Source organism: Pinus tabuliformis, chromosome Q (assembly GCF_031772625.1).
Source record: "Pinus tabuliformis cultivar Carrire ecotype Pingquan chromosome Q, CPIR1, whole genome shotgun sequence".
NCBI lineage: Eukaryota > Viridiplantae > Streptophyta > Pinopsida > Pinales > Pinaceae > Pinus > Pinus tabuliformis.
In genome coordinates this window covers 471,331,490-471,475,668 of record NC_142296.1, presented here as the reverse complement: position 1 = coordinate 471,475,668, position 144,179 = coordinate 471,331,490, and the positions used below count along the sequence as shown (strand labels likewise).

The window sequence follows — 144,179 nt, the reverse complement described above, 5'->3', positions numbered from 1 at the left end:
AAAATCAAAAGATCCTTTATCATGATATTTACTAGATGAGGCCTAATATTTCTTACCATATGATTTTAAATTGTCACATGAATCATGTTTGAGTTCCCTTATGGACATGAAGCCTTTCTCAACCGCAAGAGCCTCCACGAAGTTTTCCACCGGTGTAGTCTTTGCTTCTCTTTTCATAAACATAGTGATATCAAAAGGAAGTGCTTTAGCATAAGAGTCAATAGTGATGGATTTGTGGGGAGAAAAATCAACTGGAAAATTGTTCAAGATGGTAGTAAATCGTTGACTAAAGTCTTTTACCTTTTCCTTCTTTCCCATCTTTAACGAACTCATCTCTGTAAGCAGCATAGCAAATGTTTTATCCTTGGAAAAAATTTTGATAAAGTATTTTTGAAAATCATCCCAATTTTGAATAGATGCTACAGGAAAGGAATGATACCATGTATAAGCCATGTTTTCTTAAGTGTGCGAGGAAAGCCTACATGAAAAATCATCATGTTGCACTTTCCACATTTGTAATGATAGATAGAAATTACTGATGTGATATTTGGTGTTGGTTCCTTTCTCTGGATCGTATTTTAGGAGATGCTTCTCTGGATGTCAGAACATGTCATGATGTGGACCTTGGATATACATAGGGGACTGAGCCATCCAAGATATAAGTTATTGTTGATTAGATCTTGGTTGGTTGTGAGCCATATTGTTGTCATCCTTCTCGTCACTTTCTGAAGTAGAGCCAAAACCTTCACTACTATCAGGGGGATTCTCCTAATTCCCTTGGTTCCTTTGAATCCTTAGATTCCTTAGATTTCTCATATTTCTAATATTTCTCAAAATCCTCAGTTGTCTCTCATTTCTGAGATTCCTCCCATTCCTAGGATTTTCCTCATTCCTAATATTCTCTTCACCTGGTGGTTGTTGAGTATTCTTAGTGTTCTGTCATTGTCATAGGTTTACACCTTCTAAATTCTCTCCTCAGGGTTTTCCCCTTTTTAACCAAATTTGATTTCTAGGTATTGGATCAAGATTCTTTCAATACCATCCACGTAATCATTCAAGGTTATATTAACCAGCTCCTCTACTAGACCCACTAGGACCCCTTTCTGGGTATGGTGAGGTTGAGTTGTATGTGTATGGGGGAGGGAATTAGCAACAACAAGCATGATTCCAAGGCTTTTAGAAAATGGAAGAGTAACAGGATGGAGATATCTCAGTTTTTCGTAGGTGACTTCTTAAAGAGTTTCAAAATTATCAGGTGGGACATATTCAAGTAGAGGAAGTAAGGGAGGAAGAGGAGGAGGTTAATTGTTGGCTTGTTCAGAGGGTTGAGGACGAGGATGGGTATTTTTACTAGCCATATGATAATAGGGCCCCCCCTTATGGAACCAAAAATCTATTGATGAGATGGAACATTCCACAACGGTAAGGGGATATCCCCGGTGCATAATCCGAAATATTTGGTTTAGGAGTTCCATCCAATATGTAAGCCTAACAGCCATCATATATCGTATCGCTCGCTTTGCACAAAACAAACAAAAATTGTTAGAGAACAAAATAAATCTTTGATAAATTAAAATGAGCAACTTATGGAAATTCAACACATGGAATGTTATACGTATGACAATGAGTAAGTAGCAGTGACATGAATCGTAAGAATAGTGTTAGAAAAAAAACCTCAAAAAACCTATGTATTCAATATAAATTAGTTCATTGATCATAAATAAGTTCAAAATCAACAACCTCATGAAAGAATGTAAAGGAAAACAATCTCATACATAATATATAATCAAACCAATGAAATTGTTCACCAACATAAGAAAAAAATAAGCTCAACATGTACCAGCTTATCACTGCAAGAGAAATCCTACAATGATTGATAACACATGAAAATATTGCACACATAGGCATGAAGAACATCAAAAGTTGAAATACTCATAACATTATCACATGAAAATTCCATGACATCCATAAGTGGAAGTGAAAAAACACCACTTGCATTCACAAAAGGTCCACTAGCTCTACAACAATGTATCTCAATTCAGTCCAAAACCATAAGTCCTTTACATTTAGTCATGAGGACATATTTATAGAAAATGGGGTGACCTTTCATATACCCCTATGACTCTTGGGTTACCCCATGATCTTTCATATTCCCATGCGACTCTCTACTCTACTCCCTACTCTACTATTAACACACTACATGGAAAAAAATTAAATACTCCCAATCTACTAATCTAGTAATAGAGAGGTTTGAAACATCCAAATGCAATTCTTGTACTAGATATGTATGCCAAAGCTTGTATTTCTTTGGAAGACCACTAACCTTATGTAGTAATTTGTCTCCATGCCTATGAATACATTCTAGGGCATCTAGCAATAGAGTGGATTTATTCACCTTCACGATTTGATAGGGTCATGAGCTTTGTGTATATCCTTATAGGTTCCACCACATATTTGTTAGAAAATTATATATTACAGAGCAATGGAACACATAAAATATTGCAGAAATATAAACACAGAAAACGCATAAAACAAGAGAGACACAGATATACGTGGTTCACCCAGTTTGGGCTACGTCCACAGAGAAACAACCAGTCCTTATTTTTATAATATCCAGCAAACTAAAGAGATATAACCTACATTAGATCCGCTGTAACTCCCTCTTCACTCTCAATCTCCTCTCTCTTCCTCACTCAGAATACCGATCTACATAGACACAATACAATTCCCTCATATATAGTGAGGGGTTGCCTTCTAGGGAAAAAAACCCTAAATTAAACATAACTTCTATCGTCAAATCTCCTCCTAATGAATGGCCCAAATTGACTATAAATTACTATACTTTTACAAGGCAATTTTACATCTATTCTTAGCTTCGGGGGCGCTACCCCCGAAACACCCCGCCAGGGGGGGGGCTCCCAAAAGGTCGCAGCTGCCCCCCTAGACCCCACCCCCCCCCCCCCCCCCCCCGGAGCGAATATTTTACGGGCGGCATTGCCGCCCCATTTCGAGCTAGGGTCCAATGCGGTGATACCTTTGAATATAGAAGATAATCAAGCTCCACACCCAACAATCTCCTAGTTGGAGACTGATTATAGCAACTCCACCGCTACTTCATTTGCTAGACAATGACTCCACTTTGGACCTGGTTGTTTCTCATCTTCTTCATCATACTTAAAGACCAATTGAAACTGAGCAGATTCTCAGTTTCTCCCTCGTTACAACTTTTGTTAGCATATATGCAGGATTCTGGCTAGTGTGTATCTTTTCCAGCTTCAACTGTCCATCTTCCAATGCTGACCATATCAAATGGTACTTGACCTATATATGTTTAGTCTTTGAATGAAATGCAGAGTTCTTTGCAAGATGTATGGCACTCTGGCTGTCACTGTATAACCTACCCACCTCCTGCTTCTTACCCAATTCATCCAGAAACCTTTGTAACCAAATCATTTCTTTACTAGCCTTTGTAGCAGCAACATACTCTGCTTCTGTTGTTGAGAATGCAACAACACTTTGCAGTTTTGAGACCCAATTGACAGTTGTTCCACTTACAGTAAACACATACCCTGTTGTTCTCCTCATGTTATCTCTATCACCCGCCATATCTGCATCAACATATCCCTGTAGAGCAATGTTTGAACGACCAAAGCATAATGCTTGATTTGTGGTACCTCTCATATACCTGAGAATCCACTTCACCACCATCCAATGTTCTTTTCCTGGATTGTTCATGTACCTTCTTACAACTCCCACTGCATGTGCAATATCAGGCTTGTGTAGACCATTGCATACATTAAGCTTCCAACAGCTGATGCATAAGGGACTTTAGACATATGAGCCATTTCTTCCTGAGTCTTGGGACACTCCTCCTTACTTAATTTGAAATGGCTAGCCAAGGGTATACTAACTGGTTTTGCATTCTGCATATTAAACCTTTTCAACACCTTTTTTATGTACTCACTTTGAGACAATGTTAATTTGCGGTTCTTCCTATATCTAGTTATTCTCATACCAAGATTTGTTTTGTAGCATCCAAATCCTTCATTGCAAATGAGTTTTCCAATTTTCTTTTGAGCACATTTATTTCCTACATGTTAGAACCTGCAACAAGCATGTCATCTACATACAATAACAATATAATATATCTGCCATCATTTAGTCTTTTGAGATAAACACAATGATCAGAGTGACATCTAGTATAACCTTGTTCAGACATAAACCTCTGAAATTTTAGATATCGCTGCCTTGGAGCCTGTTTTAAGCAATACAAGCTCTTCTTCAACCTGCACACTAGTTTCTCCTTCCCTTTTACCTCATATCCTTGTGGCTGCTACATATATATCTCTTCCCTCAAATCCCCATGGAGAAAGGTTGTCTTTACATCTAACTGCTCAAGATGCAAATCTTCAACTGCTACTAGACTTAAAATAGTTTTGATTGAAGTCATTTTAACAACAGGAGAAAATATTTCATCAAAGTCTATACCCTTTTTCTGTGAAAAACCTTTCACCACAAGTCTAGCTTTATACCTTTTTCTACCTCCATCTTCTTCCTTCAACTTGTAAACCCATTTATTCTACAATGTTGTTTTACCTGCAGGCAACCTGACTAAGTCCCAAGTCTGGTTATGTGCTAAGGAGTCCATCTCTTCTTTCATGGCTTGCTCCCACTTCCTCCTGGTTTCTACCTGCACTGATTCTTCATAGCACTCTGGTTCACTAGAATCAGTCAACAATACATAATATATGAAGGAGAGTATCGTTCAGGGGGTCTACTTATTCTGGTAGATCTTCTAACACCACTTTCAGGTGTTTGAGGTGCTTTTTGTTGTTGTGGTTGTTGTTCTGGTCGTTGATCATTATGATTTTTAGGCACCATCACTTTTTCTGTGATCTCGTCAACCATTGTGTATTCTCTGTTTTCTTTTTCCTGTTTCTTTTCCTACAGTTGATCCTTATACAAAACATTTTCATTGAATATGACATCTCTGCTCCTAATGATTTTGTGTTTTTCATAATCATAAAAGCGATGACCAAAATCATTGACACCATATCCAATAAAGGTACATTTCTTTGATTTTGCCTCAAGCTTTGTTCTATTTTCTTTATTAATGTGGACAAAGGCTTCACAACCAAAAGTCTTTAAAAAAGAGTAGTTTACCTTTTTACCTGTCCATGCCTCCTCTGGAATACCACCATCCAAGGAACTTGAAGGCCCTTTGTTTATTAGATAAACAGCAGTATCTACATCATATGCCCAAAATTGTAAAGGCAATCCTGCATGCAATCTCATGCACCTTGCACGCTCCATGATTGTCATGTTCATCCTTTCTAACATGCCATTGGAACTGTCTTCTCTCTACGAATTCCATCCTCTGAACAGTACCTATCAAACTCTCTGCTGCAATATTCACCTCCATTATCTGATCTGAGACACTTCAACCTTTTTCCTGTCTCATTTTCAACCAAAGCTTTCCATTTCTTGAAAGTATCAAATACATCAGATTTATTTCGAATATAATAAATCTAGGTTTTTCTAGTTGTATCATCAATAAAAGTAACATAATAATGAGAGCCACGAAGAGATGATACCTGAGCAGTTCCCCATACATCTGTATGCACAAGCTCTAATTTTTCACTTTTCTTTTCTTTCCCAACTCTAAGGAATCTGACTCTCTTCTGTTTTCCATAAACACAATTCTCACAGAATTTTAAATCAAGATGCTTCAAACCTGGCAACAAATTTCTTGAGTGAAGAATCTGCATCCCTTTCTCACTCATGTTCCCTAGCCTATGATGCCACAATGTCGTATCTTCTCTTGTAGAGGTTAAAGAATTAATAGAATTAGAAATACCATTGCATAAATACAATGTACCAACCTTTCCTCCTTTTGCTATTACCAGGGATCCTTTAGTGACCTTCTAGGTTTTATCTGTGAAAGTAGTTACGCAACCTTCGCCTCCCAACTGCCCTGTTGAAATCAGATTTTTCTTTAGATCTGGAACATGTCTTACCTCCTTCAATAGCCACTGATTTCCATTTTGTTGTTTTATGAAAACTGTACCCATTCCAATGATTTTATAGGGTTTATGATCACCCAATCAAACTTGTCCAAAATATCCTTGAACATAATCATAAAAATGTTTCCTATCAAGTGTGGCATGGAATGAGGCCCTTGATTCTACCACCCAGGTGTCAATAATATTTTCTAATGAAAGAATCAAAGCATCTTGCAACACATCACCTGTTACATTCGCTTCATGCTTTGTTTCTTGTTGCGCGTCTCCTTCTTTTCCCCTTCGAGACTTGCAGTCTTTCTTCAGGTGTCATTTCTTTCTGCATTTCCAGCATACTATCCCCGATCTTGACTTGGATCTGCCTTTTCTTGACTTACTGCGATATCCAGGACTCTTTCCTCTTTCCATTTTTCTTCCCCTAGTCCCTGCAGTCAAAGCATTACCTGATGTCTCACTGGAGCTTTTCCGTCGCATTCCCTTGCTAAGGATTGCACCGACAACATCATCAAACTTTAAAGTACTAGATCCAGAGACAGAATTACTAATGGCCATAACTAAGCCATTCCAACTTTCTGGCAATGAGCACAGAAATAACAGAGCCCTAACTTCATCATCAAAAGTTACCCCTACAGAACTTAACTGACTGGTAACTGTATTAAATTCATTTAAATGATCAACAACAGATGCCTTCTGACATCTTCATATTAAATAAACGCTTCATAAGAAATACTTTATTTGAGGTTGAGGGTTTTTCATATAGTTTGGCCAATGTCGACATTAAACCCTTTGTTGTCGTTTCCTTTGAAATATTAAATGCTACCGATGCCGCTAGGCACAGTCGTATTGTTCCAAGTGCCTTTCTGTCGAGAATATCTGATTCTGTGTCTGTCATACTCGTCGACTTCTTTGTCTTTCCGCTCAATGGTTGGTACAGATCTCTCTGATACAAATAATCTTCAATCTTCATCTTCCACAGCTGGTAGTTTTGGCCATTAAATTTTTCGACCCTAAACCTACCATCTTCTGCCATTGCTCCCACTCGAACTAGGAATCCTTCTCTCCTGCAAGTTTATCAGCCAAATAAACCTTCAGCTTTGATACCAGTTGTTAGAAAATTATATATTACAAAGAAATACACATAAAATATTGCAGAAATATAAACACAGAAAACACATAAAACAAGAGAGACATAGATATATGTGGTTCACCCAATTTGGGCTATGTCCACAGAGAAACAGTCAGTCCTTCTTTTTATATTATCTATCAAACTAAAGAGATACAACCTACAGCAGATCCCCTGTAACTCCCTCTTCGCTCTCAATCTCCTCTCTCTTCCTCACTCAAAATATCGATCTACATAGATGTAATACAATTCCCTCATATATAGTGAGGGGTTGCCTTCTAGGGAAAAAAACCCTAGATTCAACATAACTTCTACCATCAGATCTCCACCTAATGAATAGCCCAGATTGACTACGAAATCACAACATTTTACAAGGAAATTTTACATCTATTCTTAGCTTCGGGGGCGCTGCTCCCGATCCCCCCGCCAAGGAGGGTCTCCCAAAAGGTCGTTGCCGCCCCCCCACCCGGACCCCTCCTGCAGCGAATATTTTACAGGCGGCATTGCTGCCCCATTTCGAACTGAGGTCCAATGCGGTGATACCTTTGAATACAGAAGATAATCAAGCTCCACACCCAACAATATTAGGCAATTACCTCCTTTATAACTTGCAAGGATTTTGTAGCAACAACTTGTTTAAAAGAACTCATAAATGCTTGAATTTCTTGTTTGACTTATTCTTGTGTCCTTACTTCACCCAATGAACCAATAGAAGTAACTTTATGCACCTGCATAAGATATTCTAGCCCACTAAGTAAATTATTTTATGAGTCTATTACCTTGTCCAAATATGTATCCAGCTTGTCATGTGAATGAACCTTTATGCGGATTGCAACCTTATCATTATCTATTGTTATCCAGTCTTTCTTTGGAACTGCTTCTAGTGCATCTGTATACTGCATGGTCCACTCATGTATGCTCTTGATAGCTACGGTGGCCAGTTTAAGCATTTCTCCCCTTTCCTTAGATTCTTCCTGCATAGCTGGGAACAGTTATATAACCTAATGTAGTTTCATCATCTCTTGGTATACCAACTCCATGGCATCCTCCAATATTGTTACTGTTAGAAAATTATATATTATAGAGCAATGGAACACATAAAATATTGCAGAAATATAAACACAAAAAACGCATAAAACAAGAGAGACACAGATATACGTGGTTCACCCAGTTTGGGCTACATCCATGGAGAAATAGCCAGTCCTTTTTTTTATATATATTATCTATAAAACTGAAGAGATACAACCTACAGCAGATCCACTGTAATTCCCTCTTTGCTCTCAATCTCCTCTCTCTTCCTCACTCAGAATACAGATATACATAGACGCAATACAATTGCCTCATATATAGTGAGGGGTTGCCTTCTAGGGAAAAAACCCTAAATTAAACATAACTTCTACCATCAGATCTCCGCCTAATGAACGGCCCAGATAGACTAGAAATTACTATACTTTTACAAGGAAATTTTACATCTATTTAGCTACTACTAGAATTAAAATAGTTCTGATTGAAGTCATTTTAACAACAGAAAAAAATATTTCATCGAAATCAATACCATTCTTCTGTGCAAATCCCTTCACCACAAGTCTAGCTTTGTACCTTTTTCTACCTCCATCTTCTTCCTTCAACTTGTAAACCCATTTATTCTGCAATGTTGTTTTACCTACAAGCAACCTGACTAAGTCCCAAGTCTGGTTATGTGCTAAGGAGTCCATCTCTTCTTTCATGGCTTGCTCCCACTTCTTCCTGGTTTCTACCTACACATATTCTTCATAACATTCTGGTTCACCAGAATCAGTCAACAATACATAATATAATGAAGGAGAGTATCGTTCAGGGGGTCTACTCATCCTGGTAGATCTTCTAACACCACTTTCAGGTGTTTGAAATGCTTGTTGTTGTTGTGGTCGTTGTTTTGGCTATTGATCATTATGATTTTTAGGCACCATCACTTTTTCTATGATCTCGTCAAGCACTGTGTATTCTCTATTTTCTTTTTCCTGTTTCTTTTCCTACAGCTGATCTTTATACAAAACCTTTTCATTGAATATTACATCTATGCTCCTAATGATTTTGTGATTCTCATAATCATATAAGCGATAACCAAAGTCATTTACACCATATCCAATAAAGGTACATTTCTTTGATTTTTCCTTAAGCTTTATTATATTTTCTTTATTAATGTGGACTTGACAATCAAAAGTCTTTAAAAAAGAGTAGTTTACATTTTTACCTGTCCATGCCTCCTCTGGAATACCACCATCCAAGGAACTTGAAGGCCCTCTGTTTATTAGATAAACAGTAGTATCTACAACATCTCCCCAAAATTGTAAAAGCAATCCTGCATGCAATCTCATGCACCTTGCACGCTCCATGATTGTCCTGTTCATCCTTTCTGACACACCAATTTATTGTGGTGTTCCTGGAACTGTCTTCTCTCTGCGAATTCCATTCTCAGAACAATACCTATCGAACTCTTTGCTACAATATTCACCTCCATTGTCTGATCTAAGACACTTCAACCTTTTTCCTGTCTCATTTTCAACCAAAGCTTTCCATTTCTTGAAAGTATCAAATACATCAAATTTATTTCGAATACAATAAATCCAAGTTTTTATGGTTGTATCATCAATAAAAGTAACATAATAACGAGAGCCACCAAGAGATGATACCTGAGCAGGTCTCCATACATATGTATGCACAAGTTCTAATTTTTCGCTCTTCTTTTCTTTCCCAACTCTAAGGAATTTGACTCTCTTTTGTTTTCCATAAACACAATTCTCACATAATTTTAAATCAACATGCTTCAAACCTGGCAATATATTTCTTGAGTTAAGAATCTACATCCCCTTCTTACTCATGTGCTCGAGCCTATGATGCCACAATGCCTTATCTTCTCCTGTAGAGGTTAAAGCATTAACAAAATTAGAAATACCATTGCATAAATACAATGTACCAACATTTCCTCCTTTCGCTATTACCAAGGATCCTTTAGTGACCTTTCAGGTTTTATCTGTGAAAGTAGTTACACAACCTTCACCTCCCAACTGCCCTGTTGAAATCAGTTTTTTCTTCAGATCTGGAACATGCCTTACCTCCTTCAATAGCCATTGATTTCCATTCTGTTGTTTCATGAAAACTGTAACCATTCCAATGATTTTACAGGGTTTATCATCACGCAATCGAACATGTCCAAAATCTCCTTGAACATAATCATGAAAATGTTTGATATCAAGTGTGACATTGAATGAGGCCCCTAAATCTACCACCCAGGCATCAATAATATTTTCTAATGAAAAAATCAAAGCATCTTGCAACACATCACCTGTTACACTTACTTCATGCTTTGTTTCTTGTTGCGCGTCTCCTTCTTTTCCCCTTCGAGACTTGCAGTCTTTCTTCAAGTGTCCTTTCTTCCCTCATTTCCAGCATACTATCCCCAATCTTGACTTGGATCTGCCTTTTCTTGACTTACTACGATATCCAGGGCTCTTTCCTCTTTCCATTTTTCTTCCCCTAGTCTCTGCAGTCAAAGCATTACCTGATGTCTCACCGAAGCTTTTCCGTCGCATTTCCTCGCTAAGGATTGCACCGACAGCATCATCAAACTTTAAAGTACTAGATCCAAAGACAGAGTTACTAATGGCCATAACTAAACCATTCCAACTTTCTGGAAATTAGCACAGAAATAACAGAGCCCTAACTTCATCATCAAAAGTTACCCCTACAGAACTTAACTGACTTGTAACTGTATTAAAATCATGTAAATGATCTGCAACAGATCCACCTTCTTACATCTTCATATTAAATAAACGCTTCATAAGAAATACCTTATTTGAGGTCGAGAGTTTTTCATATAGTTTGGCCAATGTCAACATTAAACCCTCTGTTGTCGTTTCCTTTGAAATATTAAACGCTACCGACGCTGCTAGGCACAGCTATATTGTTTCAAGTGCCTTTTTGTTGAGAATATTCCATTCTGTGTCTGTCATACTCGTCAGCTTCTTTGTCTTTCTGCTCAATGGTAGGTACAAATCTCTCTGATACATATAATCTTCCATCTGCATCTTCCACAGCTGGTAATTTTGGCCGTTGAATTTTTCAACCCTAAACCTACCATCTTCCGCCATTGCTCCCACTCGAACCAGGAATCCTTCTCTCCTGCAAGTTTATCAGCCAAATAGACCTTCGGTTCTGACACTAGTTGTTAGAAAATTATATATTACAGAGCAATGGAACACATAAAATATTGCAAAAATATAAACACAGAAAATGCATAAAACAAGAGAGACATAGATATACGTGGTTCACCCAGTTTGGGCTATGTCCATGGAGAAACAGCCAGTCCTTATTTTTTTATATATTATCCAGCAAACTGAAGAGATACAACCTACACCATATCTGCTATAACTCCCTCTTTGCTCTCAATCTCCTCTCTCTTCCTCACTCAGAATACAGATATACATAGACGCAATACAATTCCCTCACATATAGTGAGGGGTTGCCTTCTAGGTAAAAAACCCTAAATTAAACATAACTTCTACCATCAGATCTCCACCTAATGAACAACCCAGATTGACTAGAAATTACTATACTTTTACAAGGAAATTTTACATCTATTCTTAGCTTTGGGGGCGCTTCCCCCGAAACCCCCCGCCGGGGGGGGGCGCTCCCAAAAGTTCGCAGCCGTCCCCCCTGGAGCCCCCCTGCAGTGAATATTTTATGGGTGGCGTTGTTGCCCCATTTCGAACTGGGGTCCAATGCGGCGATACCTTTGAATATAGAAGATAATCAAGCTCCACACCCAACAGTTACTTCACCTTGAATGGATGCCTGCAATTCTTTCTTGCATGAATGGGACATAAGCAAGGCTTGGTTCTCATTCTACACCTGTGCAACTCTTTGTTCATAGGTAGTAAGCTTGGCTTGTATATTAGAAACTTATTTGTTCAATATACTCACATGTAGCTCTGTGGTTGTCACAAAAGTGGTTATAGCTGAGGCAATTATTTATGGGTTCATTGTGGTATTTATGAAAATTTCATTCTTTGTGGCCACTAATATGGGATTAATTGGGTTCTTGGCATAGCACTTTCTTCTTTCTTAGATAATCTTACACTGAACTTAATCGAAAATGAGCCTTTTAATATGCAACACTTCTTCTTCTTGTTTTGGTGGGATGCCCAATTCCTACAGTGGGAAATTTCAACCAGTAATTGGGGTAGATGGTGGGATATCCAAAGGATGCATATCTAACTACATCTTTGATCCTTATGGTTGTTGATCATCTATTTCTTTTCTCTCTTTCTCTTTGAGAAGACCTTGCTCGCTTCATTTGGCCAGAGCTTCTTATTTCCTTTTAGCTTCTTCTTATTCTTTTTATCCTTTTTCTTCTTCAATTTTCCTCCTTTGTCCTTCCTCAGCTTTCATTTTTATTTTATTCTACCTCCTTTCTCCTTCGATCTTCTTCTTCTCTTTTCCATTGTTCCTCTTTTGCTTCCCTTTACCTCCTTTCTTCTTATTTTTTCTTTCTCATCTCTTATTTCTTTTGAGCTATCTCTACATTCCTTTTTTTGAGATTTTGTTTTCCATTCTTTTCCTCTTCAAGATTTCTTAGGGTTTCATTCTCCTCCTATGATTTATGTTGAGCTACCCCTCACCTATTGGCCTTCTATTCCTTTTGTTTTTCCTTACTTCCTTCTTTCCCTTTCTTAATTTTGAGATTAGTTTCCTTGGCTTCGAGGCTTATGCTTTCCTGGGTATCGTCATCATATTGTTCCCCCTTTTTGCCTTGTTCCTATTTCCCTAGAATCGTTATAAAATTTCTTGACCTTATCCTTTTCATCATATTTAAAATGAGCATAATACCATCTAAAGCCAACTGCCTTAAAATGTGCGGATGCAATACCTTTCAGGTCATATTTTCGAAACCTTAAATCAGCAAAAAACAAAACTTTCAATTCTTCGGCTTCTGCTTCATCCTCTTTAAATTTATCGATGTTATATGCTCCAATTATCCAGGAGAATATATTCCATAGCCCTTTCTTTCATTTTACTAATGTTTTGGATAGCCCAGTAGTCAATTGATAGAAACCTCTTGTAAGAGCATCCTATTTATCACCAGCATGCGAAGAGCGTGAAGAGGATTGTAGGTGTTGAAAACCATAATATAGGTGGATTCTCCAATAGGGAACAAATCTGTGACATTCGGGAGTGTGTCACTGGCACTTTCAGACATACATGGTGGGTCTTCACCAAAGAGTGCCTAATACAAAGGAGTAATGAAGGATTCTGCAATTGTCTCACACATACATTTGTAACCTAGGCTCTAAAAGCTCTTATAATGAATATGTATAGGCCCTTGCACCTCTGGGGTCCATTTCAAATTCCATCCCTTGAATTCACATTTTGCACAAATTGCATCAAGGAGATAAGATGCCATAAAAAATCTTATGGTTGACCCCTCTCTGGATTCCTCGCTTCTTGAATGTTTGTCTTGAGTGCGGATGTAAGAATTTTACACAATTAAATATTTTCCCTTTAGTGGAAACTATGTGCATTATAGGAACCCATGATCCTAAAAGAGTATCAATATTTTCTCTCCCATACAACATGTTCATAACGGCTACCATTAACTGATACAGCTTTTGGAGGCCTTCTGCTTTTTAAACCTGATCTACCCTAAACCTCAATTTGGTGGGCTCTTGCCATCATGATTTTAGTTTTTCCTTGCTAGACTCATTAAAATTTGATAACCATTTTGCATTGAATGCCTCTTCTCGCTCAGGCATCTTTCAATAGGTTATCATGTCAGAAACAATGAAGTATGTCAAAATTTCTCCAGTATGCCTCCTAATTGCCTAATTATCTTCATCTGCACGTTGCAATATCCAATCTATGGTTTTGACACATGTGAACACTGGTGCGTATAAAAAAACTTTTTATAAACAAGACTTTTTTATATTAAGGTATACTTTGATATATTCTTGATCTTGAGGGATATCCTTGTTTGTAAACTTTGAGTAAATGCCCCACTAGGTAAGCTTTATCTTCTTGTTAATATTACACGAAGTATCTCCATATATAGGTATAATTAAAGGGTTGTCTACAACTTCTTCAATACTTCTTTTAGCTTTGGAGGAGTTCTTACCGGAATGTTTACAGGAACCCTTGACCACTGGTGCTTCCATCTCTCTGGAAAAAGAGGATATGTTCATGCAATCTAGATCAATGTCACCTGGAATTTCAAATATATGATCCCATGATGTATATGTTATCATGAATAATAATAATAATCACTAATTGATGAGAAAATAAAATTTCACAACAGGGCCTTTGGGTGCAATGTATGATAAATCAGGTATGGGCAGGATGAGATATTCTATGAAGGTCCCAATTCAAAACCATGTGGTGGATTGAAAATTTTAAGAATAGAACAAGACGCATGGTCACATTCCCGGGCAAGTCATATTGAGCATGCATTTGCGTTTGCGATATGTGACTTATGGTTTCAACAATAGTCAAGTCGTGATCATGGACTTGAGGGAGATCGCAAGTCACAAGAATAGGTTGCAAGGTAGATGAGGGATTGGTCATAGGTAGAGGAGAGGTCGCAAGGTTGCAAAAAAGGATAAGTCACACATGCCACTGACCTTTCTAGTCGCAATTTTGTGACTATGTGACTCAAGGGTCAAAACAGGTCGCAAGTCATAAAGTGGAATTATATTTTTATCAATGGGTCTACAACCTCATACAGGGTGTGATATGAAATTATGGATAGGTTGTGACCTTGGGTTGTTCTGTGGACATGACGATGATAAAGGTAAGCGAGGGAATGGGTCATCTAGGTCATGTGCAACAGCGGGTTATGGAAAATGAGTCTAAGTGCCCTTGTGTTTCTCTGATCATATACGCATTCACACCAAACATGTTGACAAAATATATCCTGGTAATAAAGGATTTATTCATTACAAACCAACATAAAATCACCTCAAGATGGTTTTATTGGTGTAATACTTAAGGAAAGTCAAACAGGTGAGCCCTGAGCATCAACGCATTCAAAATTTGATGCCATGACCAAAGAAACGAGGAGAGTTTGATTGTAGCATTTCGAGCCAAGTTTTGGAAAGAGGCGGGGATGGGTAGGTTAGGCATGTGAGGTAATAAGAGTTGAAGTTGATTTCTAATAGATGGAGATGCAACAACTCAGGATGGGAAGCAAGAATAACAAGGGAAGTGAGGGTTTTTTTTTAAATCAATCGAAGGAATCAGAAGGCTTGGGGAGGAATATGCAAAGTTAGGGTGCCAAGAAGATGGACACATGTCAATATGCAAGAAAAGAAAATGACTATGATGGGAATGCGTTACTAATCTATGGAGGATTTGTGAATCATTGTCGGTTGCTAGAGAGAGATAGAAGTCATTTGGGTTTAGGAGGACAAATGAAATTATAAAGGGGCAATGGTGTTTTATATAAGAAGGTGCATGAACAATAGGAGGCCACATTGTGGGAATGCGCAATAAGGTTATCGCATGCAACCAAAGGAGAAAGGTCGCAAGCGAAATCCATGTAGGGTTTTCATCACATGTGACTAGAAAAGTGAGGTCGCATGCCACGACTACAGTGAGTAGTCGCATGAGGGATAATAAGGTATGGTTTGACATGGCGACCTGGAGGGGTCACAGGTATAGATTGTACAGCGTTTAGGTCAAATGCGACCAACAAAAAGGAGGTCGCAAGTCGCAAATTGAACAGACATCGAAATGTCACTATAAGTCTTGAATGTGACCTTGTGACCTGAGCAATAGATCCATAAAAAGGTTGCAAGTCACAAGTTTTATATCTTTATCTAGAATCTCCATATGTGATTAGCGATTTGGTGGAGGGACTTACGTTTTTTTAGGTTTTAGGATGGAACTTTTCTAATCTCCCAAGAAACCCTAGGTAGATAAAAGAGAGGGAAACCCTAAGAGACCATGGGAAAAGAATGACAGAAAATTTAGCATGGGGGGGTCTCCAAAATTTTGAAAAGGGGTAAATTTTGGGGCTTTTGTAGCGCTACAACATAGAGGAAGATGACAAAGAGAAATCCAATTAAAATGGGGCTTTGGTCCAAATGGGCACACCACAGAGAAATCCAATTAAAATACCTTGAGGTAATACATAAAGAGGGAAACAATAGACACAAGGGTGCCAAGGAATATATCCAAAATAGTTAGGAATTCAACTACTATTTAAAAAACATTTTCCGTACATCTTGAGAAGGATGCCCCTGTTACTAGTGCATCGAGGGACTTAGAAAAAAAATCATGAAGAAACTCATATTGAGAAGGACCCTAACATAAAATACCTCATTACATAGGTAGAAGAAGTTAAGTTAAATTCCCTAGTGTGGAAGGAAATTGCAATAGGAAAAAATGAAATAGAAACCACAAGCCCAGAAGGATTGCTTCACAGTGTGAGAAACTATGTGAAGGATGTGTAAATCGAGGAATTTTTCTCCTAGGTCTAAAATGAAGAGAATAGGGTGACTAAAATACAAAGACACAAGCATTAAGAACACAACATCCTTTGGATGACGCTTGAAAACACTAGGCCAAAAGAAGCCATGCAAGGTTGACTTATTATCCAAATTTATTGCATATACTCAACAAAGTTACGAACTTAAAAAGAATTGTAACCTCAAAATGAAAAATCTAACCCAAAACATGAGAAAACACCCCAGAATCAAAAAGTGGTGTTGCTACATCACTATTTTTGGAGGGGTTAAAATTCCAACATTTTTCATCCATGGAATTAAAAAACAAAATCATGATCATAGAAAATTTTCCAACAAGTCCAACAATTTTCAACCATGGAGTTAAAGGTCAAATAGCATGACTCATAAAAACCTTAAAATTGTAACATTTTTCAAATGGAATTAAAACCAAATATCATGAGTATAAAAAAACTTAAACTTTCATCTTTTCTAAACCATGACATTATAGACCAAATATCATGACCAGAAAATCATTAAAAAATAACATCTAAATGAAAGAGTAATTCTACCATGAGAAACTTTTATTTTATTAAGGCTAAAAGAAACTCTTTTGAGATCTTAGCCTAAGATAACTTGATCTACTTTCAATGGGGTACTAAAAATATATAATTTTTTAAATTAATTTTTTTAGGCCAAGAGAGTAACTCCATGAATCAATTGTATTTTTTATTGAGAACATGGATATATACAAGGAGAGGTAGATTGCTTGGATTCATCTCCCAATGTCTCTTCATCTTCCAATATATTTATTTTTCTATTTACAATATTTACATGGATTTTACTAGCCCAAAATATTAGGTGTCAACATTCCCCCCATTAATATGAAGGGATGTTGGTGAATCCAAGCATCATTCTAAATCTTTCAAACTTTTCCCTTCCAAGCGCTTTGGTGAAGATGTCTGCAATCTGCTCATTTGTGGAACAATGCCATAGGTGGATTTTTTTGGCCTCAACATGATATCCAATTAGATGATACTTTGTATTGATGTGCTTGGTTTGATCATGGAACTTTGGGTTCTTGGACAACTTTATCGCAGAAGTTTCGTCAATCAAAAGAGGATTTGAATGCACTTGTTTCTCCTACAAATCTTCCAGAATTTTCCTAAGCCGCACAATTTCCTTTGTTGCTCTAGTTACTGCCACATATTCTGCCCCACTTATGGAATCTGTTGGAACTGATTGTTTGCATGACCTATAGGAGACAGCTCCTGATCCAAGACTCATAAGATAACCTAAATTAGATACTCCATTTTCTTTATCTCCATCGAAATTTGAATCAAAATATCAAACCAAGATGAAGTCACCCACCTATGTATACTTGAGTCCAAAGTCTTGAGTTCCCTTCAAGTAATTTAGAAGTCTTTTTGCAGTAGAATAATGACCGTCACAAGGATTTTTCTTAATATTGGAGGGGATCCCAATAGCAAATGGATTCCAATAGCAAATGAAATGTTTAATTTGGTAGTAGTCAAGTAGTTGAGACTTCCTATGAGTTGTTTATACTTTGTTACATCCTCAAATTATTTTCCTTCAATGGATGTGAGCCTTAAATTTTAACATTGGAGTAATCAAAGGATTTCATTTAGCCATGCCAAACTTGTTAAACAGGTCTCCAATGTACTTTTTCTAAGAGAGGAATATAAATTTGGGATGATAGGTTACTTCAATATCAAGATAGTATTGAACATAGCCTAAATTTGTCATTTCAAAACATTTCCTTGGTTCTTTATTTATGGATGCAATGTACTTCTATTTTTTCCCTATCATCAGAAGATCATCTACATACACCACAAGACATACAATTATTTTACCAACTTTCTTGACAAACAAACTTGCATCATCAAGATCATAATGTTTGAAATTGAGTTTCAGGAGATGCTCAGTCAATTTTCGTACCAGGCTCATGGTGCTTGCTTGAGGGCATACAAGGATTTTACAAGATTGCATACTTTGTGTTCCTAACCCTTCACAACAAGTCCTTCTAGTTGGGACATATAAACATTCTCTTTCATATCTCCATTCAAGAAAGCGGGTTTTACATCCATTTGATGGACTTTCCAGTCGTTCTAAACTGCCAAGGACAAGAGTGTCCGGATGGTAGCCCATTCTTTTTTTTTTTTGGGGGGGGGGGATTATCCCCATAATTTACCCCTTCCTTTTGTGCAAAAAAAAAATCCACAAGTTCGGTTTTATGCTTTTCAAGTGAGCAATTTGCTTTATACTTGTTCTTGAAGACCCACTTGCAGCCAATTGGTTTGGTTCCCAATGGAGGATCTGTTGAAAATGCAACAAGAAAGTCTCAAATTTGATTTTTTCCTTAATTAAAATTGAGAAAAATATAATTTCCACATCAGTATACAACTTGGAGGATTTAACTGAGGTGACATAGTGCTTGCCACTCAGTTAAGAACAGCCAATTCGAGCTAATGAGTTCAATTTCAGTTTACTTGAGTTGATTCCTAAAAAATAGGGTTCTAGCTCAGTTCATTCGGGTTAGGGACATTAAGTTCAGTTGTGTGTAGTGGGTTGCTAAATTTTAGGAGCCTAGGATGAGTTAGTTTCAGTTGTAACAATTTAATTTAGTTAAATTGATTTATGGTTAGTTAAACTCGTTCTAACTGTTGGAGGAACTAGTGGAAGGTCAAGTTGTGAAAGTGGAACTTCGACCACACTGAGTGATCATCCAGATAACTAATCAATCAGTCTAAATTAACTCATGCATGCAAGGAATTTGAGTTACCCATTTGAGATTGGAGTTCAAGCAAAGTATACTATCAATTGTAATTTATTCCAAGTTGTATATGTGGTACATGCACCCAAAGAATTGACTTAAAGGAATTTCACAATCCATATGAGGGAATTTCCTAATTACTAGGGGACTAATTCCCAAGGAAATAGGATCTTGGTAAAGCTTTAAATTGGCTAAGTATTGGCTAGGTTTAGATATTCAAGCTGAGGATAGAATATATAGGTGCAAGTTGTGCTCAAGATTGAGAAAGAATATTGTATTCATCCAGATTATTTGATTAATACAATATACATAGTAAGGCGTTTTGAGAAGTTTCTTTCCCCTAGATAAATATTTATGCATGTGTGATGTTTCCTTTTACATGTCTATGATTCTTGTTTTAGATGGTGAATTAACTTTCGTGGATGAGTAGAGTAGCTTCAAGTCTTGTGATTATAACAACGCCTCCTCTCATATCTACCCACTTTCACCGGCTTTCCTGGGTAAACATGAGCTGAGGGGCTATTATGATAGGATTCAACCTCCTATATGACCTTAATGAAATGGATTTGAAAACCCTAATACCTTACTGACTTCTCTCAGGTGCTATAGGATCTCCAGGAGCAACTCAATCCCTCCAGGTGTCCAACCTTGAGATGACTCTCCTTTTTCACTTAGAGCCCCATTCGCTCCCTTTCCAAGACCTCCAAATGACTTAGAGCCTCCATTCGCTCCCATGACCCTTCCTAAGTGCGATTGTAGCCTTTTTTTGCTAGTTTTGTGTCAGGGACTGCGAGATTTAAGGTTATTTTCCAGGGTTGGGACTTAACCTCTGCCCAGAACTCATAACAAGTATGAAGAAAATGATTTTGATTACAAACTTGATCAAATACTTGACCTACCCTGGTCCAATCATGACTAACATTTTTCAAACACTTGGTAAATATGCAACCTATAGGTCATGAATGCAAGTTTGAACATAAGGGACTAAAAACTTTTTTGAGGTTTAACAAGAAGGGTCACTGCCTTCTCACATTAGTTTTTATAACATTAATTAGGTATTGCATTCATTATTCAGTCAGTTACAAGTAAAAACATGAAAGGGTCCATGACTAAGAACTGCCATATAACCATGCTTATAACTAGCATATAACCAAATAAATAACAATGAGGAAACATCCATTAAATCCACATAATAACAAGTACATTTACTCATCAAAAGCAAGAGAAGCTTAGCTCTTATTAAACATAGGCAAAATCCAACCAGGTTCGGGACTTCCATGTACCACCTAGCCATAGATTGTCTTAACTAACTCTTTCTTTCATCCAATCGCCCTTGTGCCATATTCCAAGCATGAATGTGGTATCTCATGGGATAAACCTATCCATAAACAAACAAGGGAATCCATAGGTTAAACCACCTCCACCCTCACCATACCATGACCTCACCTAAACCGGTGTCAAAATCACAAAAGAAAACCAAGCTTAGATGCCTCAGAATTTCTTCTCCAATACCTTGAGGAATTTTCTTGTCTCCACCCTTGGGCTTTACTGTGTATCCCACTATTACTAGTCAAGGGATTCTTAGGCCTTTGGGAATTTTCCCAAGACCACCCCACCAAAATCCAAAATCTTCTGGCAATCCAAATATCAACACCGGGAAAAGTCCCATCACAGAATGACTAACCGGAAATAGCAAGGCTAGGCTAAAATCCAATGTCAAACCCAGAAAAACCCATGCCAATGATAGCAAAAGGACCAAATGCCAACATGCACATAACTATGCATGTCAAAACCAGCTACGAAATCATAAATGCAACATGTTACCTGCAAGTATTCCTATTGAAGCTGCTTGATCCAACTTTTCCTTGCTTGGTCATTACTTTCCTTTCCTTTCCTTTTCCTTCCTTTTCTTTCCTTGTCCTTTATTTTATTTCTTTCTTTCCTTCTCCTCTTGGTTCTCTTCTCCTCTCTGAGACTAATTCCAAAAATAAACTGACAAAAAGCTACCAATTGATGCTCTAATGTATTTTTATTATTCATACCTCTAATTTCTTCAATTTTCCATTATTTTCCTTTATTTTCCTCCTCACATGAAACCTGTGAACTTCACCTTCCTTTTCTCATAATTTCCTTTATTTTCATATGAAATGCCAAAAATACTTTTTTCCTTTTCAAAGCCTTAGTCATTTCCTTTGCCAATTTCCCCTTAGCCATAAACACATCAAGTGATGCGCACTAGGAAATTTTGCCCAACATTCAACTTGTAATAAGTGTCCCTTGACCGTGGTCTTATTTTGCCTTTATTAAATTTTATTACATGAACTTTTAATCTGAGGCTGTTACAGACCCTTCCCCCTTAGGGGAACACCATCCTGGTGTTTTGTGACACCTACAACTAGCAAAACCATTGAAAATAAAAACATACTTCCCATGGAGCTTTATAACCCAGCTCGTTGTAGTATTTACAATAACAACCTGCTCAAAGCAAAACCATCATGACAAAAAAGACAACATGACAACCATACCACTTATTGGAACTTTATAACACAGCTCATGGCAATATATACAATATCAACCATACATAAATATGTACAATACCAAAAACTCATTTACCTCCACTAGAAAACAATGAAGGATACATAGCCTGCATCTGATCAGCCATCTCCCATGTAGCTTCATTGGGCCCAAAGTGCTTCACTGCACTTTAACTTGCTTGATTTCTTTATTCCGAAGCATGAGATGTTTCCATCACAATATGCACTGAGGTTCCGGCTGGAATTCTCCTTCTTGTGCCACCTGTAATACAGACCAATTAATAACGTGATCAACATCCTTTACATATATTTGAAGTAATGAAACATGAAAAACATCATGGAATTTCACTATTGGAGGCAGTGCAAAGTCTATAGGCCACTGATCCAATCCTCTCAATGATCTCAAAAGCCCCGCAATATCGTGGTGCCAACTTGGAACATGATCCAATTCTCAAGGATCTATTCTTGGGCTTGATGCGCAAATACGCATGCTCCCCAACCTGAAACTCCTTAAATTCCCTATGATGGTCTGCATAACTCTTTTTCATGTCCTATGTTGCCTTTAGATTCTTCTTTATAACTTACATTTCCTGTTCCATGTCTGCCAAAATGTCTAGTCCAATGAGCACCCTATTCACTGGATCACTCCAACTGATGGGAGTGTTACAACTCCACCCATACATTGCCTCAAATGGACTCATCCTCAGTGGCTCATGATAACCATTGTTATAAGAAAACTCAACTAATGGAAGGTACTCCTCCCATATCCTTTGTTGGTGCATCACATACATCCTCAGGATATCCTCCAGTATCTTGTTGACGCTCTTTGTTTGTCCATCTATCTGTGGATGATAATTTGTACTGAAGGCCAACTCTATCCGCAAACCTGAAAATAACTCCATCTAAACTTAGAAGTGAACTTGGCATCCTTGTCCAATATAATCTTCTTCGGAACACCATGCAATCTCACGATCTCCCTAATGAAGACCTGTGCTACCTCACTAGTTGAATAAGTAGTCTTTACTGGAATGAAGTGAGCTACCTTGCTCAAATTTTCTACCACAACCATGATAGAATCATGTTTCCTCAATGTCCTTGGAAGACCTGTAATGAAATCCATGGAATTGACCTCCCATTTCCATTATGGAATCATAATAGGCTGAAGCAATCTACCTGGATGCTTACACTCTGCTTTCACCTGTTGACAGTCCAAATAGCCATGAATTCTTCCACTTCCTTCTTCAGATTCGGCCAATAGTAGAACATCTTCACTGTTGTCAATGTCTTCTGATATCTTAGGTGACCTAAATATGGCTTTACATGAAACTCCCTCAATATAAGCTTCTTGAGTTCACTATCATTCAACACATAGATCATATCCCTAAATCTCACCAATCCATTTGTCATGAGATGGTAATCTACATCTTGGTTACCTATACCTTTTTGTAGCCTGTGAATAAACTCCATGTACCTGTCATCTTTTTTTCCTACCTATAAGATATGATCATGTAAATCTGCCCCATATGAGCGCACTGTTGCAACATGGTTCAACTGCACTTCCATGCTGAGAGAATTTGCAACCCCATTCTCCTTACCTTTAATGTATATGATCTCGAAGTCAAACTCATAGATTGTGTCCAACCATATAGCTTGCATGGAATTAATATTTGGTTGGTCAAACATATATCTCAACCCGCTTTGCTCGCTCATCAACACAAACCTCCTGCCAAGAAGATAGTGTCTCCACATCTTCAAGGCATGAATAATAGATTCCAACTCAAGATCATGAGTCGGATAATTCTGCTCGTTCTCATTCAGTTTCTTGTACTCATAGCATATCATATATCCCTCCTACATAAGGACTCCACCAAGCCCTCTCTTGCAAGAATTTGTACACACTACAAACTCTTTATCCGGATCTGCAATATTTAACACTAGAGCATTCGTCAACAACTACTTTAACTGTTCAAAACTGGTTGCACACTCCTCTGTCCATTCGAACTTATTACCTTTCCTCTACAATGATGTAATAGGGTAGGAAATGTGTGAGAAGTTCCTGATGAACCTCCTATAGTAACCTGCTAACCCCATGAATGATCTAACTTCATCCACATTCCTAGGAGTTGCCCACTCCATGATAGCTCTTACATTTTCTGGATCTACTTCTATGCCTTCCTTGGAGCCAACATGTCCCAAATAGTGCACCTTTGTCTGAAAGAAACTACACTTGCTAAGCTTGGCATACAATTGATGTTCTCTTAGCAACCTCAACACTAATGCTAAATGCTTGGCATGCTCTTCCTCCTTCTTAGAATATATGAATATTTCATCAATGAATACAATAACAAATTTGTCTAGATAAGGGTGCAACACACTATTCATCAAGCACATAAAATTAGTTGGAGCATTAGTCAAACCGAATGTAACTACAACAAACTAATAATTCCCATACCTAGTCTTGAAGGCATTCTTGTACCTAATGGTATCTTTATCTCAAGTCAATATTTGATAACATTGTTTCTCCTTTCAATTGATCGAACAAGTCATCAATTCTTGGCAAAGGATATATGTGCTTGATCATCACCTTGTTCAACTTCATGTAATCAATGCACAACCTGAGGGTACCATCCTTCTTCTTCACGAACAATATTGGTGCACCCCAAGGTGATACACTTGGCCTAATGTATCCCTTATCAATCATTTCCTTCAACTGTAACTTCAACTCTACTACCTTCGGTGTGCTCATCCTGTAAGTTACTTTTGATGTTGGTGTTTCCCCTGGTACCAACTCAATAGAAAATTCCACTTCCTTGTGGGGAGGCAACTCTAAAATCTCTACTGGAAACACATCCTGAAACTGTTGTAATACAGGGTACCTCTTGAATATTTCTGTATCCTCAACATCCTTACCCTTATCACTAGAAATATGACCTGGAAACATTACACACCCTTTCCTGCAACTGTTCTTAGCATGCATAGTTGTGACCATCCTCACTGATGTAGGCTTCTTCTTTCCCTGCAAGATTCGATTTTCCCCATTATCATTTAGACACTCATTAGCCTTGTCATAACAATCTACTTTGGTCCTGTGAAGATATAGCCAATCCATACCTAAATTCATATTATATGATCCCAATAGAAGTACATTCAAATGTGTTGTTGTAGGCATACCATGCAACTCGAATGCACAAGCTTTTACCCAGTGATGCACTCTCTTCTTAGTACCTATAGCCAACTGCACCAACCAAGACTCTACATGCACTTCTTTTCTCAAGCCACACTTATCCACCAAGTCATGATTAACATAACTATATTTAGATCCAGGATCAATCAAAATATAAATAACTCAACCACGAATCTTACCTCCCATCTTAATAATGGATGCATGGTGATATGCATGCTTGTTGTCCACAACTGCATAAATCCGAGGAAAGCTATGACCAACATCCCCATATGTTTCTACCTCTTGAGTACTATATATATGAGGCCTACCTCCTTAGTATAATGGACAATCCTTCTTAAGATGATCTTTTCGACATATCCAACACTACAATGGTCCTCTACCATCACCTCTATTATGTTTCTCTCCAGGTTGTGACCCATGCCCCTTCTCAATTATATTGAACTTCTTGTAAGGAACCACGTTTTTTTTCTTACTTGCATCTTGAGGTCTTCCCCACTTCGGTGGAAACTTCCATTTAACTTTCTCATTTTCCTTCAAGTCACATTTAGGCTCAGCTTTGCGCTTTGACTTCTCATAATAATGCTTCAATTTTCGGATGGCTTCCTCTAGCAATCTAGGCTCATCAAACTCAATCTAGTCTTTCTATGATGTTGGAAACCCACTGATGAATCTTTGAATCTTATCCTTCTCATCCTTGAGATAATTCACATACCTCAACATCTACAGGAACCTGCTAGTGTACTCATCATCTGTCATAGAACCCATCTACAGCTCATAAAACGCCTTAGATTTGTCATCATATTATCTCTCCAACAAGTACTTCTTCTTAAAGAGTCTCTAAAACTCATCCCAAATCAACTCTTCTTCTTGAATTCCCTTAACATTCTTCACATCTTGCCACCAAATATTTGCTTTCCCTTTAAGACTGAAGGTGGCTATCTTAGCTTTCATGTTCCTTTAGTAGCTATGAAATCTGAAGAATTTCTTCATCCCAAGCAACCACGCCTTTGCATATTTTTCCTTCTTCATCTCTCCATCAAATGTAGGAGGCTTGACTTTCTTGAAATCCTCAAGTAAATACTCACCCCTTCTATAAGTATGATGATGGTGATGACGGTGATGATGTCTCCTAGATGAGGAACTAGAATAATCCCCATACATACCAGCCATCCTGTCAAGTGTATCCAGTGATCTGCCACCTCTAATTGTGTCCCCTCTATCCAACATGTATTCGTACTAAGACCTGCTACCATAGGCTCCATTAGTTTTTTCTTCCTATTCTTGACTGATCCTCAATTTTCCCTATCTATGTAACTCTAATAAGATTTGAAGGATTGTTGCATTAACCTCTACCTGCTTCTTATGAGCCCTTGCAAGTATTTCTTGAGCCTTAACCAACCTATCATTGTCCATTTTTCAACTTATGGTCTCTACCCTCAAGCTCCTCGTTGTATCTGTTATACCAGGAGAATAATCTTCTCATTGTTGCCCAACTGATTTGTAAGGAGAGTCACGGGAAACGTAGTCTACCATTTGCTCATCATCTTTGATTCTATTATTCCTGAAATTGTACCATGTCAGATAAACCAAATAGATACCAAAACCAAATCCATACCTTAGTGATGTTCAGGGGAGGCTTATCTCATCTACAAGATCAATTCAAATTAGCATGTACATTTATAATCATATCAACACATTATCATAACAACATAACAGCATAATTCATGACCATACCAACTATATACCATAACCTTGACAACATTAGACTTTACCCAAAGAGAGTGCAACTCACTCTGATACCACCCTATAACAATGCCTCCTCTCATATCTATCGCACTTTCACCAGCGTTCCCAGGTAAACATGAGCTGAGGGGTTACTATGATAGGACTCAACCTCCTATATGACCTTAAGGAAATGGAGTCAAAAAGTTGATACTTTACCGACTTCTCTCAGGTGTTGTAGGATCTCCATGAGGAAAGCAATCCCTCTAGGTGTCCAACCCCTGAGATGACTCTCCTTTTTTCTGAATTAGAGACCCAGTCTCTCCCTTGCCAAGGCCTCCAAGTGACTGAGACCCTCCAGTAACTCTCATGAGCCATCCTGAGTGCGATTGTAGCCTTTTTATGCCAGTGCTACTCCAGCGACTGTGAGATTTAAGGCTATTTTCTAAGGCTTGGGCTTAATCTCTGCTCATAACTCTATGAAACTTTTAGAACTCATAATAGGTATGAAGACAATTCTTTTGATAAAAAAACTTGATAAAATACTTGACCTACGCTGGTCCAATCATGACTGACATTTCGTCAAACACTTTGTAAATATGCAACCTACAGGTCATGAATGCAAGTCTGAACATAAGGGACTGAAAACTTATTTGAGGTTTAACAAGAAGGATCATTGCCTTCTCACATTAGTTTTTATAACACCAATTAGGTCTTGCATTCATTATTCATTCATTTACAAGTAAAAACATGAAAAGATCCATGACTGAGAATTGTCATATAATCATGTTTATAACTAGAACATAACCAAATAAATAGCAATGAGGAAACAACCATTAAATCCACATAATAACAAGTACATTTACTCATCAAAAGCAAGAGAAACTTAGCTCTTATTAAACATAGGAAAAATCCAACCAGGTTCGAGACTTCCATGTACCACCCAACCATAGATTGGCTGAACCAACTCTTTCTTTCAACCAATCACCCTCGTGCCATATTCCAAACATGAATGTGGGATCTCATAGGATAAATTGATCCATAAAAAACCAATGGAATATGAAGGTTAAACCACCTCCGCCCTCACCATACCGTGACCTTACCTAAACCGGTGTCGAGGTCACAAAACCAAATTGAGGTTGGATGCCTTGGAATTTCTTCTCCAATACCTTGAGGAATTTTCTCGTCTCCACCCTCAGGCTTTACCGTGTGTCCCGCCATTATCGGTCAATGGATTCCTAGGCCTTTGGGAATTTTTTTTAGACCACCTCACCCGGATCCAAAATATAATGGAAATCCAAAGCTCAACACCGAGAAAAGTCCCATCACACCATGTCTATTCAGAAACGGCAAGGCTAGGCTAAAATGCATTGTCAAACCTAGCAAAATCCATGTCAATGACATCAAAAGAACCAACTACCAACATGCACATATGATGCATGTCAAAACCAACTAGGAAATCATACATGCAACCTATTACCTGCAATTATTCCTGTTAAAGCTGCTTGATCCAACTTTTCCTTGCTTGATCTTTGTTTTCATTTGCTTTCCTTGTCCTTCCTTTGTGTTCCATATCCATCTTTTTCTTGCTTGTTTTCCTTCTCCTCTTGGTGCTCTTCTCCTCTCTGAGACTAATTCCAAAACTGAATTGACAAAAATCTACCAACTAATGCTTTGATGTCTTTTTATTATTCATGCCTCTAATTTCTTCAATTTTCCATTATTTTCATTCATTTTCCTCCTCACATGCAACCTGTGATCTTTCACCTTCCTTTTCTCCTAATTTCCTTTATTTTCATAAATAACATGCCAAAAATATCCTTTTGCCTTTTCAAAACCTTAGCCATTGCCTTTGCCAATTTCCCCTTTGGCATAAACACATCAAGTGATGCCCACTAGGATATTTTTCCCAAAATTCAACTTGGAATAAGTGTCCCTTGACCATGATCTTATTTTTCCTTTATTAATTTTTATTACATGATATTTTAATCTGGGGTTGTTAAAGTGATTTAGTAAATTTCATGAGCGTTGTTGAATCTACAAAATAATTTCTACATGGTAGTAGAGGTGGATTCACATTAGGAACCAATCATTGGATTGCTCATGTACAACGATCATTGAAGAACTAATGAGTTGTTAGGAGGCAGAGTTATGGAGCCCTAGTTCGAGGCAGATCCAAAAGACCCTATGTGCAGACTTCTTAATGGAGCTAGAAGGCTACTAGTGGGAAGATCAATGAGCCAATGTTTAGTGACACAAAAAGGAGTTGTGATCATTAATATTGGTAGATTGAGGAGTAGCGAGATTTCCCACAAGGAGATCGAAACTTAGAGGGAGTTTAGTTTCAGAGGGAGCAACCCTATGGAAGCTAGTACTTCGGGATCTCAGGAGATTAGACTCATTATTGTAGTGGTTGCAATAGTAATGTTGGAAGATCGTGGTTACGATGTGATCTTTAGCAAAGGAAAGGTATTACTGAGACACGTGGCCATGGGATACTTGACGCAAATTGGGGTTTGAGTTAAGAACCTATATGCACTTGAGGTAGAAGATGCATGAAAAGCCTTGAGGATCAAGGTAGAGACTAGAGATATGTTCGAAGAGAGGGAGCATGTTAGACCTCTCAACATGTAGCCTCAGAAGAAGCCTCAAGAAGTTGTGGAGCATCCAAAAATGGAGAAGCATACAAGAGGAAAAGTGGAGACATCCACTCAAGAAGAGACCTCCATCAGGGGGAGAGTTCGAGCCAAGTGGGCAGAGGGAGAACATGCAACTATACCTCCAAGTGTGAGGTGGAGTGATGTAGATCCTTAGTCCAAGAGTTGCAAAATTTTGGGCAAGGTCCATTGAGACATTCTTGTCACGGATCATTACCTTTCTACGAGGCCCCAGAGTATTCAGTAGCAGGAGGATCAATGTCATTCAGATACTAGGGAGTGCAGAGGAGTGTTGACAGCAGAGCAGGAGGCTTAGTAGCAGAGTCAACAACAACACAGTTTTCCCAGTAGTCGGTTGCAGACACAGTTGATTCAGTTTATTTTTTGGATGCTTCTCAGTTGTAGATGTTGCAGTAGCAACAACAATAGTGAGACGTGTTGCATCTAGTACATTCCACAGGTGCAGGAAAGGGGTGGTTGATAATCCATTTCTTGCTAAGAGAGAGTGTTGAAAATGCAGCAAGAAAGTCTCAATTTTCATTTTTACCTTAATTAAAAATAAGAAAATTAGAAATTCCACATCAGCAGACAACTTGGAGGAGTTAACTGAGGTGACATAGCACTTGTTACTCAATTAAGAACAGCCAATTCAAGCTAATGAGTTGAAGTTCAGTTTACTTGAGTTGATTCCTAAAAAATAGGAGCCTAGTTGAGTTAATTTGAGTTAGGGACATTAAGTTTAGTTGTGTGCTGTGAGTTCCTAAATTTTAGGAGCTTAGGTTGAGTTAATTTTAGTTGTAACAATTTAATTCAGTTAAATTGATTTATGGTCAGTTAAACTAGTTCTAATTGTTGGAGGAACTAGTGGAAGTTCAAGTTGTGAAAATGGAACTTCAACCACACTGAGTGATCGTCCAGATAACTAATCAACCAGCCTAAATTAACTCATGCATGCATAGAATTAGAGTTACCCATTTGAGATTGGAGTTCAAGGGCAGTGTATTATCAATTGTAAACTATTCCAAGTTGTACAAGTGGTGCATGCAGTCAAAGAATTCACCTAAAGGAATTGCGCAATCCAGATGAAGGAATTTCCTAATTAATAGGGGCCTACCTAAGGAAAAACGCAAGGAAATAGGAGCTTGGGAAGGCTTGAAATAGGCTAAGTATTGGCCAAGTTCAGTCAGTCAAGCCGAGGATAGAAGATCAGACTCAGGTGCTTTTCCTTTCCCTTTACTAATTCTTTTACCTTTTTCTTCATTTCTTTCCTGCTCGATTATGTCCCAAGGAAACTTAGATGTGGAAGCATCATGTCCATTTTTGTTACACTGTATGCAATGAAGATCAGACCTTTCTCCTTGGAAATTTTTTGCCCCACTGCCTCTAAGATTATTCTTTCCTCTTCCTCTTCGGCCACCCATTACTCTTCGGACACCTCTTCCTCTAGAAGAATTTTGTCCCTGGTTCTTCTCTTTTTGTGCAAGGCATACAGCTTCTTCAAGATACTGAGGAGTTGTATGCTTCCCAAAATCCTTCTCTCTTTCAACAAACTTCATCTTAAGGGAGTCAAAGGAAATCTCATTAATTTTTCCACTTGCTATCAATGACTCAAGATCATGTGAATAAGTGGGATATAGTGCCTTGACATAGGCTATGATAGGAACATCTATTTCAATACCATCGGATTTTATGTCATGCATAATGGATCTTATTTCTAATGTTAAGGCAAGAGGGTCATCATTTTTCAACTCAATATTGAACAAGTCAAGCTCAAAATGTGAGTCATATCATTCCTTCAACTTCTTCAAAGCTTCAAAAGAATTTGAAAATGGCGAACATGAAGACTCACCTATTCATCTACTACTGATGCAATCAAGGCATAGGTCTTGTTATTCTTGTTTTCCCAAATGGAAAGCTCTTTGTCTAAGGTGGCATTTTTAGGTGCATTGTCTCCTTATTCTTCACAAACACTTTTCCACAACTCATTAAAAATTAAGGTGTACTTTATCTTCTTGGACCACTCATGGTAGTTTTCTTTGTCGGAGAGAACCACTCCAACTATAGAGATAAGTGAATGTGTCCTTAAAAACTATATTCTTTCAAAAAAAGCTTCACTCTTTACTGTGCATATGAAGGCTCTCCACCATATAATACATCACTACTCACATAACATACCACCATGTAATATATCATTATTCACTTCATACTTTATGGTCTTCAAAAAAGACAATGCATTTTCATATATTATGGTCTTCACCATACAATATGCACATAATATGCCATTGCATATAACCATAAAATAACTTCAACTCAAAGCATATATCATCCTTTTTTTTAATCTATTCAACACATGTATCATCACACCACTTAAGAACTATGGTCGTTTAAACTAATATATGAAATAATGGGGCCTTTTAAAAATAAGTTTTCAAAATAAGACAGCAAGGAACAATCCTCCAAATAAGTTAAAGCAGGTATATACCATTACAGGAGCTTCATAGCATACAAACAACAGTATCACATTCCATGCTCACCGCAATATAATCAACACTTAAATAATAGATAGCTGCAAATATCAGTTAAATGCCTCAAGTCGCATAATTCTTAGGTTAGGTTCTTGTGCACACAATCATCAAAATATGAATCGGTTTTTACATCCCAACCAACGCATTAACCGGTTCTTACAAGAGCTCAATGCACACGGTCATTACAGCAGCATTCGGCATTCACCATTAAAATGAAAACATTGCACTCACCAAATTGTTCAAAACACCATTCGCACTCTCCATACAATACATTGTCAACTTTGACCAGCACACAGAGCGTATGCAAGTCGTACCAACGCACAAGTTGCTCAAGAATTTCTTCAACGGTTACCATAGGTCGGATTCAACACAGCACATAGAGAATCAACTTCCAAGAATCGATGCAAAGCAATAGAGAACAATAATATGGCAAGGTATAGTAGTTACAAGGGTAAAAAAATTAATTTTGGGGGTTGGTTTTGATACCATGTCAGACCAGGAGAGTAACTCCACGAATCAATTGTATTTTTGCATTAAGTGAGAACATAAATATATAGAAGGAGAGGTAGACCACTGGGATTCATCTCCTAATGTCTCCTCATCTTCCAATTTCTTTTATTTTTCTATTTACATGGATTTTCGTAATCCATGTGTCAACAATTTTTTTTAAGAACATATTAAATAAACTTTCAAAAAATCCAAATTTAAAAATTTTAATTTTTAATAATAAGTTTGTTTTAGGGAGCGATGAAGCGGACAATGCAACCTCTTGTGGTCCCTACGTTTTATCCCTAGTCAGTTGTGCTTTCTCCTAGTGTGATCCTCCCTGCATATCCCCGATGTGTGGTTTATACAACTCACCGATCAATGATAAAGTCTTGTGATTCAGCTAGGAAATCAGACTCTCTTGAAGGAATGGTAGTTGGTTCTTCAAATTCTTCCTCTCTGGTAGCTCAAGCCACATTTTCATATAGGACCATTTTGAAATCCGAATTTGTTCTTCTGGTAGTTCAAGAAGCTCCTGTTGTAATGTTCCTTTGGAGAAGGAAGCCTTTAACTATGGAAAAAAAATAGATCCAGGTTTGGTCTGCATATTTAATGGATTTTGGTCGCGGTTCACTGATCTCCACAAGTGGATTTCTAATTCGTGGAAACCTCTCTTCACTGATTAACTAAATATTTACCCTTAGGCTTGAGGTTTTTCTATTGTTATCTTTGATAATATTGAGGATAAGTATTTTTTTTTTTTGAATTCGAGCCCTGTTTTTGGGATAGTTTTGGTATCTTCATGCAACTCGAGTCTCCTACCTTTGATGCAGTTATGGCTTCAATCTCCACAAATCCATTTTGGGTAAGGCTCTTGAACCTTTCCTTACATCTTTGGAGTCTCCCTTTGTTAACTTCCATTGGAAATTCAATTGGGAATTTTTATTGTTGCATCTCAGAAATGAAAAATTGTATAAGACCACTTATGCTCAAATATGCGTGGAGATGGATTTTAATAATGGTTTTCCTTCCAAGATAAATCTAATGGCTCCAGACTATATATGGGTTTGGAAGCTTGATTATGAAAATGTTTCATTTTGATTTCGAGCATGTTATAAAACAGGGACTGTAATCAAATACTGCCCCAAAGCATTTGTAAAATAATAGAGCCCCGAAAAATAACCGAAGGCCCAAATGCTGGGAAGGAGCTCAGAGCGAACATTATACGGTATACAAAGAAGAAACTTGGGGTAAAAAAGAAGCAAAAGACAACCAAGAAGAAGTTATTGTTAAATAAGATTCACCAAAGGAAACAAAAATCAATCAAGAAGAAGTGCATGTCAATGAAGACCCTCCAGATTCAACGACACTGGAAATGTAGCAAACCCTTGTGAAATTTAGATCCTCTTCTATCCTCAAGGAATAAAGTTGGAAAAGAAATTTCTTGGGCAGATCAAATAGATGAGGAAGAACCTAAAGACAACAAATCTCACTCACCAGAGGGTGGCCCATAAGATTTAGCAGAAAACTCGGGTTGGATTCAAGTTGGGAAGGAGGGAAAAAATATTTCTCCAAGGAAAACAAGAAGCCAGTGAAAATCAAATCAAAAAGTAGTGAAAAATAGAATGTAAATGTATTTGGAACCTGGGAGTACTCTCGAAAATTTATAGTTGGAAAGGGAATAAAAAAATTGTATCATGGGGTACTCACCTAGGTGTTTGGATTAAGCCTTCGTGCTCAATCTCAAACCCGCTAGAAATATTGGTAGCTTTGATAAAATGTAATGGTTTTGAGTCGGATCCCAATTTTCTTTTTTAATAAAACTCTCATGTTTGTTCCATTAAAAAAAAAAATAAAGATAATTTTACATACAAATTATAATAAAAGAACAAACTAAAATATAATGAATTTTAAAAAAATAGTTAAGAAAAAACAATAATTAAACAATCTATATAAAAAATTATATAACCTAAAAATATATTTATAATCAAAATATATATATAAATAAATCCAACTGAGTAGCTCAATAATATATATATATATATATATATATATATATATATATATATATATATATCAAATAAATTTTAATTAAAAAGAAAATTAATACTAGCAGGGAGAGGGAAATGATCACTGCCTAGCCAACCCCGTGGTCCAAGGGGAAATGCCAATTGTCATATATATATATATATATATATATATATAATTTAATTAAAAAGAAAATTAATACTAGTAGGGAGAGGAAAATGATGATTGCCTAGCCAACCCTGTGGTCCAAGGGGAAATGCCAAGCATAGTCTCCTCCACAAATAATTTTTTTTTTTTTTTTTACCCTCAATCGGGGTGTGAGCCGGCGGATCACCTCATTAAGGCGATGTTAATGGATGGTACTGCAAGGTATAGAACCACCACCCCCCACACACTCAAGGCGACGGGTATAGTGGCCCTTTGCATGACGATGGACAGTGTATTAAGGAAAGGTGGCAATGAGAGAAAGGGAAGATTTTTAGTCGGTAATCGCCCTGGAGAGAAGTGTAGTGAGCACCAAAACGACCGAGTGTAAGGAGATTGGAGCGGCGAGCTGGTTCAATGGCTCCACGAGCAGCAGAGAACCCACTGTCTGCAAGTGAAGGAAACCGGATATGTTTTTGGTAACCTCTCTCATCTCATTATGCTACCATGTTTCTAGTTTCATCTGAGGGAGATGGAAAGAATATGGGGGAAGGAGTGTAAGGATGTTAGGGATTGGGAGCGTAGACTAGTGGTGATAGTCTGCTTCTGCCTTCGTAATATGTTGGGCATCCTTACCATCTCACTCTATTTTGAGATACTCCTATTCCGTATGGGAATTATGTTAGTCCTGGGTAGGGAGCATAGTGTAGGAGATTACAGCTGCGTCGCGGGCAACACCAGGGGTTTGGGCTATGGGGATATTGTTTGCCTATACACCCGCATCCTGGGAGGAAACCCCTATCTTGTGACCATGCACCACCAGAGGGGGGATTGCAAGGACCTGGGAATTGGGGAGAAGGAGGAGAAACATCGTGGGCATGAAACCTGGCAGGGAATTGAGACTGGCTATGGCAGAATGGGAAGGAGGGTAGGCAATGGTTGTGTTACGGGGCTCGGGGATAGATGGTCACCTATGTTGGGCTCCCATTTTTCTTGTCGAGTTGAAAACAAAGGAAAATACACTCAGGTTGGGCCAATGGACAGAAGGCAATTGGGTTGTTGTAACTAGGACTAGGGGGATATCGCATGCATGAGCAATGCTAAGGGGGGGCTTCAATTTGGACTTGGAACCACTTGTGCAGGGTGTGGGCAGGGCCTCTCTGCAGTTCCCGCCTGCGACTATGAGGGGCATGCAACTACAAGCGCCAAGGGGGGTGTGAAGCTGGGGGGATGGAGCGACACAATCTTACCACCCGTATACATGAATTATGTAGTAACACAATGAAGATTAATTGTTCAATTGAATGTTTTGTATGCAAAGTATGTCTGTCGCATGGTAAACCCACCCCGACACAAGGAAATTCCAAGACCAACCAGGTTACAGTTCATAAACTGGCTTATCTGCCTCGCATTACAAAGTACTTGGTTGGTGAAATTATGGCTCGACCAACAAAGACCCGAGGCCGAGGTAAGAGACCTCGAGAGGCCAAGCATGACATAGAACATGCCTCTTCCAGTGGACGACAAGGTCAGAAGTCTGTTAAGCATTTAATCAGTGAAGCGGCAACCGCCTACTAGGAGGGAACTAATGAAGAAATTAGAAAAATGTTAGAAGAATGGGAGGCAAAAGTGAAGCACGAGAGTGAGACAGATACGGAGTTGGAGGACTGGAGAGTTCTCGTCCTGGATCCTGAGAACACAAGAGGGAGAATCACCTAGTTTAAACAAAACCTCTACTTGTACTAGTTGATGAAAAGCCTGTTGGGAAAGGCGATGGAGCAGATCTTAGTAGGCATGGCAGTCACGATTCAGGGAATGCCAAACTACAAACAGGAATTTTAGAAGGTGCAGTTTCAACTGCACAAATAGGAAATTCACCTCAGTGGAATTGAGCAACACCTGCCATGTATTATGGTTCAGACAGAGCTTCCCAGAAAGAATGTTAAAGATCCAGCACCAGTGAAATTTTTTGCGTCAGATGAACAGTGTGATTAGCATGCCTACTTTTTGATAATTTTTTTATATGTGCAGTTAGATTTTAAATTTTTCTATGCTTTTACATATGTATGTAGAACTCTAGAGTATGGAAGTGGACAGGAAATTGAAACTTATATTGCTTGGATAGAGAAACTTAAGATTTTTTGCTACTGGATGGCATATAATGAGGATAGGTGGCCAACAGACTTGGTCTCTCACTAGGACAGTTGAGGCCACCCAGCGAGTTCTATGTGGTGTTAATTTGCTTTATATTAATGAAAAAGGAGGATCTACCAAGCTTAACAAAAAAAATTATAATTTTTTAATTTATTTTATCTTTATTTTATATATATATATATATTCATGCTTTTTATTTTTGTTTTTATGATACCAATGGTCAATGTTGTAATGTCAACTAATTGGTAATTTTCATTCCAAAAATAAAATAAAATTAGACAAATTTGAAAAACACTTTGAAACCAACTATTATAAAAAAAAGGGGAAAAAATAGAAAGGTAGGCAAACTTTAAATGTTGAATTTTAGCATTTTTCGTGGTCATGGTATTTGATTTTTAACGCCATGGTTGAAATGTTTGAATTTTAACACCCACAAAAAAGCGGGGTGATGTTGCATTACGCATTCCAACATGTTTTTTCATGTCTTTTGTAGTTATGATATTTGTTCTTTAATGCCATGGTTGAAAATATTTGAATTTTAACCCCGAATATAAATTTAAAAATAAAAATAAAATAAATAAATAATAAAAATTTATGTCTTTGGTAAGCATTCTATTTGGTTTTTAATATTGGAAATTTAACCTTGAAATAAAATATTAAAAAAAAATGATTTATCATCACCAGTTTTCAAAATCAACATAAAAATTATGATTTGATGCAACCTCCAAAAAAAGAACTCGGTAAATTTCTAGTTAAATTGGTAACATTTGTACTCAAGAAGAAACAAAAAGGGGTAGTTATCCAGTGTGAAGTAATGATTACCTTGGCATCTATGCCAAAATAGGTGGGAGGAGCTCCCACTTACTGTGTGAAATATGGAGGCTCATTAGCCATCTAATTTGAAAGTTGTCTTCTTCAAGGCCATCCTATACAAAACTCTTAGCAAGATTAAACTCAAATGGATAGGACTTAGGTTCAAATATTAGTTGCTCCTGTAAGTAATTCTCTCTTGCGGATCCATAGGAGAGGTGGATGAGGAAGAAGAGAAACAAAGAGGGATTGACATTGAGTTGAAAGTAGGACATCATAATAAAGATACAATCACCTAGATTGTGGTATCACTTCAATTAGGCACCATGCAAGGATTAGCAATCATAGCAAGAAACTTGAGTAGGAAAAGTTCAATTTTTATGGGGGTATTTTTGTTGCATAAGTATATGCAAATCCTAGACTCAACCCTCATGTGAAATGTGTATGCATTTTAATGCGTATTGATGTTATTAAGACATTTTCTTGTCTATATATGCAAGACTTACATAAATTATTGAGGATTAAATTAGTGAACATTTTTCTTGAGCAACTTCCAAGATCTATACATGTATTTCATGTGAAGGATAGAAGTGGAGGAAATCAAATCCCCAAGGCAATACTTTGATCCTCTTTGTCCAAGAATGAAGGCCAACCTAATGTATCTTAATAATTCAAGAGATCTTGTCCCTTTACCTATGTTAGATTCTATCACTCAAGAGTGACATTATGACCTCCAACAATTTGAACTAGTTGATCTAGGGAATCTAAGTTGCATAAGGGAGGCTTCGGATCTCATGTAATGCTATAAATACTTTTAGATAATTGTTAGATAGTTTCCATCAATAAAGGGATTGATTGGAAGCTTATTTAAGTTCTTCTTCAAGTATAAATAGGAGCATAACTTGATAGATTAGTTAGGATTTTTTCTATGTTATTAGTTCTCTAGTATTGTTGGTGTTCAAATTGTAGTAGAAGGTAGGATTCTACCCTAATCTTCATGATATATTTTGAATAAAGAAGAGATTGTTTTACATATTTTAGTGTTGTTTGTTTAACCAGAGTTCCAGGAGTATCCTTAAGTAGGGCCCACTCAAGGAGAGGACTAAAAACCCCTATATGCATTCCTTTATTGCCCCCCAATTCTATTTTTGTGTTATTGTATAGAACACTAGTTGATTGATGTCATTTGTAGCATTATGTGTTTTGTTTTCTATTTCAAAATAGCACATACAATATCTTATTTCATGTACTTCATTACCATGCTTTTCTTTTTTATGTTCATACTTTGAAGCATGTCTAATGGGGACCCTATGATTACTAGTGGTTGTAAGAACTCACTATCAAGTAGCGGCCCTAAGATCCTAGTTATATCAATGCATTAACCAAGTTCTTCATATTAGCACAAGTGGTTCTAGACATCTGACGACCCTGTTGACACCTAATCATAGGGATTGGGTGAACAACTGTAATTAGTGTAAATAAATAATAGAGAAAATGGAGAGTCATCGGAAGATGAATTGAACAGTCACTTCCTCTTGTATATAATAATGAACAACCTGAATGAATAATACGATTACATTTGAGAAGTTACCTCCTGGTCTGACATGGTATCAGAGCCAGCGTGATTTTTGGCTTCCCTCTCTGCTTTGTAACTCCCTTCTGCCTATGTTTTGCCTATTTTGCATAACTGACCTCTTGCAACCACTCCACAGGTGTGCCTCTCTCAAGAATTTGATAACCGTTCTGCAGGTTTTCCCCTCTCTCGCAACTGTTGCAGACATTCGGCTGGTTATGTGAGGCAACTGCTCCACAAGCGCAGTTGAGGTATCACTCCCACACCTGCATGCATGCTGCCTACCGATATACCTCTCATGGTTTCATCACTCTCTTGGTTTCATAGTGTTAAACACGGGTGCAATGAATGAAATTCTCTTATGACTGTGTATCAACGTTCTGGACCCTAATCAGGTATTTTTCTCTGTTCATACATTTTATTTATAAATCACAGTCAATTAGTGTTAAGTGTTAATACTGATTTTAAGTGCTAAACCTTTCCTTAAGCGCCTTTATTAAAAGTATGAATTAAGCGTGTGGGTGGTATTGATAAGTGGGAAGCGGTATCTCGCGCGCCCTAAAGGTTGTAAACGGTATTCCTAAAATTCAAGCGATTAACCTTAGCGGGCGACACGTAGCACGGGAAAACCACTTTTCTCGCACACTCTTGACCTGATATCGATTGTGCAAGATTTCACGCGAGATTACGCGATATCTGTTCGATTGGACGGGTCACATCGACAGTGGAGATCGTCCGGGTTAGTTGGTGAGCGGACGACGCGATATCCGTTGGATCTGGAGAAGTGAGATCAACAGCACGGATTGAAGCGCTTGATAAAAGGAAAAGTCAATGAGAGACCGACAGTGATTGGTCAAATAAGCGGGACCCTCAGGGGGAAAATCCACATACAGAACCAGATTTAAGCACAGCCAGTTGGTTACAAAGTTAACCAGTAGTCGAATTATAGACTACCACCTCATTTTCGTCAACCTCCTGTGTCATTTTTTTTACCAACAAAAGAGCGATTTTTTTTTACACAGTACACATTTTTAAAATGCACTCATTGATATCTATTGTGGGAGTCGTTCTCAATGGAAAGGATAACTATCCTGAGTGGTCTCGGAAAATCCAACACACTCTCATTTTTAATGAGTTGTGGAAAGGAGTGTGTGTTGGAAATGGAGACAAAGAGCCAGAATAGCCTACCTCAGACAAGGAATTCGCCATTTGGGAAAATAAGAACAGCAAGGCTTATGAATTGATTGCAGCATCAGTGAATGAAGAGGTGAGTCGCCATATTTCGCCATTTTCAAATGCCTTCGAAGCCTTACAAAAACTGAAGGAACTCTATGACTCACACTCTGCACTTGAAGTTGTTCAACTCATGATTAAGTTGTTCAACTCATGATTAAATTGTTCACCCTTCAATTACAAAATGATGATCCTCTTGCTCTTGCATCAGAAGTAAAATCTATTATGCATGATATCAAAGTCACTAATGTTGAACTGGACATTCCTCTGATAGCTTTTCTCAAGGCACTTTATCCCACTTCTCAAATTATCTTGAGTCATTGCAAGCAAATGGAAACCTCAAAGATATTACCTTTGACTCCCTTGTGAAAAAAATTTGCTAAAGAGAGAAAGTTTTTGGGAAGAAGACAACTCCTCAGTCTTCTGAAGAAGTTGTGTCCCTTTCACATAGAGAGAATAATCTTGTTCAAGATTCTTCGAGAGGAAGAGGTGGTCGAAGAGGAAGAGGAAGAAATTTCAGAGGCAGGGGGGGCAGACACTCTCAAGGAGAAAAGTCATATTTGCACTGCATGCGCTGCAAAAGAGATGGATCACATGATGCATCCACATGCAAGTTGCCTTGGGACGGAATTGAGCATGAAAGAAACCAATCCAAAGGTACAACTAATGACAAAGAGAAAGGTATAGCACCTGAATCCGTTCACTATGTTGTGGCACACTGTAATATTGGAGTAAATGAAGACTTATTTAATGTTTCACTTGATTCTTGGAAAAATGATTGGTTGCTTGATTCAGGAGCAACTTGCCACATGAATTTTAGAAGATATTTTTTTGAAGAATTCACTGACAATGTTGATGGAGCAGTATACTTTGCAGACAAATCAAAACTCAAGCCATCAGGGCTTGGTACAATCAAGCTTAAATTGCCTGGTCTTCCAGAGTTTCTTCTGCATCATGTTTTATATCTCCAATAGCTAAGGAGAAACTTGTTGTCCTTGGTCCACACCCACCAACAAGGACACTCCATTCACATGTTTGATGGCAATATTGAGGTGATAAAAGCATCATACCACTCACTTGTCATGACGGGGATAGAAGAAGAAAGGCTTCTCAAGCTGCAGGGTACCTCTGCTCATGCACAAAATTTCTCATACAATTCTCATTATGAAGAAGGTACATTGTTGCAGGGTACCTCCGCTCATGCACAAAATTTCTCATACAATTCTCATTATGAAGAAGGTACATTTCCATCAAGTTTATTATGGCATGCTATATTTGGACACTTGAACTATGACAGCCTCCGCTTGTTGAAGAAAAATGGTGTTACTGGTTTGCCTACAATTCCTAGGAAACTTAAGCAATGTGATGCTTGCATTCTAGGAAAGCATAGTAAGCAATCTTTTCATGATTCACATTCCAGAGCACATAGAAAACTTGAACTCATTCATTCGGATTTATGTGGTCCAATCCCTATTCCTTCTGCAAATGGAGATAAATATATGATGACATTTATTGATGACTACACCAGAATGTGTTGGGTTTATTTATTGAAGAACAAATCTGATGCTTTTCAAACATTCAAGAACTTTATTACATGGATTGAAAATGATGCACAATCTCATATTGGCTCTATTCGCACTGATAATGGAAAATAATACACTTCAAATGAATTCGAAAACTATCTACGCCAACATGGGATCAAACATCAAACAATTGTGCCTTATAATCCCCAACAGAATGGAGTAGCTGAAAAAATGAATAGGACAATCTTACGTATGGTGCACTCCATGATGTTTTTCAAAAATGTAAAAATGATGTTTTGGGTTGATGCAGTTCTATGTGTTGTATATGTAAAGAATAGATGTCCATTTAATGCTGTTAGAAACAAGACTCCTTATGAAATGTGGTATGGGCACATTCCTTCGGTGAAGCATCCTAGGGTCTTTGGTTCCACATGTTATGCCTTGATACCAAAGGTACATAGAAACAAACTTGGTGCAAAAAGTCATAAGTGTATCTTCCTAGGGTATTCAAACACCTCCAAAGCATACTGTCTCTATGATGAAGTCAATAAAAAGTTTGTTGTATCTAGAGATGTAATCTTTCTTGAATGATCCAAAACTGGCAATGTTGTTGAGAAACAACTTGATCGCTTGGATAGATTCACAAATGCACAATCATTTCAAGAATTTAATAATCATATTCCACATCTTGAAGGGGGGATTCCTATACTAGATCAACCTATGGAATCTTCTTCTGAAGCACTCTCTCCCCCGCATGAAACTCCAACAATGGATGATATTTTGAGTGATGTGATTGACAAAATTGGGAGACTCAATCTTGATTTAGTCCCAACTCGATCAACAAAGCAGCCTGGACCATCTCAAAAAGGTCCCCCAAAGTGGTTGAAAAAGACACTTGAAAGTGTTCATCCTGATGAGGTTGGAAAGACAGGAACTAGAAATTCAACACAGCAAAATGGAGGTGATGTAGATGACTTTGATCCACCTGTTGATATGGATGTTTCTTATGATTGTGAATTGAATTTGTCTACAGATTTTGAACCAACTTCCTTCAAAGAAGTTGCTTCTCATGATGAATGGAAAAAATCAATGCAAAAGGAATATGATTCCTTGATAAAGAATGGCACTTGGAAGCTGGTTGATCCTCCATTGGGAACCAAACCAATTGGCTACAAGTGGGTCTACAAGAACAAGCATAAATTTGATGACTCACTTGACAAGCACAAAGCCAGGCTTGTGGAAAAAGGTTTTGCACAAAAGGAAGGGGTCAATTATGAGGAAACTTTTGCCCCCATGGGCTACCATCCGGACACTCTTTGCCCTAGCAGCTCAAAACGGTTGGAAAGTCCATCAAATGGATGTAAAAAGTGCTTTCTTGAATGGAGATATAAAAGAAAATGTTTTTATGTCCCAGCCTGAAGGATTCGTTGTCAAAGAACATGAACATAAAGTATGCAAACTTGTGAAATCCTTGTATGGCCTCAAACAAGCACCACGAGCCTCGTATGAAAAACTAACTGAGCATCTTCTGAAACTCAATTTCAAACATTATGATCTTGATGATGCAACTTTGTTTGTAAAAAAGGTTGGAAAAATAGTTGTATATCTTGTGGTATATGTATATGATCTTTTGATGACAGGGAACAATGAGAGCTACATTTCATCCATAAAGAAGGAATTGAGGAAAGGTTTTGAAATCACTGATTTGGGCTATGTTCATTACTATCTTGGTATTGAAGTAACTCAACATCCGAAGTCCATATTCCTTTCTCAAAAGAAGTACATTGGAGATCTGTTGAACAGGTTTGGCATGACTAAATGCAATCCTTTGACTACTCCGATGGAACAAAACTTAAAGCTCACATCCATTGAAAGAAAAGAATTTGAGGATGCAACAAAGTATAGACAGCTTGTAGGAAGTCTCAACTACCTAACTACTACCAGATCAGACATTTTGTTTGTTTTTGGAATCCTATCCAAGTTTATGCAAAAACCTTGTGAGGGACATTGGTCTACTGCAAAAAGAGTTCTAAAGTACTTTAAGACAACTCAAGACTTTGGAATCAAGTATACACAGGTGGGTGACTTCAGCTTGATTGGATACTCTGATTCAGACTTCGATGGAGACAAAGAAACTGGGGTATTTACTTCGGGTTATGCTATGAGTCTTGGATCAAGAGTTGTCTCCTGTAGATCACGCAAACAATCAGTGCCAGCAGATTCCACAACAGAGGCAGAATATGTGGCAGCAGCTGAGGCAACAAAAGAAATTGTGTGGCTCAGGAAAATTCTAGAAGATTTGCAGGTAAAACAAGTACAATCGACTCCACTCATGATTGACAATACCTCGGCAATAAAGTTGGCCAAGAACCCAAAGTTCCATGATCGAACGAAGCACATCAATACAAAATATCATCTCATTTGACATCATGTTGAGGCCAAAACAATCCATATTCACCATTGTTCCACTAATGAACAGATTGCAAACATCTTCACCAAAGCGCTTGGAAGAGAAAAGCTTGAAAGATTCAGAACGATGCTTGGACTCTCCAACATCCCTTCATATTAAGAGGGAAATGTCGACACCTAATCATAGGGATTGGGTGAACAACTGTAATTAGTGTAAATAAATAATAGAGAAAATGGAGAGTCATCGGGACATGAACTGAACAGACACTCCCTCTTGTATAATAATGAACAACTTGAATGAGTAATACGATTACATTTGAGGAGTTACCTCCTGGTCTGACAGACCCTTCCACATTGCTAAGGGAGTTAGAGTGAAATTCATGAATTTGATGGTATGAAGTAATAAGGGAATGACTTTTCAAAGATGAACATTTTATTTATGTAATTCTCATAATCTTAATCTCAAATTAGACCTATGTAATTAATCTCAAATTAGACCTATGTAGTTGAACACATAGTACAAAGCACCTTATATGTTTGCACAAACCCAAACCGACAACTTGGGGTTTGTGCAAACATATAAGGTGCTTTGCACCAGCGTGAGAGTATATCGATAGAAGTTATAACTGGTGGTTGCATTCTTCATTTATCATTTATACAGACATCATACCTATGATCACATGACTCTGATTTACAGCATGTGCAGAAAAATGAGCGCCAAATGCACGCAAACCAAAAAAAGACATTGTTTTTTTTAATTGCTTTGTATATTTCTATTAATATCATTGCAACCACTTTCTCAATACTTTCCAAAAAACATTCTTTTGAGTAAACATGTTATGGACTATCCAAAAAGAAAAAGGATAGAGTATCAGAAAACTAGCTTTGATGCCTATCTAGTGCTACTACTGTAAACTAAAACATGTTGAAAAAGTAAAATATCTACTGCAATACATATAGTTGTCAAACAACCAAAACTGACTACATCTCAACACTAAACAACCCAAATTGTACCCCTTGTAGACCAACACTCAAAGTTCTTGGTGGACTTTTTAAGCCAAGATTATCACTAGCAATGTGGCAACATAGTTGGCCTTAGGCAAGGCTTAAGATGGAGCATTGATGACCGCAAGCCCTTCCTGGCGTTCGTTTGACTCTATATATGAATCAGAGACCACATAGTGTTTTATGTGAGACAACTGAATGCAGGAGACAAACCAGCAATTGTCATAAAAATATATATTTTATTAATAATGAAGATGAATTGATTATTTACAGGATGAGAGGCTCGGGCTTGAATACAGCCCTACGTGCCTCATCATGCCCTATGCCCTAATTAACTAAATAGTTTACAAAATACTTAATTTTTATATAAATTGTCTTCCTCTCAAAAAGATGCTTTGTCCTCAAAGCATACATAACGACAGATGTTGTTGACGAAACGCTTCAGTCTCCCAAGAAGCTTCTTCTTCTGGTAAGTCCTTCCACTTGATTAAGTACTCTTTGATTACTCGTGATCAGAGCTTCTTTTCCCTCATGGATATGATACATTTTGGTTCTAAAATGACCCTTCCTTCATCATCTAAGGATGGAAGTGTTGTTTGTGCTGATTGATGGTCACCAAGTGCCATTTTAAGGCAGGATATATGAAAGACGTTGTGTACACGACTTTTATCCAAAAGGCTTAACTATATGCAACTTGGCTAATCTTTTTGTTGATCTGGTATGGTCCATAGAATTTTGGCGCCAATTTATTTTTTCCTTTTTGTTTAAGTACAGTTGTTTGTATGGCTGGAACTTAACAAATACCCAATCTCCAACGTCAAATTCTCTCTCAGTTCTATTTCGGTCAGCTTCTTGTTTTATACGATTCCTTGCATTATTCAGATTTTCCTTTAGATTTTGGGCAACTTTTTGGGTTTCTTCTAACTAGTTGTTAACAGCTGGCAGCGTCATCTTGATGATAGCAAAGTCCTTCCATTTCGGAAGTTTCATAACCATACAAAGCTTGAAAGGAAATCATTTTCATTGATGTGTGGTAAGTGGAATTGTACCACCATTTAACGATATGTAACCACTGAGAGCCCACTTGTTTTGTTTGTTCGTGGCATAACAACACGGACGCAAGTAGGCTTCCACACATTTATTGACAACCTCGGTTTAGCCATCTGTTTGAAGGTGGTAAGCGGAACTCATGTTGAAGTAGGTTCCTATATGATTGAAAAATTCCTTCCAAAAATTACCCTTAAATTTGGCATCTCTATCACTCACAATAGACTTGGGAAATCCATGTAATTTGTAAACATTTTTGCAAAATATTTTAGCGATTTGTTTTATTGAATCTGATTTCCTCATTGCAATAAAGTGAACATATTTGGTGAGTCTGTCGAATACTACAAGAATTTTATCCTTACCATCAGAACAGGAAACCTTCAATAAAGTCCATTGATATTTCCTCCCATTTCTGATTCAAAATGTTTAAGGGATGAAGTATTCTGAGTGTCATAATATTTTCATATTTATTTCTCTAGCATTTATCACATTTGGCTACATATTTTTGAATATGATTGCTCATTCCCTTCCAAAAGAAGGATTGGTGTGCATTGTAGTAGGCCTTAAAGTATCCTATATGTTTGGCTGACAATGAATCGTGCGACTCTTTGAAAACCTTGGCTTTAAATTTGGAATCTACTTTAGATAAATTCTTCCCTTGTACCATACAATATCATTCTTCCATTCAAATTTTGAATTCTGAGGAAAATTATTGATTATATCACTTATTTTCTTAATTTTTTATGTATTCATTTCAAATCTCATTGAGCCATTCAAGAATAACCACTAACACTTCGAGTAACGATGGTTCTTCGTCTCTCCTCAACAAGGCATCAATTACTACGTTATCTTTTCCTTGTGTAAAATATCCATGTCAAAGGTAGCGATTTTTTCTATCCATTTTTGTTGTTTTGTAGATAGCATTTTTTGTTGGAGAAGATGTTGAAGACTATTATGATCTGTTTGTATTAAGAACTTGCTTCCTAAGAGATATTGTCTCTATTTGGCTAATGCGTGCATAATAGCAAAGCATTTCCTTGTTGTATGTGAACTTGAGACATTTGTGCTTATTGAGCTTTCTACTTTCGAATGTGATTGGATGACTATCCTGCATTAGTATTGCTCCTATGCCAAAACCAAAGCATCACATTCAATTACAAATGTTTTGAGAAGTCTGGATTTGCTAATATAGGGGCATTAGACATAACTTCCTTCAAATCTTCAAAACACTTTCCTACTTCATCATTCCATTGAAATGATTTCTTCTTTAGGAGGTTTGATAGGGGTGTAGTTATATGGGCGTAGTTTTTAATAAATCTTTGATAATATCCGATCAACCCTAAGAATCCTCTTAGCTTGGAGACATTCGTTGGTTTGGGCTACTCCCTTATAGCCTTGATCTTGTTGAATTGAGGCTTCTGTGATCCATATTAGGTTTAAGCGAGATTTTTCAGCGTAAATCACAAGATATTTCATTTGTCAACGCGTTTCGAACCAACAAGTGTGGTTCATGAACAGATCCGACTAAGCATGTTAAATAGATAGAGCAGAAACCCCAACGGCTATGACCAAGTAACGGCTAAATTTACAACAGCTAGATTTGACAGGATGAAAATTAACTAGGGTGGTTAAATTCTTAAAAGTAAATGGGCCCTTTTTTAAACACTTATAAATATATCTCAAAAATAATCATAACCTAAAATAATTTACATAACTAGTTAGTTATCAAAGTTGATAAATCTAAAAAGATAGAGTAACAAATGGTTAATTATAAATATCTAGATATATAAGTCAAAGGGACTATTCCATCCATTAATGAATATTAAAATAATTATAAACCAAATCAATTTTAATAATAGTTAAATAAAGAAGTTATCCAAATACAGAGTAATAGAGTAATTTAAAATTATGAAGCTATAAATGTATATATAAAATATAAACTAAATTAATTTAAATAAATAGTAAGATATTCAAGTTATTAAAACTAAATATTTAAATTAGTTAATTATAAAATTTATACATATTAGGGTATAAATAGTAAGTTATATTATTAGTTACATTTATAAAATTAAAATTAACTCAATGGTTAATTTAAATAAAAATTCGTCCAAGGTTAAAAAATAAAATAAAATAATAATAATAATAAATAAATAAAATAAAAATAAATAATATTAATATTAATATTAAAAAATAATAATAATAATTAAAAAAAATAAATAAATAAATCAAGGAACAAACGCTGAAAAAACCTAGAAGACCACAGGAAAAAACAAACTAAAGGGAAGGGAAGGCAGGAAGACCATGACTAGGAGGAGAGCACTGGGGTCAGCGACTACTGAGGATGGCTGGAAGATCAGTAGTTGTTGGACCCCAGCCCTCTCCTCCTAGTTGTGGTCTTCCTGACTTCCCTTCCCTTTAGTTTGTTTTTTCCTGTGGTCTTCTAGGTTTTTTCAACCTTTGTTCCTTGATTTATTTAATTTTTATTTTATTTTTTATTTTTTTATTTTTTTTTATTATTTTTTTAATATTATTATGATTATTATTATTATTTATTTATATATTTTTATTATTATTTATTTTTCTTTTTATTTAATTTATTTATTTATTTTTTATTATTATTATTATTATTATTTTATTTTATTTTATTTTTTAACCTTGGACTACTGGAATTTTTATTTAAATTAACCATTGAGTTAATTTTAATTTTATAAATGTAATTAATAATATAACTTACTATTTATACCCTAATATGTATAACTTCTATAATTAACTAATCTAAATATTTAGTTTTAATAACTTGAATATCTTACTATTTATTTAAATTAATTTAGTTTATATTTTATATATACATTTATAGCATCATAATTTTAAATTACCCTTTTACTCTTTATTTGGATAACTTCTTTATTTAACTATTATTAAAATTGATTTGGTTTATAATTATTTTAATATTCATTAATGGATGGAATAGTCCCTTTGACTTATATATCTAGATATTTATAATTAACCATTTGTTATTCTATCATTTTAGATTTATCAACTTTGATAACTACCTAGTTATGTAAATTATTTTAGGTTATGATTATTTTTGAGATATATTTATAAGTGTTTAAAAAAGGGCCCATTTACTTTTAAGAATTTAACCACCCTAGTTAATTTTCATCCTGTCAAATCTAGCCGTTACTTGGTCATAGCCATTGGGGTTTCTGCTCTATGTATTTAACATGCTTAGCCGGATCTATTCATTCAACTTGTCCTGATGATGAACCACACTTGTTGGTTCGAAACGCGTCGACAAATGAAATATTTTGTGATTTACGCCGAAAAATCTCGCTTAAGCCTTGATCTTGTTAGGATCTACTTTAACTCCTTTGGATATTATATGTCCGAGATATTCTATTTCTTCCTTCCCAAAGGTACATTTGGTGATGTTCTTCCAATAGTGTAAGAACTTTCTCCAAATGTTGTATAGGTGCTCCTTCCAAGTCTTACCGTAAATTAAAATGTCATCAAAGAACACTAAAACGAAATTCCTTAGATATGGACGAAATAACTCATTCATAGTAGCTTGGAATGTTGTTAGTGCATTGGTTAACCCAAAAAGCATTACTTTAAATTCGTAGTGACCTTCATGTATTTGGAATGCAATTTTTGGTATGTCTTCCAACCTTATTTTGATTTGATAATATCTTGACCTTAAGTCCAATTTCGAGAAATATTTAGCGCCATGTAGTTCATCTAGCGTTTCATCGATGAAAGGAATTGGGACTTGTTTTTAATTGTTATTTTGTTTAGTCATTGATATGTTATTTTGTTTAGTCATTGATAATCGATGCATAACCTGAACGATCCATCTTTCTTCCGCACCAATACGACTAGAGCAGCATATGGACTTTTACTTTTTGAGATGATGCCACACTATAAAAGATCTTGGATTAATCTCTCAATTTCCATTTTTTTATGATGTGGATATCGATACGGTTTGATGTTGACGAGGTTTGATCCTCTTTTTGACTACTATTGTATGATCAATTTCTCTATTAGGAGGCATTTTCATGGGCAAGTCTTGGAATACTTTTTCGTGCTTTTGAATTAGCTCTTGTACTTTTGGTGCTTCTTCATTGATCAATTTTGAAGTTAACATTTCTAACTGGTGACATTGTACAACATAGGTTGGTGCTTCTCTTCGAATCATTTGCATTATTTGGGATGATGATACGATTTGATTCTCTGGTTCTTGGAATCCATATAACTTGTATTTTTGCCCTTCCCATTTAAATTTTATACACTGCTTTTGATGGTTGGCAGAGTAAGTACCGAGGGTTTGTAACCATTGGATACTTAAGACCACATCTACTCCTAATGGTACAGTGTAGAATGGAGATTCTAAATTAAAGTCTTGAAACTGCAATTTGACTTTATGGCATTTCCCTACCTTTTCAATCTTCTTACTGTACCATCACCTTCATGTTGGGTGTGGGAAATGTGAAAATGTTGAGTCTCTTCGCCATGGTTGAGTCCAAAAAATTGTGGGTGCTACCAGTGTCGATGAGAACCATTACATTGTTCTTCTTGATATGCCCTTTTAATTTTAATGTCTGGGGTTGTGATATACCTGTCATAGCCGATAGTGACACTTGCAGAATGCTTTCGTCATATAGTTCTAGAGAGAATTATGGGGCATCTTTGGTTTATTCCATGTTTGACTCATCACTCTCTGAATCATTAGTTGCTTCACAGTTATACAGATTCTTGGTTTCTTTTCTTTTAGCACACCTATGTTTAAGGTCCCACTTTTCGCCACAACGCTTGCACTTGCCCTCTTTCATCCTTTGCATTTCCATGTTAGATTTTTCTCTTTCACGAAGATGTGGTGGAACATATTTTGTGTTATTCGTACTTGCACATTGGGGAAATCTTTGTCTCGAATATACTTTTTCAACCTTTGACCACAACATCTTTTCAAATTTATTTTCAGCGACTTTTGCTTTTTGTCTTGCTACTTCTAGCACAATAATGTCATGAAGCTCAAGTTCTACTCGTAGACGGGTTTTAAGTCCGGAGGTGTACGATTAGATTAGATGAGATTCTGATAATCCAGGTACTCGTGTTGCTAAAGTCTCCCATTCTCGAGTGTAATCGTCCACATCTACTTTTTGTCGCATAATCGTCCACATCTCATTTTTGTCGCAATCTAGTGAGTGTTGAAAAGAACTCTTCTTCCTTGACAACTTGGAACCTTTTAAAGAACACATCATTAAATTTTCTCCAATTGATAGCAAGTGTCATCTTCTTCCTCCACATATACCAATTACATGCGTTGCTTTCCATTTTCATGGAAGCATGCCTAATCTTTTCATCATCATTGTCAATATCGTAAATCTCGAAATATTCTTCTGCTTTATTGAACCAAGCAACGCTACATTTTTCGTTGCCGTTAAATTTGGGTAGCTCGATTTTTGCTCTTCGTTGATATGTCGCTAACAGTGGAGCGAAAAAGGGGTATTGATTTGAAAACGACATATTGGTGAATGGATTCCAGAGCTCTTATTTTTAAAGGTTACTATTTTCTTGATTAAGCGTGGAAGATGCCTTCGAAGACTCAGAATTCTCATGTGCGTCTAATGACTTTGACGAATTTGGAAAATTGAGATGTTGAGTCACTTCATTATTCTGGAGTATTTGATCGGGTGTAATCTTCATACTGGGACAAATACTACTCAACATCACCATAGCTTGATCCATCTTAACTAAAAGGTCTACCTTATCCTTTTTAAACTCATTCTTGTTCTCCTCAAGCTGACTCTTTATTCCATTTGTTGTGTCCTACAGTGTCTCGATTTTGTCGCCATGTTCAGTCACCTTAGTCTCAAGTTATATCATTTTTTTATTGAAATATACCATCAACATTGATGCAGCCATTGATCTAGTATGCGGTGGAGTATTCTTATCCAGCGTGAACCAAAAAAAAAAACTTTTTAAATTACTTTAAAAAATCATTTTAAATTGACCTAAAAAAAATAAATAATAATAATATTTTTTACTGAATATTAATTAATATAAATATAGTTATTAAATTAAATAATAAAATATATAATAACAATTATGTATATAACCTTAATAACTATATAGCTCGTGGAAGCCCCAAGGGTTAGCTCAGTGGGTCAAAATCAGTGCCTCGCCGTTCGGGAGGTCACAGGGTCCATTTTGCCCGAAGCCCTTGGGGTTAGGCCTTGTTAGTGGGCAGCGAGGCTAGATTCCCTTCAAGATCGATCAGCGCAGATTTTTTTGTGGACGTAGTGACCACCGTTGACCAAGATGTCCGTGAACCACAGCAAAAAGAAAAAACAAAACAAAACAAAACAAACAAAAAAAACTATATAGCTCGTGGTTTACATGAAATGACGACTCGTTTGGAGTATTGGTCACGCGGTTGGCAGCGAAACCATAAAAAGGCAGGGATGTCGAAAAACACAGACGTGACAATCAACTAGACTTGGTCGGACAGAACGAGGCAGTGCGTAGGGCGGAATGGTGTGGCAAGGAAACTGTAAAACGACAGCGCTATCAGGGAACGCAGACAGTCAAAAAGAAAACGACAGGGCTATCAGGGAACGCAGACAATCAAAAAGACGGAAGGAAACCAGCCGGTGGATGACAAGGGCTCGAATGACACAGTGAACAGAACAACAAACTGTGGGGTCAACAATGGGCGTTGATAGTAAGTAACAGTGGTGCAGCAAAAGTGTTGGAATGCCGCACTGGACGACTAAGTAGAAGAGGTCGTATGCAGCCACAATGCCAACAATCGAACCCGCTTTAATACCAAATGCAAGAGACAAACCAGCAATTGTCATAAAAATATGTATTTTATTAATAATAAAGATGAATTGATGATTTACAAGATGAGAAGCCCAGGCTTAAATACAGCGCTACGTGCCTCTTGTGAATGGGCATGATCTTTGATCATGCCCTATGCCCTAATTAACTAAATAGTTTACAAAATACTTAACACTCCCACATGCTCGCATTTAAGTTGCTTTGACTTGGACATTTGCAATCCGTGTTGTGATGTGAAATCCTGCCCTGCTAGTGTCATGCGCCTCCAAGTGTAAGGCGTAACGCTACCACGGAGGGCCGCCACCTTGGTGACCACACAAATTTTACACATGCCCATTATGACAAGGTCACCGTGAGTATACCACCAGTAAGTCTTAGAACCGGAGAACATCATTCTTCGTTCAAATTCCGAACGTCTCTTTGACTAAAACAAGGTGGTCGTAAAAACACCCCCATCAGGAAGAAAAAGCATATTGTTATTGTATATTAAACAATCTTGTAAAAACACCCCCATCAGGAAGAAAAAGCATATTGTTATTGTATATTAAACAATCTTGTAAAAACACCCCCATCAGGAAGAAAAAGCATATTGTTATTGTATATTAAATAATCTTGTAGGTAACTTTGGTGCACAAATATATCCTAAAACACTTGATTCGAAAGGAAGGGAACATAAGAAAAAATTTCAACCCTCAATGGCTTTCTTTGCCGTTGTAGTTGATTTTTTCTTTGCACAGTCGAGATTGATTTTCTGCTAGACGCCAATAAGTGCCATTAACAGTAAGTACTGCCGTCTTTTAATATTACAAGAAATAATTGCTCCAGTGGTTAAGTCTGAGCACTTCACAATAAATAATTTCTATAATGGTTAGGGAAATTTGAGTTGCTTCGTTGTAGACATAATAAATGAGACATGGTAAATAACGGACTGAACAAAAACTTCCATTGCTCTACAAAAGCAAGGGTCTAAAAGGTGGCTGTGAATCACATATAAGATGGTCACAGGGGCTCGAATGACACAGTGAACAGAACAACAAACTGTGGGGTCAACAATGGGCGTTGATAGTAGGTAACAGTGGTGCAGCGAAAGTGTTGGAATGCCGCACTGGACGACTAAGTAGAAGAGGTCGTATGCAGCCACAACGCCAACAATCGAACCCGCTTTAATACCAAATGCAGGAGACAAACCAGCAATTGTCATAAAAATATGTATTTTATTAATAATAAAGATGAATTGATGATTTACAAGATGAGAAGCCCAGGCTTAAATACAGCACTACGTGCCTCTTGTGAAGATCATGCCCTATGCCCTAATTAACTAAATAGTTTACAAAATACTTAACACTCCCACATGCTCGCATTTAAGTTGCTTTGACTTGCACATTTGCAATCCGTGTTGTGATGTGAAATCCTGCCCTGCTAGTGTCATGCGCCTCCAAGTGTAAGGCGTAAAGCTACCACGGAGGGCCGCCACCTTGGTGACCACACAAATTTTACACATGCCCATTATGACAAGGTCACCGTGAGTATACCACCAGTAAGTCTTAGAACCGGAGAACATCATTCTTCGTTCAAATTCCGAACGTCTCTTTGACTAAAACAAGGTGGTCGTAAAAACACCCCCATCAGGAAGAAAAAGCATATTGTTATTGTATATTAAACAATCTTGTAGGTAACTTTGGTGCACAAATATATCCTAAAACACTTGATTCGAAAGGAAGGGAACATAAGAAAAAATTTCAACCCTCAATGGCTTTCTTTGCCGTTGTAGTTGATTTTTTCTTTGCACAGTCGAGATTGATTTTCTGCTAGACGCCAATAAGTGCCATTAACAGTCAGTACTGCCGTCTTTTAATATTACAAGAAATAATTGCTCCAGTGGTTAAGTCTGAGCACTTCACAATAAATAATTTCTATAATGGTTAGGGAAATTTGAGTTGCTTCGTTGTAGACATAATAAATGAGACATGGTAAATAACGGACTGAACAAAAACTTCCATTGCTCTACAAAAGCAAGGGTCTAAAATGTGGCTGTGAATCACATATAAGATGGTCACAGCAACCACCAAAAATTTCACATTATTCTGGAAGAACCAATTGGGAATAGCTATGTCATGAATGTTGTTAGACATTGCCATAAAATGCATGCGTAATATGTATTCTGAGGCTCGTGAATCAGTAAAGTGAGTACCAACACCATGTGTTTTGGGTCAATTAGCAGTCTTCACATAGATCATTGCTAAGGTGCATTATGATAAATCTCAAGTATAAATTGAAGTATAAAAGAGACTTTGCCATAAATCCGATCCGTGGCCAACAGCTGCTTTTGAACAATCCATTAACAGGAAGAAAATCGCTTACATATATTTCTTCCATAGACAACTAGCTTTTATATTAGCTTGCAATCAACACAGTGAAATTGTTAAATACCTAATAATAAAGCAACTGTTTTAACACCCAATAACAAATACAGAAGCATTTAAACATAAAATGCTCTGCTATAGGCTCAATTGCATTCACAAACACAAACAAAATAAAAAACTTTACTGGTGAATTGTGACTTCAATTAAATTTATGCCATGAGTTGCATTGTATTAACACGAACAAAAAAGACACGTAACTGGTAATTTTGTGATTTGAATTAAATTATCTTACTTCAGTTTCATCAGGTTACTAGTGCACTTGATTATGTGTGGGCTGTCATGGCACACACAAACACAAAATGGAAAACTTTACTGATGATTTTGAACTTGAATTAAATTATCTTACTTCAGTAACATCAGGTTACTAGTGCACATGATAATGTGTCCATTGTCAAAATTCACGATACAGTGATGAAATTGTGGAACAAAATCAAACTCTTGCATTCATGCTTTTGATTGAAATAAAGCATGAAACATGCAATAACCCTAATAAAAAGCCTAAAGGAAGGTCAAATATGAAACAGCCATGCAATAGGAATACCAACCTGGGAATACTGCCTTGCTGTAAAACGAATTCCAGCAAAGTTCAGAGGTTGAGACATAATATCCAATTCATTATGGGAACTGTAATTTCTTTCAGATACCTTAACCTAAAAGTTCTGTTGAACTTTATGTACACTCGTCTCAGGCCCAGAGGCAGTCCTCACAATCATTGCAATTCAAAGTTTACATTGATTGGATAGTGCTGCAAATCTGTATTATGCTAAGGCAAATCAATGAATCAAACATCTTCTGAATATCAGTAATTGTTACTCCAATTCAGTTGACCTGGTTGTGATTGCTGGTAACCCCCTGTCTGGGAATTAGTACCGCCAGCAGCTGCCCCTAATGGCTCTGATTGCTGAAGCAACTGAGGTGAATTTTGGGCCACCCCTGATTGTGCAGGGTGATACAACCCAGCATATGCTGCATGGCCAGACTGTGTAGGCGCAAATGCCACATTTTGCCCCTGTGCTGTCAAGCTATAGTATGAGTTTGATTGCATGCCAGAAAGGTTTTGAGGTGTCCGAAACCAAAATGCAGAGCCATCAACCTGCCCACCAAGAAAAGTTTCAGTATAATAAAATATGGTGCATAGAACTTTGAATTAACCTCTCCCGTCAAAATGCTTTCATATCAGACTTTTAAGGGCTAAGAAAAGGATGAACCTGTTGACCCGGAATGTACACATTGGTTTCCTTGTTTTCCTCAAAGCCAGATCTACTCCCTCCAGTGACAGCAGGACTTGCAGAAAAGCCAGATGGAGATGCTGTATAACTAGCATACCCCACAGGGAAACCTGTCTGAGAAGAGTTCCCACCACCAGTCATGGGCTTAAATTGGGACAGTGAGTACTTCATGGCAGCAGCTGCTGAAGGGAATGAACTACCAGAAGGCAAAGGATAATTGGTACCACTGGAGGGCTGGGGATATCCTATATTGCCGGCAAAATTATTTATTGCTGGAGGTGAAATGTACAATGGTGAAAAGTATTGATGAGGATAAGGGAAGTACGTGGGAGGGAAGTGAGAAATATGTACACCACCAGGTTGGGGAAACAAATGCATTTGCTGCTGAGGGAATGATACAGTAGTCTGTGCAACTCCCGCCATTTGTGTTCCTGGAGCTGTAGGACCCGCAGACGATACTGCTGCAGAGCTTCCAGTCTGAAATAATATCACACCAACATTAATACCAAATACATGCAATCAAATACACACTTTCAAAGAAATAGACCATCAGGAAATGAATCCAGTATAGGCACCTCCTGCGACACTGATACATTTTGGCCTGCTAAAAATGTAGCATTCCCATTATATTTGCTTATGGTTGTTGCTCCTGCAAATGGATTAAAGCGAGCATCGCCATCTCCAGGTCTGAGAAATGGAGTGTAACAGCTTGTTGAAGGATCATATGGTTGCTGCATCTACATAAAAAATAGTCAGGATCACAAATTTGATGTACAGAAAAAGCACTTTCACCTTAAGGCGGTAATGAAAATCCCAGAATTCAGTCATCTATTATTTTACAGAAGCTGCATGCAAAAAGTAATGCGTAGGGTAGTAAAAAAAAACCTAGTTTTCAGTCACCTATTAGTTACAAAAGGTGCATTAGAAAAGCAAATCAAATGTGCAGTAAATATAAAAATGTTCAGAATAAATTTTAAGGATTTAAACAAGTTCAATGCAAAAATGATTCGAGCTATCTGCTTTTAAAATTTAAACAAAGCGAAGTTCTTTCATTTTATAGGTTATTTAAGGCAGGGAAAAATAAATTTATGCTATGTCCAGTGGGGTCAATGCATTGACTACAGTCCTACAACATACTAAACCTAACCAATGACTCGCTCTTGATGCTACTTAACCAAAGAGACTGGATACCACCAAAAGTTTCAGAATTTACAGGCCCATCAAGTAAGGAAAGTGCAAGCCAGAGAAATGATAGGATAACTTTGTACAAAAAAATACCGATTACTAATGACATGTATCATTACTTCTATTATTTGATTACTGGCAGTTATGTGTACATCTAGTTTTTTTCATTTGACCTGTTTTTAACATTTATTGGAAGCTTTCTCCTTAAGAAAGTTGAGACTCTTGACAATGTGCTTTTATATCAATGCCATTTCCATGTCAGAAACAAGGAAGTGTAAGAAATACCATGAGGCCTGGTTGTCGAGAAGCATCAAGTGGACTGGATAAGGTAGGTTCATAAGAATGGTATTGGCTACCCATAATCTGAGGCATTAACCCAACACTTGCATAGCTTGGAGCAGTTTCAACAGGTGAATACTGAGGGTCCAACTGTACAACTGGATCTTGCTTGGATGGATCAGATTGAGAAACCCCGTTTGTTGTGATTGAATCTGTAATGTCAATACCAGAAGACAAGTTCTGATCTTCACTGGGAGATGTTTGTTCATGGTGTTCACTTGGAGACTCTGGGCTTGGGTCTGATGTCCTGCAAAAATTCCCCATTATAAGCATTTTTAGTCTATTTCAATAAAGGCAAACTATAATGCCTCACTGTCACACAAAAAAAATGTATTAACCTTGAAGAAGGTTCTTCATTTGAATCCTCTGTTTTCTGGGATGTCTCAGAAAGTGGGGTGGAACTCTTGTCACTACCACCCTTGCCAAACTCTGTGCTTAAAGTATTTCCAAAGAATGCTCCAAAGCTTCCAAAACTGAGCCCTATAAAAGCAGCTTCAGGAACTTGAAGATGATTTGGAATGATTAGATGCTGATCATTTCGAACATTTAGTTGTTCCAGTTTTTCCTGCAACTTGGTAGCTCCATCATCCACATTTACAGCACTGGGTGGTGATAGAGATGGTGCACTTATTTCAGCAACACTTGCACTACCTGTGCCACTGTTAATTACTCCAGGGTTCTTAGATACAGTAACCTGGTTAGGGGGCTTTCGCTTCCACTCCATGTTAGGTCCAATTGCTGTATAGCACAGTCAAAAGTTGTCAACGAAAAAATAGTATACCCAAGTAATGCACTTGCTATGACTTAAAATTCCCTTTGTAAGTACTAGAGCAATTAATGTACAGACACATTGCACCCTAGTTGAAAATATCGACAAGTATTATATCTAAGTTAACACTAACCTGCAAAATTAATGTCTCCTCTAACAAATCATCAGTGCTTCCTATAGGACACAGTACAAAGAATTGAACCAGAATGTGCAGTAGATTTTTCTTGCAAGAATCGTTGAACTGAAATTATGAAAAAGGTTTGAAGGTTAGAGTTCTGACTGGACAGGCTGGTTCCTGTCAGGAAGTTCAGAGTGGACTTTGGAAGCAGCGGTAAAGGGAATGGAGTTATTGAAACCTCTCTGACTTGAAAGGATTAATTATGCAAGTTCACATCTCTGAAGAAAATAGTAAAGAAGTATTTCATATTAGTCCTTACACCATGGCTGCAGCTTGTTTGTTCTTGAAATTCAGATACAAGTATATAACCCTCAATCCGAGCAGGCAGATCATCACATACTGGTCTGGGTTAAATTCATTTTTACATTCCAAACTTTGGAACTCTGTGATTTTGTAGATGATCAACAACAAGGTTGGAAACTTTGAAGAAAATGAAACATACAGGGTAAGGAGGTTGATGGCCATTTCTGTGAAACTGTGTAGAGGCAGGCACCAACAAGGGGCATCCTAGCTTTACACTCAACAGAACTTACAGGGAAAGATCAGGGTAAAGCCTTTGAAATATGAAAAAAATCCTTCCAAATTTAAATTGTAGATACGTACATTTCCAAAACTGACAAAAAAAGCCTCATCAGTTGGCAGAAGAATTCCAACAGTGAGAAATCAAAGGAAGGTTTTAAAAGACTCGATGGGTTGAACATGGGGATACTTTCAACAGATTTAGACTCAAGCACAGAGGTGAAAGAGGCAGAAGGAGATGACTTGTAGGAACAGAGAGAGCTGCGGGGAAAGTCAACGTTGAAAATGAGTTTAGAGAGCTGCTTAAAGACTGGTGGCATGTTGAATGTACAATACTCTTAAACACCTAAATATTAATGGTAACAGAGATGCAAACCTCAGTTAGAACAGGAATAACTCAACAATGAAGTTAAGTTAAACCAGTACAGTGCATACCCCAAATTATTCCAATTACACCAATAAGCTTAAATAAGCAAATGTACAAGAAACAATCACAATAATAGAAATATACAAATAATCAGCAGCTGAAAAGCTGATACAGATTATGACAAAGTACAATGAACTCTAGCTCTGACCCATTGCATATCACAAAAACAAATCCAACATACAGAGAATAATACAGTAGAACTCAATCAATTTTAATCAGCCGGAACAACTGCTCGGGTCCACAAATCAGCCCAAGCAAGTGCTTTGCATGGTACAATATAATATACAAAAAAGTGTGCCTAGCCAGTTGACCAAAAATAGAACAATACTGCATAGGAACGAACATATAAAGGGCTCCTGGTAAAAAGTGTGTGGCCGCATACAATCTCAGCTCAACATGGAAAAAAGGTGATTCAAAGGCAGATTAAAAGCATTTCTGTTTATAAAAGGGCTAGTAGCCTAGATGTATGAAAGAATGAATCAGGGATGTGCTCTAGAAGAAAGCCAGGGAGAAAAGAGCACTTGAGCACCAGTGAAAAGAAGCACGAGGAATAGCAGCAAAGGTCCTCAACTAGGAAACATGGTTAGAGGAGATCAGTGTTCTCCACGTTGAAAGCTTTCATATTAAAACAGAATGAAGATCTCACTTGAGAGAGGTTCGGACCCATATCCATGTCCAAGAGAAGTTATAAAGGTAATCTCAAGTAGGGTCAGAAGCACGCTAGGTAGGGTCATCATATAAGTGTTGTTTGAATTTTTATCCAACAATATAGGAGATGAAATAACCATTGTGCAGGACACAATGCACTCTGTGAATGCAAATAAAAAAGGAGCATTCATGTTAAACATTAAAATGGAAAGGCTTGTGATAGGGCCAATAGGGTTTTCTTGTTGAAAATTATGGGAATATTTGATTTTCCACGCTCTGTGATTAATGTCAAATAGTGAATGCATACTTGTATTAGAAGCCCAGGTTTTGCAGTAGGGCAGCTACAACTTTTCTTCTAAGGGTTTGAGGCAGGTATAACCACAATCTCCCAAACCTATATATCATGATGGTACAGGCTCTTGAGAACACACTCAATACCACCAAAAAGAAGAGCTGATGATTGAAAGCAGTCATCATCATAAAAAGCAGTTAAAAATATGTCCATTTGCTATTTGACATTTGTGGATGACAAGTATGAATTGAGATAGTACTAAGTAAAGAAATTAAAAAGGTTCTAGAAGCTATTAAGAAAGAAATAAAGAAATTAATATTAATGTCACAAATAACCAAAACAAGACTATGGGACTAAAGCACGTAAACAACTTACAACAACATTACTACTGCTAAAAGCAACTCTTCCACATCAGAAGTAACATCAGCATCAATGACACTAAAATTGTCCCAGAGGATACCCCTAAGAATGTCATCTAAATTGTGGGTCAAACTGACAGAAACTTGCATAGTAATCCTCAAAGGCATCAGTACCAGACATAATGATAGAAGAGAAAGTCATCCTAGAATCCAAGGCTGAAAAACCCTTGATTGAGGTGAAAAAGTTGGTCATGTGACCATGGCTTTGAGATCCATACAGAGTGTGGGTACAAGCAGTTCTCAATCTATTTCATTCATGAGGTGTTGAGACAGTGTACATACCAGCAACACAACTCTGAAAACAGAGTGTGGGTACAAGCAGTTCTTAATCTATTTCGTTCATTAGCTGTTGAAACAGTGTACATATCAGCAACACAACTCTGAAGCATTTCACACACCCAAAATGTAAATAAGATGGAAGAAGAATGTCATGAATCTAGCAGCCTTAGTCAAGCACCTGGAAATATTCATCTCATTAAGAAGGCCTTGAGAAACAAGCCAAGTCTCTGCTTTGATAAAAGAGAAGAGCTTCTCAAAGCACAATGCCAATAAAGGGTTACTCTGTCACATCCTGAGGCAAAGTCACCCAATGCCCAATGCAAGTGAAGTGGTTAGGCCTCAAATTCTAGTTTAACAATATAGCAGGGATAGTTCACTTACAATGGATAATGCAAGGAAGCATAGTAATCTGAACTCTAAAGTGGCACCACACAACATGTAAAGATTAGGTTGCCAAACCTCCAAGTTAAACATAATTGTGGATAAGAAGAACCCATTGTCTTTACCCCCCTCCCCTTCTCCAACTAATCTGAAAGGTGAGTGTCAATAGATATAGCATAAAGTTCAGCAAAAGTATGCCCTGTCAAGATGACCAGAAAGTTAACCCAATTAGAGCAATCCACTAACTTGTGAATGGGATGATTACTAAGTTGAAACTTGAGACTAAGGAGGAAATCAGAACAAACTGTGTCATTGAGGAGATTGGAAATGTAAACAAGATCCACAATGCTCAAGGAAAATCAGAACAAACTGTGCCATTGAGGAGGATTGGAAATGTAAACAAGATCCACAATGCTTAAGGAACTCGGAATGAAGCCCTACGCAATTAGCTGCTTTACTAACTCCTCAATTTACAAGTCTTTCTTGATGGTGGTTGAAGTCAAAAAAAGGATAATCGGAAGGTGGGAATGAAACATGTAGAGAAGACAAGAAACTTCCATAATTTATTAATGTCCCATAAATGACCAAAAAGATACACAGATGAGGCAAAACAAGACAAATGAGCAGGAGTCCAAAGAGTACCCTAGGCTACTTCAAGAGCATAGAAGTAAACAAAACATGAAATGCATAAAATAAACTTTGCATCAAGAAAGAACGAAGAGTGCAAGTCCTGCTAGATGTCAATACAACAAAATAAGGGAGAAGATGCAGACTGAAGACAAAGAAGTATGTCACAATATCAATCACTGAGATGGACCCAATGCACTGTCTGAGCAGCATAGATTATCATCACTCCGGATCTATTAAACACCAAGATCTATCAAAAAGAAATAGAATGCAAATATCTCAATGCTTAAAAGATCCTATGTTAAGATGGATCTACAATGGGTTGTGTGCGTAAATTAATGCTCACTGCTCATTACTTAATTTTCTTTACTACATTGCAGGTTATTTTATATTAGGTTTTTCTATTTTTTGTATGTTAGGCCAACTTATAACAAGTGTCACATAAACATCAAGCACAAATATTAGTAATTACACATCTCCCTCGTACTGGATTGTAGAACATACCAAGAGCTCTTATTTGTGAATGATGTTGTCTAGAGAGTGTACAAGGCTGAGAGGACTTGACAGGGTGATCCTGGAAGTTGTTGAAATTCTAGTGATGCAATGACTAGAATAGTTTTTCACAATTGATAACTACTTCTATTGATACAAACAGTTCCTTCTTTATCCTTTAATCAAGGAAACAAGATAGCTTTGAGGAAAATTTATAGAGACATGGGAGTTGCAATGGAAGTATGCCAAGACTTTGGAGGATTTGTACAATCTACTGGTAGCTTTTCAAATCCAGTAGCTATGGATGATCGACGACATCTTGATACTATTACTTGGTGGGGCTTCCATGGTGGGGATAGCATTCATCTCTCCACTCTAGCCACCAGGTTGTTATCACAGGTTGCTAGTTCCTCATCAGCTAAGAGGAATTGGAGTACATATGGCTTCATCCATTCAGTAAAGCGAAATAGGTTGGGAGCGGCAAAGGCCAAGGATCTTGTCTATGTTCATCCCAACTTTCGTCTTCTATCACATGTTGAACCAGAGTATAAAAAAGGTCCGAGTAGGATGTGGGATGTGGAGCCTGAGATCTCTATTTGAACCTGACACTGAATGCCATGACTCACCTCAACCTACTTGAGGATATTGTTCCACCACCGGTCCAGCCTACTAATACAACTTCATGCATTCCAGGACCCCCATCATCTATTCATGATGTAGAGTTGCAATATGTAGAAGATAATGCATATCCCTTTGAGGATATGTAATTGTATTTACTATTATCATTTATGATATTATCCTTTTTGTTACTTTGTATGAGGGAGGATGCATCATTTCAGTGTTTTTGTCTTCATATTTATAATATATCTAATGGTTTCAGTTCTAAAAGTGTTTGATGGTTTCAGGGAGTATTTGATTTTTGAACTCTAAAGTGTTTTTTAAAATTAAAAAATATTATTATATTTATTTTTTTTGTACTTGATGTATCCGTATCTGAATCCTGGTAACTTAGCTCACAGTGCAGAGCCTACAGGAGATGGTCTAACCATGATGTTATGTAATCAATGCTCCCTCTCACTCAGAGAGGGGTTCTTAACAACTCCAAGTTGTTCTCTGAAATAGCCAAACTTCATCTAAGACAATGTTTTCGTCAATACATCAACAGTTTGCCTCACAGCTCCTCTTTAGACAATATTCCAAATGTAGTGATACTTGATTTCAATATGCTTTGATCTGTCATGGAACACTGGGTTCTCAGATAGCTTCACACAACTTTGATTATCACAATAGATAATAGTTGGCTCTAACATTTGATCAAATAAGTCAGAGAACAATTTTTGAAACCATATAGCCTCGCAACAAGCAGCATTAGCAACAATGTATTCAACTTCAGTTGTACTTAGAGCAATAGAGGTTTGTTTTCTGCTAGACCATGAAACCATAGTGGAGCCCAGGCTAAAACAATATCTAGAGGTGCTCTTTCTATCATTAGAGCTACCAGCCCAATCAACATTAATGAAACCATATAGTTGTCATTCACCATTAGAAGCATACATCAGACCATACTCAATGGTACCTCGCAAGTACCTCAATATGTGTTTTGTTGCAACCCAGTGTACATGACAAGGCTCCACCAAGAATTGACTCAATGTATTAACTGCATAACAAATATCAGGCCTGGTATTCACAAGATAGTTCAATGAGCCAATCAATCTGCGATACATAGTAGGATCAAACAACTCTGAGTCACTGTCATGGATCTTCTTCAAGTTTGTCACCATAGGAGTGTCCATCGACTTGCAGTCCATCATGCCAAATCTTTGAAGAATTGAAACAATGTACTTGCCTTGGCCCACAAAGATCCCATCAGGTTTTTGCCAAATTTCCAATCCCAAATAGTAATGCATGAGGCCAAGATCTTTCATCTCAAATTTGGAAACCAGCTCCCTCTTGCACTGAACAATCAATACTTCAACTCCTTTTAGAAACAAATCGTCTACATACAATAGCAATATTAGGGGTTCACCATCAACAACCTTGAAATATAGATTTGGATTAGCATTGCTCTTCTTGAAGCCCAAACTCAACAGATAACCATCAATATGGGAGTACCATGCACAAGGGGCCTACTTCAAGCCATACAAGGCCTTCTTCAATTTGCAAACATGTGTCTCTCTATTGTGGACCTCAAAACCTTGAGGTTGTTCAATGTAGACTTCTTCTTCAATGACCCCATTCAAAAAGGTTGTTTTGACATCCATTTGATGCAACTTCCAACCTACAATAGATGCAAGAGTAATAATAGATCTAATAGATGCATACCTGGCAACGGGAACAAATGTGTCTGTTACCACTAAACCAGTAGGGGACCTAAAAGGGGTTCTTAAGAGGGAAACTTCTATGTTAAGGGCAACGATGGAGGCTTAGCCCACTGTCACCACAGCTAAATCTCCCTGCTCTCTGCGAACTTTCACCAATGGGAGGACTCTTGGTAGTGTAGAAATCACTTGTAAAGTATATGTCAATAAATAGGTGGAAGGTGACCCTAGAAACCCTTTCCCGAGGATGGAGTGAAGAATGGAACTTGCTTGCTCTTTAAGCAAGGGACTTGGTCTTCCAAGGGTAAGCGGTGAGGATTGGAGGGTTGAGGGAGAAGGAATAGACTTACGGATGAGGTTCTCACTCCCTGTAATCCTTGGGAAACCTGGATTCCCAAGTGATCCTTGACAAATAATCTTTATTGAGAAGTGGGACCACACGGGGCCAAGTGGACCCAGCCCAGGTTCGGGGATGGAATGCAGCAACCAATGATGTTCCTATCTTAGGCAAGGTGAAGGGAAAGGACCAAACAAGAATATTTACTTCAAAAGGTTTAATTGATCCTGCTGAGATCTAGCCTTAGGGATGCCTAGGCAAAATTCGATCCTAGAGCTAGGGCTTTGGATTCCCAAAGATTAAACTATTGGAATTGCCTCAAATTTCGAGAAGAGGGAGGGGACCCACCAGCGCAATACCCTGTAGGAGATCGAAGTTTTTCCTTGGGTCAATTCCCGAGATATTGATGCCCTAAGTGACCTTTGAGAGCTAGACCTGGGAAAAAGTGATAAAAGGTGAAAAAGCTTAAGGGGATGACCACCCTTTTTTTAGGGATCAGTGCCTAATTCACTTGGGGATATGGAGTCAAGTATGATGATGAGTATGAACTTGGTTTCTTGATCAAGGAGGCCCACAAAGTCAGCTTCATCCAATGTTGAGAGAAAGAAAAGAAAAGTGACCTTCAAGCATTTATACTTCAAAGCAAACGATGTGAGCTTATCGAGACAAATAATCTCTAAGACATTTCATTCATATAACATTGGCCCATGCATTAAATTAGCTAAAACATGCTCAATTCCACATTTCAATCATGCGGCAACTAGCCCCAATTTTAGCAGTATGCAGCAACAAGAATAATAACATCAAAATTTACCTACAACGTTATAGAGTATATCCAACCAACATTTCGTTTACAAGACAAAGCTCCAAGACAATATAAATAGCCCAAATCCATATGTCAAAATTCATCATCTCCAAAAAATATCCTCCAAGGAAAAAAAGTGAAGTTCTCTATATTAGAGAGATCCCCCCATAAAGTGATGATCCAAATGAATGTATCTAACATGAATATATAGCCTCCTAAGGAGTTCAAATTAGCCTATGGGCCTACATTAGCCCCTAATGGTAAAATAATGTGTAAATAAAATCCCTATTGGTGACAAGCCCACAAAACTAGCTCACAAGTGTAAAAATAAGCCTCACAATGGGGCCAAATAATAATATGTAGTATATACATGTCATGCGCCCCTCCCAAGGCCCAATAATATCCTGAAGTGCCATATTGAGGAATAAATTCCTCAGAATATGATGGACAAGGGGGTGGCCCCTTGCTCTCCAAGTAGTAGACCTGTGGTTCTCCTAGTGGGTCTGAGGGCACATAAACGACCCCATGGGTCTCCATATGAATCAGAGATGCTTGTAGATCCTTTGCAAGGGTCCAAGTGGTGGAATGAATGTTGTTATGACATCGAACAAGTTCTGGGACACCTGCCAAGAGTGTGGGGCTCCTGTGGGGACCTGCTGGGCATAATGTACGAAGCATATAACCATCATCCCAAAAGTGGATCGCTAGTAGTCTCTGAGCATCCATGAAGATCCGTGGAGTATTGTCTGTTGTTGTGGAGGCCAATGGCTCTATGCACACCCTACATGTCAAAATGTAGACCTCTGGGGGGTAGGATCCCATATAGCGAGACCAAACCCAAATGGAAACAACTTGTAATCTTGCATAAGATCCAATGCGTCCCCTAGGCTTCCAGTACAACCAGTCATTAAAACAATCAAGTAAAAGAGCTTACAAATCATGGATAACAAAGTGGGCACTTCATAATGGCATGCCCTTCCGTAGTGGGCTTTGGCATGTGCTAGTGTCTCCAAACTCCCCAAAGGGGGTTAGCCAAGTACCTTATTAGGTGGTTTCAGCCCTTAAAGGGGATAGTATGTCCAAGGTACATCCCTCTAATGGGAGTGTCAAATGATAAATAAGTGGAATGGTGTAGGGAATGAGAGAGGCAATCCTGGACCACATATGGGGCATAGGGGTAGCTAGATAAGGGGAAGCCCACACCTGGGTATGTAATGTATAGGAGGCAACAATTGTGGTACATGCGATGCCCCAAACTTGATTTTTCCATCCTTCTTTATATGCCTTTTTCCTTTTATGAATTTTCTTTAATTAATTGCTCAAGGCTCAAAGGACAAGAGCATGATGTGTAAGATATAACAGTGATTACCCCTTTTAAGGTAGGGCAGTTCATTGCCCTCCAAGATTGGGACAATCATGGGTTCCTGAAAGATAAAAGAGGCTCATCTAGGGCCTATGGAACCAGGGTGATGGCCATGGATTGGGGTAGAGCTCATGCATTGGTTTTTGCCCACATGCTAATTATTTTGTCTCGGGCATCTTTTGCATTTTATGGTACAATTTCCTGTTAAATGTGGCCAATTATGCTTTTCTTTTTCTTTTAGCTACTTCAACCTCTGGGGCATCATTCTAGGCTTGACCCAAGGTGGGGGTCAAAGGGATAAGGTGGTTGGCCCTATGTGGACCCAGAATGGAAATGTGGACCCAAGTGGGAGAAATGATGAATGCGGTATAATGAGTGGAAGGGGAGTAATATATGCGAATACAAAAGCGAGACCACACACCCAAAGTCAGGGTTTCCCAAGTAGTACCACCCTAGAACCAAATTGCCAATAAAGGAGATCTCACAGGACTAAGATCCAAGGGTAACATCCAAAAGGGATCAAGGGGGCAAGAGCACAAACTAAGCCCACCCTTTCTGCCAAATCCCCCCATCAAACCATACCCATAAGTATCCATGATAAGTAAACCCAATACTCAATTACCAAATGACAAGACATACCTTTAAATTCAGGAGGCCCACCTTCAAACATACAATCAATACAGGTGGGTGAGGGACCACATGGCTGACTCGGGTGGCAAAGAAATGGCACAACAAGCTAGTAGGAGGCTGCAAGGGGAATGTTGGCTGCCAGTTGAGGTTCATCATGGAGAAAAATTTCTCCTGGGGTAATCACCCACGAAGTGGTGGGTAACAGTGTCTTCATAATCCTCTCCTCCTTTTTGGGAGAATCCACAAACCAAGAATCTAGCCTTGTATTTTTCAACACTTCCATTAGCACCATGTTTTATCTTGTAAATACATCTTGAAGACACAACAGATATATCCTTAGGCCTTGGCACAATTTCCCAAACATCATTTTTCAATATGGATTTATATTTCTTCAATCATCGTTTCTTTCCATACTTGCCCTTCAACATCTTCTTCGTAGGATGATGATTCAGACCCAATGAACTTGCACATCAAGGTTGTATAACCAGAGTACCTTTTAGGCTTCTTGTGTTCTCTGAAAGTCCCACGAGCAGCGTTACCTTCAACTTCCTTCAACGTTTTCTCTAACTAGGCAGGTCTCTTTCTTGTCTTAGCAACAAGAACTTTTGTAGATTCAACAAGTTCATGATCAATATCTTCTTCATGTGGAGCTTCATTCATAGATACAGGTTCTTGGGGCTTTGGTTCCACATTCTTTGGAGCAGTTTGAACTTCTTCATCAGAATCCAAGTGTGAACCCTTGGATTTCCAAAATGCAGCATCCTCATCAAATATAACATCCTTGCAAGTCTCAATATATTGTTGCCCTGGAATATAGACCCTAAAGGCCTTTGGATTCTCAATGTATCTAACAAAGGTACCCTTCTTCCCGAATGGTTCCAACTTTGTCCTTTTCTCTCTGGGTATATGAACAAAAACTAGACAACCAAAGGTTCTTAAATGTTCAACATGTGGTCTCTCTCCTGTAAAGGTCACTTCGGGAGACTTATAATCCAAGACTGGATGTGGGCATCTGTTTTGAATGTAGACAGCAATCCTTGCAGCTTCACCCCAAAGAAACATCGGCAACTCTTAATCATAAAGGATTGCTTTGATACCTTTCATTATAGTTATATTATTTTTCTCTACAGTTTCATTTTGTTTGGGGCAGTAGGAACTATTAGCTCTCTCTTAATTCCAGCATCCCTACAAAAATCAATCAATTCATTTGCTACATACTCCCCACCATTGTCGGACCTTAGAGTCTGGATTCTTCTTCCTGTAGCATTTTCAACCTATGTTTTGAATTCATGAAATTTTTCAAATACTTGATCCTTGGTCTTTAGGAGATAGATCCAGGTTTTGTGAGAATAATCATCAATAAAAGACACATAGTATAAGCATCCACTTAAAGTTTTGTCGGGCATTGACCCATAAGAATCAAAGCGTATAAGATCCATTGGAATATTGGATCTACTATCACTGCTAGTGCATCTTCATTTAACATTTTTCCCAAAGGCACATCCTTTGCATACTCCATCATGATCTGTCTTAGGTTTAGGTGCACCTTTAACAAAATATTTCAATCTTCCAAAAGCTTTGTAGTGCATATGAGCGCACCTTTTATGTCAAATCTCACTAAGTTTTGTAGCATTGTGAAAAAGAGCTTGGAATGAACAACCAATGAGATGATATAGTCCTCCAATTTGTACCCCAATAACTTTAGCAAATTCAAAAGATGAAATTTTCTTGTTCATCAACAAAAGTAAGTCTATACCCTTTGTCTTCAAGAGATGATATGCACAACAAATTCTTCTTCAAACCAAGAACATATAAAATATTGTTAATGGATACATTATCTTCAGATTCCAATTGGAAAGATGACGTACCAATGCCCTTGACTTCATATTTGCCATTGTCTCGAAGCTCAACCTTTTGAGAGAACTTCTTTTCAAGTAATTCAGATAGATAATCACGGTTTCTAGTCATGTACCTAGAATCACCAATGTCCACAAGCCAAATTTCATCACGATTTTCAACGGAACCCGTAAGAGCACAAATACATGAGTGTTCAGATTTATAATCATTTCTCCCATGCCTCCTCTTTGAAGATGGTTCATTTAAATCAGCGCCAGATGTATGATGTTTTCTTCTTTTACAATCATCATCCCTTTCATAGTCATCTCTTCGACTTCTTTGAGGACATTGAGCTTGATAATGACCATAAGCTTGACAACTAAAGCATTGAACATTTGTTAGATCTTTTTTGTCTCTTCTATCTCTTCTACTTGGAGAGGGAGGAGGAGGCCTTCTATGAGAGGTAGAGTCCTTCCTTGTAGCAGATCTTGAACCTTGTATTTTACTAGAACTACTTTGGAATTTGCCAAAATTTGGTTTCTTCTTCTTGTTTCCCTTAGCATGAGCTGCAAATGCTTCTATCCTTGAATGATCAACTTCTCCTCTAGAATATAGTCTTGACTCTTCTTGAGTGCATGTTGCCCATAACTTGTCAAAGGTTGCAGCATTTTCTCTTGTGCTAATCCCTGATGCAAATGAGTCCCAAGATCTAGGGAGACCACCCAAAGCAACAGCTACCAATTCCTTATCAGATACTTTTTCATCAATGGCTTTGAGTTGATCCCTAATTTGAGATATCTTGACAAAATATAATGCCACTGTGTCATTCTTTGTCATCTTGATGTTACGAAGATGACCTCTTAGATTGATGGATTGATTCACATTATTGATGGTATACACTCCAATGATAGCAACATACATAGCCTTTGCAAACTTATGTTCAACAATATAGGAAATCAAATGATCCCTAACAAAACCCAACAGAATGCTTCTTGCCAAAATATCGTCTTCATGATACTTCTCCCTTCCTAACAAAGTCTCCCAACAAGAATGATTCTTGAAAGGAACATTGTCTTGGGAATTGTAACTTTACCTGTGACAATTCCCAAGACTTTGTTCCTTTCAAGAATCATCTCAACCCTTGCCTTCCAAGCCTTGTAGTTAGTGGCTCCTTCAAGCTTGCTTTCAGCCTTCATGAAGGACGAATTCATGATGAAAATATAGGATACGTTGGCATTATGATTCTGGTATGGCTCTATGATTCATGTGTTGTACTTGATGGCAACTCATACAGGTGGCAAAACTCTGATCAGGCTCTCAAAATGATAAAAATTAAGAGGTCCGCATGTGCTCTGTGAAAAGCGTGCGTACCCGCAGGTACGCCGTGAAGGGACTGCGGCCATACACGCAGGTCACCCGTTCAGAAGGTGCGTACCCCCAGTTCACTTACTTCAAGGCAGAGAAGCGCGTTCACGTGGGGTTTCCTATGTTTGGCCCGTGGTATTTAGCCCGCCGTTCTTGATTCTATGGTTTTGGCCCGTGGTATAGGATCTATTTTAGCCCCGGTTTGGATCCCTTGTATTGGTTATTGATGGTTTTGCCCCATGGTGTGAATAAGGGCTTGACTATAAATAGGGAAGGAGATCTCTTGGCTAATGCATCTTTTGCAAATTGAATATCTTAAGATCTGAAATATTGGGTTATTGTTTTAAAAGCTTGATCTATATAAAAGTGAAGTTGAAAGCGAATCTATGAAGGGTGATCTCTCGAGCGCATGATCAGATTTGAGCATCTGACTATCTGTGGCACACTGGGGGACTGCCAATTCGGCCCTAATCAGAGGTACGCAAGTGATTAACAGTGCAAGTGCGTGGGTACGCAGAGCAGAAGAAGGAGCAGTGCGTGGGTACGCAGAGCAGAAGAAGGCGCAGTGCGTGGGTACGCAGCGCGACAGAGGTTCAGGTGCGTAGGCACAGTGAAAGTACGCAGCGCTTCAGAAGCCGCAAGTGCGTAGGTACGCAGCGCGATAGCATCTGTGGGTGCGTGGCTACAGTAGCAGTACGCGGCGCGATAGCATCTGTGGGTGCGTGCCTACAGTAGCAGTACGCGGCGTGATTGAAGAAACAGTGCGTGGGTACGCGGTGCAGTAGAAGGCTCTCTGCGGGTATACGCAGGGGAGCAGAAGGTGAAGTGCGGAGCCACGCAGGCCAGATAAAGAAAAACTGCGGATCTGTCTTAAGACTTTTGTTGGCTGAATTTTTCTGTTGATAAGGTGCTCTGGGTTTAGTTTACTGTTATTGTTGATCTGGTTACTGCAGTTGACTGGGTGATTTACTTGTACTTGATGATCTCTTGATGTTTATGGATCCAGTTTGAAAATTTATGAAAAGTGGTCCTTGAAAGAAAAGAAGTAGGGGGTTGTAGCTCCCTTCCAAGAGAGACTGGAAAACGAGAGAGAGTTGTAGCTCTCTGCAGGTTGCAGCCTGCGTACTAGTAAAGGATTGCACCAGTACAAAACCATTGTAAAAGGAGTTTCTAATTTGAAAGAAGATAGAGACATATTGCAGCAGGTGGTTTTCACCCACATTGGGTTTCCACCTTATATCTGGTGTTCTTTGGTGTGACTATCTGTTTTTCTTGTTCATGCTCATTATTTTATGGTACTGACATGCAAAATAATTCAAAGTATAAATAAGGAAGATTTATTAAAAGAACTTGATAATACTGATTCACCCCCCCTCTCAGTATTATTTCCAACCGGATAGAACCCAAAAACCTTTCAAAGGTTCTTCAAGATGCTTTTCAAGTGTTCTGCAAGTGCTCTCAAGATGATCCCTCTGCTCTTTTCCTTCACCAAAGCTCTGATAGCATATTGAAATTATAGTGACGCAATGCCTAGAATAGATTTTCACAATTGATAACTACTTCTATTGATAAAAGTGGTTCCTTCTTTATCCTTTAATCAACAAGTACATGAAAAACTTCAACCATTAATTCTTCAACAAGAGCGGTAAATAGAGATCACAGTGGGTAGTAAACAATAGACAATAAGCAAGAGACAAGAAACACCAAGATTAGGCTCACAGCAATGGCAAAACCCACAAGGGGAAAACTCAAAAATTCTTTCCTTATGAGAGAGAGATTATGTCTATCAATAGTACATCAAAATGTTCCAACAAATCTAGAATAGTCAACAATAAAATACCCAATCAAACTTTGCTCATAGAAGGAGAGAAATTCCACTTCTATCCAATGAGTGAGGTATGCACAAAGAGGCCGAATCTTAGGTCTGTAGTTATTGTGATAGGAGATTGAAGTTCTCACTATGGTCACAAAAGTTTGCCAACGAACTATCAAAAATTCGCCCCAAAACCCTTGGTCAACTTCAGAAGTATGTCACATCAAAAGAGTGAGCTTCTCTATAGTTTTCGGCCTCAAAAGAATCAACAAAACAAAAGATAAGATGATCCCAAAACACCCAAGTCACTATAGTCAACGAGCCTTTGAACAAATCGCAGTAAAAAAAGAACACTTTTATCCTCTTCACACGTGTGTGGATATGCTTTGCAATAGAAGACCGAACTTGTGTGTCATTGTGGTGGTGAAATGAGACCCAACGAACACTTATATATAGGCATCATGTGAGGGCTTATTAGCCCTAATGACGCCGACATGATGACCTTCTTGAAGCCAACTTGTAGGGATTAGTTGCGCTGACTTGTAGGTGTCAAAATTCATTTCTTCTCCATGTTGACAATGGAAAATGTCAACCATAGCTACAATATATTTCAATAGAAGGTGCATGAGAACCATGAACAAATCTTCTCCTGACAATTAAGGCCAAAGAAAAGAATTTCATGATCTGTGTCTCACATAGATTGGGTTATCAATCCAGTGTATGCTAAGAATAGGTACTCCTGATCACTATGGGATTGACTCAATTGGCCCCAATGTTAGAGGTTGTATGTCGTCTCAATAACATGGTGCTTGTGCGAATCACCAAATGATCTACAAATTGCTTAATGCCATGAAGAAGCACTAAAGCTCACTTAAAGGATGAGATGATTAACTTGATAGAACAAATATCTCAATGCTTAAAAGATCTTATGTTAAGATGGGTGTGCAATGGGGTGTGTGTGTAAATCATTGTTGCACATATCACGATAATATCGGAATTATCGCAATACTATCGCGCAGAAGCCTCTGCCAATATTATCGCCGGAAAATATCACGATAATTTGTGCAGTTTAATTTATCACGAGACGATGGGAAATTATTGGCATGTTACAAAAAAAGGCAAATATAAGTTGCAGATTGGGTTTTTCAAAGCTCATTTTTCGTTTTTTTTCTTGTGCTAAGATTGAGCTCTCCGAGTTGTGTGAGTCTTACGACCATTTTTCATCAAGTAATCAAGGGAAAATCCATAATTTTCTTTGCCATCACTTGAGCATTTTTGGAGTGGAGATTTACTCCAGTATACCATATCCATATTTCTAGGAATGTAAAAAACTAGCCTTCCCTGTCTTTGTTTTCCAAGATTAGTATATACTATAAATTTAGGCTTTGCCTCTTCTTACCCTCTTTTGAATTTCCACATTTGTTTTGTGTAGTAAGTCCAAAACATGAAAATTTAATCAGAGCTCTACCAAATGGCAAAGCCATTGGACCAAATGTGGGAGTATGGTGAGCCATGTGAGGATGATAATAAAACAAAGTTGAGGCGCAAGCTTTGTGGAGTAGAAATGTTTGGCGGAATCACCTACTTGAAATATCTCCTTGCCAAAATCCCAGGAAATGATGTGGATATTTATAGCTACCTCAGACATTGTCCTTATTGCAAAGAACTCAATTCTTGATACTACTAGAAAGAGAGATTAGAGGGACGAACTAAGGATTCATGAATTTCATGGGAACCACAAGCTTATCAAGGGCGAGGGAAGACTAATCCTTGGCCACACCTTCTTAGCGCAATACAAGGTTGCCCGAAATAGGGAAATGGGTATGAGTTTCCGGAACGGGCACGAGTACGAAACGTGACCCCCCCCCAAATTTTGGAAACGGGGAAACGCGAATACATATATATATATATATATATATATTAGGACATTTAAGAAATATGTGCGATCATAAAGCATATATGATACAATCTAATTTATTACATTATGATAAAATTGTCAATTGTCAATGCATAAACTATAAGTCTCTAAATTTACATCACATTTACTCATGAATGATCACATAATGAAAATAGAAATATCCAAAATCAGCCACGAGAAATTTCTAATTTCTTGTCTCGTGCTTGATTGGGAGTCTCCTCCTACATAGTTGAACGACCTTAGTGCTCTTGATTAAATACAAGTTTCATACCCTAGTACCCTACATGCTCTTGATTATTGGGAGTCTCCCCTGCATAGAGGGCTTGGTTCTCTTGATTAAATACAAGTTCCATACCCTAGTACATGATAAAATCCAATGGAAACATTGCAATCCCCCTAATCCTGAAATCTTTAAAAACAAATAATTCTGCTGGATTTTGAGTGAGATCGAAAATTCTACTTTCTCCATATGAAATCCAATGAGGGCGAAACCACTCTCAAACATCCTGAGTCATTTCATGGTAATGTTAAAAATTTAAGTAAAAGGATGAAAATGAAAAATAAAGGAGAATATCACTTTTACTTTAAGAATTTGACATTACCATGAACTGCATATAACTTTAGACAGGGATCTAGAAGCAACTAGAAGGCATTAGAAAAACCTAATTAAAAATTAGAAGACAAATTAATAAAATTTAAAATTTAAATAAAACAACAAAACACAAACAACAACACAATATTAAACAAAACAAAACAAAAAACAAGTTGCATGTGGAAACGGCGTCGTATGGCCCAGAAACGCGTTTCCGGCCGCACTGGCCACGTTTCCACCTCGAGAAACATGCTAATACGGCCAGAAACGCGTTTCCGGCCGTACTGGCCACGTTTCCACCTCGGGAAACATGCTAGTACGGCTAGAAACGCGTTTATGGGCCGTACAATACGCGTTTCCGCATTTCATTCTGTTTCCGTACAGAAACTCCTCCCCTGCCAACATTTCCTGCAACTTAGGTGCAGTATTATTATCAAATTATTGTTATAGTATCTAGAATCTAGCTGCCTCATGATGATCATCTCATGAGATACATTTTTTTGTTTTAATGTGATTTTGTATTAAGTTTCAACTATTATCTTGTCAAAACTTATGAATGAGGACTCAAGACAAAATGACAAATATCATATTTCAGACTTCAGTATCTACACTTTTACATTTTATATTGTAGTTTTTTCATAATTGCGTGACAATGTGTTTGTTTGATGTTGATGTTTTCTTTAAAAGAATAAAAATTTGAAAAATATAGGGACTGGGGACAAATATCATATTTCAGTATCTACTATCAATGATTGATGTACCAATTGACATCCTATACATTTTATATTGTAGTTTTCTTTTTCATATTTGTGTGACAATGTGTTTGTTTGACGTTGATGTTGCTTTAAAAGAACACAAATTTGAAAAGAAAAAAATGTATTGTTTTCAAGTTTCCCGATAATTTCCAATATTTTCCCCGATATTGCCAATAATTTAAATTTTGGACCCCTGGAGATAAATTGTCGACAACGATAAATGTAACATTGGTGAAATTAATTCTCAATGTTCATTTCTTAACTTTATTTTCTACATTGCAGATTATTTTATATCAAGTTTTTCTCTTTTTTAATTATTATGTTAGGCCAACTTATATCACCTGTCACATCAACATTAGGCACAAACATTAGTAATTACACATCTCCCTCGTACTAGATTGTAGAGCACACCACAAGCTCTTATTTGTGAATGATGTTGTCTAGAGAGTGTCCAAGGCTGAGAGGACTTGGCAAGGTGATCCAGGAAGGTGCATGAGAACCATGAAAAAATCTTCTCCTAACAATTGAGGCCAAAGAAAAGAATTTCATGATCTGTGTCTCACATAGATTAGATTATCAATCCAGTCTATGCTAAGAATAGGTACTCCTAATCACTATGGGATAGACTCAACTGGCCCCAAGGCTAGACGTTGTATGTGGTCTCAATAACATGGTACAATGATTGATGTACCAATTGACATCCTATACATTTTGTATTGTAGTTTTCTTTTTCATATTTGTGTGACAATGTGTTTGTTTGATACTGATGTTGCTTTAAAAGAATAAAAATTTGAAAAAAAATTGATTTTTTGTATTTTTTCAAGTTTCCCCATAATTTCAAATAATTTCTAATATTTTCCTCGATATTGCCGATAATTTAAATTTTGGAACCCTTGCGATAAATTGCCGATAACGATAAATGTAACATTGGTGTAAATTAATGCTCAATGTTCATTTATGTTGACACCTAATCATTGGGATTGGGTGAATATGTGTAAAATAGTGTAATAGAAAATAAGGAGAGCTAGAATACAAAGAGACACTGGGAGACGAAGCCCAAGAGTCTCTCCCTCCATGTATATATCTATGATCAGCCTTAATGCAAAATCACAGTTCATTTGAGGAGCTATCTCCTGCCTGACATGGTATCAAAGCCAACTCCATTTTTGGCTTCCCTCTCTGCCCTTGCAACTCCCTTTTGCCTATGTTCTACCTATTTTGCAGAACTGACACGTTCTGCCTGGAGCATTGAAGTGTGTCAAATTATGTGTCGAAGGTGTTTGAAACTGGAGGTTGAGCATTGTTGAACGTTGTGCATTGAAACTGGAAGTGCATGCCATTTGGTATGTTACGCCTTCCTGTATCGCAGTTGGTATGCCTTGTAATATTGTTCATACGTTGAATTATATTATGTTATGTATGAATTGTTGTGTATGAAGCGTTGTTACCTCCATAATACATATAGCATTGGCTTGTATCGCCCCCATCCACACCTCCAGTCGACTCCCGCACTAAGAGATGAAGCCCAAGAGTCTCTCCCTCCATGTATATATCTATGATCAAGCTTAATGAAAAATCACAATTCATTTGAGTTATCTCTTGGCCTGACATGGTATCAAAGCTAGCTCCATTTTTGGCTTCCTTCTCTGCCCTTGCAACTCCCTTTTGCCCATGTTCTACCTATTTTGCAAAACTGACACCTTCTGCCTGGAGCATTGAAGTGCATCGAATTCTGTGTGTCGGAAGTGTTGTGCATTAAAACTGGAGGTTGAACATTGTTGAACGTTGTGCATTGAAACCGGAAGTGCACGCGATTTGGTATGTTACGCCTTCCTGTATCGCAGTTGGTATGCCTTGTAATATTGCTCATACGTTGAATTATATTAAGCTATGTATGACTTGTTGTGTATGAAGCGTTGTTACCTCCATAATACATATAACGTTGGCTTGTATCGCCCCCATCCACAGCTCCAGTCGACTCCCGCACTGTTGAATGGTTTATACCTTGCCATATCACCACACCACCTCTATGTTGCGTTGACTGTGGTTGTAGTGGGATTGTTTCGGCCATAAACGCTTCTATCTCCCACTGTGTGCATATATCTCCATCTTTTATAACCAGTTATTACATTGAACGCTCCTCGCTGTAACATTGTGGGTTCTAAACTATGTTACCAACCCTCCACCGCCCGCATAATATATCAACTGCCACAGTCCTCTGCCACCGGTCCCGCTCCACCTCACCTATGTTGATTGGTATAACGCTCCACCTCACCTCTGTTCCTCCGCCATACAATCCCACTCCTGGTTTACGTTGGTCAACATACCTCCCTCCCACACCTGGCGGTATTTTAATACATGCGTTTTTAATATATAACGCCATTCATCATATTGTGTGACCCGACAGTCATGCATTTTTAATATATGCATTTTTTGTGGCCTGACATATGCGTTTTTTCAATACTATGTTTTTTAATACTCCGACCCTCCATTGGCCTCCATATATAACATTGCCCATTGCATAACACCTACCACTACTCTTAATGCATATAACCTCCCCCATATACTCCCTACCCCACAAACTCCATGTCCCAAATATACCTTTGTTTTAATATATTAGAGTGCATTTTTTACACATATTACCACCAAAGTGCAATTTCTTGCAGTATATTGGCAGCATAGTACATTTTTTACACAGTACACACATTTAAAATGCATTCATTGAAATCTATTGTTGGAGTAGTTCTCTCGGGAAAAGAGAACTATCATGAATGGTCAAGGAAGATAAAACACTCCTATTTTCAATGAGTTGTGGAAAGGAGTTTGTGTAGGAGGAGATAATGAACCTACAAAGCCCACCTCAGATAAGGAGATTGACATTTGGGAAAACAAGAACAGCGAGGCCCATGCCTTGATTGCAACATCTGTAAATGAATAGGTGGGTCACCATATTTCACCATATTCAAATTCTTTTGAAGCCTTACAGAAGTTGAAGGAACTCTATGACTCACACTCTGAACTTGAATTTGTCCAATTGATGATTAAATTGTTTATTCCCACTTATTCAAATTATCTTGAGTCATTGCAAGCAAGTGGAAACCTCAAAGAGATTACCTAACTCCCTTGAGAAGAAGTTTGTTGAGAGAGTGTTAATTTTAGATAACAATGGTATGTTCTATGTTTTAGAGCAATTTACTTCAATTTTTCTTATTAGCCCAATATTAATTACCAGATTAGCAATCACATTAGCATTGATAGTAAATGCAGATAGAACATAAACAATAATCAAAAGACAAGCCAAGACAAGAAGACACAATATTTGGTGAATGCTAGGGAAAAACCCCAATGTGGGGAAAACCCTTTGATCAAATCCTTTTATTATTCTTCAAAAGTTCAGCAAAGAGAGAGTACAATATGCAAAATTTACTTGCCCAATCATTGTAAAACAGTCTAGTCAAATTGCAGTCAACAAGATGCCCTAACCAGAAAGTCAACATTGGTCAAACCAACAGAATGTCTCCTCCAAATTAGCTTGATCAAACCCAGTCAACTCAACGTCCAAAGATAGTCCAAATCAGCCCAAAACGGTCTTGAAATTCTCAGTCAAAGTTGATCAACGCAAGTCAACATTGCAGTCAAAGTTGTTGCAAACAATGCTAGTCAACCTGCCCAGAAAATCTCGGTATTTGTGCCAAAATATGTGGCCTGCCCAAACAAAGATTCTCCCACAAAAATCGCAGTAAAATGAAGCCAAACAATGCCCGGTCAATGTTGGTCAAAGATGGTTGCAACTTGATCAACATAGAGAACAAAAATGCCCAATGAAGCCTTCGCACGTGTGGAGAAGAATAGGTTGCCTGTGATCTATACGACCCAATCAAATGAAGAGAGAGAATGGAATGTTGAGTTGTGTATGTCCAAATGAGGAAAAGGCCTCTTCTATTTATACACAACATTGAAGGTGAAGAGACACGTCTATTGGGCTTCATGAGCCTACATTAGACCTCTGGTCGACCTTGACAATTTGTCCATAAAAGAAAAAAATCATAATTCTATTTCTACTTGTCAGAATGAGATGATCTTTAGATCAATCCTGCACCTCTCGGAAAGAGGAATCCAATAAAAATATCATCTCCATCATATGAGTTGTCCAAGGTGGAGTTTGGCCCTAGTTGCCAATTTTAACAGAGAGAGAAAGCTTTTGGGAAGAAGACAGCTCCTCAGTGTTCTGAAGAAACTGTGCGTCTTTCACATAAAGAGAAGAATCATGCACAAGATTCTTCTAGAAGAAAAGTTGGCCAAAAGAGGAAGAAGGAATTATAGAGGCAGGGGGTAGACAATTTCAAGGAGAAAAGTTTGATCTTCGTTGCATATGTTGCAATAGAGATGGACATGATGCATCCACTTGTAAGTTGCCTTGGGACATAATTGAGCAGGAAAGAAATGAAGCGAAAGGTAAAACCAATGACAAAGGGAAACGTAAAGCACCTGAATCTACTCACTATGTTGTGGCACATTGTAATATTGGAGTAACTAAAGACTTGTTTAATGCTTCACTTGCTTCTTGGAAATATGATTGGTTGCTTGATTCAGGGGAAACTTGCCACATGACTTTTAGAAGAGATTTTTTGGAAGAATTTACTGACAATGTGAATGGAGCAGTATACTTTGCAGACAAGTCAAAACTCAAGCCATTAGGGCTTGGCACAATTAGGCTCAAACTGCCTGATCTTCTAGACTTTCTTCTGCATGATGTTTTATATCTCCCGGAGTTGAGGAGAAACTTGTTGTCTTTGGTCCACATCCACTAGCAAGGACACTCCATTCATATGTTTGATGGCAAGGTTGAGGTCAAAAAAGCATCAAATCACTCACTTGTCATGACGGGGATAGAAGAAGAAAGACTTCTGAAGCTGCAAGGTACCTCTGCTCGTGCACAAAAATTCTCATACAGTTCTCATTATGATGAAGGTACATTTCCATCAAGTCTTTTATGGCATGCTAGATTTGGACACTTGAATTATGACAACCTTCGTATGTTGAAGAAAAGTGGTGTTACTGGTTTGCCTACAATTCCTAGGAAACTTAAGCAATGTGATGCTTGTATCTTAGGAAAGCATAGCAAACAGTCTTTTCATGATTCACATTCCAGAGCACATAGAAAACTTGAACTTATTCATTCATACTTATGTGGCCCAATGCTTGTTCCTTCTGCAAATGGAAATAAATATATGATGACATTTATTGATGACTACACCAGAATGTGTTGGGTTTATTTATTGAAGAAAAAATCTGATGCTTTTCAAACATTCAAGAACTTTCATGCATGGATTGAAAATGATGCACAATCTCATATTGGCTATATGATGACATTTATTGATGACTACACCAGAATGTGTTGGGTTTATTTATTGAAGAAAAAATCTGATGCTTTTCAAACATTCAAGAACTTTCATGCATGGATTGAAAATGATGCACAATCTCATATTGGCCCTATTCGCACTAATAATGGAAAAGAATACACTTCAAATGAATTTGAAAACTATCTTCACCGTTTCTCATGATGAATGGAAAGAAGCGATGCAAAAGGAATATTATGCCTTGATAAAGAATGGCACTTGGAAGTTGGTTGATCCTCCATTAGGAACCAAACTAATAGGCTACAAGTGGGTCTACAAGAACAAGTATAAAGTTGATGGCTCACTGGACAAGCACAAAGCCAAGCTTGTGGCAGAAGGTTTTGCACAGAAAACAGAGGTCAACTATGAGGAGACTTTTGCCCCCATAGCAAAATGGGCTACCATCCGAATACTCTTTGCCTTGGCAGCTCAAAACAGTTGGAAAGTCCATCAAATGCATGTAAAAACTGCTTTCTTGAATGGAGATCGGAAAGAGAATGATTTTATGTCCCAGCCAGAAGGATTTGTAGTGAAGGGTCAGTATGCAAGCTTGTAAAATCCTTGTATGGCCTCAAGCAAGCACCGCGAGCCTAGTACGAGAAGTTAACGGAGCATCTTCTGAAACTCAACTTCAAACATTATGATCTTGATGATGCAAATTGGTCTGTCAAATGCATGTAAAAACTGCTTTCTTGAATGGAGATCGGAAAGAGAATGATTTTATGTCCCAGCCAGAAGGATTTGTAGTGAAGGGTCAGTATGCAAGCTTGTAAAGTCCTTGTATGGCCTCAAGCAAGCACCGCGAGCCTAGTACGAGAAGTTAACGGAGCATCTTCTGAAACTCAACTTCAAACATTATGATCTTGATGATGCAAATTGGTCTGTCAATAAAGTTGGCAAAATAGTTGTATATCTTGTGGTGTGTGTAGATTATCTTTTGATGACATCAAACAATGAGAGCTATATTGCATCCATAAAGAAGGAACTGAAGAAAGGTTTTGAAATGACAAACTTGGGGTATATTCACTAATATCTTGGTATTGAAGTAACTCAACATCTAAAGTTTATATTCCTCTCTCAGAAGAAGTACATTGGAGATCCGTTGAAGGAAACGAATTTGAGGATGCAACAAAGTGTAGGCAGCTTGTACGAAGTCTCAACTACCTGACTACTACCAAACCAGACATTTCATTTGTTGTTGGAATCCTCTCCAGGTTTATGCAAAAGCCTTGTGAGGGACATTGGTCTGTTGCGAAAAGAGTTCTAAAGTACTCGAAGGGAACTCAAAACTTTGGACTTAAGTATACACAGGTGGGCAACTTCAGCTTGATTGGATACTCTGGTTCAGACTTCGATGGAGATAAACAAACTGGACTATCTACTTCAGGTTATGTTATGAGTCTTGAATCAGGGGTTGTCTCCACAATAGAGGCAGAATATGTGGTAGCAGCTGAAGCAACACAGGAAATTGTGTGGCTAGGGAAAATTCTGGAAGATTTGCAAGTGAAACAAGTGCATTCAACTCCACTCTTGATTGACAACACTTCTGCAATAAAGTTGGCCAAAAACCCAAAGTTCCATGGTCGAACGAAGCACATCAATACAAAATACCATTTGATTTGACATCATGTTGAGGCCAAGACAATCCATCCATGCCATTGTTCCACAAATGAGAAGATTGCAGACATCTTCACCAAAGTGCTTGGAAGAGATAAGTTCGAAAGTTTCAGAACGATGCTTGGACTCACCAACATCCCTTCAGATTGGGGGGGGGTTGTTGACACCTAATCATTGGGATTGGGTGAATATGTGTAAAATAGTGTAAATAGAAAATAAGGAGAGCTGGAATATGAAGAGAAACTGGGAGATGAAGCCCAAGAGTCTCTCCCTCCATGTATATACCTATGATCAGCCTTAATGCAAAATCACAATTCTTTTGAGGAGTGATCTCCTGGCCTGACAATTTCTTAACTTTCTTTTCTACATTGCAGGTTATTTTATATCAAGTTTTTGAATTTTCTCTTTTTTAATTATTATGTTAGGCCAACTTATATCATGTGTGACATCAACATTAGGCACAAACATTAGTAATTACACATCTCCCTCATACTAGATTGTAGAACACATCAAGAGCTCTTATTTGTGAATGATGTTGTCTAGAGAGTGTCCAAGGCTGAGAGGACTTGGCAAGGTGATCCAGGAAGGTGCATGAGAACCATGAAAAAATCTTCTCCTAACAATTGAGGCCAAAGAAAAGAATTTCATGATCTGTGTCTCACATAGATTAGATTATCAATCCAGTCTATGCTAAGAATAGGTACTCCTAATCACTATGGGATAGACTCAACTGGCCCCAAGGCTAGACGTTGTATGTGGTCTCAATAACATGATGCTTGTGCCAATCACCAAATGATCTGCAGATTGCTTAACGCCACCAAGCACTAAACTGACTCAAAAGAAGGAGATGATCAACTTGACAGGGCAGGTCTGGGAGAAATGTGCAAGGCCTATTATATGAGAATCAATGCCTCATGTGCGTAAAGAGCTACATATATCGCCAGGAAACCAAATGAAGGAGGATAGGTATCTCCATGAATCTTGAAAAGCAATGGTATCTCCCTCTAATCCCATAACATGTAAAATTAGAAGAGGCAACTGAAAATTGAAATGTTTCTTAAATTCCACCCCCTGCGAATGGCATTGCTAGCAAAGCCTCTCCTCTTGTGGGAGACAGTACTCAAAGTCTCAAACTTAATCTGAGTAGGAATTTGAGGTTATGAGATCATTGATGTAGGGCATACTCAAGGCATACAATAAGACCATTTGTAGTGTCCTACGGAAATTTTTGCCCTAGGGTTTCAGGTGACTAGGGTTGCCAATAAATTCTTTCGCTGATTCAATGGTAAAACAAACACCTCACTCAACAATAATACAATCAACAATAATATCCTGCTTATTTAACAACAACAATTTTACTTGTTCATTCAACAACAATGTCACTGTTCATTTACACATGTAATGCAACAATTTATCCAATCGTATTCAACCAATCAACAATTATACACCTATGATCTGAACTATCTACACACAGTTAATATCCTCTTGTGAATTCCTAACAGAAAACTCAAAGGAGTACCCCTAAGTCAATGTCGAGTTCCAAGATCTGTTGACTCCACCTCAGGGAGCTCCTCTACAACCTGTCTTTGGGCCTGTATTATCTTCAGGAGGGTCCAATCTACCACAGTCTCTAACCAAGCTACAAAAACAAGCCTCAGGAAGATTTAGCTTCTTCAAGAAAACTTATGTTATACTCCAGAACTCTCGGATTGCTTCAAGAGAATGATGTTGACTGCGGGTGCCTCAAGACTGTGGTTACCTCAGACTGTGGGTGCCTCAAACTGCGGAGACTGTGGGTGCCTCAAACTGCGGAGACTGTGGGTGCCTCAGTGGGGGAGCCAAACTGGGCCTCAGAAAGGCCGAAGTGCCTCGGGGTTACTCATTGTATACCTGCCATAATTCTGCCCAGAAAACCTCGCTATAAACAGAGAAAAGACACAGAAAATGATCCTTGATCAGTCCTACAAAACTGCTTGTCCTTTCCAATGTTTTCAAATTTCATGCCCTTCTGCTAGGTAATCTTCCTATTTTTCCAGAACAGGACAAAAGAAGGGGAAAAAAAGAAATTTATTCACTAGGGTGGAATCATTGACCACTGAAATTAGTAAGGGAAAAGGGGTCTTAAAACCCTCACAGAGCCTTAGGCTAAAAAAAACAGACAAATCAATTCCAATTTGATAACGATCAAACGATTCTAACTCTCTTGAATTTATAGTTTTCTTCATGGGCTTTCATATTTGAAAGGTTTTGTAAGCAACCCCCAATTTTGGTGTCTTTCGCCCCAGTCGACGGAATATTTAACAATTTTGCCCCAACATTAGACAAAATTGGGTTTATTTACCCCTTTATCAAGACTATAGCCTACAAGGTCAGATAGACTATTTCGTCTTCCATTAGCCATCAATTAATAGGGAACATTACACATCCCTTGGCTGCAGAAAACACTCAAGGTAAAAGGTTATCAATGAACCTCAAAACTGGAGATCTGAGTAGGATTTATGTATTGTTAATACATGTCATCATAGTTACCGCATTAACCTCTTGATGGTGGGGAAAGAACTTGGCCAAGAGCATATAAAGAATAATGAAGTGGAACAGGGACTTGATGGAATGCCAATAGACTGGAACAAAGAGGAGGCTTCCAAGAACCAACGTCATCTCATCCTCAGAGAGTAAAGGTGCCAACATTGAGGAGCAATTGTCCAGATAAGGGTATCTATCACGCCCCAACACTGAATCGGCCATTGTGCAAAAGTTAAGAACTCTGAAGAAAGGAAGCCACTCCGAAAATAATCTCAAGGAAAATGTAATGGTTGACAAACTCAACCTCCACAATAGCCTATGGGATCATCTGTTTGCATTAGATTATTTGTTCTAGCATGAGCCACTATACTCACTCAAGGTAAAGCCCAATCAGCAGGAATTAAGCTACAGCCCCATATCACGCTCCAAAGAGAATGGTCAGCATGATGATCATATCAACAAGACGCCTTGACAAGATTGTGCAGGGAGGGTATATCAATATCAAGAAGAGGAGTTTTCCTGGGAAGAAGGGTCCAAAAAACCTTGAGATGTGTGATGTGCAAAGAAAAGCTTGCTCCTCCTTGATGCAAGAAACTCATGTTTCTTGTGTCAAAGGAGACAACAATGTTCTTCCCTAGTAACCAGAACTGAGGAAGATGATGACTGAAGGTCACACTTCTATGGAACAAAACCAAAGGGGCAGACAACTTCAGGAAAGTGGATTATTTGTGAAAAGGAATCCTAGCAAACCAAAAACCAAATTTTGAGGCAATAGGGCAGGGAGAATAAAAGTCAAAGAAGTTTGATAGTTGGACATCAATATTGATGTGAGGAGAACTAGAAGGAAAACAAGTAAAGGAGGTTACAGAAGGAGAAATAAAGTGAAGGCTGGGAAGGAATGATCAGCAAGAGAGACCTAATTAAAGACGTGGAAGTCCGGGATATGATGAAACACTGAAATATTGGAAAGGACACAAGCAACTACACTAGCTCATTTACAAGAAAAGCAAAAGCAAGTACCAAATTCAGGAAAGCAACAGATTCCACAAAGAACCAACTGGCCATTCACTCACACGTGTAAAGAAGATACATCCCATATGCAGTAACTCAACTAGAATCATCTGTTGAACCTCTGTTCTGCCCAACATTCTCCAACTCATGTTCATGAAGACAAAGCTCATGATCAGTAACCTCATGAACATGGATCTGGTGCTCCTAGTGTGTGCATTACAATCCCAAAAATATCACATCTCCCCTGTAGTCTAAATCAGAATGCGTCAAATCACCTTAATAAGGGATGGTATGATGTTTAGCAATTTTGCCTTCGAGATAAAATTATATATAGAATGATGTAAAGGTTCTCAAAATTCCTCCCCAGACCACTGTGGATTACCAGGAAAAAAACAGTTTTTGAAGGAGAAGAGCCTAGAATAGACTGAAAAGGAGGGAGGACAATGAGTTGGCTCCTAAACTTTATCTTATGTCCATTTAGAAGGGAGTCTAAGAATCAAAACGCTGGAATTGAAGAAGTTCAATCACAATCCTGAAACTTTTGTTTTTGGAATCTCAATGTTTTACAACTCCGACTCGGCCGAGGATCGACTCCGACTCCGACTCCGACTCGGTAATGACTCGGCCGGCTCGATTTCAATGACTCGGTCGTTGTAAAAAATACATTAAATATTTATTTTTTTTATAAAAAAACATAATTTTAAATATTTTAAACATAATTTTAAAGATTTTCATTCAAGTTTCCAAACACACAACATTATAATATACATGGAAGACAACATATGATCAAACTTCATCAAAGTAGGCTCATGAACCAATCCATTATATCAAAATGGTACCCAATGGCAATAGTAAATACATAGTCAACTGTAGTCTGTCATACATGATCAAAGACTCAAGAGTCAAAACAAAATACAAATAACCAAGGAGGCTAGTAGCTACTGCCAGAGGAGCCAAGATCATCTCGACCAATCTCTGGATCATCATCATCAGAGTCAGACAAGGGGCCCCATGGCTCCTCCTCATCATCATCGTCTCCAACTGCAACTGTAGAAGTGGTGCCAGTACCACTAGGCTGTGCAGCAGATGCAAGCTGAGATAGAGTACGAATGCGGTTGCGCTTCTGTCGTGGCTGAGCAGAGGAAGGCGAAGCACCTACAACTGGAGTCCTACTAGCTGGCTGTGAGACTGAGGCTGGTGGATCGGGATCTGCATTCAACTGAACAGGTTGCAGTGGATGTTCAACATCAAGTTGATCAATCTCAAGATCCTCATCAGGATCAAACTCTGGTAGACGACTCTCCACTACCCAATCTGATGTTGGATCAATGTCTTCCAACACAATGGGATCTGAATCAGGTCTTTTGTTCAGCAATTGGTTCCGTCTGAGCCGAAGGTTGTATTGGACAAAAACTAGATCATTCAACCGTTTTTGCTCCAAACGGTTTCTCTTCTTTGTGTGAATCCTCTCAAAGACAGACCAATTGCGCTCACACCCAGATGCACTGCAAGTTTGACTCAAAATACGAATTGCAAACCTTTGCAATTTAGGGCACTGGCCACCAAAGGCCTCCCACCATTGTGCTGCAAAAAACATAGGAGTGTAATGAATTATGAGTTAGATGAAGGCTGAAGCTCAACAAAATTACAAATTATATCTAACTTTCAAATTATAAATGATTTAACAAACTTTAATAAAAAAATTTAAAGTAAACCATTAAGAAATTGAAAATTGAAATTTTTGTTTACCTGGCTCATCTGCTTCTCTTGCAATCTTTGCTAGGTTCTTCCCAAAGGTACCTGTTGCATTGCTGAAGGATGTGACCTGCTGATGTATCAGCAGCTGATCAGACTCCGATGGGACCATGCGCTCAATGCAATCAACCAGTCCATCTCTGACCTTCCCCCTCAAAGCTCCTGACTCCTTAGCTTTATAATGATACCGTGGGTTCAAAAAATACCCAGCTGCATGTATAGGGCGATGGAGTTGATTGTTCCATCTTTCATCAATGATTGCCCAAATGGGCCCATACTTTGCCACTATATCCTTGTATGATGTCTTTATTTGCTCCTTTGCTTGATCCATAGCCTCATAAATGAAGCCCATAGCCAACCTTTCCCCATCCACCAACCGCAACACCTTAACTAGTGGCTCAGCAAGCTTCACAATCTCTGCTGCCTTTCTCCAAAAAGTTTCATCATGGACTTTCCTTTTCAATTCTCTGCCTTCTGGTTTGTTAGACCAACTGCTTTGATTCCATTCATCACTGGAAAACATCTTTTGCAAGTTTCTATGTTGGGAAAGCATAGATTGCAATGTCAAAAAATGTGTAGCAAATCTAGTGATGGCAGGCCTAATAATATCCTTGCCTCCAGTGTGTTTCCTCATGAGACTCAAAACCAGTGTATGATTGTAGATAAATTTTGTTATGCTTTTGGCATTATCTACAGTGTTTCTGACCCAATCTAATTTTCCAATATCCTCAAGCATGAGGTCTATGCAATGTGCAGCGCATGGGGTCCAAAAGATGGTCTTGTGTTTTTCCTCTAACAGTCTACCAGCAAGAACATAGTTAGAGGCATTGTCTGTGATGATTTGAACAACATTAGCCACCCCCACATCCTCAATAACCTCATCCAATAGCTGAAACAACAAGTGGCCATCTTTTACCTTATCAGATGCATCAACTGATTTTAAAAACATGGTTCCCTGTGGGCAGAAGACAAGAAAGTTTATGATGGTACGGTTTCTTTGATCAGTCCATCCATCTGACATGATGGTACACCCTGTTCTTGCCCATGATTCCTTGAAATCTTGCAAATACTCATTAATTGATTTAATTTCTTTCTGCAAACGAAACCCCCTTAGCTCTTGCATAGTAGGGCCTTTGAAGCCTTTTCCAGCAGCATGTATGGCCTCAAACATAGGCTCATAATATGGTGAACGAGCAGCATTAAAGGGGATATCAGCATCATACCACCATCTAGCTATGTAGTCACAAGCAGTCTCCCTCAATTCTTTCTTCCAATGGTCATCTAAAGTGGGCTAAGAAAGACCTTTACTAACTTCAGGACCATGTGCATCTGATGGAGAGGAGCCTGAGTGAGTGAAAAAACTTTTGATAGTCCCATCACCCTTCATTCTACCCTTTCCCTTATCTTGAACAGAAGCAAAAGAGGGAGGAACATAACGGAAAGGGTTTGATGCATCAGTTTGAGGGATAGAGGAAGAACCCTCAAACTCATAGTGGGGGTTGGCAGCCATCATTCTTTGTATCTCCCTCTTCCTCCCAATTTCAGCCTGTATCTCTTTTTGCCTAGTCTTTTCTTCTTGAAATTTTTCAAAGCTTTCCAACAAAGTCTTTCTAATCTCCCCAATTTCCTCAGATTTACATGCAGTAATATTGCCTTTAATCCCTGCCAAGTGTTGTTTCAGCCTATGAATCCCCCCAGGACCTGACTTAATTTTCCTATGGCAAAACTTGCAACACATCTCACTATCAACCATTTCAACATATGCCCAAGCAGGATCTTTTGCTCTAGGTGCCATTTTTTGACTAGGAAAACAATCTGAAAATGAAAAAAAAAAAAAAAAAAAAAAAAAAAAAAATTGATTCAATGTTCATTTATTTGACTAAAAACACTCTCTAAGCTATCTTGATATGCACCTAAAATTTACTAAGTAAAAACAGATTTATAGAGGTGGAAAAAAATACCTCCAGGCACAAACTGCCTCCTCAAGCTTGCTCCAAGAATCAGCTCCTCAATGCTGCTCCAAATGGCTGCCCAAGAAGCTCCTCACTCCAGCTACAATGCTCCTCCAAGACTCCTCACTGCTGCTCCAAAACAAGCTCAAGAACTGCTCACTAACTCTCAAAGAAGACTCTCACTCAAATGCATAAGACTGCTGTGAGTGAAATGAGAGCATTTGGCTGTCTTAAATAGAGTTTGGGAGGGGGAAATGCACCCCAAAAGCATTTAACAATCTACCATTACCCTTTGGAATCCACAAACCCTACTTAACTTTACCAAAAAACAGCAAAAAAGTGAATTTAATTCATAAAATACGCTGCCCAGCCGTGCTTTTAATGACTCGGCCGAGTCAATACGGACCCGGCCGGGTTGACCGAGTCAGCTATGACTCGGCTGAGTCATTGGATGACTCGGTCAGCCGAGCCGGGTTGCTGGCCGGGTCAGTGTTTTGGGGTTTGACTCGGTCCGAAACGGCCGTTTCGGTTTCAACTCGGCCGAGTTGTAAAACAGAGTTTTGGATGCAACCTAGACCTACAGTCCTGTCAGGAAACATTAACCTAGGATTTTATGTGATTCACTTACACATAGATTCAACAGAAAACTGGATAGCTGGGACAGGAGGGATTCCCAGTGGATGATTAGAAAGCAACAGTAACATACTATAGCTAAGGTATAGTGCAGGGTTCAAATAAAGAAGCAGAGTTATGGGACCTGATAAGAGAGCCAGAGCTGGCTAAGGAATGGGGAGTAAGGAAGTAGGAAATGCAAGAAGATTTGTAGTCAGTGGCTGACACAAAAGGTAACTCCATGCCATCCATGCAAGCATTAAGCATTGGCATCAATAGGGAAAGTAAATTTTGCATCAATAGGGAAAGTAAATTTTGGTCCCCAAATGAATAAATCAGTCTGCCCTAAATAAAACGGTCACTGGCAAAAGATTTCAATGTTCAGGCTTGCCCATCCAGGTGGCACTTTCTATAAAAACCTGTGGCAATTGATGACAGGGACAGTTTTTTTCAAGGGAAATCATCCTCTCTCTCAGCCCAAGGGCAAGAGTGAGGATCAATACAACAATATTCATAGGCATGTAACCATTACAACAATATTTCTCATCATCATGTCACTCGCAGGGAATTGAACCTGAGTGGGGGAGATACCAACCATTCTGCCCAACCACCCGAGATAACCCTAATCGACAGATGACGGAGACACAGTTTATTTCTTGAACTAGAGATTTCTACTGATGAAACTTATCTCGTGAAAGTAGAGATTTCTACTGATGAAACCTTCAGATGTGTTTCCAGTTATCTTGCAAGAGATTTGCATCAGAATTGTACCATGTTTCACCAAGTTTCTGGGACAGGAGGAAGCATAGGAGCAGGGTGGCATCACGGTCCTTAGCATAGGTGTCCATAATTCTAAAATTATAAAAATAAAAATGATAATGATAAAAAAATCCCAACAATAATAAGTCATCCCATGCAAATTTATCATGCTAATCCTAAATCCTGAAAACTGTTAACTTTTAAGTCTGCTGAATTCTGAATGGGATATGAAATTCTACTTTATCAATATGAAGTTTGATGTGGTTGGAACAACTCGCAAATATCCTGAAATGTTGCCCCATGCATTTCACCCCAAAAGGGGGGCATGTGAAACATTTCAACTGAAGACATGACATGACACTCGTTGACAATTTTTATCAATAGAAGGAATAGACTGACTGAGGTTCTTCATGATGCACAAATTAAATTCAAACAAAGTAAAGGAATTATTTTCTTCATGTACCTTTCTGAGGACCAACAGGCTGTTGCTGATGCCTGCTATTGTACTGCTTCCCCATAACTGAAGAATTGTTAGTAGAAGCCCCATGTGGAACAGATATGCATGCCTGGGACTTTGGTTCAAATAGGCGGTCATCGTCTGATGTTATGGACTTCCTAGAGTGATTATCACCCGTTGCAGGAGTTACAACAGCTGAATCAGAGTTATTTGCAGATACTTTAGAATTGCCATTAGATGCATCAACATGGTTGGACTTGGTTTCCAATGTTTCTGGGAGAGATGAAGAAAAATTTGATGGGGCCTCTATTCCCCGCTGTGCTCCCACAGTGCCAACTACACGTTTAATTGTTCCAACTACACCAGACACTCGCACGTCAGGAGATGGCACATACACAGGATCTGGTAGTGAGGAACACACACCTGGAGCAGAAATTGGTGTCAAAGCAATGGTCTGCTGAAATTTGGGTGCTGTTTGGCCTGGCACTGTTGATGAAGTAGGAGACACTGAAGTCATTTCTGGTTGGGCTGGCAACTGTGACAAACTACTTGACTTCAAAATATCAGCCATAGTGGTATGTCCAGGACCAGCATTCTGCTCTTCCTTTGAAGCAGATGGTGACCGAACACATGACAAATTTACATCTAGGCCTGTAGGAATTCCATTGGCAGATACCGGCAAAGAGCTGAAATGTCATACACAAGAGTAGACTGTTAGATCATACATACACTTTTCTTATGTTTTCCTCTTAAAATACATACAAATATCGGCAAAGTAACTGTCCATTTAGAAGAGAGGAGAAGCAACCGAACAGCTGTGAAAATCTGCATTTAAACAGTAAACTTAATTGCTGTAGACAGCATTGATGAAAAATATAGATATGTACCACCATGTAAACTGCATGGTTTGTTAGTGTGGCACATCCCTTTGGTAGTTACAAGATTGGTGCATTTGCTTTTTGTTGATATGTTATCCCAAAGCCTTTAAAATTATACACGCATTTTTTACCACGTCCCCTGCATGGTTTGACTGTAGTGCATCCTTTTGAAAGTGACAGTGTGGGTGAATTTGCCTTTAATTGATATGTTGTTCCCAAGCCTTCAAATTTATTAAGACATGGGACATCCCATTCATGGGTACAAGTATGGCTGTATGTAATATCATTTTTGGTTTCCCCTATGATGCAGTCAGGATGGACTTCCAAGGTTGGTGACAGTCAGGTCACAAGAGCGAGATTACACGTCATCAGTGGGCCCAAAAGGTTTTGGAGGAGTTTTATGGGGTCTGACGGAGTTCGCTTGCTATATTTCATCATCAGGGTCAATTCTGCACAATTTGTTCTTGGTTTCATTGCATTCCAATGATTCAGTAAAACGGGGTTATTATCAAGCATGTTTTAAGTATATACACTAAAGGTGTTATTTGGAGCAGATTATTTGAAGAAACATCTTAGTGTAATAGCTCATTGAAACCGGGATGAAGAGATCTACAAGATGGAATGGTGAAAAGTGGCTTTCCCTGGCCGGAGAAAGCATGGAAGTAGGTTAATCATTTTCTGGGATTAAAAGTGACTTAAAATAAAATAAAAAGTCACTTAGATAAAATTAACGGAGGAGCTTCTAGAATGAAAATAAAATAATAAAATAAATGTGCTTCTAGAAGGTTGGAGAGAGATCCATCAAGTCTTAAAAGAGGGGAGAGTAAGTCATTGGGGCTCATCTTGGATTTGGGTATTTTTTCTTGAAGAATTCTTTTGAGAACTTGGTTTTCAGGTTCGAAGAGCCCTAGGACAAAACCCTTGGATTTCTTGGTGTATTGGACGAAACCCTGACTCACCATTGTGGAGGTTCTCATTTAGAAATCTCATTGGGCTTTATTGGCATCAGCTGGTGAGCAGATCTAGAGCAAATCTGTGGATTAAAGTGGGGATCACTCAGATCTCCAATTTGAGCTTCATTTCTAATTACAATTTGGGGAGCCAAATTCAGTGTTGTAGCAGTTTTTAGAGGCCATCCTAGGGAGCCAAATTCAGTGTTGTAGCAGTTTTTACAGGCCATCACCTCAACCACTTTCCAGCTAGTTTCTTGTATTGGCATGCCATATCATATTCCATATTTAATATATAATAAGGCGGAGTTTTTCTGCATATGTTTCATGTTATAGATAATTGTAGTAGTTTATGAAATTGTCAGAGTAGCAGCACTTATTTAATTTCTGGGTTTTACATTATTTGTTGGTATTTCCTGTTGTGTAAATGGTGAAATTTCCATGTTGTTCTTCGATAAAACACACAGCATAATTGTTCTGAAGTAAATTCTCAAATATTTTAACGAAAATATTAAAAGGGATCTTACAGTGGTATTAGAGTTAGTTTTCCTACCAGCCTGAGGGTTTCCTTGTCAAATTTGTCAAGCCAAAATTATCCATTGTCAGAAGGTTATCTGTTGGACCCAGAGAATCATAAGACGCTGAATCCAATAATTGGCAAAGGTCAAGTTCTCAATTTGATAGAGGAGATCAGTTGGCACGCAATCTGAACCAAATTTGCGGATAGTCGAGCTGAAGGCAAATTCTTGTTTGAAGGGCTGCACTGAATCTATGATAAAAAATTAACAATAAAGTCGCTTGGACCGAGATCGGATGTTCTGGGCCCGATTATTGAAGAACTGCTGCACCACTGTACGTGGAAGCGAAATCGAGTTGAATCTGGGGTGGCATTACAATTTTCAGAGGGGTCGCACTGCTTGAATTGAGAACAATTTGTTTTTGTCAAAGGACCCGCACCACTGATTATCAAGGGATCAAACTAATGTTCAGTTAATTGGGACTGATATATTAGCTATCTGGCAAGGATCGATCAGAACCATAGCCAAGAAGCCGAACCTTCAAACTGTTGTTAATTCAAAGGTTGCGCTTTGAATAACCAATGGGCGAAATTCTATTTTGCAAGGGGATCCAAATGTGCCATAACCGAAAGAAGAGTGAGTCAATGCACTATTCGAGCCAAGAACTGTAGCATGCCATAGCAAGGTTGCGTGTGAATGCAAGGACCAAGTTCATGTTGAAGAGCTGAGTTATCAAGCCGAAAAAATTATCGTGAGGCCAAGCTGACATGAAGGATCAAAGTCATTGGTTGAAGCGACCAAAATGGGTAATTAAAAGAGATTGTGCCCCAATTTATCTGTTCATGACAGATACAGCCATATTTGCGTGGGCTGAGATTATTGAGGCTGGTCGAATAGATTAACTGTCGGGGACGCAGCTGGGGGCCGACGCGTATCGCCATTTCCCTATTCAGAGGTCTCACAATCAATTGCTAGTTGATGGGCATTTCACCTTACGAAGTTGTAAGACCGAAAAGCACACCAAACTGCTAAGGTTGATTATTCTAATACTGTTGAAGCTAAATTCACTATACCGGGATACATTTGGGAATGAAGAGACCAGCATCAAGACTAAATCTAAGCATAAATAAAATTGGTTGTGTTTTACTCATGTACTCTGCATTGTAATAACGAAGAACACCCTTGTACATTGTTGCATTATTGTTTGAGACAAATGATAACCTGTGGATGAAAATGTGTATCTGAGATCGATGGCAACAGATCGCTGAAGGAGACCTGTGCTGAATGTGGTCACCTGTCGCATTGGATCATTTACAGCTCTGAGTATGATGTGTTGGACAAGTTGGTGTTGCAAAATAAGTTGAGGACATCTATAGCAGAGTGTTTTGAGGAAGTGTGACAGTAATGGTTCGAGTTTAATTGTTGCAGGTTTTGATGAATCTACTGCTTGTGTTTTGTCATGATTATATGCTCTATATACTGTTGTAGTTGTATTGTGTTGAGCAGAGTAAGTGATTGGCATGCTAAGTTTTGTGTTGCTACTGATGCCATACATACCTGAGAGGAAAAAGTTGTATTGCTGGCATTGTTAATGTTGAGTATGCTCGTTGGTAGTGTGTGTATGGTCGAGTACCTAGAGGTTAGAGAATGATGATAATGAATATTGTATATGTTGTAGCTATGTGTATGGCTGAGCTAGAGCAAGTTAATGATGTTGTTAGGGTTTGATGTTGAGCCAGTGAATAATGGAGCTTTTAAGACACCTCTTAAATCAGCACAACAGTACATCAGTGGACTGCAATATATACCAAAGAAAAAGGTAGAACAACAGACCCTTCTCAAGAGGATTCCATGTTATTCTACAACAAGAGCAGCTAAGGGATCTACAGAAAGAACAAGAGATTGTAAACTCTCATTGCACTTGGGTCATATTTGAAGATCATAAAGGTGGCAATGAAAGCTCTTCTTAAATTGGAGAAGTTAGACTCCCCTCTTTCAGATGTGAACCAATCAGAGTAGAGGAGTTTAAATTGGGCCCTAAAGCCATCAATGCTTGCCTTGATACAACACGAGTTCTTGAAGCACCCTTGTGAAGCGATAAGAGTTATAATTGCCTCCTGTCTCCATGAGATAATAGGGTTAACTTTACTTATGCCTCCTTACAATGATGACATTATGAGAGAAGTTTCCCAGCTAATAGTAGAAAGCTTTTAGGGGTTGCATAATGCCATGGGTCCTACATTGGAAAGAGACTCAAAATTTTAGAAATCATGGCCGAAGTCAAATCATATGCCATCATGCTTGATCTAGGGTTGTAATATCCCCAATTTTTGGATTACCTTGTGGAGAGATTAGGAGGGATTTCCAAAGCTTATGTCAGACATGTCACAGGAGCAACATTACATTATTGGTAGGCCTGGAGGGTTTTGAGGAGTTTTATGGGGGCCAACTGGGATCGCTTACCATTTTCATCATCGAAATCAATTTTGGACAGTTTGATCTTGGTTTCACTGCATTTCAACGATTTCCATAAAACGGAGTTATTAACGGGCATATTTTAATTAATTACACTTAGGTGTTGTTTCAGGTTGATTACTTGGAGAAACACCTCAGTGTAATAACTCATTGGAATCGAGACGAAAAGATCTACAAGACAAAATTATGAAAGGGGCTTTGGGAAGCCAGTGTGATCATGGTAGTAGTTCAGGCATTTTCTAGAGATAAAAGTGAATTTAATTGATAACAAAAAGTCACTTAATAAAGTAAAGGGAAAAAATGTTTTTATCTAAGGGGTAAATAAAAGAGGGCAAAAGTTACTTGCAAAATAAGAGGAAAATGCACTTAGTGGCTTATTAATAAAATAATAAGAGGAGATTTCTAGAAGATTGGAGAGGATCCAGCAAAATCTTATAAAAGGGGATAGAAGGTCATTTCTCATTCATTCTGGTTTATTATTATTTCTTGGTGTTTGGTTTGGGAGCTCAGACAAGTTTCTCTCAAGGGTTTCAGGCAAGACTCTCAAACTAGTTTTGGTAGACATTCATTGCCACCCTAGCCAGTAATCATCCAATTTCAATGGACATCATTGCCACCATAGTTCGCATCGCGGGGAAATTATTCAAATTTCCATTTGTGTTTAAATTGCAGGTTAATTTGCAACTATCTCTCAAGGAGCCAAATCTATATATATTTGTCAGGATTGAGTTGTTGTAGTTGGGATCAAATTTAGTAAGAAGGCTGAGTTTATCTCTTGTCATTTTCTTCAGTGGGTTGAATTCATCTCAACTGTTGGGCCAAGTTTGTTTTCTAAAATATTATTTACTGGAGTTGTGTTATTTGTTGGGGTTCTATCCGTTTTGCCAGAGATGATATTTATTCGTTGGGGGTTCTATCCATTTTCCCGGAGCTGATATTTATTTGTTGGGGTTTTATCCATCTTGCCAAAGCTGATATTTATTTGGTGGGGTTCTATCCATTTTGCCAAGGTTGATATTCATTTGCCGAGGTTAGATCCATTTGACAGAGTTGGTATTCATTTGTTGGTGATTGATTCATTTTGTCGGAGTTGAGCATTCACGCAAAGAGGCCGAGACACTGCTAGCCTTTGGAAGTCGAGTTGCTGAGCTGAGAGGGCCAAATTTATCTCATTTCCCAGGTCAAATTCCTTGTGGGATGAGTTCAATTTTAAGTGCCAAAGTCATTACCTTTGGAGCTCAGCCATTTGCAAGAGCGGTGTCCAGGTTCATAAAGTTGATATTTGCATGTAAACTCTCTATTTCAACCAAGAAAAATATTGGTTTCTCTTGCAATATTCTTGTTGTACAGGTTATTTATTTTGCTTTCCAAGTGTTTGTGAAAATGTTTCCTCACTAAATGTTTGGCAAAAGTATTCAAAGAAAAATTTGAAAATTTATGGGTTAAAACTTAAAATAGCAAATTTTAGAAAAAGGGGATATTACAAGGGTCCAATGATTTGATTCTCCAAATGTTCCAATGCTTCTTTGCCAACGTTAAGGAACATTATCTGAACAATGTCAAAACAAATATGCAAAATATTTTATCTTCAATTATGGGAGACCGTGATGCCATTTGCAAGCAGCTACAATGAGCAGAACATGAGACTATTTAGAAGGTAGTTGACCAAGGAGGAACTGATGAGGATGAAGGAGCAAATTTGTTCATCTGATTACTTGAGCAGTATTGATGAAGACAAGGATGCAAAGTTTCAATCAGGCAGCAAGAATGAATTGAGGAAAAATCTTTGCTTCAGCTGGAAGAGACCTTGGCAGCCTAATCACTCATGCTCGGGTAAATTGTAGAGATGACTCATCCTGATAATTCTGATGAGAATAATATGGGTCATTCTACTATATTTAAGTTCATTCAAAAGTATGGGCAATCATGTGGAGATGATAGCAGTGACCAGCATATTGTTCCCATATATGAAGGCGGCCAAGAAGAAGAGCACTCAGAGGTGCATGAACATGAGGAATATGACATATATAGTGTGCATGTGTAGTGTCGTAGGTTAATTTTGCCCAAGGGTTTCTTCGATAATTAGGGTTTCCAAGAGAATTTCTTTATTTGTATACTAATGAAATGAATAGTTAATTCAAAAGTTCGATAATTAGGGTTTCCAAGAGAATTTCTTTGTTTGTATACTAATGAAATGAATAGTTAATTCAACAGTATGGTACATGAATAAGCAACATAAGACTGCTCACCCAGCATCTAGAAATACAATACTCTATCTAATACAACACTGTAATTTAACCATCAATGAATTTGACAATAGTTCCAGTATCAGTTCCAAATTTAACAGACTTCAATCAACATGCAATTTTATCCCAGTCTCCTCCAGAGTGACCTGAGATGTCTTATGCTAGTCTGCTGACTGCAAAAAACAGTACAACAGTTCATCTCTTTCCTATGAGACCCTAAATCAGAGGTATCCGAACAACCTCAGGATGAACCCAGAGCTCTACTACAAAAGTTGACCAGGAATTTCTAAATTCCAATTCCAAAAAGGGAGGGATCAAGCTACCTCAGGAAATGGTCGAACTGCTTAGGAAGAAGACTGAGCTCTGTCTCAAAAAATGCCCTAAATCTGCCACTGAATTGTCACAGGAAACACTTCTGAATCTGGCCTCAAGAATAGTGCAGATCTCGGGAAATGGTTGAACTGCTCAAGAGGAAGACCGAAGCTCTAATTTGATTCTGCCACCTACTACCTATCACAAGAAGACCCTCCGAATTTTGCCTCAGGAACACTTTGGATCTATCACAGATTATCTCCAAACAACCCTCAAGAGACTTAGATAGCCTCCGGAAGAATAACAACACTGTCTCAATCTGCATTGCCTTAGGGAATCGTCTAATGTTGCCCCAGAATGACTCGTTCTGCCTTAGAAAAATAACACCACTTGCTTCAAAGCAAACCAGCACAAGCTGAGGAGATTTTTGGTTGTCTTGCCTTAGATTTTCCACCAAAACTTTGCTAATACTCCAAACAGATAAAATCCCTGCTTCCCAGAATAAAACATAACAAAAGATAGAAAAAGGTTTACTAACTAGGGTGGAATCTTTCACCACCCAAATTAGTAGATAAAAGGGGTCTTAAAACCCTCATAGCCATAGCTCAAGAAAACGGGATGTAATTGATCCAATTTGATGCTCCAATTTGATTCCAACTCTGTTCTATTTATAGATTCCTCCATGGGCTCCCAAATGTGAGGGGTTGTGAATGCAACCCCCAATTTTGGGTGTTTTTGCCCAATCTGACTCAACTTTTGCACAATGTTGCCCTGACAGAAAAATTATGTTTTACCCCTTTATCAAGACTATAGCCTACAAGGTCGAATAGGTTATTTCGTCCTCCTCATCCCATCAATCTAGAGAGGACATTACAGCATGATGAGTCATCTTTGGAGAGCCAATTGAAGGCCCAAGTTGGAGTTGTGTACGAGGGAGTCAAGCATTCATCCTTGGGACCGACCATTGATGAGGCACAAGTAGATAGAGAGGTATCCAACAGGACTACAGTAACTTATGGGTTGACCAAGCAAAGCAACGTGAGTTGAGCATGTTGCAGCATTGGCATAGTGGACTTGTTCCGTGTACAAGTGTTCATGCATTCAATCCTTTCCACGGGATGGATTGCCAAAAGATTTTGAGTTGGTATTCTATTGATGGGGTGATTCTTGGGAAGATATTCTTAGTCTGAGGCATAGCACAGCAAGAGCCCTTAGACACGAGGGGCACGAGATGCCCGAAATGGCAATGGGATCCATGTGGATCTATGGATGGCAAGATAAGTCAGAGGCTTATTTCCATTCATGATTAGGTGGCATGAATTAGCACAATGGTTTATATGGGATCTTGGTGTTGGTGTATGGATGCCTTTATAGTTGACAGATGTGGATTGCTTGAGGGCAAGCAATCTCAAGGCAAGAGGATTTGTAATTTCCCCATTTTTCGTCTCCCTTATGCTTTGATTAGGATGGACTTCCACGGTTGGTGATAGCTAGGTCACAGGAGCAAGATTATGTCATCACTAGACCCGGAGGGTTTTGGAGGAGTTTTATGGGGTCCAACAGGGTTTGCTTGCTATATTTCATCATCAATGTCAGTTTTGCACAATTCGTTCTTGGTTTCGCCACATTACAATGATTCCTGTAAAATGGAGTTATTATCAAGCATGTTTTAATTATATACATGAAAGGTGTTTCAAAAGAAAATATGTGAGATATTAATAATTCCATCATCAGCATCAGTTCTGCACAGTTCGTTCTTGGTTTCATTGCATTACAATAGTTCTTGTAAAATGGATTTATTATCAAGTATGCTTTAATTATATACATGAAAGGTGTTTCAAATGAAAAAACATGAAATATTAACAATTTATAATATCAATGCAAGGATGATGCTATAATTAGATTTTAATGGAATTTATTATAAAAATAATTATATTAATAATTAGTGTTCCACGGGGATGCGTCCCCCAGGGTCGGGTGCACGCACCCCTCACACCCCTCGCACCCGTGACGGGGAGTCTCTTGGGGGTGCATTTCCCCAAGCACCCTTTTTGGGGAGTCACAGGGAGACACAAGGGGGTGTGTTTCCCCAATGTGGGAGTTTAGACTCCCCAAAAAGGATGTGGTGTGTCTGGGCGTCCCCCTTCAAAAAGGGTGCCTTTGGGCGTACCCCTTTAAATTTGTCTAATAAGACCCAAATTAAAAAATCAAAAATCAAAAGAATTATACAAAGAAAAAAAAAAAAAAAAACTAAATAAAACAAAAAAATATTAAGAACTAAAAGTCTAAACCTAGGTTGAATAAAATCAAAATAAGAGTAAAACTTAAAACTCATGAATCATTTTCACTTAAACGCAAACTGAGTCATTTTCATTTCAACGCTGAGCTGAGCCGAGTCGAGTCGCCGCCGAGACCGGTCTGTAGAGACTTGAGAGTGGACAACGTCACCTTGCAGTTGCTCCAGCCCACTGTTCGTTTGCCCACGACTTCCAGCCGTCGCCTAGCCATCCTCGGACCCCCTTTGTCATCGACTTCCAACTGTCGCCTAGCCATCCTCGGACCCCCTTTGTCATCGACTTCCAACTGTCGCCCAGCCATCCGCCATTGTCGTCGACCCTCTGTGTCATGACGTTGTGCGGCTGTGGCCCGTCGGCCTGCTCACTTATGCCACTACCATCGACCACTCTGTGCCGTGACGTTGTGCGGCTGTGGCCCGTCGAACCCACTCACATGTGCCATCGACCTCCACCTCTAGGTAAACATTAAAGTTGAAAGTTTGAACTGTTGTAGTTTTTAAATTTTGTTTAAAAAAAAAATTGTTGTAATAGTGAATAGAACAGTGCTGTAATTTTTAAATTTAAAAAAAAAAAATAAAGAACAACAACAACCAGTGTTGCGGGGGAGCGCCCCCCCCCCTCGCTCCCGCTCCCGATCCGCGCTCCGGGCGGGAGCGACTCGGGAGCGGGTCGGGAGCGCGCTCCATAAAAAAAATTTCGCTCCCTGCCTTTTCGAGAGCGTTTTGCCTTTTTTGCATTTTTTTTTTGTAGTAATGTTCGAAATGCAATTTTTTTGAAAGAAACAAATAGTTTTTGAGTGGGGCAACTTAATGATCAAGTCTAGGCCCTAGTATTGATATGCTATTCATGGTAATGTTAAATTCTTAAAGTAAAAGTGACATTTTCTTTAATTTTCATTTTCATCCTTTTACTTAAATTTTTAACATTACCATGAAATGACTCAGGATGTTTGAGAGTGGTTTCGTCCTCATTGGATTTCATATGGAGAAAGTAGAATTTTAGATTTCATTCAAAATCCAGCAGACTTATCAGTTTTTCAGGATTTCAAGATTGGGGGATTGCAATGTTTCCATTGAATTTTGTCATGTATTAGGGTATGGAACTCATATTTAATCAAGAGTACCAATCCCTCTATGTACCTTGATGTTAGTGACATTGGTTGTCGAATTCCTCTATCATGACCCTTCTAAAAATGTACGCATCACTCAAACAAAATCTTGACTTGACATGCTATGCTTTTTCTATCTTATGTTAATGCTTAGAGGGTGATATTAATGACAAAGATCCCTATACAGATACAAAGGTAATGACAAAGATACCTCTGGATATTAATGCTTGGAGGGTGATATTAATGACAAAGATCCTGATTTTGCAACAAGACTAAAAAATTAGACATTTCTCGTGGTGGCAAGAGGCCCAAGCATAAGAAATAGATAATAGATTTACTTCTCTTTTCTAGTTTCTAGTAGCTTTTATAACTATTGACTCTTTCATATTTATTATGATATTTTTTTAAACAATATATGACAATTTAAGTTTGAAGTTGGCAATTATAACTCATTAGTAATGAATTATGAATATGATGCTTCATGAAAGTTGAAAGTTGTTTCATTTCATTTCATTTTATAACATTTCATTTCATGTTAGATATTATTTGTTGTAATGGTTACACTTAGCTTACAAGTACAACTTTGGTGATCAATGATGATAAATGTTATATATTGAATTTTGAAAGCTTGAAACTTTAAGATTAATGAATCATGAGACTCAATATGTTGTATGTTACTATGTTACTAACTTGCGGACGTGGTTGATGAAGATTATAACTTCTAGATGATTGTTGTTATATGGTTCAATCTATGCTTTTTTATGTTTTTTATATCTAATTCATCATTCTACATGTTTTTGTTGACATATATGTATCAAAAATTAAAAAATATAAAAATATATATATATATATTTTTAAAAAATCGCTCCGGGATTCGCTCCCAAACCGGGAGCTTCTGAAAATGGTCACTCCCGCTCCCGCTTCCGCTCCCGCTCCCAAGTAACATTGACAACAACAAAAAACAATTTTGTAATCTTTCAGTTTAAACTTTAATCATAATATTTTAAATTTTAATAATTTTTAAATTTTAATTTTAATGAAAACTTCAAAACACAGTCACTGTAATTTAATTTTTTTATGTTTCAATTTTTAAGTTTTAATAATTTTTATTTTATTCTAGTATATTTGCATTGTAAATTTTAATTTACATGATGAGAAATTGATTTTTTTAAACTGTTCCTGCAGGGCAAAAAAACAAAAATAAATGCAAAATAAATTAAAACAATAACACAGCAAGCTGCGAGTGTAAAATGGTTGATTACAACAGTGTGAGCAGCCACAATGACACTCACAGTGATAGTGATTATGATCTTCAAACAGAAAGTCCTCTTGGATCTGAAATCCCATCAACAATGAATGAAATCCATGGCAGCAGTGCAGCTAGTGTTTCTCCCAGTGCAACTGCAACCCCATCAAAGTCATTGGCAGAATATGCAAAAGGGACGTCCAATCCAAGCAAACCTATGTTGTTATATGTTAACAAAATGGTTGACTCTTCAACTCAACCAAAACTAGGAAAACAAAGAGGTGGGACACGCCATTGGAAATGCAATGTTTGTGGTCATTCTTGGGTTGGGAGTTATAGTCGGATCAAGATGCATCTTTTGGGTGTAGGTGGCAAAGGGGTTCATATATGTTCATATATTGCAAAAAAACAAAGCTCTTGAAAATAAATGGCAGCAGATGCAAAGGACGACTTCTCAAGTAAAAATTTCATGCCCAAGCTCACCAAAATATTGATGAAGCCACAAGCTCCAAAAGAAAATTAAAACAAATGAAAGATATGCCTCCACCATCTCTTGTTGGGACTAAGGGTTCTCGTTCTTGTGCAGTGAGACCAACTCTTACAGGGATGTATGGTAAGTTGAACCGTAATGATACAGATGATGCCATTGGAAAATTTCGTTTTGCCAATGGCATTCCTTTCCATGTTAGTCGTTCTCCTTACTATAAGGAGATGGTCAAGGCAATTGCAGCAGCAGGACCAGTGTTGCGGGGGAGCACCACCCCCCTCGATCCTGCTCCCAATCCGCGCTCCAGTCAGGAGCGGGAAGGGAGCGCGCTCCCGTTAAAAAAATTTGCGCTCCCTGCCATTTTGCATTAGCGAAGAAGGGAGCGATTTTTATAACAAGGGAGCAGTCAGTGAGCGATCGCTCCCGACCGCTCTCGAGTTATGAAAATCGCTCCCGAAGCGACCAACGGGAGCGATTAGTGCGGAAGGTAAAACAACAATAAACAATATTAAAAACAACAAAGAAAGAACAAACAACAAACACAAAAGCAAAAATATAATAATAATAATTTCGCCGTCGGGAGTAAGAAACCAACCAAAACAACAAAACAGAATTAAACAAAAAAAATAAAAAATCCCGACGAACAAAACAATTTAAAAAAAAAATCCGACAAACAAAAAAATAAAAAAAAAATAATAATAATAATAATTTGCTTTTTTTGATATAAATTAAGGGAGGGAGGGAGGGAGTGAGGGTTTCATTATCATTGTGAGAATGAGAGTGAGAGCTCAATTGAAATTGAGAGAGGGAGATTGAGAGAGGGTGAGAGTGAGGACTCAGGAGCAAGGAGAGAGTCACGAGTGAGAAAGAGCAAGAGAGAGTGAGGAGCAAGGAGAGAGTGAGGAGAGAGCAAGGAGCAAGAAAGTCAGAGAGCAAGAGAAAGCAATGAGCAAGGGGAGATTGAAGAGCTTGCAAGGGGAGATTGGATGCCAAAGAAGTAGGCTCTAGTTCTACAATATTGAATAGAGTGTTTAGCAATTTTTTTTAATGTTTATTAAATTATTCCTAAATAAATAAATAAATTTTTCTCTATTTCCCATTCCCATTCCCATTCCATTTTTTAAAATTTTGCAAATTCAAAACTTCAGATTTCAAACATCATGGTTATATTTCTTGGCATTCTCTTCTTCTTGGTTCCTTTTCTGGTTATTATGGTGCTGGAGAGTAGAAAAAGGAGGGTTGAAATTGAAAATGAAGAAGGGGATGAAGAAGGGGGACATAGTGGATTTGATGAAAACCCCGGTGAAAAGGAGTTGAAGGAGAGTGAACATGAGTTGGCTCAAAAAACTAAACAAGACCAAACCCCATTGTGGAAATATGTTAACAGACCTGAAGCAGGGAAAGGGGGTGGAACCACTAAATTTCATTGCCCCCGTTACAACAATAACTACACAGGTTCATACACCCGTGCCAGAAAACACCTCTGCAGGATGAAAACTCTTGGGTTTCTTGGGGTGTTGGACAAAAACCCAACTCACTATTGTGGAGGTTTCATTCAGAAATCTGATTGGGATAAGATATTTTTTCTTGGAGAGTTCCTTTGAAAACTTGGGTTTTAGGCTCGGAGAGCCCTAGGATGAAAATCATTGGGTTCTTGGGGTGTTGGACAAAACCCCAACTCACTATTGTGGAGGTTTCATTCAGAAATCTCATTGGGCTTTATCGCATCGGTTGGTGAGCTCATCTGCAGCAGATCTGTGGATTGAAGTGGGGATCACTCAAAACTCCAATTTGAGCTTTCGTTTCTAATTACAGTTTGGGGAGCCAGATTCAGTATAGTAGTAGTGTTTGGAGACCATCACCTCAGCCACTTTCCAGCTAGTTTCCTGTATGGGAATGTAATATCATATTCCATATTTAATATATAATAAGGCTGAGTTTTGCTGCATATGTCTCGTGTTATAGATAATGGTAGTATTTTATGAAATTGCCAAAGTAGCAGCACTCATTTAATTTCTGGGGTTTTACATTATTTGCCCGTATTTCCTGTTGTTTAAATTGTGAAATTTCATGGTGTTTTCGGATAAAACTTGCGTCATAATTTTTTTCCGAAGTAAATTCCCAAATAATTTAAGGAAAATATTAAAGGGATATTACACTGTAATTGGTTTTTGCTGATATATTGCGTCCCCAAAGTTTCAAAGAATGTAAACACTGATATTCACTTAATAATTGTTAACCATATCAGAAGTCCATATAATATAATATAATAATATAAGAACAGACCCTTGCAAAATCTGCAAAATGCAAAGCATTTGCTTTGGGAAAAACATCCTTGAGCACTCAGAAAATCTTATAAACACTGAACTTAGCCTCAGAAAACAGAGCAAATGCAAAGAGAAAACAAGATTGATAAGGATCTGTAATTGCTAGAACATATTTTAATTTCATATATTTTATATTTTGATAATAAGCAGAACATGTTAATAATATGGAGTGCAATAAGTTAGCAAAGGGTAAAAGGTGAGCTGAACACGTGATAATTATTGCTCAAACATGTTTGCCAAAAACATTGAAGTCTAAACATAACATTATCATACTCACATCTAGTAACTATGAGATAATAGGCACAACTTCAAAGCTACTATTCCCAAAGATATGTAGAGCAATTTAAGCTGTTAATAATAAATATCATCTGCTCAGCTGTAAATCAAACACTAGGGACCAAGCTTTTGTGGATGCTCACAACAGGGGAAAACTCATGAGAGAAAGAAAATCCAATAAGAAAATACTGTACCTCGGTACATACAAAAAGACTTAGGCACTATTGGCAACCATTCCCTTCAGGTTCCCAATCCTGGAAAGCCATAAGTCAGGACTTCCACTTATGAAAACAAGAAAAAACTTTCCTGGCCTTCCTCCTCTTCAATTACCTAATGTTCTAAGCTTTCTTCATAAAACCCTAAGGATTTGTTAAGCATACTTTCTTTTGGCTCTTAGCTCATTATACTTTCTTTTGGATCTTGGCTCATTAAAACTAAAAGCTACCAGGGACAGATCATTTTCAGACTCTAGGGATCCAAGGCCCATCCAGGATCCCTTAAGTATAAATCACAGGAGGAATCATCTTCTCATTTGTTTTTTGAAAGCAAACTCATCAAAGAGGTCTGGACTTTTGCTCTTTCAGGGGCATTCATATGAAAATGATCCATTCTTTAGAGACTCAGTAATCTCCAGGTGAAATTCAAAATTTCCCTACTCTTTAACGATAACCCGCACTGAAAAAAATATGGGTGCTCCTCCCCAGGTTTTTTCTGGAAATGGGTCTAAAACAAATCAATTTTCAATAGCAAAGGCCCCTCCCCCTGTCAAATAAAGGAGACAGCAATCAATCTCCTGAGAGAATAAGCAACAGCAAATTACAGAGGACCCAGAGCAGTAGACATTGTGGAAGAGAAAGAGAGCTATAAAAATGAGACTTAATTAGGCATCATCCTACCATTCTCACAGGTGCACTCAAAAAAAGGTCCTCACATATGTTCAGTGATCCGTTAATGAAAAAGGTATTATAGACTATGTGTGAATTCGCTTATCTTACTTCATGCAATGCATCAAAAAGATTGTGAATAACATAAACAATTAAACCATTTGAAAACATGCTCAAACACATCAACACAACAGAACTTAATAAAGGAGTTCACCAGACTTCCTGGCTACGTCTCCTGGTCCTTTCACTTCCAGTGTTGACCTCTTTATTATGTCTTCAAGAATGCTGTTACAGGGATGAGTTCAAAAACAGAGACTCAGATGAGAAATTGGACATCACCACTAAGTCCAGCTCGAAATTTCGAGTCAAATGAGTATAAAGTTGCTCATATTTGGCCAAAGTGACCTCCAAACCCCCTGGAATGAGAAAAACCACCTCCATGCTGTGCAAAACCACCTTTCTGTGCCCAAAAACCACCTCTGCGGCAAAAATACCACTCTGGAAAACTGCGCTCCTCCGGCAGACTGTACCTGCAAACAGTGTTTAAATATGTTTTGGTTCAGCTTGTTATCAAGCTTCAAAGGTGTAGCGTAATTGGCAAATCCGTATGAGTTGAAGTGTTTATATGGTAGGGAGGTTGGCGGGTCGAATCCCCCGCCCGACGCTCCTGCCTTTTAATATGCATACAATATATGTTATATGACGTATGTTAAAGGTTGCGGTGATAAGGTTTGATACAATATATAATATATCGCATATTATATAGTTTGGATATGATACATATACATCGCATTAAGGTTGAACCTTGGCTCCATGGTTGACACATGTCCACTGACTCCGACGGCTTCGTTAACAATTCATACTAAGGGTTCGGCGGTTTGGGGTTGACCCGACCATCCGCCCCTTTTCTCGACGGTTATAAACCTTATCCACCATAAATATAAGTTCATCCGCACCATTATCAAGTCCGACAATTGCTCTAACGGTTAGCAAAATCCGGTGAAGTTGTTGCTATCCCGAGAGGTCAGGGGTTCGATCCTCCTTGCCCCCCAATTTTGGGGTTTGCATGCCAATATTGGACAAAACCCGGACTGCCCCGTGTCAACTCTGGATTGGTCCAAATGCACCAATCAAAACAAACCACGTCACCCTCCTTGCTGACATCATCAAAGGCATGTGGCGCATTCCCGGGACGACACGTGTCTTGTTGATGTCATCTTTGACTTTTGACCATTGACCAGTTTGACTTTGACTTCTGTTGACTTTGACTTTTTGACCTTTTTGCCCTAGTTTACTTGAAACTTTCACTGGCCTTAACTTCTTCATCCAAACTCGGATTTTCGCGTCGTTCGCACTGTTGAAATCGTCTCGTCGAGCACTTCGACTTGATCCCACTTTCAACTGAATTTGAAGACTTTGATCTAGAGGCAAAACTGAATCCATTTTGGATCACTACTCCCCACTGGAAGCTTTTGGTCCACCAAAAGTTGGTTTTAATTATAGAGTAAGTGAGGATAAAGTTCCCTCGCTTTTCCAATTTCTATCCATCGTGCCTTACTTGGATTTGTCCCCTTGAGTCCAACTCGAAGATACTAAACATTTCCCTGTCACGAAGTCCTTATTTTCCTGTCAAGAACTGTGTCCTCCTGTAGCTCATTAAGATACTCGGGCAAAAGATCTTCGATGGAAGGTAGATGACCTTGCTCTTCAGGATCTTCAATCAATGAAGGTTCATACAATCGCAAGTTTTCAACATTTCCGACTAAACAAATTTGCATATAAGCTGGTAGATCTAGGCGGAAAGCATTTTCACCAATTTTATCAAGTATTTTGAAAGGACCATATCTAATTGGTTTCAAATTTTTACGTTCCCTTGCAATCTTTCTTTGCTAATGTACAACCAGATTTGATCACCAACTTGAAAACTATGCAATACTCGATGTTTGTCATGCCGCGCTTTATACTTTGCTTGGCTTCTTTCCAGTTGTTCCTGTACTGCCTGGTGAATTTCCTAGATTTGTTCAATGAACTTGGTTGCTTTGTCCACATCACTGTGTCCATCAACTGCTATGTCTTTACCAAAAGACAAAATCCAAGGGAGATTTTGGTGTAAAACCAAAACAAGTCTCAAAAGGAGATCTCTGAATAGAAGAATGTTTCACATGGTTGTAAGCATGTTGCACAACACAAATGCTCATCCCAAAGTTTGGGATGCTTGCTGCAATATCCTCGAAGCAACTGTATCACTATCCTGTTGACCACTTCTGTCTACCATCTGTTTGCGGATGAAATGTCGTGCTCTTCTTCAACCTTGTGTCCATCAACTCCCATAGATTTGACCAAAATTTCCCGACAAATCGAAAATCTCGATCGGATACAATAGAAGTGGGTAACCCAAAATGGACCCATACATTTTGAAAGAACAACTTTGCAGTTTGTTCAACTGTGACTTGTTTATTACATTGTGTCAAAATATACATTTTACTGAACCTATCCACAACTACATACAAATAATCATGACCATTTCTAGACTTTGGCAATACCCAAACAAAATCCATGGAAACACTTTCCCAAGGACGAGAAGGAATTGGTAATGGAGTATACAAGCCTAATTTTCTATTACTTGGCTTGCTTGTAGCACACATAGTACATCCTTTAATATATCTAGAAACTGTCTCATTCATCCGTGGCCAATAGCAAAATCTTTGTAATTGTGCAACTGTTTTACTTACACCAAAATGACCTGATATGAGAGAAGTATGTGCTTCTCGAATTATGTTAACTCTTTCAGTTTGTGGAATGCATAACTTTCCCAAATGATATAAGAGTTTGTCCTTTATGTAATAATCCAATTCTTCTACCTGCTTGCCATGACTTAAAGTTGCATATACATCCTTAAAATCTGTGTCTTGAGCATATTGTTCTATGTAACTTTCATGATTTACTGAATTATGCTTAAGTATTGTGGATGCATTTATAATTGGTCTTGATAACATATCTGCAACCTTATTATGTATGCCCTTCTTATATCTGATAACAAGATGAAATTGTTGTAGGAAACCCATCCACCTGTAATGTCTTGATTGTTGCAATTTAGTTTGTGAGTGTAAATATTGTAGTGGTTGATGATCTGTGTGTATGATTGTTTCTTTACCCATTATGTAATGTTTCCACTTTTTAACACTCTGAACTAATGCATATAATTCCTTATCATATGTGGGATAGTTACTACTGCTGAAGTAAATGTCTCAAAATGGAAGCATATATGCTTTCCATGTTGCATCAACACTGCCCCAATGGCATATTCACTTGCATCTGTCTCGATCTCGAATGGATGTTGAAGATCTGGCAGTGCTAGTACTGGCGTTGTACTAATCCTTTCTTTCAATTTGTCAAAGGCTTTCTATTGTTTGCCTCCCCACTGAAACCCCTATTTCACACTTGTCAAAGAATGTAAAGGAGTTGCAATCAATGAAAATTTAGCAATAAACTTTCTCCAATATTGCGTTGCCCCTAAGAAACTTCTAACTTCTGTAGCAGTATTGGGCTTATAGGCCAATTTACAATGACTTCGACCTTAGAGGGATATATCTTCAATTCACCACCCCCTACAATATAACCCAAATAATTTAAGGATGTTCTGCCAGATTCACATTTTGACAGTTTTACATAGAGATTTTCTCTTTTCAAAACATCGAAAACCTGCTTTATATGCTTAAGATGTTCATCCCATGTTCCACTGAAAACAAGAACATCTAAATAGACTATTACAAAATCATCAATGAATGGCCTAAATACATCATTCATGACTCGCATGAATGTGGCTAGAGCATTAGTTAAGCCAAAAGGCATAACCATCCATTCATAGAGTCCTTGCTTCGTTTTGAAAGCAGTGTTCCACACATCCTATTCTGCGACTCTAATCTGATGGTAGCCGCTTCGCAAGTCTAATTTAGAGAAGTAAACTGCATCTTTTAATTGATCTATCAAATCATCAATATGAGGAAGAGGATAACGATTCTTTATTTTGATTTTATTCAATGCTCTAAAATCAATGCACATTCGCCACGAACCGTCTTTCTTTCGCACTAACACAATAGGTGATCCGCACGGTGATGTGCTTGGTCGAATAAACCCTTGATCGAGCAACTCCTGTACCTGCTTCCTTATTTTTGCATTCTCTAGAGCTGATAACCTGTACATTCCAATTTTAGGTAGTGGAGCATCCTGCTGCAAATAAATCTCATGTTCTATCTCCCGCTTGTGTGGAAGCCCTTTAGGTCCTTGAAACAGAATATCATAATCAGAAACAACTTTAACTAGATCTGCTTTCTATTTAGGATTACAACCTTTGAATGCATCGGATTTATCAATATCCTTTGCTTTTACAATCATAAGTAAAAATTGTTTACTTGCATTTACAATTCTTTTCATCTGTCCAGAATTTATGAGAGAGAAGTTATCTTTGAGTTTATGAGCTCTTACAATATATTCAATTCCATCCTTAGTGAGTTGATACTTATTTTCAATTCGATAGAAGATAGCATTTCTATCATACAAGTATGGACTTCCTAATACAATTCCGCATATATCCAATCGGACTATGTCTAACTCAACCTCATCTACAAACTTTGACCCAATAGCAAAACAAAGTTTACATTGTTTCGTAACTTGTAGTTTAGTTTTATCACACACCCAACCTAATCGATATGGTTTTTTATGAGGTTTTGTTTCTAGACCCAACTTCTTTACCATTGCTTTGGAAATCAAATTAACTTGCGACCCACTATCAAATAAAGTATCAATTTTAGTATGCTTGGAAATGACTCTAATGTGAAATAGCTCATTTCTTTTTCTCTCATCATTATCATTATCAACAGAATTTGAAGAAGTAGTTGTAGATGCTTTAGAATCTTTACTTTTTATACCTGTAGTTGTAACCGTTGTTTCGTCCCCTGAATTTGATCCCAAGTCCTTTTGAATAGCAGCAACATTCTTTCGCTCTTTACTCCCGAACTTCTTAGGCTTCAATTCTGGAGGCAGTGACCAGCAGTGTGCCTCATTGTGTCCTTCCTTCTTACAATGAGTGCATGAAGGTTTATCCTTCTTTACAGTATTTGTTTTCTTCTCTTTCCACTTGAGTTTCTTCTTGCCTTTATTCTTGCCTTCAGTGGGTTTGGATGATTTCTCAACATCTTGGGTTACATTTTTACCTCTAGCGTCTAGATGTGTTGCTTGAACAGATACATCATCTAAGCTAGTTGGGTTGAACATAAGTATGGTATGCCTCAAATAACTATGAAGACCACCTATGTATTTCAACAATGTTTCTGGTGAGTCCAATGAAATGCCTAATGTTAAAGCTCTCTTACGAAATTCCTGGGTATAACTTTGAACACTTTGACCTTTTAATTGACGTAGTGTTTGCCAACTCATCATTGCTTGTTGCATATAAGCCAATGGATAAAATTGCTTTTTAATATAAAAAAAAAACAAATTCATTCCAAGTTGAAATGATTTTACCATGCTTTTGGAGATCTGCTTGAGTCTTCCCTTCCCACCATACAAGTGCGGTTCCTCCAAGTCGAAGGCTAGCAAGTTGGATCTTCTTTCTTTCTGAATCAACTTTCTACACCCTACAATATACATCAATTTGCCTTATCCAATTATCAAGCTTTTCAGCGTTAAGTTCTCCATCATAAATCTGCAAATCAAATTTTACATCTAATTTGATCAAAGAGGTTTTCTTCTTCTTCTTTTTAGAATTAGATTTATGAGAAGAAGAGGATGATGACGATGATGGTGATGATGGAGGAGATGGAGGCGGCTTTTCTCCTTTCCCCTTATCGTCTTTGTCTAGAGGAGAGAAAAGAAAAGGTTCCTCGTCTTCTTTATCTGGTTTGGATGATGAAGTGCCTTCACCTTCACCCTTTTTAAACTCGTTATACATCTCTTCCACCATTGCACATATTGTCATAAAACTATCTAGGAACTGAGATTCTGTGCCAATGGGATGTTCTTCCGTCATTCTTCTTCTTCGAGAAGCGACCCTTCCAATTTCTGGGTTTGCTTCAACAAGCTCTCCTTCGGCTCGTTTGACCCCAACCTAGTAAGCATTCAAATCTTCACACAAACTTGTCAAACCTTAAAAGCATTGCTGCTCTGATACCACTTGATCCGTTAATGAAAAAGGTATTATAGACTATGTGTGAATTCGCTTATGTTACTTAATGCAATGGATTGAAAAGATTGCGAATAACATAAACAATTAAACCATTTAAAAACATGCTCAAACACATCAACACAACAGAATTTAATAAAGGAGTTCACCAGACTTCCTGGCTACGTCTCCTGGTCCTTTCGCTTCCATTGTCGACCTCTTTATTATGTCTTCAAGAATGTTGTTACAAGCATGAGCTCAAAAACAGAGACTCAGATGAGAAAATGGACGTCACCACTGCGTCCAGCTCGAAATTTCGAGTCAAATGAGTATAAAGTTGCTCATATTTGGCCAAAGTGACCTCTAGACCCCCTGGAATGAGCAAAACCACCTTCACACTGTGCAAAACCACCTTTTTGTGCCCAAAAACCACCTCTGCGGCAAAAATACCGCTATGGAAAACCGCATTCCTCCGACGGACTGTACCTGCAAACAGTGTTTAAATATGTTTTGGTTCGGCTTGTTATCAAGCTTCAAAGGTGTAGCGTAATTGGCAAATCCATATGAGTTGAAGTGTTTATATGTTAGCGAGGTCGGCAGGTCGAATCCCCCGCCCGACGCTCCTGCCTCTTAATACGCATACAATATATGTTATATGATGTATGTTAAACGTTGCGGTGATAAAGTTTGATACGATATATAATATATCACATATTATATAGTTTGGATACGATACATATATATCGCATTAAGGTTGAACCTTGGCTCCATGGTTGACCCCTGTCCACTGACTCCGACGGCTTCGTTAACAATTCATGCTAAGGGTCCGACGGTTTGGGGTTGACCCGACCATCCGGCCCTTTTCCCGATGGTTAGAAACCTTATCCACCATAAATATAAGTTCATCCGCACCATTATCAAGTCCGTCAATTGCTCTAACGGTTAGCGGAATCCGGTGAAGTTGTTGCTATCCCGAGAGGTCAGGGGTTCAATCCTCCCTGACCCCCAATTTTGGGATTCGATGCCAATATTGGACAAAATCCGAACTGCCACGTGTTAGCTCCTGATTGGTCCAAATGCACCAATCAGAACCAATCACATCACCCTCCTTACTGACATCATCAAAGGCATGTGGCACATTCCCGAGACAACACATGTCCTGCTGTCATCTTTGACTTTTGACTGTTGACCAGTTTGACTTTGACTTTTGTTGACTTTGACATTTTGACCTTTTTGCCATAGTTTACCTGAAACTTTCACTAGCCTTAACTTCTTCATCCAAACTCGGATTTTCGCGCAGTTTGCACCATTTGGAATCGTCTTGTCGAGCACTTCGACTTGATCCCACTTTCCACTGAATTTGAAGACTTTGATCTGGAGGCAAAACTGAATCCATTTTGGATCATTCAGAAAGCATAATAGAGTAACAACTGAAAAAGCCAACCAAAGTTACTGGATTCACCCAAGAAGGCACAATACCTGCATCTGATTCACAGAGAATCCACACATTCATCAATCCAGATCAGATTCCTCCATTTTTGGCATCTTTTCACCAGATCAAAAAAATGCAGGATGAGAACATCCCATAAAGCTCTCAGTTAAAAAAAGATAGACAAATCATAGAAGGGGGCATGCCAAAAGCCAAACCCCCAAACTTCAATAAGCCACCTATCAAAGGTTACAGGGTTGGTACATGCTAAACCCACAAAATATCAGTCACATCCATAAGGAAGAAAGTATCAACGTGGCCCTAAAAGTACACCCCCTTGTCAGCACAGCATAACAACAGAGCATTCCTCTGTCTCCATTTTACTCCTTGGCCTGGGAGATCATAAATTTGCAGAGAGGGGAAAGATGACCCAGATCCAATGAGTTCAATGCATAGAGCCTTTAAATATCGAAATTACTGCACTGAAAACAGTTTTTTTCAACATTTTTAAGAAGTTGATGGTAAATAGCAGTCGTGGACATCTCCTTGTTGAGCTGGAACATAACAGGGCAAGACAGGAGGCCCAGTTCTTTAAAATTGATACAGAACCAAGGAACCAGATTGTTGAGGCAGATTAGAATATGGAAATCCAGATTGGATTCACTGTGCAACAGAGGAACTACAGGCCATTCACAGCAAAATTGAATCTTCAATAATCATCCCAGAGCAATCAACTCTGTTCTGTGTGGTGTCGACAATGTCCAGCAACTTATCTCAAGGAACAGCACTGAGACTGTTGCTTGATCAGCCCAGATGGAAACCCAGTTGCAGATAATTACCAGAAAACTTGGAAGGGCAAGACCCACATGGATTGCAACACTTCCACAGAAGATGGAACCAGCTCAGGGCCGGCAGACCCACAGCCTTATCAGAACTCCTTGCTAGTTTTTGTATTATAAATAAAAGCACATTTTAAACCAGCATGTAAAACTTTTGAAAGAATAGTGTTCTTCTGCTCCCTATTGGGGAGCAGTCTTTCTGAACTTATGTGTACCGCTGTTCAAGCTTCACAGATATATCCAGCCAGCCCTCTGTTACAAAGTTAATATAATGTCTGTTTCAATAAAAATAGTAATAAATAGTGCCTTCAGCCCAACACATCAAAACATATGGATGTGTATTGCAAGCAAACAGTACACAGTAAGATGAAATTTCATATGACAATATTCACATATTATAAATTCTTTACCAATCTAAAAGCTGAGTTCAAATACATGCCAGAATATGTCATTGGAACTGAAAAGAAAAACATATCTACAGAAGTAATGGACGCTGCTGACCAGACAAACTAAGGACGTTTCTAAATCAATTTCATCCACTATGGTCTGTAATGTCTAACTTATCATAATATGAGGATATAATCTAAAGTAAAATCTATCCCTACAAGAATACAATTGTGTTAAAGCTCCCTACCTTGTTCCTGAAGCGCATTCCTTAGCTTGGACATTTTCATTTGTGCATGGAGGTATAACAGAGTTGTCACTCTTGTTTGCAATTTTATAGGTTCCATTCTCCCTTGGAATCGAGGCTTTAACACCACCAATATCTGAATAAAGAGGCCCACAAAACTATTAAAAATATGTTTTTAAACAATATACAGTATATGCATCGATGACAAGTTCTTTCTTGCTTGTACCATGTATACATATACGTGGGCATTTCTAGTTATGCATTTTCTGCAATATCCTTGTAGTCTTTACAATTTAAGGCATCTTTTTCATCTCATTGCCCTGGAACCTTGATGAAGATCAAAATGGATAGCATGTTTTGAATGGCAGCATTTAAATAAAGGGAAAACACAAACACACCATAAGAACATACAAATTCTAAAATCTGAACAAATGAATTTTAAATCAGAGTCCTGTGTATTGGTTTATTATAATAGGAATTATTTTATTCAATGGTACAAAGTGGCCTGCAGCAATTTCATACCTTGTAAAACAGGACGATAGCTTGCTCTAACAGATCCACGACCCATTAAAGATCCCCCCCTTCCACCTCGACCTTGATTTCCAAATCTGGGTCTAGCATCCATAGAGTTCTGAATGCTTGTGTTCTGTAGAAATAGAACGCATGATGAACCATCAGACCTTCAAATGTAAAAGCTCATTAACCAGACTCGTCACAAGCAAAGCTATGCGGAGACTTCCCCACTAATAAATTACTATTAGATACAGCATAGCAAATCTAACCAAAAAATGGACAGGAAGAGAGCAAAAAATAGAATTATTAACCCCAAAAAGGCATTTGCACTAATTAGATTACCACAATAATTAGCCCCAAGAAATGATCAGGGCTTCAGAATATGTGATTTCATATAACAAACAAAAATGGAATAGAGAGTAATTTGGGCTCTTAGTGGTAAGTTACAGTCACATCACATGCCATGAAACCCCCCTGAGCGAAGGGAAAAAAGGAATAAGAATGAACCAACTATTTATCACAATTTATCACCAACAAAGTGGTATAATACAAATTCCATCACTTCGTGTAGTCAGTGAAGAAATGATTGGTGCTGAATGAAAACTATGCAGTGTCTCCTATTTCATCTGTTTTAAATGCTTCTGTATGGTCAAAAGCATATGCACCAGCATCAACTGGTCTAAGATGACAATCAATTCCAATATTATACAGTTCAGAAAACAGCATGGCAGTATCCTCGTATAGTTTGTATAAATCTTAATATACCATTAGTTATGGCTTCTTTACATAACCCTTGTAGATGTCTAATGTTACAGGTATTACCATTTTATAAAAAAATGCCAGCATTGTCTTCCTTCGGCAACCCATATACCATATCTAGTGTATGTTGCATAAATTCCATGCAGTGAACACTCTACAATCCTGTGATGTATATCACAGCAAGCAGCACTATCTGTTGCCAATGCCATCGTCCAAGTTCTCTTTGTGCAACAGTAACAGGTTCTCTTGGGAACCAGCATTGCAGGAGGATCTTGTGGGAGGTACACCAAGACCATTTGAGAAACTTTTGTCCCATGTGGCCATTTGGCCTCATGGAAAAGTTAAAACACAACCTCATTACTTTGAACTGGTAACACCCACTCTCTGATTGATGACATTCCAAATGTCACCCACCCAGGTTTACAGCATGTAAGAGAATCCAATATCAGACTTCAGTTTCATCAGGATACTACATACATTCAGATAATCAACTCTTTCATGCTTTCCCATTTCTTGAAATGTACAAGATTCTTTCTACGGTAAAGGCAAAGACTCTTGAGGCAACATTGCTTTAAATATATCCTTCTGTCTACTCCCTCACTGTTAGTACAATTAGTTTATTTAATAAAACTTTAAATTTCTTAAAGATTGGGCCTGCACGATCTCTCTCTTCTCCCAGCAATTAGCTAAGGCAGTGATTTTGCTGTTCAACAAACACTCTCTCTAGTATATTTCTTCTCAACGAATCAAACTATGAGTACAGAAGTTCAATTGTCCTGCTGATCAATCAGCGGTATTTGGATTCTTGTTCTGTATATATCCCATATTCTTAGTTCTAGCTACCACTATTCTATGTTATTTAACACCGCAAAAGGGCACAAAATAACATGATGACAGACAACGAACATCACAAAAAGGGCACAAACGGACATACCGATATTGTCATTCAATACAGGAAAGAATCAAAAGAGATAAAACTGTTAAGTTACTAAAGTAAAATCCTTTCAGAGAATTTAAGCCCAACAAGTATATTGCACCATTGCTTACCTCTTTTTTCTTGTCCCGTTTCCTCTTAACCTCGTGAAAAGGACCTGCAATATCAATGAGACATTACGAGGGATCTCACGTAAGTCCAAAAGAAAAAGAAAAAACAAGTGATGAACAGAAACCACATTGATGAACAACATAAATGCTATGCTCAACACACACATGCCAGATGCTTGAAGGGAAGAATGAAACTAAAATTATACCATTCGAACCTAACAATGCAGCTAAATTAGTAGTAAATACAAATCAGCCCTAGAAAAATATGGTAATCATGCATAATCGAGCCTGGAATGATCAAAGAGCAAAGCAAAAGAATTAGGTGTGCTTGGAAGCTAAGTCACATGGTTTGGGTTGAAGTCCAAGTTTGGCAATGATTGGGTTTGGTTCAAGTTCAAATTTTTTGATGAGGTTAGCCATTAGGTTCATCTATACAAACACACACACATATAACATAGCAACATTGACATAACCAATATAATCAAACTGTTAAAAATTGTTCCCCTCAAAATAAAATTCTCCTGGAAGTTTAGTTGCCATGTGTGTTCAAATTGTAAAAAACAAACCGATACCAAAAGTCTGTTTTCTACTGTTATGTCCCTGTCTGTGGTGTTTTCATCTAACATAGTCAAAAAGCTATGATAGTGACGGATAAAAGTTAGAGCACTCAAATTTTTAGGTAAGATAAGATTGTAAAATCCAAACGTGTATTCAATTTATAAAATGTTGTTTTGGCATCAGAAAAAGTTAGGGAATACATTACTTAAGATCACAAAAATACCTAATTCCTTAATAACATTAAATTAGATAAATTGGTCAGCTACAACAAACGTGAGCTTCAAGAGTTCGTACTCGTCTTGCTACTGTGGCTTACATCCAGATTACAATTTTCTGCCTTGACAAGCAGTTCTCATAAGGATCCAATATTGGATATGAGTCAAGACAGTTACAAAATTCAAGATGACAACCCAGTCAGCATGGATTCCCTTAAAAGAAACAGGGAGCTGAAATATTAAATTGAAACTATCTACAGGCTTAAAACAAAATAAATCCATAAAGCCCCTTGTTTTATATACGCTATACTGAAAAAGGAGGATTTGGATAAAGACAATTTCAAAGAAATCACAAGAGCATTCTGATATGTCAGTTTTGTACTGAGAAAGTGAAGGTTCAAACACGAGTATGTTTATCAGGCACCCACATTCCCACTATGGCTTTGGAAGTCTAACAATATCCACTTACAAATTTTATATCTTGATGAGCCATCAATATGCAATCTTCCTCATAGCAATCTACATGATTTGGGGCAAAATCAACATCCCCTTTGAGGATTCAACAAAATTGCTTTGAAAAAATATTGGCAGAACAGTTCAACTATATTAGTTTGTGTCTATAATTGCAACAAAAAAAAAAATGAGCTACAGACGCCTGAGGCTAAAATGCAACTACATGATTATTATGCACCCCCATTCTGAATGTGACTTGGGAGTTATGCATCAGTCACTTTCACATTTTCAGCCAAAATGGTTTTGACTCTCACGATGTCGCTGATACTGGTCCCACGGAGCACTTTCCAAATTAGCAAGACCTTAAGCAGGTATGGTGAATGAGGCTGGGTGAATGGTAAAAGCCCACTATTTTTCTTTATTAACCTTGAAGAAGTGACAGACCCCAACCTTAATGCAATATACTAGAGTTGTCTGGTTTTAACGGTTTGACCATGACTATCTTCTAGACAACAGATCAACAAATCCTGCCTACCAATCCTTGGTAAATCATGAAAGGCTCATGAAAGGCCTACCAGCAAAAGACATCTATATGTAAATAGGGTCTGCTTAAAGAAATAGAAGACCTTGACCTAAAGGCCTAATTCTGCTGCACCAACTGCCTCCCCATTGAGTAAATCTTGCAAGCCCAAAAACACTACCAGCTAAGCATAGGATTCCTTTCCCCAAAAAATACCCAGCAGAAAAGGTAAAGTTTCTCCAACTGGGTTCCTATTTTGGCTTTAAAATTTTCAACCTCCGGAGCGGGAGGATGCCAAAGCCGAGTTCCAACAAGATCAACATGGTCTTGCAGGGGAGATAAGCTTGATGTGCAAAGAACCCAGGTGAACTAAAAACCAGTGACACAGAGAAAAAGGATAAATAACAAAAACTTGCCTTGAGTGAGCAGCTTCTGTGCGGTCTCATCGGCATCCATGTTGCATTCATGAAGCATTTGGTAAATATCTTCGTCATTGTAGCCCTTCACTATCTCCTTGATGCCATCTATGACTTTTCGGGCCTCAGGCGTGATGCTGCTGCCCCCCTTCATGCTTTGGTTTTTCGGCTGTGTAGCCATGCTACTCTCTTGACCTTAGAAAAGAGAGGAAGGAACCAAGAGGAGTGGGAACACACACAAACACAAAAACAATCCGATTGTATTTGTTATTCACCCACTGCAGTCAGGATTTTGTTATATACTCCGCTCCCTCACTTCAACCTTTGTTATGTTTTGTGTTGCTCATGTGGCGAGATGGTTTCTCCCTCCCTCCTCTTTACGGATCGAGGGGATATTGGGGGCATGTTAATGTAGGTGTCCCACTTCCGGTGCCCTAATGTATTATAAGCTATTATCAAATTGGGAAATATTTAAAAAATATTTTAGAAATTTACGATAGGATTTATACTCTGGTGTGTTTTTAGAATTAGGTGGTATATTTAAAAAAAATATTTTAAAACTGGTAGTTGGATTAATGTTGTGATTTCTTTATAGCTATATATTTAAAAATTATGACTTGGATTCAAGTTGTCGTCTATAGGAGAAATTCCTATTTAATTGATATTTTATAGTGTTTTTTTTATATTATTAACTTTTTTTAAAATTATGTAAATTTTTTTATTATTCAACATTTCAAAGAAATAAAACACTTGTTATTTTCGAGGGATTTAATAAATGGATATTTTACATGAGGATGGATTAGAAGTATTATAGTCATTTTACTTATACTATTCATTTTACATGAGGATGGATTAGAAGTATTATAGTCATTTTACTTATACTATTCATGTTATTGGGTTGGAATCTTAGGATGTAGATTATAAGTATTATGGTTGCTTTATTTATATGAATTATGTTATTGTGTTGGAATTATAGGATGAAGTGGTTAGTTTATATGTATTTTATTATTGTTATTTTGTATTTAGTTTTGATTTTGTTTAAAAGCGGTCTTTATATTTTACTTAGCATCATTTTTATTTATAGTGTTGGTGTGAATCTCAATCTCTAGGGCTTCTTTTCTTTGTCTTTTTGTGTAGTGGTCCTTTCCCTACTTATTCTTGTGTTTTTAATACATATAGCATGTGTTGTAAGAATGTTTGGCTAGAGCAAATTTATTTACATGATTGTGAAATATATATGTATTGTGCTCCTTCAACCTAGTTTTTTATGAATGCCTTATCTCGCCATATTTGTTTGTAGGTTTATTTGCGGTGGTTTAAAGGTAATGATGTCCATGGAGTTGTATATCAACAAAGTTTCTTCAATGGAGTGGTGCTCCTATTAACATATTGTTAAACCATACTTTATAAACTCAACATCTCCCTTGTCAATCCTCTATATGGCTAGTGTGTGTGTGTGTGTGTGTGTGTGAATATAGTAATAAGTCCAAATCTATCAATGTTGGTGTCCCTCTAAATCATTTGTAAACTATAAAAAGTTCATCTCCCCTCCTTCTACAACTTATCCCACTTTAGTCAAGGGGTTTAGCCTATGTGATTTAAATGCCCTTGCTTGAAATGAAGCTTCTACCAATATATTACTAGATTGGTTGTAGAACCAATAATTTGTATGCTTTGCTAGCTTTGTGAGTGAGAGTGTGTTAATGTCATGACAAGGTTAGACGGATCAATGTTATCGTCTACAATGGCTATTTTGGGATATGGTTTTGGTTACCGTGGAATACATGTAATGAAGCCTTTAAAAGGCTTGGGAATACTTCATAACAATAGGCCAAGGGAGATGAGTCGTGAAGGCTCACTTGGCTTGCTTGCTCGGGTTTTGGCCAAGGACACTAATAGAATTTTGTTGGCTTGTTTTTCCCCGGATTGGGGTTTTCCAGGATAAAACATTGTGTTTATATTTTGTGATTCATGGCTAGTTGTTTTAATGTTTATCTCTGTAAATTTAAGTTCCTCTCTGGTAATTTTAACATTGCATCAACGTTGAAGGTTATTTATGGCTTGGTTGCTTAAGTATGATGGATATATCGGAGCCAAGTGTTGGCTTCAAAGGGGCGCCTTTGTTGCCAATGGTTTATTTGGCCTAGTGAGTGTGAGAGAGGCGCACAAGTATGGCAATAAGAAGAAAGCAAATTCAATGGAAGAACTGAAGGAGAACAGATCCTTGAGCAATGAAACGCAAAGCATATGGAGTCTAAATTAATTTTGTGGTGTGGTTCGCATTGTTATGTGCCATTTCAAAGGGCATGTAATCCAAGTTACCTGAGGGGGAGGCCCAAGTGATGAGCATGAAGCATAGGACACATGGAATTGGAAGAGCAAATCAGATATCGATGTGCATAGGTTCACAAGAAGAACAAGCATGGAAAGTGGAATTGGAGAGGAGAGCATCAGGATAGAGGATGGCCATATCATCAATAAAAAAAAGACTATTATTATATTATAATGGAGCTAAAAAATTTATTAGATGTAAATGGGCATATTGTTGTAAGACCTAGTAAGGCACGTGTACCCCTTGGAAATCACTGGTAAATTCTGGAGTTAGACCTAGGTGATTAGGGGCATGTCGAATTATACCTTGGGTATAACCCTTGAGGGGAGTAGGGCCTGAAGGTGAGCAGGTTGGTTCACTTGGGCAGTTTAGTCGGATTTGGTCAAGGGAAACTCCAAGTCAAATTTTAGGGGAGGATTGTTAGGCAAAGCTTGATCGATGAAAGAGTCAAGGTTACTCGATCTACAATGGTGGTTTTGGCCACATGGTTTTGGTTTCTCGTGGTTTGTGTTTGTGGAATGCATGTAATGAAGACTTTAAAAGGCTTGGAAAAGTTTCATTTTAATGGGCCAAGGGAGGTGAGCAGTGAAGGCTCACTTGGTTGTGTTTTGGCTAAGGACACTAATATAATTATGTTGGCTAGTTTTCCCCAAATTGGGGTTTTCCGGGATAAAACATTGTATTTATCTTTTGTAATTTGTTGTTGGTTTTTTTAATGTTTCTCTCAATAAAATTATTTTTTCCCTTTGGCAATTTTAACGCCCCACAATGATCTAAGGGTTTAGTCCACAATGATTTAAAAGCCCTTGTGTATCATGAAGCTTATGCCTATGGTTGTGTCCATAGTAGAGTGTCACCTCCTACTAGCATATCACTAGATTGGTTGACAAATACTTCATGCACTGAACCTCTCCTTTATGGATCCTCTACATAGCCAACTTTACAGTGGTGTGATTGTTACTATGGTGATGAGGTTGAACGAATAAATGTCATGGTTCCTTGGATTTATTTCTATTATTATTAAAGCATATTTTCTCTCCTTTATAACCCATAGCCTTATAGGGTTTGGTTAACCTGGTTTAAGGGTCCTTACATGCCATGAATATTGTGTCAATTTAGGAGCCCACAATGGATTGTCACCTCTCAGTAACACATTGCTAGATTTATTGTGGGATTGGCATTCTATTTAATCGGTCTCTCTCATGGAAATCCTCTATATGGCCAATTTTCATTGCCATGTTTCTTAGTGTGGTAATAAGGTCGTATGAATCAATGTTGTGGTCCCCTAGGATTATTCCTTCAACTATAAAATCTCCTTTCCCCTCCCTTTGCATTCCATTACATATTAGTTCATGGTTTGGTCTACAGTGGTCTAAAGGTCCTTAAACACCATCAAGATTATTCCAATAGGGGTGTATATAGTGGAGTGGCGCTTCCTTCTAGTATATTGCTAGATTGATTGTGAGATTAATTACATCGAAGGTGTTTCCTTTGCGGGCTTGGGGTGGGCAATCATTGTTCACCCCAGGCAATCTCGGTGCTTTATTTTCGTCGTCCTCCATCCAACCATTTTTTACCACGTGGTGACATCATTTTTCAACGTCCTTTGTCCAACTATTAAAGGATTTTTCCATTACTTCATTGCTAGCCCCTCCCACTTACACCCTCCTTCTCGTTGGGGAATGGACCTAGAATTCAGTTCACTAACTAGTCATTTTCCCATTATGGCCCTCCTTCTCACCGCAAAGTTTGCCCTTTGAAACTAGTTTTTTGGCCAATGTTGAGTCCGCCCTCTAAAACCAATATTTCAGCCAATGTAGAGTCTCCTCATGTAGATAACACAAGCAATATATCCAAGAAAATTGAGATGGGAACTTTGGTGAGCCTATATGTGATTGTTGCTATGTGTGCATTGTTGTTTGACTTGCATAAAAGGCATGATAGAGATCGATGGGGTTCGAACAAGTTCATGGATGAAATACCACTTACGAGTGTTGGGACTTTGGTCAATCCCATGGGTTTTCCAGGAGCCTAGTCCTATGACCAAGGTGGCTACCAATGGTGGATCAGAGGTTCTGTATTTGGGCACACTTAAGCCTTTTGGAAATATGACTTCTAATGGGGATGGAGATACCCACATAGACAATGCCCATACCCACAACCAAAATATGGATGAAACCCATAATCCCAATCCCAACACTAAATTCAACATGCCCAATGGCAAAGAGATTGAAGATCAATTTCTCAGACAGAGTCCTCAGATTATGTCTCTTCCTCTCCTGGCAAAGAGACGTCGTCCTTATAACTCCACTGAATCGCCCAACAAGGAATCATTTTATTCACCTCGATGTCTATCCACTTCTTCATCTCTTAGCCACAGTGAGAGTCCATCTCGATACTATTAAGTTCATAGTTTTGTAGTGGAGATGCAGTTCTTGAAGTCCTCTCCCTAAAGAATGGAATAACTTTGATTTGGCCTGCTTCTACATCTACTCTTTTCCAACCTCTCTCCTTTTTAAATATGAACTGATCATTTTCATCCTCTTCTTCCTCTTCATAGTATGATCTCTCATGTCAGATTCCATTGAATTTGATCATAGACATCAAACAGAGAACAACAACTAGTCAAAACAACAAAAGTTACCAAATGCGAAATGATCTGCAAAATTAGCAACAGAGAGAAAAACAAAATTTATTGCAATGACAAAGATTATACTGATCAGAAGTACACTTAACATAGGTTCAATAATGATTCAACAGAGCAGAAATAGAATTATTCTAACACCTCTATTGAAGATATAAGGCACACTTGCAGTATATATAACAAGGAGGCACTCTTGTGTTTATATACTCCATTAATGGCTTCTAAGCTTAGTAAGAAAAACACATGTGTGGACCTAAGCGCTAGATAAACTACGTGGTTACATAAGTTTGAATTGCAACCATACACAGAACATTTCCATGTTTGCTTTGTTGATGTCTTGTTCTCCTACATAAACACATCTCAAATAAGTCATAAAAGAGTAAAGGGAAAATTTAACAATGTTGAATATCAAATTCACTACAACCTTTATTAATTTCCTGTAGTCATTTAATCATCTATTAGTGTCATAACATTCAACACCTATGTTTTTAATTTGGCTTTATTTTTGCTTATTATGATATTAATGTCATGATTTATAGTCATTTGGTCATATATTAGTGTCATCAACATTTAAGACTTTTGTTTCTAATTTTGCTTGATTTTTTCTTACTATGATACTAACGTTATAATATCATATATGCATGCATACATAATGGCTTGTCATATCCACTCTACCTCATATTCCAATTTTATGTCATGTTAGATATTTTCTTTCTATTCTCTACTCACTTTGGGTTCATGTTCCTTGCATGTGGTTTATTTTTCACTATTTTTGGGTTGACCAGCAAACAAATATCCAAATATATTCTCCAAACACTCTTTGTTTGGAAGGTAAATCTTGAAAAGTTTGGTGGGGTATTCAGAAGGATAATCCAAGTTGTCCACATTAATGCCTCTAATAATTTCTTTGAATGATTCGAAGTTTTTACATTTTGTATTATAAATTGGAGGTTGTTTAACTCACTTTTTTAATTTGTAGATTCCCATATCTTTTACCATGTCTTTGCATCTCAAGCATTGCACTTATAGGTCTTGTGACCACAGTTTGGCTTGGCCATCTGTAAGTAGAAAGACATTTCATTAAGATCACTAATTTACCTCTCTTTTAATTCTTTGCATTGTTCCAATTGTGGTCCATCATTCGTATAAATATGAAATAAGAATTTTATTGAGAATACTAACTTGTTTTTCTTTTTAAGTTCTTTATATATATATACAAAAATCAGTATATATAATTATATTATTGCATATATTAGAATAAACTTGAACATTAACATTTTGACATTATTAATCAACAAAGTCTTCCTCGATCTAAGTCAAATTAATACCTTGTTAAATGCTAATTTTTAAAAAGATTTAAGAATACCCATCAACCCATAAAAAACATGTTTACATCATATTTTCCACAACAAAAATAGTATAAAAAGTGGATATATATTAATGTTGCATATATGATTATGGGAAGCATATTGGGAAGGTTTGCGAAATATCAGTAAATACAAACTTAAATATAAAAACTCAAAAAAAAAAAACTTTAAAATCCAAAAAGTTAAAATAAATAAATGATCCACATTTATGAAGGAATGAAATGAAATACATATATGAATAGAAACACAAAGATACAACAAAAACAAAACTTCAATTCATTAATAAAAACATACTGAAAATTGTTTACATGCAGAATGGAAATAAACTAGCTCAGGCGATGGTAGCTTATCTCTGAAAAGAGATGTGGTGGCTACATGTCTTCTTAATTGTTACAATGAGGCTTGAAAGCCTATTTATTATTGAGAAATAATGGAAAACCCTAAACATCCAAAAACTTAACCCTAAGAGATGAAGCGCCAAAAGTATATGGGCCCCATTAGGGTAAATTGGTACATTAACTTCCCAGGGTTGTAACTTTGGCATACGATCTTCATTTGACGCGTATGATACCTTGTTAGAAAAATCTATCCGAGAACTACAACTTTCGACTACAATCCTTGCCATGGCCTATGGGTTTGGCCATTTTTTCAAAAAAAACTTCGTTTATGGCCTAAAAACGTCTCTGAAAGTTTAGGAGCTCGAAAAACTGCCATAAATAGTAAATTATGCTACAATTAAGGAAACTAAAAGAAACAATGGTGGGAGTCCAAGTGGAATAGGTGGGTGGCCACTAATATCCACCTGGATCAATCCTCCCCCCTTAGGAAGCAATGGTCCCCATTGCATTGAGTGCCTCCATGAGATGGGGGAACTTTTGTTGAACTTGGTCCCTGATGAGCCACTTGCCTTGGTGCAGGAGTTGTTCAACTTTGACAACCCGATATAGTTGGATCTTTTGCTAGTGAGTGTTTTTTATTTGTGTGTCCATGACTCGGTCAATTGATGTTCCATGCAGTATGGGTTTAGCTTTGTTGGTGTGATTTGTTCTGCAATGTCTGATGTGTCCAGTAATTGTGGAAAGTTTGGCCGAAGGTGGTCCACATTGAACACTAGGTGCAGGCCAAGGAATGGGAGAATGTTGAACTCAAAAGCATTGTCTCCCATAGCCTTGGTGATGGTGTAAGGCCCATATCAGAGTGGTTTGAGCTTTCGATGGGCTCCAGTAAGGCGTTATTTCTGCAAATGCAACCAAACTTTGCCGCCCACCTAAAACTTGTGTGACGTTGAACATTGATCATGTTGTTGCTTGTACTTGTCATTCGACTTCTCTAAGATGTTGTGAACCTATTGGCGGATGTGTTGGATGCGTTCAATAAACCTGGTTTCTTTATCAACCTCAAACTGTACATGTGTGGATTTTGTTTGTGTAGTCGCATGAGGCATGACGATGTCAGTTGGGCACAATGGTTGAAATCCCATACGCACTTGAAAGGGACTGCTACTAGTCGAGCTATGGAGAGCTCTATTATAGCAGTGTTGCACATAGGGAAGGCTCTCATCCCAAGTTCGTGGATGTTTGGAGTTGTGGAGTCTATGCACTATCATCTTGTTGACAACCTTTGTTTGGCCATCAGTCTGGGATGGAATGCAGTTGACTTGGTGAGTTTGGTGTTTAATAGTGTCCAAATGTTTGACCAAAATGTGCTAAGAAACTTGTTATCCCGATCTGATACAATGGTCTACGGGGTCCCAAAATGTACACACACTTGTTAAAAGAAGAATTTGGCAGTGTCCTTTGTTGTGGTACTCTTCTTGCAGGCCGCCAATATAGCCATCTTAGAAAATATATCCACGACTACAAATGCACAGTCATTACCATGCTTGGTAGAAGGGAGACCAGGAAAATAGTCCATGGAGATGGATTCCCAGGGCTATATGGGACTAGGAAGAGGAGTGTATAGGCCTTGCTTCTTAATGGTTGGCTTGGCGATGACATAAGCAGTGTAGGATCTGATATATTTCCCAACATCATGTTGGAGTTTTGGCCAATAAAAGTACTTTTGTAGTATGACCACAATTTTCTCCACACCAAAGTGTCTTGTGACTCGACTGTAGTGTGCCTCCCAAATTAGCTTGGCATGCTCTCTTGAAGGAACACAAAGGTGTCCCAAGTAACATAATAATGTGTCCTAGAGGTGGAAATTGGGAACTTTCTTATGTTCCACTAGCATATAATATGTGGTGGCAAACTCTGGATCATTTTTATATAGTTGCAGCCATCCAGAGGTCTCGTGGCCACAAGAGTTGAGAACAACAGTCAGTGTTGCAACAAGGGGTCGATTGAGGCAATCCACAATGTGATTGGTGCCGCCCTTTTTATATTTAATGTTTAAGTGGAATTGTTACATATATGTAGACCACTTCTTATGGCAATCGTTCTGCAACTTTCCTTGTGTATGTATAAACTAAAGAGGTTGGTGGTCAGTGTGGATGACCATCTCCTTCCCCATAATGTAATGTTTCCATTTTCGGCATGCCTGCATTATATAGTACATCTCTTTATCATAGGTGGGGTACTTCCGAATTGTATTAGAAAGTGTCTCACTGTGATAGGCCACTGGATGCTCATGTTGGGTGAGGACTACACTAATAACATAGTCAGAGGTGTTTATCTCAATTTCATGGTTGTCGCAAGTTTGGGAATGTGAGTATAGGTGCAGAGCAGAGGCGGTGCTTCAGCTCAACGAGCGCCTTTTATTGGGGCTAGGATTAGGAAAACTTTGATTTTGCTCCGCCCTTGGTAATTTGACTCAAAGGAAAATTGATATGGGAGAATCCCAACACAAACCTCCAATAAAAAAATGTGAGGCCCAAAAAGTTGCGAAGCTCTATTAGAGTGGTCGGGGCTAGCCAATTTCGAATGACTTGGATCTTAGTCGAATCCACATTCACACCTTGCTCATCTATTATGTAACCCAGATATTGGACCTAGCTCATGCCAAAGGTGCATTTCTCCAAGTTGGCATACATTTTGTGTTGTCGTAGGGTTTGAAGGACCTGTTGAACTTGTTGTAAGTGCTCTCCCCAACTCTTGTTGAAGATGAGGATGTTCTCCAGATAAACAACCATGAATGAGTTGGTGAAGGGTCGCAATATGTCATCCATGAGACTCATAAAAATAACAGGGGCATTTGTCAACCCGAAGGGCATGACCAACCATTCAAAAATGACTTCCTTGGATTTGAAGGCGGTCTTCCATACATTTGTGGGCTCTATCGGAACTTGTTGATAGCCAAACTTCAAACTGATATTATTGAAATACTTGGCCCCATTAAGCTGGTCTAGAAGGTCATCAATCTATGGGATTGTATACCTGCTCCTCACAGTGATTTTGCTTAGTTCTCGATAATCAATGCAGAGCCTCCAAGTCCCACCCTTATTTTGTACAAGTACATTCGGGCTTCCACGGGGTGAGGAACTTGATCAAATGTCCCCTTTTTGCAACAACTCTTGGATCTACCGCTTGATCTCTTCATTTTCCATAATGGAGCAATAGTATATCAACCCATTAGGTAGGGGTGCTCCAAGAGTCAGATCGATCGAAGGTTTGACCTGACAATGCAAGGGTACCCCTGTGGGTGAGGAGAAGATGTCCCTGTATTCTTCCACGACCTTATCCACCTGCTTCTGCTACGTGGAGGAACCCTTCCTAGGGGCCATGGATGTGGCCACGATCTTCCCCTTACTTTGAGATTGAATCAGAAAGAAAACAAATTTCCTGGTCTGGGAGATGATCTTACTTCATTGTTTAACAGAGATCAAAGAGATGGCAGTAGGCGGGGATACCTCCAGTATCTTGTATAACTTATTGCCCAAAGTAATAATAACAGTGTGAGGCCTAGACTCATACACAACATTACACTTCCACAAGTATGGTTAGCCTAATAATACATCACAAACTTCAAGAGGATCAACATCACACAATACCTCATCTTTGAAGGGCTTGATGTTGTAGGGAAGGTGACTTTGTTGGCTGACACAAAGATCTCATCCTCAGTAAGCCACCCGATGGTGTACAACTGTGGGTGTGATGTGGTCGGTAGGCCCAACCGCTTCACAACTTATGCTAAAATGAGGTTATTTTGGCTCCCATTGTCAATAATGAACTACAGTAGAGAACCCTTCACCCACATCTGTGAGTGGAAGAGACGCTCCCCCTCCTCTAGATCTCCGTGCTCAATCTTCTGGATCTTGGTGGTGGCAACGGTGGTGTTGGGATCTACATCAATAACCTGCTTCCATTTGTCTTTCCCCTTGTCAGGTCATGAATAAGAGTCGAAACATGCATCTGACTATGAAGCCTTCAGTGGGGCCACTAGTGAATTCTTGGCTCGACACTCACTTGTGTTGTGAGTTGGGCTCTTATGGAATTCACACCACTTTCTTGCGTCCTTATTTGTCTTCGTGATGTTGTTCTTTGCTTGCATTTTCGGTGGGTTGTCCTGGATCACCTCGCCTTGGCTTTCTCCTTTGTTATGCAATTTGGGGGCGCTCTTGCCCTACTTCTGATTCACATATCCAAAGTCGTGCTTCTTTTATTAAAAAAATTGTTCAATCTTGGCAGCATATCGATATGTTACACAAAGCGAGGAGATGTCCAGGAAATCCATTTCTTTCTGAATGTATTTGTGCAGATAACTGCAATACTTAAGCACCAGATTTCGCTAAGAGTCTTTGATACCCAACTTTGCGTGTAGAGTATGAAAAATATTTGTGAGTTCATGCACATCTTAGTCCCTTTGTTGTCTTAGTGTGTTCCATTGTATGTACTTGTCCTCATAGCTCCCCACGGGGTAATATTATTCCTTGACAGTGTCTTGGAAAGACTTCTAAGAGGGGGTGTCTATAAATAGAGAGGGTTCCTTGACCCTTTTCACATAGTAAGTTTCCCATGAGTCCTTGACATGGGGAGCAACCTTAAGCAGTGCAAAAGTAATATTCTCCCTATCGAATAAACTATGGACTGAAAAGTAACTTTCCAACAGATTCAACTATTTATCTACAACATCTACATCTATTTGACCTTCGAATATAGGGATATCAAAGTTTACTTGTACCTTGAAGGGGGCGATACCTCCAAAGTGACTGTTGGATGAAGATGTGTTGTCGGTGGGCATCCGCTGAAGGATTTGGGAAAAGTTGTTCATCATTGCATTCCTTTGTCACTTGAGGGCTTCTTCAAGCAATATTTTGAAAGCATATCCAGCTCCATTGTCTTTCTTTTCTATTGCCATGGGAGGTCAACGAGGTCGGTGTTGCAAAGGTTCAACCAGTTCAAGCCCTAGCTCCTTATACCCTATCTTCGTTGGGGACATGCACAAAAAAACAGAGAAAGAGAAAACCTCTATGATACCACTAATCCAGATTTATGAATGAACAAAATGAAATACCAATATTAATAGAAATACAAAAATACAACGAAAACAGAACTTCAATTCATTAATAACAAAGCATTGAAAATTGTTTACATGCAACATGGAAATAAACTAGCTCAGATGATGGTAGCTTCTCTTTGAGAAGAGATGTGGTAGCTAAATGCCTTGTCAATTGTGTTACAACGAGGTTAGAAGGCCTATTTATTATTGATAAACAACAAAAAACCCTAAACATCTAAAAATCTAACCCTAGGATATGAAGCGCCAAAAGTCAGTGGGCCCCGTTGGGGTAATTTGGTACATCAACTTGCAGGGGTCGTAACTTTGGTGTACGATTTTCGTTTGATGCATACGATACCTCATTGGTAATATCTATCTGAGAACTACAACCTTTGACTGCAAACCCACACCACGGGCCATATATTTGCCTATTTTCCAATAAATGGCTGTTTAGGGCCTCAAAACGACTTCGGAAGTTCAGGACCCAAAAAACTGCTAAAAATAGTAAATTATGTTACAATTAAGGAAACTGAAAGAAATAATGGTGGGAGTCCAAGTGGAATAAGTGGGGGGGCACCAATGGCCACCTAGATCAATAAATATATGAAAAAAACTCTTACATAACACTAATATACAAAAAATGAAATATATCAAAACATGCATACTAGCAATTGCCCCAAAAGGTGCAAAGGGATGCCCAATGGATTGTTAAATTGGAGAAACTGTACTTTGGTTTGAAATAATAATTGTTATATTAACTTTAGGGTGGTTATGATCCAATACTCCCCTTAGATTATAGAATAATTAACAAAACAAGTACAAATCCATCTTGTATCAAAGATCAGGAGGATGAAACTGTACTCCATGGTTTGGTACCATGGATTACGCAAGCGAAACCATTCATCTCTCTAGCAACGAAAGGAAAATTTGAGAGAATATCATTGATGCATGGGAAGCATAGATAGTATGTGGAAGAGAGTATTTCAACATGTAAGATATTTTATGTTTATATGGGTTTTTACATATTTAAAAGAGGAAACCAAAACATTGCAAGGAACTACAAAACTATCATGATCAACCTAATGTTTTCCAAACTCATAAGAGGGACTACAAATTAATATATATATATATATATATATATAAGAGAAAATTGACTAAAGATCCAAAGGAAAAGTTTGTCCTTACCAAAGCTCTCCATCACCTCACACTTGGGCACAAACACACACACATATAGAAAAGAATTAGGACACTGAAGCTAAATAACTATGGGGATTTTTTTGTCAAGCTCAAAGCAACTTTCAATGCCATCTTGAGGGAGAAACTACAATAGACATTGATTAAAATGGTGTTCCCAAATGGTTGGAAGGTAGTTGTAATACGTTGGCTATATGAGCATGGAAAGCCTAAAATTAGAACCATTTAGGGTCTTTTAGAGAGCTTCAACAATGGCATTAGGGTGAAATAAGGTTTTCACTTCTCCCCCACACGAATGGGTTTTTTTATCAATAAAATGGAGAAATGGATAAACATGTATGGTGAGGGAGGGGTGAGTATGTATAAGATTATCATAAATATCTCGTTGTATGCAAATGATGTGACAATAACAACTAGGACACTACACAACCTACATACTCATCTAGAGGCCTTGGAGTCCTTTCGCACAAAGGTTGGAATGAATGTGATCATGATAAAAACTATGATAATAGTCTTTTGACTAACAAGAAAAAAGAAAAAACAAACCAACCACAAAAGAAAAAATCAACTTGATACAATACATTAACCCAAAACTATAAATATTGGGGACCAAATTCTAGTGGGAAACTAAGTTGAGATGCTTTCACAAAGCAAGCGTTACAAAGAGAATTGAAAACATTCTTTTTTTTTTTGTTGCAAAATTGATGCAAGACAAAAGAGGTTTGTCACTGCCCAATGGTGTGTTCCCTCTTTCAACTGCTCATAGCCCTAATACTCCCTTATGAATATGAAGAATGGGACACAATGCATGTCTAGCAATATAAGGTATCAAGTTGAATACATGCAAAAACTCCTAATAAAACAAGAGTGCACTCTATAAAAGTAAAGGCAATTAGAAAGTTTATTTGGTAAAATTGTGATTGTTGTACGTTGCTTTCACCATGTAAATTTTGAACTGTAAACCTCAGGGTTTACAACATGAAGTAATAACACAACATGTTTCACTTAATGACAACAAATCTATGACAAAACCTACAATTTCTATGGCTATAAGCTTGTCATTGATGTATGTTTCAAGTAACAATAGTGGTCCAGTGCCAAAAACTTGCCCCTTTCACCATGGGAACCTTGACCTTATTAAAAATCTGCATATGTCATGTCTTCGAGGTGTGGTTAGGAATTGGAAAGACATAACAAAAATTAAACATGTCATCTCAAAAATCTATTGAAAATGCAATTTTTCTTTTGGCTTTCATATGGAGTTATTCAAGTCCTTACCTGGATATAGATAACATAACAAAACCAAAGGTCAAAAAGAATATATTCCAAGAAAGCTTACAAAACTCAACTGATTTTGACTTGTTCTTGGGGAAATGTTTATCTAAATACTTGTAAGCTATAAAATATTTGGCAACAAAACCAAATAAAGCATAATTGCCTACTAACTTGATTTTGAAGAACATTAGACAAACATAAAATATTAGCATCATGACTACTGACTATTCTAAACTAAGGGTAAATAAACTACAAAGTAGAAGCAAAAACTAACTTGAAGCCATAAACCAAAACCCCCACACTTGTTACAATTGATTGTATTACTCAAGATGCCATACATTGAGATGCATTTCAGCTCTAAAACAAAAAATTGAAACCTCAAATTATAGAATTACCTAAGAACAATTTTATAGAAAGAAAATTGATATTCACTCGACCAATGCATATGATGCTTACTGATATATAACCAGCCTAGATCCATCATAACTCCGAATCTACAAAATGTCGAGAGGGATGAGATCAAAACTTCTTTTCCACTAAAGTAGAAGGTTGTTATTCATAATATAGTTTTATAATATTTATCTAAAAAAAAAAAACCACTCATATAATATTTATCTAATATTTATTCTATTAAAAACAAAAGTTTTTTATATTTAATGATTTAGTTTTCCAGATGCTCTTCCCAAATCGTCTATTCCTTTGGTGTATCTTTGCACCTTTAGGGGCAATTAATAGTATTACAGCTACTCAATATCTTCTATATTGATCACTTATATGAACAACTTGGTGGGTATTTGCATTGGTATAGTAATAAGGTCAAATTGATCAATATTGTGGTTCCTAGGAATAGTTTGCACAACTATAGAAGCATCTCTCCACTCCATTTATTGTCTATCCCACATTGGTACAAGGTTTCATCCACTATGGTTCAAAGGTCCTCACATGCCATGAAACTTGTGCTAACATGGGTGTTCACAATTGAGTGGCGCATTTTACAAACATATTCCTAGATATGCTTACGGGACCAATACTCTATATGCTCACCCTCTCCTCTATTGATTCTTTATATGGGTAACTTTGTGGTTGCATGTGTAATGGTGTGGTGATAAGGTTGAATGAATCAACATTTTGGATCCTCATAATCATTTCTATGACTATATAAGCCTCTCTCTCCTCCATTCATGTTTTATCCCACATCAATCTAGGGTTTGGTTTAGAATGGTTTAAACATCCTTACATACCATGAAGCTTATGCTAATAAAGGTGTCCACAGTAGAGTGTTGCCTCCTACTGGCATATTGCCAAATTGGCCATGAGATTGATAGTTTATTTCCTCAACCTCTCCCCTTTTGATCCTTTACATGGCTAGTTGTGTGTGTATTAATGTTGCAATGAGGTCAAATGAATCGACATTGTGGTCCCTTAATATCATTTGTACCGCTAAAAAGCTCTTCTCTCTTCCTTTTATAGCATATTCCACATTGGTTCGAGTTTTGGTCCATGATGATTTAAAGGTCTTCGTATGCGATGATGCTTTGCCAATGGGTTTCCATAATTAAGTGGCACCTCCTACTAACATATCCCTGGATTGGGCATGGGACATATATTCTATTATCTGAATGTCTCTCTTATTGATTCTTTATATATCCCATTTTTGTGTGTGTATACATGCCACAAAACCTATGGCAATGGGGATGTCCTTAATGGAGTGGTGCCCCCTCTTAACATTTTGCTAGATCTTTTTCGGGTCCAATATTTTATCTACGTGACCTCTCCTTTGTTAATCTTTTACATGCTTAATTGTGTGTGTGTGTGTGTGTTATTTGTAGGTTTTAGCCATGTACAATTAATTGTTGAAAACAAATTCATAATAAAGCTAAAAATATGCAATGGCAAACACATAAATAAACATAAAGATTTTATCCAAGAAACCCAAAAATGAGAAAACCGATCAGATATTTTAATATATATTCTTTTGCATGATGTTACATTAGCGCGACATCCATGAATCACCAGTTCATTTATCCTAGACTAGAATACAACTGTAGTTCCTTAATCGAAACTACAAAACCATGGGAAAAACCACCTTGTGCTACAAAACTACTTTTAGCAACACTGTATTCCAAAAACTACAAAAATGAACACAACAAAGTGCCCAAAAAAAGGGGGTATTGCCACACAACAACCCCCCCCCCCCATGACCCCCTTGCTACATATCATGCATTGTACAGGGCACATAGATAATCATGTAAAGAATATAACACATAACCAACATTATCGTGATAATAAGGTTGGATGGAACAACATTGTGGTCCCTTAGGTTCATTTCTATAACTCCAAGTTCCAACAAGTGGGGTGACTTCCCTAGTTTTCTATAACTAGGATAGTACACCATCCCTCTTTCTTAAGAACAAATGTGTGAGTCAGAAGTAGAGGGCTTCCCCCTACTTTTTAGTAGCATTTTATGGCTATACTATATATATTGTTTCTCAATCCCTTTATTCCCTATAAGAAGGGATTCCTTGGTATATTCAAGTTATTCTCAGGACTACACAAATTTATCTATATTTTAGATTATCAATGTCACAAAGTTTTCCTATCTCTTTTATTGATCTCCCCACTTTATCGATTACCCTAAAATACTTTAAATATTTGTCTTGCGATTTTACACACTAACTCATATATAAAAAATTGATGTATATAACTTATCTTCTCCTTCTATAGTCTATTCCACATTTTTTTTTGTGTTTGGCATGCTATGGTTAATGTTTCCTGCATGCCACAAAGCTCGTGCCAATGAGGGTGTTTGCAAGCAAATGACACATCCTACTAACACATTTTTAAATTTCTTATGGGATGAATACTCTATATGTTTGGCCTCTCCCTTGTTGATTCTTTTCATGACCACATTTATGGGTTTGTACTGATCTAGGGGTTTCATTTGAAAAGATTTGAAGGCTCTCACATGTCATGAAACCTATGCCAACAAAGTATTCATAATGGAAGGGTGCCTCCCACTAACATATTGCTAGAATGGTTGTGGGAGCAATGATTTGTATAGTTGTTCTCTTCCTTATTGATCCTTTGTAGACCTAACTTCGTGGATATAGCCAATCTGGTGAGCCTCTAGAATCATTTTCACAACTATTTTTTTTTCAGGGAAAAAAATGAGTAATTTTATTAGATATGACAACACTACAAGAGTTGAATACCATTAAGTGGTATTTCAAGGTCCCCTATTGGGTGGAAACTAAAAGGGCTAAGAGGTTTGTACATATAAGATAGCTGGTTGATTTTGAGAATTAGCAAGTGAGAGAAAAAGAACCAAATATTACATAAAAGCTATTGCATAATTATGGGCCATCAGGTGTCTTGTGTTGAATCCTTTACATGTTAAAAAAGGTAGAAAAACATATGAATCTTTGACCATTTTATACATAAGTTAAAGTTCCCATCCTGTAGTATTCAAAAAAAAATCTAGATTTATTCTTTATAAGAAAAAAAATTATTATCCATTGCTAAAAGGGAGAGAATATTAAACCCAAGACTCATGAAGGTAATAAGTATCTTGTCCTTAGAGGGACTCTGAGATTACCAAAGTGCCTTCATGCAGCTCCAAGCCATCTTTAGAAAGTATATCAACTTCCATATTTTGTCCTCGTAAACATGAGCAAAAGTAATGTGAGAAAATGAAGATTTTAGATTCTTAATATCACTAAACAGTGGTTGGAGCATGAAGTTCCTTAATGTCAATTCACCTTTTATCCATTTAATCACCAGAAGAGGGTCCTCGAGAACTTGAATTTGAGTGATTCATTTTTCAATGGTTATGATTAAAATTAACTTGAGAGTAGTGAGTTCATTCTGATTATTTGTGGATTGAACAATATTAGCTTTGAAACCGAGGAAATGGTTATGTGTGAAGTATAGGATATCCCATTCCCACCTTAAGTGGGTCTTTTAGTGATGCTCCATTGAAAAAAGCCCAAGAGATTTGAACACCGATAATTATGTCACAACTTCAACTATGATGAAGGGCGATGGAAAATTCAAGAAAGACACCTATTAAGGCTTTGAGAAATCACATCTAAAAAGCAAAGCAAAGTGTCCTCATCTTAAAAAAAAAATACATTTCTTACCAGCGAAACTCTCTAAACCAAAAATGCAAATATAACTAGTAAATCTTTTGTTTCATTATCATTTTACAAATATAAATTCTTTTATCTCCTTTCTCTCCTAATTAATTTTATAATATTTTATTTTAAAAATATCACCTGCAACTTAAGCCTATCATATCCATTTTAACATCTAGCTAAGTCAACATGTTTAAAAGTACCAATACAAAATAAAATATATAAATGATACAATATAAAATAAAATATACAAATACAAAATAAATAAATAAATAACGCTTTTCCTATTATATAAAGAGAATATTTCCTTTGATGAAAAGCACCAAAGTTAAATATTTTGAAAACTAAAGCCTCTTCATTATACCACCAAAACTCTTTTGTGTAGGTCATGATATACTCATGTGTGTCTTCTTTGTTTGAAAATTGAAGGGTTTTCGTGTGCCCCGCCAAGCTAAACAACCATTTTTCTCTTTGAAACTAATGGGTCCCTTGATAATGACTGCAATAAGCAACAATGTCTACATCATAAACGCTTTAATTACTTTATCTTTGGCATAAATTTAGAATTTAATTATTTTGAATGACTTTGGAAAAGGTCATCGGATGTTAATCTTACCTTGCAAAGAAAAGAGAGTGTACATATGGTTGAAGCACTGTTTGTGCTTTGTGCTTTGAAATCTAGATGGACCTTGAAAGACTCTTGAAATGGTAACACAAATATAAATGGTCTAATAGCATTGATGCCATTTTATTGAAACATAAATAGAAATGGTCTAATGGCATTGATGCCATGTTAGGTTGATATACTATGAAATATAAATTAATTGTATATTTGAATATTGAATGTAAATGAAATAAAACTAATTGTTGATTTTGTTACATATTTATGAGTTATTTAGAATTTACAAATAAAATAAGAATGTTTATTATTATAAAAATCTAGATATTTCAGTAATGTAAAATACTAATGTTTTTCTTATTTTAATTTGAAATTTATTAAATGTAAAATTTTATATAATTGAAAAATAAAAAATTAATTGATAAATAACATATAGATTTAAATTTAAGCCTCCACGATATGGATTGGTTAGTGATAAAGTATAATATTAATACATTTTTTGTGATGTTATTTGTTTAAACCTTGCCTAATTCATGTAATGTGTTTGGGGATATGCAATGCACTTAGGGGTTAGGGGTTATAGTGGGAACAACAATAATTGACCATGTGTCACACGAGTATGAGTCCAACCTTATTGTCGATTCCTCTCCAAAAAAAATCAAAGTTATTTAATATAGACATTAATTATCAATTTTGTATTACAAATTAACAATGTATTTAAAATTTTATTTTAATATTAAATTTATTAAGATCCTATAAATATTAATAAAACTTGAGTGTAAATTTGTATGTGTCTAAGAGATTTAAAGTTAACGTAATATAATCTTTGAGGGTTTGTGGTTAGGGTTAGTGCCAATCTTAAGGAAATTAAGTAGTTTTTAGGTTTTGCATGTTGATAGGCCTCACGCTTATGGCCTAACCCTCACCAAGCATGCTCTTCAACTTTAGGCCTTGTTTTCACCCCCCCTTGCAATAATGATTGAGGAAGAGCTTGATTGCATTATGGATTTGCTTGAAGGTTGTAGCATATGGCATAGCCCAATACTACCCTCGCCACCTTCAGAAACCCTTGGCACATCACATCATGATGACGATCTAACGCTCCTATCAAACTTGGCTGACAATGCAAACGAGGTTCGAGGTTTTAGGGAGGAGGTATTGTCCTCGACTGCCAACCCTTCAACTTTCATGATCACTAACACTCTTATCAAGATGGCATACTCCTAATTATTTGACCTTACCCTCCCTACTCACATCTTTGCTTCAAAATGCTAGCTTGACATGCCGCTTTCTCTCCAATCCCATTGGAGGTCTTGAACCCTGACCCATTGCAAGCTCATTCCTACCATCATTTCTTAGACCTATACTATTGTCGTCTTCCTCCTAACCCGTCTCCCAGTTTCCTAAGCAGTCTCCTCACCTTGGAAATGTTTAGTGGTGGTAGTTGAACCTCTCACTCAACGCACTCCTCGCCTCCATCTGCCAACGACCCACCAAAACAAAACCATAAGTGCTTTAACTGAAAAGTGGAAGAGCCCTGGTTGCCATTAGGCAAGGACATGTAGGTGAACTATATTCATAAAATGGAGAAGTCAATGGTGATAGGAATATTTGTAAGTAGACTTATGTCAATGATGATCCTCAAGAAATGGACCAAGTAGAATTTCATGCATTTTCTTGGATATTTCCCTAGATGCTTGATACTGGCTAAGGGGTGGATGGGTTGGATTACAAATTCGAAAGAATATGCCCAAAAAATATTAAATGGTAGATATTTTTGGGGCTTGTGGGCCCTATACATGAAATAATGGATCATTGATTTTGATGTGTGATTGTAGAAGTTGGCCCTCATGCTTATTTGGGTTCGAGTTCTAGGACTCCCTTTGATATTTTGGTTAGAAGATGTGTTTAAAGAAATCAAGAACACTCTAGGGGTTTTTCCATGAAGCACATCGCTCCTTCCAATAAACTAGCTACATGGGCATGGCATGCATTCTGGTAAGCATGAACCTCTCCAAAGGGATGCCTGCCTCAATTTCTATTAGTTTGGGGTCATTGAAGCAATGACAAAGTCTATACTACGATGGAGTGTCATACAAATGTGGGACATGTCATGCTCATGGACATTTGACAAAGGATTTCCCTATTAGAAAATCGAGTAGGAGATGGATTTGCAAGGACTCATTGTTTTCAATATCTCCTCCCCCCTCTTCTTTAGATGTTGTTAATGTTGTTGTTATACAAGCAAGATCTCATTTTTGGCACAAAATGATATGGAATCCATCTTAATAGTGACTTCCTTAGACATCCACATCTTGATGCAAGTT

The 144,179-nt window shown here is 37.8% G+C and overlaps 1 protein-coding gene across 2 annotated transcripts; it reads right to left on the bottom strand.

The window, feature by feature from the left end:
• Positions 1-56,026: 56,026 nt before the first annotated feature.
• Positions 56,027-123,234, bottom strand: LOC149220242 (uncharacterized). 2 transcript variants are annotated; one of them, XM_089384712.1, is made up of 10 exons: positions 122,853-123,234; positions 120,694-120,737; positions 118,897-119,020; positions 118,378-118,510; positions 93,318-93,997; positions 58,802-59,201; positions 58,410-58,710; positions 57,515-57,670; positions 56,919-57,416; positions 56,027-56,803 (listed from the first exon to the last, which is right to left on the bottom strand). In XM_089384712.1, exons 1-10 carry the CDS (start codon positions 123,031-123,033, stop codon positions 56,510-56,512), a joined length of 2,811 nt encoding a protein of 936 aa, XP_089240838.1. In that variant the 5' UTR covers positions 123,034-123,234; the 3' UTR covers positions 56,027-56,509. The 2 variants fall into 2 exon arrangements, with proteins under 2 accessions (XP_089240838.1, XP_089240837.1); XM_089384711.1 differs by having other exon boundaries at positions 57,515-57,676; positions 122,853-123,233.
• Positions 123,235-144,179: the final 20,945 nt, after the last annotated feature.

Bases quoted from the DNA above. Each gene is read 5' to 3' on its own strand.
- LOC149220242 (XM_089384711.1), bottom strand. From the start codon at position 123,033: ATGGCTACACAGCCGAAAAACCAAAGCATGAAGGGGGGCAGCAGCATC. The intron at 119,021-120,693 runs GTAAGCAATGGT...CTATTTCTACAG, and splicing joins AACGGGACAAGAAAAAAGAG to AACACAAGCATTCAGAACTC. The intron at 57,677-58,409 runs GTATTTCTTACA...TTTTTTATGTAG, and splicing joins CTCGACAACCAGGCCTCATG to ATGCAGCAACCATATGATCC.